General features: G+C 44.8%; 1 protein-coding gene across 2 annotated transcripts; it reads left to right on the top strand.

Moving 5' to 3' along the window:
- Positions 1-6,470: 6,470 nt before the first annotated feature.
- LOC121586859 (CYFIP-related Rac1 interactor A-like) lies at positions 6,471-103,141 on the top strand. 2 transcript variants are annotated; one of them, XM_041903866.2, is made up of 12 exons: positions 6,471-6,833; positions 62,452-62,543; positions 73,010-73,089; positions 77,091-77,212; positions 78,411-78,516; positions 82,712-82,848; positions 85,080-85,157; positions 86,526-86,642; positions 87,861-87,940; positions 94,126-94,252; positions 94,489-94,559; positions 101,909-103,141. In XM_041903866.2, exons 3-12 carry the CDS (start codon positions 73,017-73,019, stop codon positions 101,970-101,972), a joined length of 975 nt encoding a protein of 324 aa, XP_041759800.1. In that variant the 5' UTR covers positions 6,471-6,833; positions 62,452-62,543; positions 73,010-73,016; the 3' UTR covers positions 101,973-103,141. The 2 variants fall into 2 exon arrangements, with proteins under 2 accessions (XP_041759800.1, XP_041759801.1); XM_041903867.2 differs by lacking the exon at positions 73,010-73,089 and adding an exon at positions 72,026-72,104 and having other exon boundaries at positions 6,472-6,833.
- Positions 103,142-126,086: the final 22,945 nt, after the last annotated feature.

Genomic DNA, 126,086 nt, shown 5'->3' with positions numbered 1-126,086 from the left:
TCTCTCCATTCAACAAAATCCTCTGTTCTCTGACATATTTGGGTAATTTGGTAAAACTATCTAGAATCTAGAATACTTTTAATTATATTTTTACTGTTTCAAAGGCCAGGAACAGGATCTAAAGGCCAGGAACAGGATCTAAAGGCCAGGAACAGGATCTAAAGTCCAGGAACAGGATCTACAGGCCAGGAACAGGATCTAAAGTCCAGGAACAGGATCTAAAGGCCAGGAACAGGATCTAAAGTCCAGGAACAGGATCTAAAGGCCAGGAACAGGATCTAATGCCCAGGAACAGGATCTAAAGGCTAAAATGAGATATTGTAAAATTATGCAAGAGTCAGTAGTAATGCTGTAACATAATGTATTGATTGGATGATGTAATTATCTTACTCAGGGTAGTAAGTGTCACGATCGTCATAAACAGTGGACCAAGGCGCAGCGTGATAGGCGTACATCTTTTAATTGAGTACTTTATACACTACAACAAAACGATACGTGAAGTCTAAGGTTCACCAACACAAACCTACACAGAACAAGATCCCACAAATAGCTATGCCAAACAGGCTGCCTAAGTATGGTTCCCAATCAGAGACAACGAGAATCAGCTGCCTCTGATTGGGAACCACCCTGGCCAACATAGATCTACATGATCTAGAACATAACATAGAAAATACAACATAGATAATCCACACCCTGGCTCAACATATAAGAGTCCCCAGAGCCAGGGCGTGACAGTAAGGAGTCATCTAATTGGTCTAGAGAGCTGGGTGGCGATTGGATGATCGGATGGCTGATGTTTTCATGTTTTCATCATTCATAAAATCACATTGTTTTCACAGAAACCCTCATCTCAGTGAAAATGATCGATGAAATGTTGTATGAGCACATCAGTGGTTCATTGAAAGTGATGATTAGCTATTACTGAAACTGTCAGTCTTTGGATTTCAACATGTCACTACACAAACAGAATCCACCATGTTGGTTGGATGGATAAGAGGAAGGAGGGTGGGAGAGAGGGAGGAGGGTGGGAGAGAGGGAGGAGGGTGAGAGAGAGGGAGGGAGGGAGGGAGGGAGGGAGGGAGGGAGGGAGGGAGGGAGGGAGGGAGGGAGGGAGGGAGGGAGGGAGGAGGGAGGGAGGGAGGATGGAGGGAGAGAGGGAGGATGGTGGGAGAGAGGGAGGATGGTGGGAGGAGGGTGGGAGAGAGGGAGGAGGGTGAGAGAGAGGGAGGGAGAGAGGGAGGAGGGTGGGAGAGAGGGAGGGAGAGAGGGAGGAGGGTGGGAGAGAGGGAGGAGGGTGAGAGAGAGACAGGGAGAGAGGGAGGAGGGTGGGAGAGAGGGAGGAGGGTGAGAGAGAGGGAGGGAGAGAGGGAGGGAGAGAGGGAGGAGGGTGGGAGAGAGGGAGGGAGAGAGGGAGGAGGGTGGGAGAGAGGGGAGGGAGGGAGAGAGGAGGGAGGGAGAGAGGGAGGAGGGTGAGAGAGAGGGGGAGGGGGAGAGAGGAGGGTGAGAGAGAGGGAGGGAGAGAGGGAGGAGGGTGGGAGAGAGGGAGGGAGGGAGGGAGGAGGGTGGGAGAGAGGGAGGAGGGTGAGAGAGAGAGCAGGGAGAGAGGGAGGAGGGTGGGAGAGAGGGAGGAGGGTGAGAGAGAGAGAGGGAGGGAGAGAGGGAGGGAGAGAGGGAGGAGGGTGGGAGAGAGGGAGGGAGAGAGGGAGGAGGGTGGGAGAGAGGGAGGATGGTGGGAGAGAGGGAGGGAGAGAGGGAGGAGGGTGGGAGAGAGGGAGGAGGGTGGGAGAGAGGGAGGAGGGTGAGAGAGAGGCAGGGAGAGAGGGAGGAGGGTGAGAGAGAGGCAGGGAGAGAGGGAGGAGGGTGAGAGAGAGGCAGGGAGAGAGGGAGAAGGGTGAGAGAGAGGGAGGGAGAGAGGGAGGAGGGTGAGATGTTCAGGGATCACCTTTCCTCCTCCCTCCCACCCTCCTTCCCTAGCTCCTCTGCCATGAAAAAAAGATACCATAAAATGGAATGTTCTGGGAATGTGGTGGAGTTCTCCCTTCCCCCCTTCTCATCACCCCCTCATCACATGATCTCTGTCACAAGGTAATCTAGTTGTGACATCACTGCATCATCATTTCCTGTGGCACATGTGACTTATGCATGCTGGTTAACGTAGTTTATTCTCATGTATTATTTTCCAATTAATATGATAATGATAATGATTGTTACTCAAATGCATGTGAATTGATTGTGGTTATAAAAATCAGGATAATCTCTAAGGGCCGTTTTTCCGGACACAGATTAATTCTAGTCCTGGACTAAAAAACACAAATGGAGATTCTCCTATAAATGTGTTTAAATATTAAATCATACAGTCTAATCTCAGTGGTTGGACTATAGCTTAACTATCAGAACACACTGGGTCATGATAAGGGTTAGCTGATCTATCAGAACACACTGGGTCATGATCAGGGTTAGCTGATCTATCAGAACACACTGGGTCATGATCAGGATTAGTTGATCTATCAGAACACACTGGGTCATGATCAGGGTTAGCTGATATCTTAAGAGTTTAGTTTAACCTCTCATAACAGAGGTGGTTAGATTTTTTAACACAGTGCAACAGAGACATCTTCTCCCCCAAGTCTACAGTCACTGCTGTCTAATGCCAAATCAACCCATAGCTTACAAATCCCATAGCTTTGGCCCCTTTTCACTGTCTCTCAGTATCAGTCTCCTCTCTACTTTCTGACTGTCACTGTCCATAAAACAATACACTGTCACTGTCCATAAAACAATAAATAAAAACTCCTATTAGAGGGCATAATTGTCTCATCTAGGGTTGATGTAGCCCTTTGCCAAAACATACAGTATGTTCCTGCTAGCAGGTCCTCCCCTCACCAGACCAATGAGCACTGCCGAGGGATGAGTCTCTTACCCGCTGTCCCCCTCTTCATCTCCTTCCCTCTCCTTCCCCTCCACTCTCCCCTCCTCCCCCTCATCTCCTCCTCCTCTCCTCCCACTCTCCTCCCCTCTCGTCCCCTTCTCTCTCCTCTCCCCCCTCTCCTCTCCCTCCTCCCCCTCTCCCGCTCTCCCCCCCCCCCTCTCCACTCCCTCTTCCCCTCTCCTCCCCCTCTCCCCCTGTCCTTCCCTGTCCTCCCCCTCCTCTCCTCCCACTCTCCTCCCCTCTCGTCCCCTTCACTCTCCTCTCCCCCTCCCCCCTCCTACTCCGTTGCGGGGGGACCTCGTGAAACTGCGGTACACCGCTGCTCTCCCCCCTCCTCTCCCTCCCCCCTGGGTTGGCTGGTTGGGCGGCAGGGCACTATAGTGACAGACAATGGTCATTCTGTTCCCAACCCCCCCCACACACACACACACACACGCAGGCCAGGCATGCACACACACACTGGGCAGTTAGACACGCCTCATTTACCCTGCCCCATCGTCATGACTGCGACATGGGGTCGAGGGCCCCTACAGAAAGCTCCCTTTGAGCCGCAGACACACAGACACATGCGAAGGGACAGAGTGAGAAGAGTTAAACGTTTACTCTCGATGACCCCACTCTAACACACACCATAAACAAACTCTCTTCTACAGACTGTGGTCATATACACAAACACTCAGTAACTGATTAATCAACCTCTCCTGACGTACTAACACATAAATAGACATCAAACTCATACACCTACAAAACTTTCCTTCACACCAGTAGCAGTGCGTGGGTAAAATCACTGAGGAAGCCAAGCCAGTAAAAAAGCCATATTACAACCAAAACAAACAGTTGCATCACCTGCAGCATGGTCAAGCACATTAACGTTTTCTACAGTTTACTAAAACAACTACTGATTTAGACCCACAGAGTTATCGCAAGTCGGCGCTAAGACAACAGGAGAACCGCCTCCACAGTTCCAGCACCATTTCAACTTAAACATTTAAACATCATCAAATCAACAAGGCTATATATATGCTTAGTTTAATACACTGAAAACAAACTTAAAGATACCAAAAACTATTTAGTCCAATAAATGTTGTTAAATATCATGTGGCTGTCCATGGTACTGATTTCTGTGTGTGTGTGTGTGTGTGTGTGTGTGTGTGTGTGTGTGTGTGTGTGTCGTAAAAGTCCAAGTCCATATTATGGCAAGAACAGCTCAAATAATCAAAGAGAAACGACAGTCCATCATTACTATAAGACATGAAGGTCAGTCAATACGGAACATTTCGAGAACTCTGAACGTTTTTTCAAGTGCAGTCGCAAAAACCGTCAAGCGCTATGATGAAACTGGCTCTCATGAGGACTGCCACAGGAATGGAAGAACCAGAGTTACCTCTGCTGCAGAGGATAAGTTCATTAGAGTTACCAGCCTCAGAAATTGCAGCCCAAATAAATGCTTCACAGAGTTCAAGTAACAGACACATTTCAAAATCAACTGTTCAGAGGAGACTGTGGGAATCAGGCCTTCATGGTCGAATTGCTGCAAAGAAACCACTTCTAAAGGACAACATTAAGAAGAAGAGACTTGCTTGGGCCAAGAAACACGAGCAATGGACATTAGACCGGTGGATATTTGTCCTTTGGTCTGGAGTCCAAATTGGAGATTTTTGGTTCCAACCGCTGTGTCTTTGTGTGACGCGGTGTGGGTGAACGGATGATCTCCGCATGTGTAGTTCCCAACGTAAAGCATGGAGGAGGAGGTGTTATGGTGTGGGGGTGCTTTACTGGTGACACTGTCAAGGCACACTTAACCAGCATGGCTACCACAGCATTCTGCTGCGATACGCCATCCCATCTGGTTTGGGCTTAGTGGGACTATCATTTGTTTTCCAACAGGACAATGACCCAACACACCTCCAGGCTGTGTAAGGGCTATTTTACCAAGAAGGAGAGTGATGGAGTGCTGCATCAGATGACCTGGCCTTCACAATCCCCCGACCTCAACCAAATTGTGATGGTTTGGGATGAGTCGGACTGTAGAGTGAAGGAAAAGCAGCCAACAAGTGCTCACAGGGCCACAGTGTCTGAGAAAAATCAGGCCTTAATGGCCATGTACTGTTATAATCTCCATCCGGCACAGGCAGAATGGGACTGGCCACCCCTCAGAGCCTGGTTCCTCTCTAGGTTTCTTCCTAGGTTTCTGCCTTTTCTAGGGAGTTTTTCCTAGCCACCGTGCTTCTACATCTGCATTGCTTGCTGTTTGGGGTTTTAGGCTGGGTTTCTGTATAATCACTTTGTGACATCTGCTCATGTAAAAAGGGCTTTATAAATAAAATGTGATCGATTGATTGATTAGGTGTTCAAAAACTTTTGACCGGTAGTGTACAGTACACTTTTAGTTTTAGTTTTCATAAGCTACCTAGCTAAAATGCTTGCTAGCCTGACTTCCTGGCATGGGCAACAATGAACCAGCTACGTTAGCTAGCTAGTTAACGTGGGCAACAATGAACCAGCTACGTTAGCTAGCTAGTTAACGTGGGCAACAATGAACCAGCTACGTTAGCTAGCTAGTTAACGTGGGCAACAATGAACCAGCTACGTTAGCTAGCTAGTTAACGTGGGCAACAATGAACCAGCTACGTTAGCTAGCTAGTTAACGTGGGCAACAATGAACCAGCTACGTTAGCTAGCTAGTTAACGTGATCCTACTAGGCCACATCTAGGCTACATATTGAACTTCAATGGTCTCAGGCCAGTGGCACAACATGTTAATTTATGGTTACAGCAGAATCGGCATCATAATCATTGGCCTGTACAGAGAATTAAGTCAAAACCACAAGTCCAGGAACAGGTCCACAAGTCTGAATTGACGGAAAATTATTAAAATCAGAGAGAGATGAAACAGAAATTATTTTATAATTGTAATTTATTTATTGGTAAAATATTTAGGGAAGCCTTCCCTTGGCATCCATGAATACACCTCACTGCTTCACACATTTAAAAATATACACTTGAAAATCTCGGACACACAAATAACCACACTCAAACACCTACACAGAATGAATACAACCTCTTACTCACACAGATACACACAGACACACACACACAGACACACACACTATGGCCTCCCCATTGTTGCCAGCAGGCTTGTAGGAAATGTCAGTTGTTCGTCAGAGGGGGGTGGGGGTGAGGGTGAGGAGGGGGGTGGGGGGAGGTGTTATGAGGAGAAACTGAGGGGGGTTTCTTTGTGAGAGAGATAGAAAGCAAAAGAGAGAGAGAGAGAGAGAGAGAGAGAGAGAGAGAGAGAGAGAGAGAGAGAGAGAGAGAGAGAGAGAGAGAGAGAGAGAGAGAGAGAGAGAGAGAGAGAGAGAGCGACAGGAGAGAGAGAGAGAGAGAGAGAGAGAGAGAGAACAGAGAGAGAGAGAACAGAGAGAGAGAGAGAGAGAGAGAGAGAGAGAGAGAGAGAGAGAGAGAGAGAGAGAGAGAGAGAGAGAGAGAGAGAGAGAGAGAGAGAGAGAGAGAGAGAGAGAGAGAGAGAGAGAGAGAGAGAGAGAGAGAGAGAGAGAGAGAGAGAGCGAGAGAGAGTACACAGCGTTCTATTTCTTATAGACTAACAGCTGCTGAGTTAGCGAGCAGAGAGATACTGAGTGAGCGAGCAGAGAGAGATAGAGAAGAGAGAGACAGAGAGACAGAGAGAGAGTGGCTGTGTGGCGTGAGGAGGCTGTGTTTAGGAGAAGCCCACTGGCTCACAAGGATAAAGGAAGAGAGAAAAAAACACAAACGCTTTTATTTTTTCTCTTCTTTACCTAGAAGGTTCTTTGTCCTTCTCTCATTTTGTTTCATCCTCCTTTCACCTCGGTCCGGCGGAAGGGCGAACAGCACAACCGGAGTCGCGCTCCAGCACGTTCAGCCGGTAAGCAGAATCGCCCCTCTCTCTTTCCCTCCGTCTCTTTCGCTCTTTCTCTCTCTCTCTCTGCATTCATGCCTAATGCGTTGAACTGATAGCAAGATGGTGAGAGAGGTTGGAAAATCTTAACCTAGCCACGGCTCCATCACTACACCACACCACTCTGGATGCGAGCCAGGCACGAGAGGACTTAGCTGGGGAGAGAGACTGGAGAGAGAGGCTGAGGAGAGAGAAGGGAGAGAGACTGAGGAGAGAGGCTGGGGAGAGAGGATGGAGAGAGAGGCTGGAGAGAGAGACTGGAGAGAGAGGCTGGAGAGAGGGGCTGGAGAGAGAGAATGGAGAGAGGTTGGGGAGAGAGGCTGGGGAGAGAGAGACTGGAGAGAGAGGCTGGGGAGAGAGGCTGGGGAGAGAGGCTGGGGAGAGAGGCTGGGGAGAGGGGCTGGGGAGAGGGGCTGGGGAGGACAGGCTGGGGAGCACAGGCTGGGGAGGAGAGGCTGGGGAGGAAAGGGTATACTGTAGGGCTAGAGGTGTATGCTATGAGAAAGAGAATAAAGGAGAAAGAGCTAATGCAGGAGAGGATGCTGCAGGAAGAGAGGGCTTGGCTGGGGGAGAAGAGAGGAGAGAGGAGAGGACTAGAAGTGGACGTTACACAGGAGAGAGAGAATGAGGGTAAGGCTGGAGAGCAGGAGGAGAGGAGAGGAGAGGAGAGGAGAGGGAGAATGAGAGTAAGGCTGGAAAGATTCTATAGCCTAGAGAGGAGGTTCAACTCTGGCTGCATGTGGCAGCGAGGGGACAGATTTTCTGGGGAAAGAGGAAGGGAGACAGGGTAGGGATGTGGAGGTATGGAGAATGAGAGGAAGAATTCTGGAGGAAATGGAGGCTAAGCAGGAGGATGAGAATAGAAGAGAGAGAGAGAGAGAGAGAGATAGAGAGAGAGACAGAGAGAGAGAGAGAGAGAGAGAGAGAGAGAGAGAGAGAGAGAGAGAGAGAGAGAGAGAGAGAGAGAGAGAGAGAGAGAGAGAGAGAGAGAGAGAGAGAGAGAGAGAGAGAGAGAGAGAGAGAGAGAGAGAGAGAGAGAGAGAGAGAGAGAGAGAGAGAGAGAGAGAGAGAGAGAGAGAGATAGAGAGAGAGAGGAGAGAGAGAGAGAGAGAGAGAGAGAGAGAGAGAGAGAGAGAGAGATAACAGGGTTGGATAGAGAGAGAGAGAGAGAGAGAGAGAGAGAGAGAGAGAGAGAGAGAGAGAGAGAGAGAGAGAGAGAGAGAGAGAGAGATAACAGGGTTGGATAGAGAGAGAGAGAGAGAGAGAGAGAGGTTACTGGTACCCTAGTCAGTTGTACAACTGAATGCATTCAACTGAAATATGTCTTCTGCATTTAATCCAACCTCTCTGAATGAAAGAAGTACAGGGCTGCCTTAATCCATGTCCACGGGGCAGTTGTTGTTGGGGGTTAACTGCCTTGCTCAAGGGCAAAACGGCAGATTTATTTCCACCTTGCCGGCTCAGGGATTCAAACCAGAGACCTTTCGGTTACTGGCCCAACGCTCTTAACCGCTAGTGTGTGTGTGTGCACTGCTGTCTTATCGACGTGATAGTGTAGTCCTAGCATCTCTTAAGTCAGTCAACCAGGGCTTGTCCCCTTTCACTGCAGTACATTTCAGATACACACACCTCAGCATGGCCGGTCTGCAGTACCAGCTGACTCTCTCTGCACGTCTCCCGTCTCCTTTTCCCCCCCTCTAGTGTGGATAACACTGTCTGTCCTGCTGCTATCCAACACACACACACACACACACACACACACACACGTTTGCTTGAAATGCAAACACACTGCCAAAAACAATAGCCCTAGATCACAGTGCAGAAAGGGTGGGTGCATCGTGGGTAGTGTAGGGAGAAGAGACAGAATGAAAGGATGAATGGAGAGAATAACCCTTTGGAAGGATAGATGGAGAGATAGATGTTGACATGTCTAATCGCTTTGTGTTAGTATGTAAACCACTGTACTGGAGTGTCAAATACGATTAAATTACATTTTACATTTTAGTCATTTAGCAGACGCTCTTATCCAGAGCGACTTACAGTTAGTGAATATATATATATTAATATTTTTATATACTGGCCCCCCGTGGGAATCAAACCCACAACCCTGGCGTTGCAAACGCCATGCTCTATCAACTGAGCTACATCCCTGTCGGCCATTCCCTCCCCTACCCTGGACGACGCTGGGCCAATTGTGCGCCGCCCATGAGTCTCCCGGTCGCGGCCGGCTGCGACAGAGCCTGGATTCGAACCAGGATCTCTAGTGGCACAGTTAGCACTGCAAAGCAGTGCCTTAGACCACTGCGCCACTCAGGAGAATCAGAATCAGGAGAAATACAATCTATGTTCCTCTCTATAAGCTCCTTCTATATCTGTAATTATCTCTGTAATCCCGTGTAGCTCAGTTGGTAGAGCATGGCGCTTGCAACGCCAGGGTTGTGGGTTCGTTTCCCACGGGGGGGGGGCAGTATGAAAATGTATGCACTCACTAACTGTAAGTCGCTCTGGATAAGAGTGTCTGCTAAATGACTAAAATGTAATCAACCACGTAGCTCAGTTGGTAGAGCATAGTGCTTGCAACGCCAGGTTAGTTTGATTCCTGGGACCATCCATATGTAAAATTTATGCACACATGACTAAGTCACTTTGGATAAAAGCATCTGCTAAATGGTATTATCAAAAAAAAATGTTTTAAGTGAGACTAGGCTTTGGTCTGAAGCTGAAATTCACATGAGCGCCACAACGCCTATTCCACCCATGCTCTACCAAGGTTTTCCAGCACACAGCTTTGACCTACTACAGTAGCCATGTTGATATTGTACTTCAAACTATGTTTAGGCAGGTTGCTTAGGATTCAAACCTTCTCAAAAAGCCTAATTCATACTCAAGGTGCCTTATTGCTATCATAAACTGGTTACCGACGTAATTAGAACCGTAAAATATATATATATATACACTGCTCAAAAAAATTAAGGGAACACTTAAACAACACAATGTAACTCCAAGTCAATCACACTTCTGTGAAATCAAACTGTCCACTTAGGAAGCAACACTGATTGACAATAAATTTCACATGCTGTTGTGCAAATGGAATAGACAACAGGTGGAAAGTATAGGCAATTAGCAAGACACCCCCAATAAAGGACTGGTTTTGCAGGTGGTGACCACAGACCACTTCTCAGTTCCTATGCTTCCTGGCTGATGTTTTGGTCACTTTTGAATGCTGGCGGTGCTTTCACTCTAGTGGTAGCATGAGACGGAGTCTACAACCCACACAAGTGGCTCAGGTAGTGCAGCTCATCCAGGATGGCACATCAATGCGAGCTGTGGCAAGAAGGTTTGCTGTGTCTGTCAGCGTAGTGTCCTGAGCATGGAGGCGCTACCAGGAGACAGGCCAGTACATCAGGAGACGTGGAGGAGGCCGTAGGAGGGCAACAACCCAGCAGCAGGACTGCTACCTCCGCCTTTGTGCAAGGAGGAGCAGGAGGAGCACTGCCAGAGCCCTGCAAAATGACCTCCAGCAGGCCACAAATGTGCATGTGTCTGCTCAAACGGTCAGAAACAGACTCCATGAGGGTGGTATGAGGGCCCGACATCCACAGGTGGGGGTTGTGCTTACAGCCCAACACCGTGCAGGACGTTTGGCATTTGCCAGAGAACACCAAGATTGGCAAATTCGCCACTGGCACAATTCACACTGAGCACATGTGACAGACGTGACAGAGTCTGGAGTGTCACGCCCTGGCTCTGGGGACTCTTTAATGTTGAGCCAGGGTGTGTAGGTTTCATTGTTTAGTTTTCTATGTTTTTTTCTAGATTGTTTAGATCTATGTTGGCCAGGATGGTTCCCAATCAGAGGCAGCTGTAGCTCGTTGTCTCTGATTGGGGACCATACTTAGGCAGCCTGTTGGCACCAGTTAGATGTGGGATCTTGTTCCGTAAAGGTTTGTTGTGTATAACCTCAGGACTTCACGTATCGTTGGTTTGTTGTTTTGTTGTTGTTAAGTACACATTAAAGATGTACGCTTATCACGCTGTGCCTTGGTCCGTGTCTTCCAGTAACGATCGTGACATGGAGACACCGTGGAGAACGTTCTCCTGCCTACAACATCCTCCAGCATGACCGGTTTGGCGGTGGGTCAGTCATGGTGTGGGGTGGCATTTCTTTGGGGGGCCGCAGAGCCCTCCATGTGCTCGCCAGAGGTAGCCTGACTGCCATTAGGTACCAAGATGAGATCCTCAGACCCCTTGTGAGACCATATGCTGGTGCGGTTGGCTCTGGGTTCCTCCTAATGCAAGACAATGCTAGACCTCATGTGGCTGGAGTGTGTCAGCAGTACCTGCAAGAGGAAGGCATTGATGCTATGGACTGGCCCACCCGTTCCCCAGACCTGAATCCAATTGAGCACATCTGGGATATCATGTCTTGCTCCATCCACCAACGCCAAGTTGCACCACAGACTGTCCAGGAGTTGGCGGATGCTTTATTCCAGGTCTGGGAGGAGATCCCTCAGGAGACCATCCGCCACCTCACCAGGAGCATGCCCAGGCGTTGTAGGGAGGTCATACAGGCACGTGGAGGCCACACACACTACTGAGCCTCATTTTGACTTGTTTTAAGGACATTACATCACAGTTGGATCAGCCTGTAGTGTGGTTTTCCACTTTAATTTTGAGGGTGACTCCAAATCCAGACCTCCATGGGTTGATAAATTTGATTTCCATTGATCATTTTTGTGTGATTTTGTTGTCAGCACATTCAACTACAGTGGGGAGAACAAGTATTTGACACACTGCCGATTTTGCAGGTTTTCCTACTTACAAAGCATGTAGAGGTCTGTAATTTTTATCATAGGTACACTTCAACTGCGGGAGACGGAATCTAAAACAAAATCCAGAAAATCACATTGTATGATTTTTAAGTAATTCATTTGCATTTTATTGCATGACATAAGTATTTGATACATCAGAAAAGCAGAACTTAATATTTGGTACAGAAACCTTTGTTTGCAATTACAGAGATAATACGTTTCCTGTAGGTCTTGACCAGGTTTGCACACACTGCAGCAGGGATTTTGGCCCACTCCTCCATACAGACCTTCTCCAGATCCTTCAGGTTTCGGGGCTGTTGCTGGGCAATACGGACTTTCAGCTCCCTCCAAAGATTTTCTATTGGGTTCAGGTCTGGAGACTGGCTAGGCCACTCCAGGACCTTGAGATGCTTCTTACAGAGCCACTCCTTAGTTGCCCTGGCTGTGTGTTTCAGGTCGTTGTCATGCTGGAAGACCCAGCCACGACCCATCTTCAATGCTCTTACTGAGGGAAGGAGGTTGTTGGCCAAGATCTCGCGATACATGGCCCCATCCATCCTCCCCCTCAATACGGTGCAGTCGTCCTGTCCCCCCTTTGCAGAAAAGCATCCCCAAATAATGATGTTTCCCACCTCCATGCTTCACGGTTGGGATGGTGTTCTTGGGGTTGTACTCATCCTTCTTCTTCCTCCAAACACGGCGAGTGGAGTTTAGACCAAAAAGCTCTATTTTTGTCTCATCAGACCACATGACCTTCTCCCATTCCTCCTCTGGATCATCCAGATGGTCATTGGTAAACTTCAGACGGGCCTGGACATGCGCTGGCTTGAGCAGGGGGACCTTGCGTGCGCTGCAGGATTTTAATCCATGACGGCGTAGTGTGTTACTAATGGTTTTCTTTGAGACTGTGGTCCCAGCTCTCTTCAGGTCATTGACCAGGTCCTGCCGTGTAGTTCTGGGCTGATCCCTCACCTTCCTCATGATCATTGATGCCCCACGAGGTGAGATCTTGCATGGCGCCCCAGACCGAGGGTGATTGACCGTCATCTTGAACTTCTTCCATTTTCTAATAATTGCGCCAACAGTTGTTGCCTTCTCACCAAGCTGCTTGCCTATTGTCCTGTAGCCCATCCCAGCCTTGTGCAGGTCTACAATTTTATCCCTGATGTCCTTACACAGCTCTCTGGTCTTGGCCATTGTGGAGAAGTTGGAGTCTGTTTGATTGAGTGTGTGGACAGGTGTCTTTTACACAGGTAACGAGTTCAAACAGGTGCAGTTAATACAGGTAATGAGTGGAGAACAGGAGGGCTTCTTAAAGAAAAACTAACAGGTCTGTGAGAGCCGGAATTCTTACTGGTTGGTTCTTACTAGTTATGGTCTTGTTGAACAGCTCAGGTCTTGTTGAACAGCTCAGGTCTTGATGAACAGCTCAGGTCTTGTTGAACAGCTCAGGTCTTGATGAACAGCTCAGGTCTTGATGAACAGCTCAGGTCTTGTTTAACAGCTCAGGTCTTGTTTAACAGCTCAGGTCTTGATGAACAGCTCAGGTCTTGTTGAACAGCTCAGGTCTTGATGAACAGCTCAGGTCTTGTTGAACAGCTCAGGTCTTGATGAACAGCTCAGGTCTTGTTGAACAGCTCAGGTCTTGATGAACAGCTCAGGTCTTGATGAACAGCTCAGGTCTTGATGAACAGCTCAGGTCTTGTTGAACAGCTCAGGTCTTGATGAACAGCTCAGGTCTTGTTGAACAGCTCAGGTCTTGATGAACAGCTCAGGTCTTGATGAACAGCTCAGGTCTTGTTGAACAGCTCAGGTCTTGATGAACAGCTCAGGTCTTGTTGAACAGCGGAGTAGTAGAATCAGGTGTTTTAGCACTGGGCTTGAACAGAAAAGCCTGCATAGCGCTGGGGATCGTCAAGAGCAATTTTTATAACTCCTGATACAAAACACTGTAACAAATGACAAACTGAAACACCTGCAAAATACAAAGTCATTAGACAAGTACAAAATTCTTAAGAGAAATAATAGACATATTTACACATCTGAAATTGGATAGGTGCTCTGAAACCTTGAATACAACACTTCCGCTACGAATGTCCTAAGTAATGCTGAATACAGCTGGTCCAACTGCAGTAAAACAGCACACGTGTCCTCGTTTATAAATATGAAGACAGGTGGGAGAACTAGGGCTGCGGCGGTCATTCACTTTTGTCGGACAGTTATTGTCATTCAAAAAGACTGCCGGTCTCACGGTGATTGACCTGTAATTAACGTAAACACGTTTAGCCTCTCCAGGCCTCCAAGCAAACAAGCGACATACAAGCCGCTGATGCGTAGCTTTTGGAACATGTACATTTAAAAAGTCTAATAAACCAATTTAATATAAACCATCACAATAAATCCATTATTTATTGTTGTCAGATCTGAAGAAACATTATGATATGAAGAAAATGTATTTCAGAAGAACAGAATATGAGTTGGCCTACTGTATGTTATCTGGCTATGCTCCATGCCATAGGCTGTAGGCTTGTTCATTTAGTTGACAAGATATGCGTATAAGTCCCGTGCTAGTATTTTATATTATATGATTTTATAGTAAGAAGAGTATAATTGAACTTAGCTGAATAAAATATAAATTATTTTTTTCCCATTCTGGAGCGAGTGTGCGTATGAAGTGGCTATGTTGACCGTAAAAGGGATCATTTGAAACAGTTCCTATACACTAGATTTAGAGTTATTTGGTAACTGCAGTTCTGAATGATGCAAACCATAGAATGACTCAGAAATCAAGACATATATGGGCTGCATGATGCGACTATAAGCTGTAATCTAAAGATATATGGGCTGCATGATGCGGCTATAAGATGTAATCTAAAGATATATGGGCTGCATGATGCGGCTATAAGCTGTAATCTAAAGATATATGGGCAGCATGATGCGGCTATAAGCTGTAATCTAAAGATATATGGGCTGCATGATGCGGCTATAAGCTGTAATCTAAAGATATATGGGCTGCATGATGCGGCTATAAGCTGTAATCTAAAGATATATGGGCTGCATGATGCGGCTATAAGGTGTAATCTAAAGATATATGGGCTGCATGATGCGGCTATAAACTGTAATCTAAAGATATATGGGCTGCATGATGCGGCTATAAGCTGTAATCTAAAGATATATGGGCTGCATGATGCGGCTATAAACTGTAATCTAAAGATATATGGGCTGCATGATGCGGCTATAAGCTGTAATCTAAAGATATATGGGCTGCATGATGCGGCTATAAGCTGTAATCTAAAGATATATGGGCTGCATGATGTGGCTATAAACTGTAATCTAAAGATATATGGGCTGCATGATGCGGCTATAAGCTGTAATCTAAAGATATATGGGCTGCATGATGCGGCTATAAGCTGTAATCTAAAGATATATGGGCTGCATGATGCGGCTATAAACTGTAATCTAAAGATATATGGGCTGCATGATGCGGCTATAAACTGTAATCTAAAGATATATGGGCTGCATGATGCGGCTATAAACTGTAATCTATAGATATATGGGCTGCATGATGCGGCTATAAGCTGTAATCTAAAGATATATGGGCTGCATGATGCGGCTATAAGCTGTAATCTAAAGATATATGGGCTGCATGATGCGGCTATAAACTGTAATCTAAAGATATATGGGCTGCATGATGCGGCTATAAGCTGTAATCTAAAGATATATGGGCTGCATGATGCGGCTATAAGCTGTAATCTAAGATATATGGGCTGCATGATGCGGCTATAAACTGTAATCTAAAGATATATGGGCTGCATGATGCGGCTATAAGCTGTAATCTAAAGATATATGGGCTGCATGATGCGGCTATAAACTGTAATATAAAGATATATGGGCTGCATGATGCGGCTATAAACTGTAATCTAAAGATATATGGGCTGCATGATGCGGCTATAAGCTGTAATCTAAAGATATATGGGCTGCATGATGCGGCTATAAACTGTAATCTAAAGATATATGGGCTGCATGATGCGTCTATAAGCTGTAATATAAAGATATATGGGCTGCATGATGCGGCTATAAGTTGTAATCTAAAGATATATGGGCTGCATGATGCGGCTATAAGCTGTAATCTAAAGATATATGGGCTGCATGATGCGGCTATAAGCTGTAATCTAAAGATATATGGGCTGCATGATGCGGCTATAAGCTGTAATATAAAGATATATGGGCTGCATGATGCGGCTATAAGCTGTAATCTAAAGATATATGGGCTGCATGATGCGGCTATAAACTGTAATCTAAAGATATATGGGCTGCATGATGCGGCTATAAGCTGTAATCTAAAGATATATGGGCTGCATGATGCGGCTATAAGCTGTAATATAAAGATATATGGGCTGCATGATGCGGCTATAAGATGTAATCTAAAGATATATGGGCTGCATGATGCGGCTATAAGGTGTAATCTAAAGATATATGGGCTGCATGATGCGGCTATAAACTGTAATCTAAAGATATATGGGCTGCATGATGCGGCTATAAGCTGTAATCTAAAGATATATGGGCTGCATGATGCGGCTATAAACTGTAATCTAAAGATATATGGGCTGCATGATGCGGCTATAAGCTGTAATCTAAAGATATATGGGCTGCATGATGCGGCTATAAACTGTAATCTAAAGATATATGGGCTGCATGATGTGGCTATAAGCTGTAATCTAAAGATATATGGGCTGCATGATGCGGCTATAAGCTGTAATCTAAAGATATATGGGCTGCATGATGCGGCTATAAGCTGTAATCTAAAGATATATGGGCTGCATGATGCGGCTATAAGCTGTAATCTAAAGATATATGGGCTGCATGATGCGGCTATAAACTGTAATCTAAAGATATATGGGCTGCATGATGCGGCTATAAGCTGTAATCTAAAGATATATGGGCTGCATGATGCGGCTATAAGCTGTAATCTAAAGATATATGGGCTGCATGATGCGGCTATAAACTGTAATCTAAAGATATATGGGCTGCATGATGCGGCTATAAACTGTAATCTAAAGATATATGGGCTGCATGATGCGGCTATAAGCTGTAATCTAAAGATAATTGGGCTGCATGATGCGGCTATAAGCTGTAATCTAAAGATATATGGGCTGCATGATGCGGCTATAAACTGTAATCTAAAGATATATGGGCTGCATGATGCGGCTATAAGCTGTAATCTAAAGATATATGGGCTGCATGATGCGGCTATAAACTGTAATATAAAGATATATGGGCTGCATGATGCGGCTATAAACTGTAATCTAAAGATATATGGGCTGCATGATGCGGCTATAAGCTGTAATCTAAAGATATATGGGCTACATGATGCGGCTATAAACTGTAATCTAAAGATATATGGGCTGCATGATGCGTCTATAAGCTGTAATATAAAGATATATGGGCTGCATGATGCGGCTATAAGCTGTAATCTAAAGATATATGGGCTGCATGATGCGGCTATAAGCTGTAATCTAAAGATATATGGGCTGCATGATGCGGCTATAAACTGTAATCTAAAGATATATGGGCTGCATGATGCGGCTATAAGCTGTAATATAAAGATATATGGGCTGCATGATGCGGCTATAAGCTGTAATCTAAAGATATATGGGCTGCATGATGCGGCTATAAACTGTAATCTAAAGATATATGGGCTGCATGATGCGGCTATAAGCTGTAATCTAAAGATATATGGGCTGCATGATGCGGCTATAAACTGTAATCTAAAGATATATGGGCTGCATGATGCGGCTATAAGCTGTAATCTAAAGATATATGGGCTGCATGATGCGGCTATAAAATGTAATCTAAAGATATATGGGCTGCATGATGCAGCTATAAACTGTAATCTAAAGATATATGGGCTGCATGATGCGGCTATAAACTGTAATCTAAAGATATATGGGCTGCATGATGCGGCTATAAACTGTAATCTAAAGATATATGGGCTGCATGATGCGGCTATAAACTGTAATCTAAAGATATATGGGCTGCATGATGCGGCTATAAACTGTAATCTAAAGATATATGGGCTGCATGATGCGGCTATAAACTGTAATCTAAAGATATATGGGCTGCATGATGCGGCTATAAGCTGTAATCTAAAGATATCTGGGCTGCATGATGCGGCTATAAACTGTAATCTAAAGATATATGGGCTGCATGATGCGGCTATAAGCTGTAATCTAAAGATATATGGGCTGCATGATGCGGCTATAAACTGTAATCTAAAGATATATGGGCTGCATGATGCGGCTATAAACTGTAATCTAAAGATATATGGGCTGCATGATGCGGCTATAAACTGTAATCTAAAGATATATGGGCTGCATGATGCGGCTATAAACTGTAATCTAAAGATATATGGGCTGCATGATGCGGCTATAAACTGTAATCTAAAGATATATGGGCTGCATGATGCGGCTATAAACTGTAATCTAAAGATATATGGGCTGCATGATGCGGCTATAAACTGTAATCTAAAGATATATGGGCTGCTTGATGCGGCTATAAACTGTAATCTAAAGATATATGGGCTGCATGATGCGGCTATAAACTGTAATCTAAAGATATATGGGCTGCATGATGCGGCTATAAGCTGTAATCTAAAGATATATGGGCTGCATGATGCGGCTATAAGCTGTAATCTAAAGATATATGGGCTGCATGATGCGGCTATAAACTGTAATCTAAAGATATATGGGCTGCATGATGCGGCTATAAACTGTAATCTAAAGATATATGGGCTGCATGATGCGGCTATAAGCTGTAATCTAAAGATATATGGGCTGCATGATGCGGCTATAAGCTGTAATCTAAAGATATATGGGCTGCATGATGCGGCTATAAGCTGTAATCTAAAGATATATGGGCTGCATGATGCGGCTATAAAATGTAATCTAAAGATATATGGGCTGCATGATGCGGCTATAAGCTGTAATCTAAAGATATATGGGCTGCATGATGCGGCTATAAGATGTAATCTAAAGATATATGGGCTGCATGATGCGGCTATAAACTGTAATCTAAAGATATTTGGGCTGCATGATGCGGCTATAAACTGTAATATAAAGATATATGGGCTGCATGATGCGGCTATAAGCTGTAATCTAAAGATATATGGGCTGCATGATGCGGCTATAAGCTGTAATCTAAAGATATATGGGCTGCATGATGCGGCTATAAACTGTAATCTAAAGATATATGGGCTGCATGATGCGGCTATAAGCTGTAATCTAAAGATATATGGGCTGCATGATGCGGCTATAAGCTGTAATCTAAAGATATATGGGCTGCATGATGCGGCTATAAGCTGTTGATGATTTGAGAAAGTTGCAAATAAAGCTTGTTCTCTGTTCCTCGCCTCCGGCTGCACAGCTGTTCTCTCATCAAGTGATCATATTTTCACCCATCAGACTATTCTCAATTTAATCTTGCCTTTACTAATATGTAACATTAGTTTAGCTTTAGGATGGCCCGTTATCAAATGGGCAGGAAGAGGGGCAGGGGAGAAAATACATGTCATCTGAATGCACTCGAATAGTGAATGGAGGCCGAGCGCTTTTCCAGCCGGTCCGTTTTTTCAATGATGCCTGGTAGGCTACTTGGGTTTTGTAGCAGAGCTGTGCTTAATATGAGCAGCTGAGAAATAAATATAAGATCACTTATTTCACTCCACGCATTAACCACTGTTTGAGGGCTCCCGAGTGGCACAACGGTCTAAGGCACTGCATCTCAGTGCTTGAGGCGTCACTACAGACCCCCTGGTTCGATTCCAGGCTGTATCACAACCGGCCGTGACAGCTACCCAGTACTCTGTATGCCATGGGCTTTCCAACCCTGTTCCTGCAGCTACCCAGTACTATGTATGCCATGGGCTTTCCAACCCTGTTCCTGCAGCTACCCAGTACTCTGTATGCCATGGGCTCTCCAACCCTGTTCCTCCAGATACCCAGTACTCTGTATGCCATGGGCTCTCCAACCCTGTCCCTCCAGCTACCCAGTACTCTGTATGCCATGGGCTCTCCAACCCTGTTACTGTAGCTACCCAGTACTCTGTATGCCATGGGCTCTCCAACCCTGTTACTGTAGCTACCCAGTACTCTGTATGCCATGGGCTCTCCAACCCTGTTCCTCCAGCTACCCAGTACTCTGTATGCCATGGGCTCTCCAACCCTGTTCCTCCAGCTACCCAGTACTCTGTATGCCATGGGCTCTCCAACCCTGTCCCTCCAGCTACCCAGTACTCTGTATGCCATGGGCTCTCCAACCCTGTTACTGTAGCTACCCAGTACTCTGTATGCCATGGGCTCTCCAACCCTGTTACTGTAGCTACCCAGTACTCTGTATGCCATGGGCTCTCCAACCCTGTCCCTCCAGCTACCCAGTACTCTGTATGCCATGGGCTCTCCAACCCTGTTACTGTAGCTACCCAGTACTCTGTATGCCATGGGCTCTCCAACCCTGTTCCTCCAGCTACCCAGTACTCTGTATGCCATGGGCTCTCCAACCCTGTTCCTCCAGCTACCCAGTACTCTGTATGCCATGGGCTCTCCAACCCTGTTCCTCCAGCTACCCAGTACTCTGTATGCCATGGGCTCTCCAACCCTGTTCCTCCAGCTACCCAGTACTCTGTATGCCATGGGCTCTCCAACCCTGTTCCTCCAGCTACCCAGTGCTTCATTTGGGAAATCGATAGTAACATGTTTTCGCAACTAAACATATTTCACTAAACTGTTGACAGCCCCTCTCTCTGCACGCTAGAGAAAGGAATAAAGGAGAGAGAGGAGGAGATGGAAACGCACGGTGGTGAGATTATTCTGTATAGTTGAAGGTAATGTACCAGCCAATTAATTATGAAAATATAAAACAATCGCTATTAGTAGGCTATTCAAAATCAAATACAAATTCACTGTAATTGTAGGCTACCTGTAAACTGCCCTGCACAATCAATGAAACAAACAGCATTGCCTAGGGCTATATGTTCTCTCCCAGACTCATGGATAGACATTTTGAAGAGGAGCATGAGGTATCCAGTCCATCCAATATGCATAATAATACAGTCCACACTCAAAGGCGATTACTTTAATTTATGAATTTACCAACTAAGTACCAAAGACCTCTTAAATCAGTTTTATTTTATGTTTTTCTGCCCTGTGTAGTATGCAGTTGGCTATGTATTGTATGAGGCAAAATCATAATTTTTATTCAGGTTTTTTCTGACTTGGGCTCATAAGCCTATGCGTATGCATAAACTCTAATAGGCTTATGGGTATTTTGAATTAATCATCACCTTAGAAAGCGCTGTCCGTTTTGTTGTGTTAGGCTTTGAAACAAAAACATCCACAAAGACCATGTTTTACACTCCGTTTCAACCCGCTTCAAATTGATCATCACAGTGAGGTGAGTTTTAAAAGCAGGATACTGTTTTGATGATAAGTGTTTGATGTGATTTTCGATTGCATTTGCATTGGTGTCAGAGTGGTTAGAGGCACAATAGAGCGCTGAGTACCAGGCCATTAGGACCTGATGGTAGCTAGCATGTTGGCTAGTACCAAAGCATGTCCAGAGTGCATAACAGGAGATTACCGTGACTCAACGGTCACGTGGAATTTTACCGCAGTCATGACTCATGACTGTCGGTGTGGCGGTAATATGGCATAAATCGTTTGTCTGTTCAACGTGGGCCAGCTTGCATTTCTCCGTGACAGGCGCATTACCACAATCTGCCACTCTGCCATAAAGCACTGTGTCCTTGGGCAGAACTTTAGGGGATGGCGTGCATCTCACCGATGAGGGCAACAACCTCTTTCTTCCTTGAGAGTCTGAGAGCTGGTCTCTCCTCCGTTCTAGCAAGACGCTCGCAGTAGTACCCACCACCACACTTACTGCCACTCCACGAACCCAAAGGCTCTTTTAAAGAGCCACCTTTGTTTGTGTGTCGGTAGGGGGCTGTCAAAACTATGAACTAAATAATTGTCAAAATGAACCCTCTGGGAGGCAAACCCGCAATCTTCAGATACACAGGCGGTACCTAGCCATTACATTACGAACCCTGTTCTTAAAACACTGATTTCGAGAGACCATTTAAATGACAGTCTTGAAGCATTCATTGAAAAACTATTTTGTTCGTTTATTTATCTTGCTTGGTTAAAATACAATAGTCTAAAACAGTTGATTTGTTGAAAACGTCACGTCATCGGGCGAAAGCGTGGAGGGAAGGCAGATTAAGCGTTTTTATCAAAAGCAATCACTTTTGCATGTGAAAACACAGAATCCCACTCATTACTACACGTGCTTAATTATGTCACTTTTGTTTTGAGCTGACTTCACGGTCGGACAGAGCCGGGCACCTGGCTCACTTCAGGGAGGCAGCCCGGTTCCAAATAGAATGCAATCAACTTTCAGAAAGTGCAAAAGACGACTACACGGGCGCCCGGGTGAGATTAATCGAACCCCCTCAATGATTCTGATGTTGTTTTACCCGAAATGTGGTTTTAATAATGACAAGGTAGATCATTGGTTCTTAATGGACAAAAATTACCACGTGAGAGTGATAAATGTAATCACAACTTTTCATGTTTGTTTCTATATACAGTTGAAGTCGGGAAGTTTTCATACACTTAAGTTGGAGTCATTAAAACTCGTTTTTCAACCACTCCACAAAATTATTGTTAACAAACTATAGTTTTGGCAAGTCGGTTAGGACATCTACTTTGTGCATGACACAAGTAATTTTTCCAACAATTGTTTACAGACAGATTATTTCACTTATAATTCACTGTATCACAATTCCAGTGGGTCAGAAGTTTACATACACTAAGTTGACTGGGCCTTTAAACAGCTTGGAAAATTCCAGAAAATTATGTAATTGCTTTAGAAGCTTCTGAGAGTTTAATTGATATCATTTGAGTCAATTGGAGGTGTACCTGTGGATGTATTTCAAGGCCTACCTTCAAACTCAGTGCATCTTTGCTTGACATCATGGGAAAATCAAAAGAAATCAGCCAAGACCTCAGAAAAGAAATTGTAGACCTCCACAAGTCTGGTTCATCCTTGGGAGCAATTTCCAAATGCCTGAAGGTACCACGTTTATCTGTACAAACAATAGTACGCAAGTATAAACACCATGGGACCACGCAGCCGTCATACCACTCAGGAAGGAGATGTGTTCTGTCTCCTAGAGATTAATGTACTTTGGTGCGAAAAGAGCAAATCAATCCCAGAACAACAGCAAAGGACCTTGTGAAGATGCTGGAGGAAACAGGTACAAAAGTATCTATATCCACAGTAAAATTAGTCCTATATCGACATAACCTGAAAGGCCGCTCAGCAAGGAAGAAGCCACTGCTCCAAAACCGCCATAAAAAAAGCCAGACTACGGTTTGCAACTGCACATGGGGACAAAGATCGTACCTTTTGGAGAAATGTCCTCTGGTCTGATGAAACAAAAATATAACTGTTTGGCCATAATGACCATCATTATGTTTGGAGGAAAAAGGGGAAGGCTTGCAAGCCGAAGAACACCATCCCAACCGTGAAGCACGGAGGTGGCAGCATCATGCTGTGGGGGTGCTTTGCTGCAGGAGGGACTGGTGCACTTCACAAAATAGATGGCATCATGAGGAAGGAAAATGATGTGGATATATTGAAGCAACATCTCAAGACATCAGTCAGGAAGTTAAAGCTTGGTCGCAAATGGGTCTTCCAAATGGACAATGACCCCAAGCATACTTCCAAAGTTGTGGCAAAATGGCTTAAGGACAACAAAGTCAAGATATTGGAGTGGCCATCACAAAGCCCTGACCTCAATCCTATAGAAAATGTGTTGGCAGAACTGAAAAATTGTGTGCGAGAAAGGAGGCCTACAAACCTGACTCAGTTACACCAGCTCTGTCAGGAGGAATGGGCCAAAATTCACCCAACTTGTGGAAGGCTACCCAAAACGTTTGACCCAAGTTAAACAATTTAAAACCAATGCTGTCAAATACTAATTGAGTGTATGTAAACTTCTGACCCACTGGGAATGTGATGAAAGAAATAAAAAGCTGAAATGAATCATTCTCTCCACTATTATTCTGACATTTCACATTTTAAAAAATAAAGTGGTGATCCTAACTGACCTAAGACAGGGAATTTTTTACTAGGATTAAATGTCAGGAATTGTGAAAACTGAGTTTAAATGTATTTGGCTAAGGTGTATGTAAACTTCCGACTTCAACTGTAATAAGGTTAGAGATGCCATGCTCCTATCATATATTAATTTGCTGGCAACAAGTATAGTCTGTTATACAGTTAATATAGCTTTATAATGTCTAGAAGGTACAGCATGCGCTTTCTGTAGATATGTCTTTCAATACAGGAAGCTCTATCCATTTGTGTCATGCAGCTATGCCCACAATTATGTTTATAATAACCCTCTCTCCCTTTTTAAATGGAAGATATTTGCACAGCACACAGAAAGGACGGAGTATTGTGTGTGTGTGTTAATATGTTAATGAGATGCGTGTTCTTTCCGACTAAGATTGAATGATGGCTGCTCTGGTATTTACACCGCTGTTGCTAGGACACTCCCTTTGAACATTTTAACCGAGCCCACTGATTGGCTGCTGGCGATGATGCAAGATTCTCTCCTGTTTCCCCCATAGAAACATTCCCGTCTACATCTCTCCCTCTCTCTTTCTCTTCTCAGTCAGTCAGTCAGTCTGTTTGTCTGTCTCTGTCTGTCTGCCCCCCATGTAGCTCAGTTGGTAGAGCATGGCGTTTGCAACGCCAGGGTTGTGGGTTCGATTCCCACGGGGGTACCAGTATGACAATGTATGCACTCACTAACTGTAAGTCGCTCTGGATAAGAGCGTCTGCTAAATGACTAAAATGTAAATGTCTGTCTACAGTATCTCCTAAGCCATTTATTTGACAGTTTTACATCTCTACTACCACACATATCATCAAATCCTTTTCCCCCATCCAGTCAAATTCATGTTACAAAATGGTGACGGACAGATTATATTAGGCTCGCAAGAACCATCCTGATCTCGCAAGCTTAAATTCCGTTTCGCTACACGTGAAGGAGGGTTCGCACGAGGCTAAGATTATGTAGCAGCACCTTGTAATATGAAATTGTAATCCTCTGCAGATATAAACTTACAGTAGTACAATACACTGTATCATTATAGATATGAGTCTGTCTGTTTAAGATACAGTACCTCCATTATGTTTGCTTAGCTATGTGTCATAACTGTTATGTTTGATGAGGCAGAAGGAAGGCAGGGAGGGAGGGAGGGACATAAATGGTTGATATAGTATTACTAGCCTCTGGACCCCCCCTTCTGTATTTGTCTCTCTCGGTCTCTCTCTCTCCTCTCTCTCTCTCTCTGTCTCTCTGTCTCTCTCTCTCTCTCTCTCTCTCTCTCTCTCTCTCTCTCTCTCTCTCTCTCTCTCTCTGTCTCTCTATCTATCTCTCTCTCTCTCTCTCTGTGTCTCTCTGTCTCTCTCTCTCTCTCTCTCTCTCTCTCTCTCTCTCTCTCTCTCTCTCTCTCTCTCTCTCTCTCTCTCTCTCTGAACTGATTTGAATTCAATTGAAAGGGCTTTATTGGCATGGGAAACATATGTTAACGTTGCCAAAGCAAGTCAAATAGATAATAAAATAAACAATATAAATATTAACAGTAAACATTACACTCACAAAAGTTTCAAAAGAATAAAGACATTTCAAATGTCATATTATGTCTATATACAGTGTTGTAACAATGTGCAAATAGTTAAAGTACAAATGGGAAAATTAATAAACATAAATATGGATTGTATTTACAATGGTGTTTGTTCTTCACTGGTTGCCCTTTTCTTGTGGCAACAGGTCACAAATCTTGCAGCTGTGATGGCACACTGTGGTTTTTCACCCAGTAGATATGGGAGTTGATCAAAATTGGATTTGTTTTCGAATTCTTTGTGGTTCTGTGTAATCTGAGGAAATATGTGTCTCTAATATGGTCATACATTTGGCAGGAGGTTAGGAAGTGCAGCTCAGTTTCCACCTCATTTTGTGGGCAGTGTGCACATAGCCTGTCTTCTCTTGAGAGCCAGGTCTGCCCATGGCATCCTCTCTCAATAGCAAGGCTATGCTCACTGAGTCTGCACATAGTCAAAGCTTTCCTTCATTTTGGGTCAGTCACAGTGGTCAGGTATTCTGCCACTCTCTGTTCAGGGCCAAATGGCATTCCAGTTTGCTCTGTTTTTTGGTAGATTCTTTCCAATGTGTCAAGTAATTATCTTTTTGTTTTCTCATGATTTGGTTGGGTCTAATTGTGTTGCTGTGTTGGGGCTCTGTGGGGTCTGTTTGTGTTTGTGAACAGAGCCCCTAGGACCAGCTTACTTAGGGGACTCTTCTCCAGTTTAATCTCTCTGTATGTGATGTCTCTCTCTCTCTCTCTCTCTCTCTCTCTCTCTCTCTCTCTCTCTCTCTCTCTCTCTCTCTCTCTCTCTCTCTCTCTCTCTCTCTCTCTCTCTCTCTCTCTCTCTCTCTCTCTCTCTCTCTCTCTCTCTCTCTCTCTCTCTCTCTCCCCTCTCCATCCCTCGCTCTCTTTCTCTGTCCATATTGTACTGTACCTCTCTCTTCCATTATTGTACAGACAGACCCTTTTGTCCCCTAATGCACTGGTTACGTGTAATATGGGTCAGGGTGTGTGATTGTCATGGTTGGGGTTAGGGAGGATTGAGGGGGGTGATGGGGGAGGGGGTGATGAGAGGAAGGAGGAAGGGGACTAGTGCTGTAGTGTCATTGGTAACCATGCGGCTAGTGTTCTTGCAGCACGGCATTCCGTATGTGTGTGTGTGTGTGTGTGTGTGTGTGTATGTGTGTTTGTGGACGTGTTTAACAAGAAGTCCCCACAAGAATAGCAAACGAACAAAAATGTGACCAACTTGGGACATTTTGTTGGTCTCCACAAGGTCAAATGCTATTTCTAGTGGGGTTAAGGTTAGAATTAGTGTTAGGGTTAGGAGCTAGGGTTAGTTTTAGGGTTAGGAGCTAGGGTTAGGTTTAGGGTTAAGGTTAGGGCTAGGGAAAATAGGATTTTGAATGGGACTGAATTGTGTGTCCCCACAAGGTAAGTTGTACAAGACTGTGTGTGTGAATGTGTGTGTGATCCTTGAGATGTTTCTACAACTTGATTGGAGTCCACCTGTGGTAAATTCAATTGAATGGACATGATTTGGAAAGGCACACACCTGTCTATATAAGGTCCCACAGTTGACAGTGCATGTCAGAGCAAAAACGAAGCCATGAGGTCGAAGGAATTGTCTATAGAGCTCCGAGACAAGATTGTGTCGAGGCACAGATCTGGGGAAGGGTACCAAAACATTTCTGCAGCATTGAAGGTCCCCAAGAACACAGTGGACTCCATCATTCTTAAATGGAAGAAGTTTGGAACCACCAAGACTCGTCCTAGAGCTGGCTGCCCGGCCAAACTGAGCAATCGGGGGAGAAGGGCCTTGGTCAGGAAGGTGACCAAGAACCGGATGTTCACTTTGACAGAGCTCCAGAGTTCCTCTGTGGAGATGGGAGAACCTTCCAGAAGGACAACCATCTCTGCAACACTCCACCAATCAGGCCTTTATGGTAGAGTTTCCAGACGGAAGCCACTCCTCAGTAAAAGGCACATGACAGCCCACTTGGAGTTTGCCAAAAGGCACCTAAAGGACACTCAGACCATGAGAAACGAGATTCTCTGGTCTGATGAAACCAAGACTGAACTCTTTGGCCTGAATGCCAAGCGTCACGTCTGGAGGAAACCAGGCACCGCTCATCACCTGGCCAATACCATCCCTACGGTGAAGCATGGTGGTAGCAGCATCATGCTGTGGGGATGTTTTCAGTGGCAGGGACTGGAAGACTAGACAGAATCAAGAGAAAGATGAACAGAGCAAAGTACAGAGAGATCCTTCATGAAAACCTGCTCCAGAGCACTCAGGACCTCAGACTGGGTCGAAGGTTCACCTTCCAACAGGACAACGACCCTAAGCACACAGGACAAGTCTCTGAATGTCCTTGAGTGGCCCAGCGAGAGCCCGGACTTGAACCCAATCTAACATCTCTGGAGAGACCTGAAAATAGCTGTGCAGCGATGCTCCCTAACCAACCTGACAGAGCTTGAGAGGATCTGCAGAGAAGAATGGGAGAAACTCCCCAAATGCAGGTGTGCCAAGCTTGTAGCTTCATACCCAAGAAGACTCTAGGCTGTAATCGTTGCCAAAAGATGCTTCAACAAAGTACTGAGTAAAGGGTCTGAATACTTATGTAAATGTGATATTTCTGTTTTTTAATTGAGTCTGTCACCATACTAATACATACAGTTGTTGTTGTTTATGTTTGTTGTTGTTTTAGAACGTCAAAGTTCACAGATTAGAACGCAAAACGTCTGGACTGGAATAAAAAACGTTTAAAAAAAAAGATTAATCCTTTAATAGAATCTGTGACTCAGAATTATCTACTATTCTTAAGTATAATCTGTGTAGTCACATTGAGATTGACAAGTGAACCCTGGGAATGAGTGTGTACATTTGAGTGTGTATTAGCTTGTGTGTGTGCGTACGAGTGTGCGTGCATGCTCTCCGTAGCCGCTCTCCGTAGCCGATGTGAGTAAGACTTTTAAGCAGGTCAACATTCACAAGGCCGCAGGGCCAGACGGATTACCAGGACGTGTACTCCGAGCATGTGCTGACCAACTGGCAAGTGTCTTCACTGACATTTTCAACATGTCCCTGACTGAGTCTGTAATACCAACATGTTTCAAGCAGACCACCATAGTCCCCGTGCCCAAGAACTCTAAGATAACCTGCCTAAATGACTACCGACCCGTAGCACTGACGTCTGTAGCCATGAAGTGCTTTGAAAGACTGGTCATGGCTCACATCAACAGCATAATCCCAGAAACCCTAGACCCACTCCAATTTGCATACCGCCCCAACAGATCCACAGATGATGCAATCTCTATCGCACTCCACACTGCCCTTTCCCACCTGGACAAGAGGAACACCTATGTGAGAATGCTATTCATTGACTACAGCTCAGCATTCAACACCATAGTGCCCTCTAAGCTCATCACTAAGCTAAGGATCCTGGGACTAAACACCTCCCTCTGCAACTGGATCCTGGACTTCCTGACGGGCCGCCCCCAGGTGGTAAGGGTAGGTAACAACACATCTGCCACACTGATCCTCAACACGGGGGCCCCTCAGGGGTGCGTGCTCAGTCCCCTCCTGTACTCTCTGTTCACCCATGACTGCATGGCCAGGCACGACTCCAACACCATCATTAAGTTTGCCGACGACACAACAGTGGTAGGCCTGATCACCGACAACGATGAGACAGCCTATAGGGAGGAGGTCAGAGATCTGGCCGTGTGGTGCTAGGACAACAACCTCTCCCTCAACGTGACCAAGACAAAGGAGATGATTGTGGACTACAGGAAAAAAAAGAGGACTGAGCACGCCCCCATTCTCATCGACGGGGCTGTAGTGGGGGGACAGGTTGAGAGCTTCAAGTTCCTTGGTGTCCACATCACCAACGAACTATCATGGTCCAAACACACCAAGACAGTCGTGAAGAGGGCACGACAAAGCCTATTCCCCCTCAGGAGACTAAAAATATTTGGCATGGGTCCTCAGATCCTCAAAAAATTCTACAGCTGCACCATCGAGAGCATCCTGACTGGTTGCATCACCACCTGGTATGGCAACTGCTTGGCCTCTGACCGCAAGGCACTACAGAGGGTAGTGCGTACGGCCCAGTACATCACTGGGGCAAAGCTCCCTGCCATCCAGGACCTCTATACCAGGCGGTGTCAGAGGAAGGCCCTCAAAATTGTCAAAGACTCCAGCCACCCTAGTCATAGACTGTTCTCTCTGCTACCGCACGGCAAGCGGTACCGGAGTGCCAAGTCTAGGTCCAAAAGACTTCTCAACAGCTTCTACCCCCAAGCCATAAGACTCCTGAACAGCTAATCATGGCTACCCGGACTATTTGCACTGCCCCCCTACCCCATCCTTTTTACGCTGCTGCTACTCTGTTAAGTATTTATGCATAGTCACTTTAACTCTACCCACATGTACATATTACCTCAACTACCTCAACTAGCCGGTGCCCCCGCACATTGACTCTGCAACGGTACCCCCTGTATATATAGCCTCCCTACTGTCACTTTATTTTCCTGTATATATAGCCTCCCTACTGTCACTTTATTTTACTTCTGCTCTTTTTTTCTCAACACTTTTTTTGTTGTTGTTTTATTCTTACTTTTTTTGTTTAAAATAAATGCACTGTTGGTTAAGGGCTGTAAGTAAGCATTTCACTGTAATGTCTGCACCTGTTGTATTCGGCGCATGTGACCAATAAAATTTGATTTGATTTGATTTGATTTGATGCATGTGTGTGTGCGAGCGTGCGTGTGTGGACGTGTGTAGGGGAGCTGGTGGTTCAAATCTGACCCTACACCGGTTCATTTTATTCCTTATAGTCTGTGAGTGTTGGGAATCTAGGATTACTCCCTCAGATCCCATCTGATCCCATTATAGGGACATGGGGTGGGGTAATTGGGGTGAGGGGGCTTAGAGGGGTCAGTATTGGGGAGACACAGAGAGAGAGAGACACACAGACGGATGTGAAGTTATATCAGACGTAACCAATTAGGTAAGATAGTAAGACTGGCTGGAATTAACGGAGTTACTTACCCCAAGACCCTTCTCACAAGTCATCGCCACAGATAGATTACGTCAGCAATCATGCTCTTTAATATATAATACTCTTCCATAACTCAATAGCGATCCATCTAAAGAACTTTGAGTTGGTTAACTTTGTCCTCTATGGCAGAGGTTCAGATAGCCACTCTGTCATGTTACCTCACAGTCAATGTTTGGGTCTCAACCACTAGACTCCAATTAGCCATAGTTAGTGTCTTCATTAGAACAGTCGAAGTGAAACTCTGTCCATCGGAGGATACAGAGAGTTATGACCAACAGTTGCCTCTCTCTCTCTCTCTCTGTCTCCAAATCCTGTCAAGGCAAGACACTGACTAGAGAGCTCACACACACACACACACTTCTGCAGAACGCGCATGAGAAACACACAGAGGCCTACACACACACACACACACACACACACACACACACACACTCTCCCGGAGAGCACACAAACATGAATGCACACACAGTTGAGAGAGCGGTTGATTGGAGTCTAAAAACGGAGACGTACAGTGCTGTTTTTGAGAATCTGATGTTACGGATCAACTTCCTGATTCTACAGGAAACAGCTCAGACCCTAAATAACTACAGGCCCAAATACAGTATGTCTTCATTTGAAGAAGTCAAATGCATCTAACCTTCCTCCCTTGAAGCCGAGTAGAATAACACCTCCCCTAAATATAACACCTCCCCTAGAGGCACTGATCTAAGGTCTGTTTTACAACAACATCTTGTAACCAGTGTAGTTATATTGATCTGACATGGTCAGTTTTAAACAACCCACCACCACCTTTACCTAACAGCAACTTCAAAGCAGAATAGCCCTAGAAGTACTGATAGGGGATAAAACTGATATGTCATGACGGGTTAGGAGAAAGAGCGGAGAGCTGGGAAACCAAACAGAGAGTGGAAGTGGGGTCGAGAGAGGGGAGAGCTGGGAAACCAAACAGAGAGTGGAAGTGGGGTGGAGCGGTCGAGAGAGGGGAGAGCTGGGAAACCAAACAGAGAGTGGAAGTGGGGTAGAGAGAGCGGAGAGCTGGGAAACCAAACAGAGAGTGGAAGTGGGGTAGAGAGAGCGGAGAGCTGGGTAACCAAACAGAGAGTGGAAGTGGGGTAGAGAGAGCGGAGAGCTGGGAAACCAAACAGAGAGTGGAAGTGGGGTAGAGAGGTCGAGAGAGCGGAGAGCTGGGAAACCAAACAGAGAGTGGAAGTGGGGTAGAGAGGTCGAGAGAGGGGAGAGCTGGGTAACCAAACAGAGAGTGGAAGTGGGGTAGAGAGGAGGGGAGAGCTGGGTAACCAAACAGAGAGTGGAAGTGGGGTAGAGCGGTCGAGAGAGGGGAGAGCTGGGAAACCAAACAGAGAGTGGAAGTGGGGTCGAGAGGTCGAGAGAGGGGAGAGCTGGGAAACCAAACAGAGAGTGGAAGTGGGGTCGAGCGGTCGAGAGAGGGGAGAGCTGGGAAACCAAACAGAGAGTGGAAGTGGGGTAGAGAGGTCGAGAGAGGGGAGAGCTGGGAAACCAAACAGAGAGTGGAAGTGGGGTAGAGCGGTCGAGAGAGGGGAGAGTGGGAAACCAAACAGAGAGTGGAAGTGGGGTAGAGAGGTCGAGAGAGGGGGAGAGCTGGGAAACCAAACAGAGAGAGTGGAAGTGGGGTAGAGAGGTCGAGAGAGGGGAGAGCTGGGTAACCAAACAGAGAGTGGAAGTGGGGGTCGAGAGAGGGGAGAGCTGGGTAACCAAACAGAGAGTGGAAGTGGGGTAGAGAGGTCGAGAGAGGGGAGAGCTGGGTAACCAAACAGAGAGTGGAAGTGGGGTAGAGAGGTCGAGAGAGGGGAGAGCTGGGTAACCAAACAGAGAGTGGAAGTGGGGTCGAGAGAGGGGAGAGCTGGGAAACCAAACAGAGAGTGGAAGTGGGGTAGAGAGGTCGAGAGAGGGGAGAGCTGGGTAAACCAAACAGAGAGTGGAAGTGGGGTAGAGAGGTCGAGAGAGGGGAGAGAATGAGAGACAGAGTGTGCATCCCAAATGGTACCATATTCCCTCTATAGTGCACTACTTTTGACCTGGGTTTATAGGACTCTGGTCAAAAGTTGTGCACTATTAGGAGAATCGTGGGCAATTTGGGACACAGACACAGATATGAGGCTGACCTATTTTCATTATTATCTGATAATATCTGAAGCTTGGCAATGAAGACAGAAAATAGATTCTGTCTCGATAACAACCTAATCACTGCACTAGATTGGCCTACAAAGTTGTGTTTAAACCCAAATGCTGTTTTACAAATCCGACCTAGACAAAATTAGAACCCTTCATATCAGATTATCAGTCAACATTTTTCAGTTCAACTCCATCCAGAAGAGTCAATACAAAGATGGCTTCCTCAAAAAAACGTTATGACCAACGTCTCGTTTCAAATACACGTTTTCATATTTTCATCTGGTTGGGGTGACAGTGGGAGTGTAAACATCACTTGATTGACACGTGCTCGATGACAGGTTTCACCCGACTAGCCTATGAGACTATTCGTCGTGACGCGGCCGAGGGGACTGTATTTGCCACGAAACCACTAGTTGTGTAGCTCCTCTCATCTCTCCTTTTCTCCAATCTCTCTATCGCAGAGCCTCTCTGCTATACCAGGGGAACACATGGAGACTGGCAGCCATATACCCTCTCTTTCAGTGTTTTATCAGTCAAATTGGTACACACACACACACACACACACAGATAGCACTATAAAGGGGAATAATGTATCATTTGAGATGTAGCACATATAGTGCCATATAAGTCAAGGACATGGATCCTTGGTCTATGGAGAATGGGGTTATACAGTATCAGGCCTCTAAATAACAAAACAAAAAAATTATATGCACTGGTGCTCCCAAATTTAAGAAAGTTAGGAGCACCAGATGAAATTTAGTTGATTGAGATTCAGCCTTTTTATATGCACTGGTGCTGCCAAATTAAAAAGGTTAGGAGCACCACATGACATTTAGTTGATTGAGATTCAGCCTTTTTATATGCACTGGTGCTGCCAAATTAAAAAGGTTAGGAGCACCACATGACATTTAGTTGATTGAGATTCAGCCTTTTTATATGCACTGGTGCTCCCAAATTTAAGAAAGTTAGGAGCACCACATGAAATTTAGTTGATTGAGATTCAGCCTATATTGGACCTATATGAATGGCAGGCAGGAATTGGGCTTCAAGTACTAGTGCAGATATTCAACAATTTAAATAATTCAACGATTTAAAAATAATGAAACATGAAGTAGCAAGTGAAGCGACGTTGCCATAGACCTGATATGTTGACCTTTAGGTTATTGGTTTAGGATACAGTGAAGTGTGTGAGCTTTTAATTAACAATAGCCTATACACTAGTAGGTCTAATAGATACGAATATTGAAGTAGCCTAATGTCTTAATGCTAGGTAGGTCTATCGATTGCACATACATGAAAAGGGATTGTGGGTTCGATTCCCACAAGGGGGGATCCCTCGCTCTCTCTCACTCAGCCAGTATGAAAAATAAAATAAAAAATAATGTATGCACTCGCTCTGGATAAGAGTGTCTGCTAAATTACTAAAATGTAAAAAAAAAAAAAAATGAAAGTGTAATATTTAGCCTAATAAACGATCTATTATATAATTCGGTTATCTCGGTTTTCATTAAAAATATATGCATCCCTTTGCTTGTTTGTAGCATTGCAAACTTTCTAGCGTATTCATATTAAACTATGACGTTGTTGGAGAGACAGATCTACATCTTCATTCTATGTTTAGCTGAGATTTGCTGTGTGTAATGTGACGCGGGAGGGCAAACGGTGATCTAACGTCACACTTAGCTGTTCTACGAGTGGTCTGAGGCAGGCGTTAGATTACAAGCAACGTTAATAAAGACACTTTTGGGAAACGGCTCGGAAATTTGAAGACGCTCTTACGAAGGTTCTAACGATGAACTTAGCCTGAAGACGCTTCTGGGAAACTAGGTCCAGAATGTTAGCTAGCTAGCCAATGATGTAACATGACTGAACAGAGTGTAAACAAATGGTTAACGTCGACGCACGAGTAGTTTTAGAATGGCCCACGACATGGTTTATGAATGTAAAATCGTCCTAGGGATCCGCAGGATCATAAAAATGTTGCGCCGGTAATATGGGTAAGATCTTTTGACCTGGTTGAGCTAGAAGCAAGACGTTTTTGCTGTAGTAATGGTGCAACCATGACGCTAAACAATCTGCAACCGCTTGTTTCTCTAGGGCACCAGGGATCAACTCGCTTGTTTCTCTAGGGCACCAGGGATCAACTCGCTTGTTTCTCTAGGGCACCAGGGAACAACTCGCTTGTTTCTCTAGGGCACCAGGGAACAACTCGCTTGTTTCGCTAGGGCACCAGGGATCAACTCGCTTGTTTCTCTAGGGCACCAGGGAACAACTCGCTTGTTTCTCTAGGGCACCAGGGAACAACTCGCTTGTTTCTCTAGGGCACCAGGGAACAACTCGCTTGTTTCTCTAGGGCACCAGGGAACAACTCGCTTGTTTCTCTAGGGCACCAGGGATCAACTCGCTTGTTTCTCTAGGGCACCCAGGGATCAACTCGCTTGTTTCTCTAGGGCACCAGGGATCAACTCGCTTGTTTCTCTAGGGCACCAGGGATCAACTCGCTTGTTTCTCTAGGGCACCAGGGAACAACTCGCTTGTTTCTCTAGGGCACCAGGGATCAACTCGCTTGTTTCTCTAGGGCACCAGGGATCAACTCGCTTGTTTCTCTAGGGCACCAGGGATCAACTCGCTTGTTTCTCTAGGGCACCAGGGATCAACTCGCTTGTTTCTCTAGGGCACCAGGGAACAACTCGCTTGTTTCTCTAGGGCACCAGGGAACAACTCGCTTGTTTCTCTAGGGCACCAGGGAACAACTCGCTTGTTTCTCTAGGGCACCAGGGAACAACTCGCTTGTTTCTCTAGGGCACCAGGGAACAACTCGCTTGTTTCTCTAGGGCACCAGGGATCAACTCGCTTGTTTCTCTAGGGCACCAGGGATCAACTCGCTTGTTTCTCTAGGGCACCAGGGAACAACTCGCTTGTTTCTCTAGGGCACCAGGGAACAACTCGCTTGTTTCGCTAGGGCACCAGGGATCAACTCGCTTGTTTCTCTAGGGCACCAGGGAACAACTCGCTTGTTTCTCTAGGGCACCAGGGAACAACTCGCTTGTTTCTCTAGGGCACCAGGGAACAACTCGCTTGTTTCTCTAGGGCACCAGGGAACAACTCGCTTGTTTCTCTAGGGCACCAGGGATCAACTCGCTTGTTTCTCTAGGGCACCAGGGATCAACTCGCTTGTTTCTCTAGGGCACCAGGGATCAACTCACTTGTTTCTCTAGGGCACCAGGGAACAACTCGCTTGTTTCTCTAGGGCACCAGGGATCAACTCGCTTGTTTCTCTAGGGCACCAGGGATCAACTCGCTTGTTTCTCTAGGGCACCAGGGATCAACTCGCTTGTTTCTCTAGGGCACCAGGGATCAACTCGCTTGTTTCTCTAGGGCACCAGGGAACAACTCGCTTGTTTCTCTAGGGCACCAGGGAACAACTCGCTTGTTTCTCTAGGGCACCAGGGAACAACTCGCTTGTTTCTCTAGGGCACCAGGGAACAACTCGCTTGTTTCTCTAGGGCACCAGGGAACAACTCGCTTGTTTCTCTAGGGCACCAGGGATCAACTCGCTTGTTTCTCTAGGGGCACCAGGGATCAACTCGCTTATTTCTCTAGGGCACCAGGGAACAACTCGCTTGTTTCTCTAGGGCACCAGGGAACAACTCGCTTGTTTCTCTAGGGCACCAGGGATCAACTCGCTTGTTTCTCTAGGGCACCAGGGATCAACTCGCTTGTTTCTCTAGGGCACCAGGGATCAACTCGCTTGTTTCTCTAGGGCACCAGGGAACAACTCGCTTGTTTCTCTAGGGCACCAGGGAACAACTCGCTTGTTTCTCTAGGGCACCAGGGATCAACTTCGCTTGTTTCTCTAGGGCACCAGGGAACAACTCGCTTGTTTCTCTAGGGCACCAGGGAACAACTCGCTTGTTTCTCTAGGGCACCAGGGATCAACTCGCTTGTTTCTCTAGGGCACCAGGGAACAACTCGCTTGTTTCTCTAGGGCACCAGGGAACAACTCGCTTGTTTCTCTAGGGCACCAGGGATCAACTCGCTTGTTTCTCTAGGGCACCAGGGATCAACTCGCTTGTTTCTCTAGGGCACCAGGGATCAACTCGCTTGTTTCTCTAGGGCACCAGGGATCAACTCGCTTGTTTCTCTAGGGCACCAGGGATCAACTCGCTTGTTTCTCTAGGGCACCAGGGAACAACTCGCTTGTTTCTCTAGGGCACCAGGGAACAACTCGCTTGTTTCTCTAGGGCACCAGGGATCAACTCGCTTGTTTCTCTAGGGCACCAGGGAACAACTCGCTTGTTTCTCTAGGGCACCAGGGAACAACTCGCTTGTTTCTCTAGGGCACCAGGGATCAACTCGCTTGTTTCTCTAGGGCACCAGGGAACAACGGTACAGCGAAGCCTTATCATTACAACAATTACCTTTCTAATGACTCTCCATCTCAAGATGTTGTGATATTGTTTTTCTAAATTAGTAGTTTTTTTTTTTGTGCTTTGAAGCGCTTTGATATTTTGAAAAGCACTATATAAATTGAATTAATTCTTATTATTACGATTCTTATTGTTATTATTATTATTATTACAACAATAATTATCTGGGAGATTTTTTTCATAGTTGCACAGTGCTCCCAAAATAAAACTCCTGGTTGCACAGCAAAACGTGTATGAGACAAATAAAATCTGATTTGATTTGATTTGATGGAGGGAGAGTGTGAGAGAGAAAGAAAGTGTCTTTATGAGAGAAATGTAAATATTATAAAGACAACATTTGCCTGTGTGAGAAACATCAACACTGTCGACAGACAGAGAGTAGGGATGGGTAGACAGACTGACAGACAGACAGGCAGACAGACAGACAGACAGGCGGGTAGACAGACTGACAGACAGACAGGCGGGCAGGCAGACAGGCGGACAGACAGACAGACAGACAGACAGACAGGTGGACAGACAGACAGACAGGCAGACAGGTGGACAGACAGACAGGTGGACAGACAGACAGACAGGCGGACAGGCAGACAGGTGGACAGACAGACAGACAGGCAGACAGGTGGACAGACAGACAGACAGGCGGGCAGGCAGGCAGGCAGACAGACAGACAGACAGGTGGACAGACAGGCAGACAGACAGACAGGTGGACAGACAGACAGGTGGACAGACAGACAGACAGGCAGACAGGTGGACAGACAGACAGACAGACAGACACACACAAAGACCCATACGTCTTTGTGTGTTTCTGTCTGTCTGTCTGTCTGTCCACCTGTCTGTCTGTCTGCCTGCCTGCCCGTCTGTCTGTCTGTCAGTCTGTCTACCCATCCCTACTCTACACAGAGTGAAAGGGAGTTGAATTAAGGCTCACAGTGGACAGAGGGACGCTTGGGGGAGAGCTGCCTCTGCCTCCATTGAGTGAAGTTGTCACACACACATACATACAGTATACATGCATGCACACGCACACACACACACACACACACACACGTACGCACGCATGGACACACACATTCTGGCTCTGCCTCCAGTGAGCGTTGCTGTCAGTTCTGCTCAGACTGAACACTAAGACATGTACACACACACACACACACACACACACGCTTACATACCCGCCTCTCACACACACACACGCACACACAACCCATCCTCACACATACACACACACACTCTGACCCATATGAACTAGTGTTGTAAGCCATAAGGACAAAGGGTCTGTAGAGTAATGTGAATCTGTTCTCTTCGTGTTGCTGAGGAGGGGGTCTGTAGGGGAGTGGGAACAGAGATACCCACAACAGGAAATGCATGGAAACACACACACACACACACACACACACACACACGATTGGAAAGCTTGTACAAAGAGGGTAAGCATGCACTTCTGATCGTGGGCATGCTGTCTAACTCTCCATACCTCATAACATGAAATAAAATAGATTTGATTATTACCAGAGCCATTATTATTTTTTCTTCATTATATGTATCAACTGTTATTCTAAAGAGAGAATAATTCAACAGAGAAATGCGGCCCCCAAGCTTCACCGTGGAACTCAAATATTTAATGTATAGCTACAACAAGGATTCATGTTTGGTACAAGAGAGACGGAATGATGATACTCAAATATCCTTACATACATATTATTTACAAAGCATTTTAGCATATTCCTCAACAAGCATGTTAGCATATTCCTCAACAAAGCATGTTAGCATATTCCTCAACAAGCATGTTAGCATATTCCTCAACAAAGCATGTTAGCATATTCCTCAACAAAGCATGCATTTGCCATTACATACAAAAATCTGTCAGCTCTACAAAAACACCAGAATTCAGTTATAAAAACACTCTTTCTGCCTTAATTCAGCTTTAAAAGCACTATTTCAGCCTTAATTCAGCTAAAAAAGCACTCTCTGCCTTAATTCAGCTAAAAAAGCACTCTTTCTGGCCTTAATTCAGCTACAAAAGCACTCTTTCTGCCTTAATTAAGCTATAAAAGCATTCTCTTTCTGCCTCAATTCCTTATTTTCTAAGAAAACAGACATGCAGACAAGCAGCATTCACTCAATTCCTTTTTTTTCTGAAAATACATGGTCAGTAAGAAATCGAATTTAGGATTTTACACGTTAGGGTTCAAGTGTAGTTCAAATATCCAAGACCTTAGAACCTGCTCTCTTTCTCCTTCCTTCCCTCGCTCTCTCTCACTCTCTTTTTCTTTGTCAGCCCTGCAGGGGCGAAACACAATGAATCACAATGCTAATTTGCAATTGTCCTTTCATGAGCCTATTCTCTGTGTGTGTGTGTGTGTGTGTGTGTGTGTGTGTGTGTGTGTGTGTGTGTGTGTGTGTGTGTGTGTGTGTGTGTGTGTGTGTGTGTGTGTGTGTGTGTGTGTGTGTCAAATCAAATTGTATTCGTCACATGCGCTGAGTACAACGGCTGTAGACTTTCCCGTGAAATGCTTCGCTTATGAGCCCCTCGCAACGATGCGGAGTTAAAAATACATTTACAAATAAAATACAAATAGTAACACAAGAGGAATAAAATTCACAAGAATGGAGTTACAGTGGGGAAAAAAATTATTTAGTCAGCCACCAATTGTGCAAGTTCTCCCACTTAAAAAGATGAGAGAGGCCTGTAATTTTCATCATAGGTACACGTCAACTATGACAGACAAATTGAGAATTTTTTTTCCAGAAAATCACATTGTAGGATTTTTAATGAATTTATTTGCAAATTATGGATGAAAATAAGTATTTGGTCACCTACAAACAAGCAAGATTTCTGGCTCTCACAGACCTGTAACTTCTTCTTTAAGAGGCTCCTCTGTCCTCCACTCGTTACCTGTATTAATGGCACCTGTTTGAACTTGTTATCAGTATAAAAGACACCTGTCCACAACCTCAAACAGTCACACTCCACCTCCACTATGGCCAAGACCAAAGAGCTGTCAAAGGACACCAGAAACAAAATTGTAGACCTGCACCAGGCTGGGAAGACTGAATCTGCAATAGGTAAGCAGCTTGGTTTGAAGAAATCAACGGTGGGAGCAATTATTAGGAAATGGAAGACATACAAGACCACTGATAATCTCCCTCGATCTGGGGCTCCACGCAAGATCTCACCCCGTGGGGTCAAAACGATCACAAGAACGGTGAGCAAAAATCCCAGAACCACACGTGAGGACCTAGTGAATGACCTGCAGAGAGTTGGGACCAAAGTAACAAAGCCTACCATCAGTAACACACTACGCCGCCAGGGACTCAAATCCTGCAGTGCCAGACGTGTCCCCCTGCTTAAGCCAGTACATGTCCAGGCCCATCTGAAGTTTGCTAGAGTGCATTTGGATGATCCAGAAGAGGATTGGGAGAATGTCATATGGTCAGATGAAACCAAAATAGAACTTTTTGGTAAAAACTCAACTTGTCGTGTTTGGAGGACAAAGAATGCTGAGTTGCATCCAAAGAACACCATACCTACTGTGAAGCATGGGGGTGGAAACATCATGCTTTGGGGCTGTTTTTCTGCAAAGGGACCAGGACGACTGATCCGTGTAAAGGAAAGAATTAATGGGGCCATGTATCGTGAGATTTTGAGTGAAAACCTCCTTCCATCAGCAAGGGCAGTGAAGATGAAACGTGGCTGGGTCTTTCAGCATGACAATGATCCCAAACACACCGCCCGGGCAACGAAGGAGTGGCTTCGTAAGAAGCATTTCAAGGTCCTGGAGTGGCCTAGCCAGTCTCCAGATCTCAACCCCATAGAAAATCTTTGGAGGGAGTTGAAAGTCCGTGTTGCCCAGCGACAGCCCCAAAACATCACTGCTCTAGAGGAGATCTGCATGGAGGAATGGGCCAAAATACCAGCAACAGTGTGTGAAAACCTTGTGAAGACTTACAGAAAACATTTGACCTGTGTCATTGCCAACAAAGGGTATATAACAAAGTATTGAGAAACTTTTGTTATTGACCAATTACTTATTTTCCACCATAATATGCAAATAAATTCATTAAAAATCCTACAATGTGATTTTCTGGATTTTTTTCTTCTCAATTTGTCTGTCATAGTTGACGTGTACCTATGATGAAAATTACAGGCCTCTCTCATCTTTTTAAGTGGGAGAACTTGCACAATTGGTGGCTGACTAAATACTTTTTTTCCCCACTGTATATACAGGGAGTACCAGTACCAGATCGATGTGCGAGGTATTTGAGGTAGATATGTATATAAAGGTAAAGTGACTAGGCATCAGGATAGATAATAATAAGGTATTTGAGGTAGATATGTACATGAAGGCAGGGTAAAGTGACTAGGCATCAGGATAGATAATAATAAGGTATTTGAGGTAGATATGTACATGAAGGCAGGGTAAAGTGACTAGGCATCAGGATAGATAATAATAAGGTATTTGAGGTAGATATGTACATGAAGGCAGGGTAAAGTGACCAGGCATCAGGATAGATAATAATAAGGTATTTGAGGTAGATATGTACATGAAGGCAGGGTAAAGTGACTAGGCATCAGGATAGATAATAATAAGGTATTTGAGGTAGATATGTACATGAAGGCAGGGTAAAGTGACCAGGCATCAGGATAGATAATAATAAGGTATTTGAGGTAGATATGTACATGAAGGCAGGGTAAAGTGACCAGGCATCAGGATAGATAATAATAAGGTATTTGAGGTAGATATGTACATGAAGGCAGGGTAAAGTGACCAGGCATCAGGATAGATAATAATAAGGTATTTGAGGTAGATATGTACATGAAGGCAGGGTAAAGTGACTAGGCATCAGGATAGATAATAATAAGGTATTTGAGGTAGATATGTACATGAAGGCAGGGTAAAGTGACTAGGCATCAGGATAGATACTAATAAGACTAAAATAAAGAACAGAGTGGCAGCAGCAAATGATGAGTGTAAAAGTGTGTGTATCTGTGTGTGTATCTGTGTGTATGTGTGTGCATGTAGTGTATGTGAATGTGTGGGGGTTTTGTGTGAGTGTGTATATACAGATGTCGGATCTTAACTTGATCACTCTTTTGTCGGGGATAATTTTCCTGATGCATCAGGAATTTCAAACGAGCCTCGTGAATCCCTGAAAATGCAGTTCTCTTCATGAGCAAGGCAGTCGAGTCACTGGGATCAGGGCTTGCTATCTAAAATAATGTTCTCTCTCGCTCGCTCAAACGCTAGGCCTATGTCCAATTACTGCAACATTCAAATGTACGTAAATGTATCTGAACCGTTTTATATAGCTTAAGAACAAGATAGATATTGTCTAGTGTATCCTAAGGTTACGAATGTCAAAATGTAGTTCAATCTAGCGGTTAGGGCCACTGCCCTCAGCGTCCACATATAGGCCTTCCGTGTCAGCGTAGGTTTGATCCCTTCTGACACAAAATAACTAAATCCCTCGATTGACTTGACGCGCTGTAGTTACATATTTCAAATATGGACGGTCCAGGGTCATTTTACCCCCGATCTTGATAAGAAATGACCGTACCAGACACTGTTGGAAAACATAAATAGTAGCTCAATTGGTAGAGCGTGGCGCTTGTAACGCCAGGGTAGTGGGTTCGATCCCCAGGACCACACATACGTAAAAATGAATGCGCACATGACTGTAAGTCGTTTTGGATAAAAGCGTCTGCTAAATGGCATAATAATAATAATAATATAAATAGGACGCTAATAAAATTATAACAGTCAGTAGGCTACACCAACATTAGTTTCCGTTCATACAAAGTGTCGGGTAAATTGCCACAGTAGATTTGCGATTGTAAACGAGGGAAAAAACGTTACTTCTATTGTATGGAATGCTTGTCAAATAGATCAATCAGCCTTAGTCTGTTCAAAAAAGAACTAAGTTGTTCCGATAACAGTATCAACCAGAGGGCAAACATATCTTGAGAGACTTTGGTGCATGCATCTTTTAGGGAGGGGTAATGAGGTGAACAATAACGGTTGCAATTGATATCAGCTATGCGGGTGAATTTAGCCCATATTGATGGTTTAACGAGACATCAGCTGGTGATTAATAAGGATGCTGCCTTTTGAGGCAGAATGTCTAGGCCAGGATGTAAAAATTGGGCATGTCCCAATCCAATGTATCCTGCTACTGGGAGACTGTCCCGTAACACCTTTTCGGCGCAGCAAAAATGTAAAAGAAAAAATCTAAATTAATGGTGGACAGAAGTCCCCACATGGGATAACATTTTCCAGAAGAATAAGGAATAATTTCGAAATGTAAGTATAACGTTTATTTATTCATCAAAATGAATTACTTTCTTAGGAATTATGAATTAAAATGTTGAGTAACTGGTGTTTATCAGCCCGTTGCCAAGCTAGCTAACTAACCCTTTGGATGCGATAGCTAGCTAGCTAGCGATCTCATCCTGTTTATCGGCCGTTTAGAGATGAACAACTAAAGTAACTAATCTTAGATTCAGCCATGTGTCAATTGTGAAGACAGTTTTTTAAATCATGAATTGGTGAACTTGCTAGACAGCTGAAGACACGTAGCAAATCATTTTCCCCATTTTTTGTTTTTGCATTTCAGTCCATTGCATTGGCTTGGCAGGAGAAAACAGTCCTGCCCGACTCGTTTGGAACTAAGGCATTTTAACAACATCTGATGAAAAACGTAGGAAATGCAGCCAGCTGTGTTCTGTTCAGTCTAGGCTTGCTAGCCAGCCAAGTTTATTTGTGCGTTCTGTTGATGAGTCTGTTTCGCTAGCTAGCTGAATGCAGTGTCTGTTTTACCATGCTAACGTTAGCTAACTTTCTCTTGACACTTTCCCTTCCCCTATTGTGTTGGGGTTGGTGTTACTAGTTGGTGTTACTAGTTAGAGGCTAAGTTATTCAACTCATACTGTAAACAACTTGACCAAGCCTAAACATGTGCGAAACTGTTAACAAAACGATTGCACATGAATAAACGTAGTTGTGGCTTCAGCAACTTGAAGCAGCACTGACATTTGAGCAGTGAGTTTAATTTCTCTCCCCTTGTCACTGCTTGTTCTGGGTTGAAGGACATCTCAACCTGACACCCTGCAGATGTAAATAACTTGTTGTGAACCTCCCAGCCACCATCACCATATCCCAGGATATGATTCAGCAGTGTGCAACATCACAATGTTAGATAGAAATAGATGCGCCCATGTTATTGTTTACCGTGCAGATGTGTCAGGACATTTTTAACTTATGAAGCTCATTCTAAAATACAGATGTGATTTCTGTCCCAGAAAGAGATTGCACTTTTTGGCTGTCATGACTAAATTTGTCCTCATGTACTGAACAAGCTTATGAATGTTGAAGGTTAATCTCCTTGATGTCCCTCACTTGGGAATTATGTATTTTGTACAATGGACTGTGTTTTAAGGACTCGTGCACAGATACAGGAAAACCAATACAAATGTTAACATTTATTCAAAATGACAAGTGTGGATGTCTCCACATTACTGGTGCCTGAAATTCATCTAATCCCCGGCGAGGAGAGAGAAAGGCATCAATAATATTACAATGCTGGTTTCATTTCATTTAATATATATTCCTGTTTTGATATGCATTTATATAATTTATATTGGACATGTTATCCTTTTATTATGCCAGTAGGCTATTTGTTTTGTATCCAATGCATTTAGCTTGCATTAGGATGAAGTATCCTAGGCCTTCTAATCTAGTTAGATTGCATCATATCACCTTTTCATTATTAGTTATCAACAAATATTCACAGCTTCACAGTGAAACACCACTATTCTGGCTCTTAATTATTCTTAAACAGTCAGTAAAAATAGCTAATTTAGCCATCTCAACAAATCGTAGCCTGTATGACATCATGCATGCAAGCTTACACGTCCACAACGATGGAGCAGCAGACCAGCAATGCGTGAGAGGAGGACCCTATACCGTAGGATCATTATTCTGGTCGGTGTCAACTTAATTCATTTTACAGGTACCGAGGAGATCCATTCTGTTACTTGTTTACTTGTGATTCCTGTCGGATATTTTCCATTCTGGGATAGTTGTTTACTGAATTGCTGGGACTAGTTGCTCACGCTGCTACAGTGGCTAGAATGTGGCTACAAAACGTCTTGCGCTCGGTGGAATGTGAATGCGTTGTCACGTGATGCTGCCTTCGAATTCCGTCCCAAATAGCAGTAACCTACCTGAAAAGCGCTACCTACTAAGGTAGGTGCCTTTTGGAGGCAGGTAGGCCGCAGCCTTTGGATTGGTTAAATAATAACAGTATGATACACCAACATTAGCTTCCATTTATACTAAGCATTAAAACGTTTGCCCTGCACCGGGCGCGAACTCGTGATGCTCGGAGCCGAAGCGTGCTGCTCAGAGTACTGCGCTACGGCAGTTCACAACGCTCTAGCAAGCCGTGAGAATACTTGATGATACTTGAAGGTATGAGGTCGGTTGGTTTGCAGTGGATTCCCCATAGCCCCCTAGGTACGGTACTGCATTGTATAGCCTACAAAACACAGCTTCCAGCTGCCCCCTGGCGGTGATTATACATTTAAAATGTTCATTCAAATCCTCTTGCTGCAGGATTATTTTCCTCCTGCGATGAAATGGGTCATATTAAGATCCGACATCTGTAGTGTATGTGTATATATAGTCTTGTGTGTGTGTGTGTGGGTGTGTGTGTGTATTACAGTAATCTGAAACTAAAACTAATTTAGTAAACTGAAATAAAATACTTAACAACCCCGTTTTGAAAAACTAAACTGAAACTATTATTTCTGACTCCAAAACGAAATAAAATAAAAACCATTATGAATTCTTGTTCCATTTTAGTTTTTTTTTCTCATCTTTGGGCAAAAATCTAATGGGGTTTCCAAGTTTTTGGGGGCGGGTCCAGTAGATGGCAATGTTTCGAATAGGCCTAGCGACACTATCAGCTATCACTATCTAACAGGGGAAAATACTGTCTAGGTTGTTTCTTCTTGCATGTACTACTAAAGTTAAAAAGCATTGGATTGGTGTAAACATTGAGGTTGACTTCATCATTTAAACCTGACCTATGACCTGTCTAGGGTTTAATAGCAGAACCGGGTTATCGAGATTTTACAGAGATTTCCCACGCAAACCCACTCCCATTTCCCGGAATAAATAACTGCGAGAAACCGGTTAAAATATAATACATTATTTATATGAACAGCATGACATTTTAACTATATGTGATGTCTAAATCTGGCTTCTCTACGGCCTCTGCATGATGAATCATCAACGCTCAGGGTGGGGACAGACAGCCCATCCCAGTATGGAGCAAGTTCACAATACATGTAGACTCATCTGGTAACTTTTTCTTTTTATTGTGACAGGTAGGCCTGCATTTGCTGCAGCATAGCCTATGCTATAGTAATATAAGGACTGAATTCACGCCTTATTTACATAAGGCCACCTTATTTTTTACTTGTAAAGATCATTTTTTTAAATCGCAGCTGCAGAAACATTATTACTCGAATATCGTTGCTTTAAATCACTCTCTGTCTTTTTCTCTTCATCAATTCCATTCAAATAGATACATAATCCTGCTCAAGATTGAAGGCACTGTATGTGCCTTTATATATCAACAATTTGTTCTGTTACAGCCTGAATTTAAAATGGATTGAATTTAGATTGTTTGTCACTGGCACCTACACACAATACCTCAATGTCGAAGTGGAAATATGTTTATTTTTTTGCAAATTAATTAATAATTAAAAACTGAAATGTCTTGAGTCAAAAAGTATTCAACCCCTTTGTTATGGCAAGCCTAAATAAGTTCAGGAGTAGAAATGTGCTTAACAAGTCACATAATAAGTTGCATGGACTCACTCTGTGTGCAATAATAGTGTTTAACATGATTTTTGAATGACGACCTCATCTCTGTACCCCACACATACAATTATCTGTAAGGTCCCTCAATCAAGCAGTGAATTCCAAACACAAATTCAACCAGAAAGGCCAGGGAGGTTTTCTAATACTTCGCAAAGAAGGGCACCTATTGGTAGATTGGTAACAATAAAAAAAAAGCAGATATTGAATATCCCTTTGAGCATGGAGAAGTTATTAATTACACTATGGATGGTGTATCAATACATCCAGTCACTACAAAGATACAGGCGTCCTTCCTAACTCAGTTGCCGGAGAGGAAGGAAACCACTCAGGGATTTCACCATGAAGCCAAAGGTGACTTTAAAACAGTTACAGAGTTTAATAGCTGTGATAGGAGAAAACTGAGGATGGATCAACAACATTGTAGTTACTCCACAATACTAACCTAATTGACAGAGTGAAAAGAAGGAAGCCTGTAGAGAATACACATATTCCAAAACATACATCCTGTTTGCAATTAGGCACTGAAGTAAAACTGCAAGAAATTGGCAAAGCAATTCACTTTTTGTCCTGAATACAAAGTGTTATGTTTGGGGCAAAATCCAATACAACACACTCCATATTTTCAAGCATAGTGGTGGCTGCATCATGTTATGGGTATACTGGTAATCGTTAAGGACTGGGGAGTTTTTCTGGGGAAAAAAAGCAACAGAATGGAGCTAAGCACAGGCAAAATCCTAGAGGAAAACCTGGTTCAGTCTGCTTTCCACCAGACACTGGGAGATACATAACTTTTCAGCAGGACAATAACCTAAAACACAAGGCCAAATCTACACTGGAGTTGCTTACCAAGAAGACGGTGAATTTTCCTGAGGGACGAGTTACAGTTTTGACCGAAATCTACTTGGAAAATCTATGGCAAGACCTGAAAATGGTTGTCTAGCAATGATCAACAACCAATTTGACAGAGCATGAAGAATTTTGAAAATAATAATGGGCAAATGTTACACAATCCAGGTGTGGAAAGTTCTTAGAAACTTAGTGACCAGAAAGACCAGAAAGACTCATAGCTGTAATTCCAGCCAAAGGTGATTCTACAAACTATTGACTCATGAATATAAAAAATTGTGAAGGAATTCTTTCTTACAGCGCTTCAAATTCCACTCGAGGCTGTCGACAAAATCCAACTCGAACATGTACACCGTTTTGAACAAAGAGGACAGAGATATGAGCGTCCAATCGTTGCCAAATCTGCTTTTTTTTAAGGATAAAATAATGGTTAAAAGACTTGCTGCCACGAAAATAGGCATGAATGATCAGTTCCCGAGGGAGATTGCAGAACGGCGCAAAGTTCTGTACCCAATCTTCAAGGAAAATAGATTAAAAGGGAAGCGTGTTGCTCTTGTTGTCGATAAACTGTATATTGACAAACAAATGTTCCGCGACACAAAGACTACTCCATGGCTATTCTGAAAGTTCTAATAGAGGAGTCGAATAATGGAACACCCAATACTAGCCATGGTAGGGATTGGAATAATAAAGCACATTTATAGTAGGTATAGTATTTTATAAAGGGATAAGACGGCGTTACAAGAAAAGATAACAAGTGAAATAATACATCTTCAAATATAACTAATTAGGACACAAGTACTCATTCAACATAGTGGAGATAAAAACACAGCGAACAGAAGACATAGAAGGCACAGTATGTGTGGATGTATTGTGATGGAAGTTGTGGTGTGTGTTTTTGTGTTTGAATAAGTGTGGCTTTAAGTGATTGAGAAAGGAAATGGTTGCATATCCCAGAACCAACGTGTGTCTGTGAGCAAGGGTAGTGAGAGAGAGCTTTCAATTTTGTGTAGATGAGGGATATATATTTTAAAATATAGTATACATCTAATATATATTTTTTTATTGTCCTATCATGATGGAACGATCCCCAACCCTATATCCTAGACACCCACCTGAGTGACCCATATACCAAAGAGAAGTCCCCATCTGTTTTATGGACCTGCTGTGAGTTGCCTATATGCAGTCAAAACAGAAAGATAAATGCGGTCAGAGACCTACTAGAGCAGCACCGCCCCGTCAAGATTCTGAGCCTGCCTGGCAGGGTTGGTCCTACAAAGCCAGAGCCCCCGGGTGGGAGAGCATAATATACAAGGAAATTCTCAAAGCTGCTAATGAGAACCTTGACGACCTTGTACCCCCACCCAGGTAGTGGCAGTGCTGGCAACACTGGCTGCAGTAACCCGTGGGGAGGGGGTCACACAATCAGAGAGGGGGCTTATCATTGTGGCCCAGGTGACACAAAATAATCAAAGGTCTGACTGCATGGAGATGCTTGGGAAAAATGGTTACAACGGGGGACCAGAGTGTTTGTGTCTCAGGTGAAGACGGTGGATCTGATCTCCATCACCTAGGACTTGACATAGATTAAATAGATTAATCAAATCTCACATTGTTGTCAATTTTTTCTCAATCTTGCATGCTTTCTCAAACAGCTGTAACTGTATATGCATTCGTATATGCATTCGTAAATCAGATCCTTTCTTGATTTGAGCTCTGGGATGTAACAACCGTTGAGCATCTGATTTTATGGTTGATTGTGGAGGAAAGGGGTTGAGTGTGTTAGAGTATGTGCGTGTGTGTTTATCCCACATCTGTTGCAAGGGGGTAAGGATGTTAGGGAGAATATAGGATGAACCACAATAATTGTTTCCTAAAATAATAATTGCTTGTCAAAAATGTAATGTAATACAATGGCAATCCGGGTTATAGGTTAAAATCCTACGCATGAACTGCCAACATTATTACACATATTAATTGATAATGCTGGAAAATAAGATATATGTAAGATATTTGATTAGATATATATTTTAAACAGCTATATATATACATACAGTGGGGAGAACAAGTATTTGATACACTGTCGATTTTGCAGGTTTTCCTACTTACAAAGCATGTAGAGGTCTGTAATTTTTATCATAGGTACACTTCAACTGTGAGAGACGGAATCTAAAACAAATATCCAGAAAATCACATTGTATGATTTTTAAGTAATTAATTTGCATTTTATTGCATGACATAAGTATTTGATACATCAGAAGAGCAGAACTTAATATTTGGTACAGGAACCTTTGTTTGCAATTACAGAGATCATACGTTTCCTGTAGGTCTTGACCAGGTTTGCATACACTGCAGCAGGGATTTTGGCCCACTCCTCCATACAGACCTTCTCCAGATCCTTCAGGTTTCGGGGCTGTCGCTGGGCAATACGGACTTTCAGCTCCCTCCAAAGATTTTCTATTGGGTTCAGGTCTGGAGACTGGCTAGGTCACTCCAGGACCTTGAGATGCTTCTTACGGAGCCACTCCTTAGTTGCCCTGGCTGTGTGTTTCGGGTCGTTGTCATGCTGGAAGACCCAGCCACGACCCATCTTCAATGCTCTTACTGAGGGAAGGAGGTTGTTGGCCAAGATCTCGCAATACATGGCCCCATCCATCCTCCCCTCAATACGGTGCAGTCGTCCTGTCCCCTTTGCAGAAAAGCATCCCCAAAGAATGATGTTTCCACCTCCATGCTTCACGGTTGGGATGGTGTTCTTGGGGTTGTACTCATCCTTCTTCTTCCTCCAAACACGGCGAGTGGAGTTTATACCAAAAAGCTCTATTTTTGTCTCATCAGACCACATGACCTTCTCCCATTCCTCCTCTGGATCATCCAGATGGTCATTGGCAAACTTCAGACGGGCCTGGACATGCACTGGCTTGAGCAGGGGGACCTTGCGTGCGCTGCAGGATTTTAATCCATGACGGCGTAGTGTGTTACTAATGGTTTTCTTTGAGACTGTGGTCCCAGCTCTCTTCAGGTCATTGACCAGGTCCTGCCGTGTAGTTCTGGGCTGATCCCTCACCTTCCTCATGATCATTGATGCCCCACGAGGTAAGATCTTGCATGGAGCCCCAGACCGAGAGTGATTGACCGTCATCTTGAACTTCTTCCATTTTCTAATAATTGCGCCAACAGTTGTTGCCTTCTCACCAAGCTGCTTGCCTATTGTCCTGTAGCCCATCCCAGCCTTGTGCAGGTCTACAATTTTATACCCTTACACAGCTCTCTGGTCTTGGCCATTGTGGAGAGGTTGGAGTCTGTTTGAGTGTGTGGACAGGTGTCTTTTATACAGGTAACGAGTTCAAACAGGTGCAGTCAATACAGGTAATGAGTGGAGAACAGGAGGGCTTCTTAAAGAAAAACTAACAGGTCTATGAGAGCCGGAATTCTTACTGGTTGGTAGGTGATCAAATACTTATGTCATGCAATAAAATGCAAATTAATTACTAAAAAATCATACAATGTGATTTTCTGGATTTTTGTTTTAGATTCCGTCTCTCACAGTTGAAGTGTACCTATGATAAAAAATTACAGATCTCTACATGCTTTGTAAGTAGGAAAACCTGCAATATCGGCAGTGTATCAAATACTTGTTCTCCCCACTGTGTATATATATTGAGGTGAGACCATTGGAAATGCTTTTGGCGGTTGACCTGCTTCTGTTTTGTGGGTGGCACTGTGTGCTGTTTTCGATGGATGGGTCCTGGCCTCTCGGGCCCTAGGGATCCGGAGGGATGGGGGTGGGATGCCGATCACTGGGATGACGGCCCAACATGGGACGGGGAGGGGCTATAGCAGGGGAATTAGTGGAGAACAATTGGAGGGTTACTTAGTAGCAATGCAAATGTCATGGTACAGCTATATGGACACTCAATTTACCAATAAAAAATACCATAGTGATTAACAAACATATATAATGATAAATAGACTTGAAACGTGTATCTCATTATGGTGTATGGTGAAATAAGTATAGCCAGTTATAATTGTAATGGCTTAGCAGATAATAACAAAAGAAGAACAATATTTACATGGCTCCAAGAGAAGGAATATAATATCTATTGTTTACAGGAAACTCATTCAACAGTTCTAGATGAAGTTGCGTGGAAAAAGGAACGAAATATACTTCTCCCATGGGTAAAGAAACTCAAAAGGGGTGAATATATTAATGAACAGTAATTTCGATCCGAATGTGCAAATTGTCCAAACAGACACACAAGGTAGATGGATTATTTTAAATATGTTATTGGACCATAAACAGATATGGCTCATTAACCTTTACGGACCAAATAATGATGATCCACACTACTTTGACAATATATATAATACATTATCAACCCTGCAAGCAATTCAAGACTCTATTATTATGGTGGGAGATTATAATACCATTTTAAATAGCTCAATGGACCGTAAAGGAAATCACACTACAAACAATCACCCTCATGCTCTTAAGGAAATCTTGAATGTCATGGATACATTAGAACTTAAATATCCTGATCTAGTGAGATATACATGGCGGAGACTTAATCAAGCTAGTCGTCTTGACTTCTTTCTTATGTCATTCTCGTTGGCACCAAAAGTTTAAAAAGTGTTGATAGGGGACAGAATGCGGTCGGACCATCATATAATAGGCATGTACATTTCTCTTACTGAATTTCCACGTGGGCGAGGATATTGGAAATTTAATCAAAGCCTATTGGATGATAACTTGTTTTTAACAGGACAGAGGAATTCATGACAGATTTTTTCCAACATAACATAGGTACAGCAAATCCCCTTATTGTATTGTACACCTTTTAAATGTGCCTTTAGAGGCCATGCAATTCAGTACTCATCTCGAAAACAAAAGCAATTTAGGTCAAAAGAGTCCACACTAACAAAGGAAATGGAAGGTCTAACAGAACAGATAGATAGCAATAAAAACTGTAACATAGAGGCTCAGAATAAATTAGAGGATAAACAAAAAGAAATGGAGAAACTTATTCAAGAAAGATCAAGTGTAATATATTATAAAAAATAAAGCAAACTGGATGGAATATGGGGAAAAATGCACCAATGTCACACCCTGGCTCTGGGACTCATTATGTTGAGCCAGGGTGTGTTCATTCTATGTGTTCTGTTGCTATGTTGGGTGTTCTAGGTTGGTTATTTCTATGTTTGACTGAGTGACTCCCAATCAGAGGCAACGAGTGTCAGCTGTGTGCTGGTTGTCTCTGATTGGGAGCCATATTTAAATGTCTGTGTTTCACTTTGTGTTTGTGGGTTTTTGTTCCGTGTTCGGTCATTGTCACTGAGGACTTCACGAGTCGTTTATTGTTTTGTTATTTCGTGTGTATGCTTTAATTAAATAAAGCAAGTATGTTCGCTACTAACGCTGCGCTTTGGTCCACTCCTTCATACGACGGTCGTGACAACCAAATTATTTTTTAATCTTCAGCATAAGAATGCTACCAAAAATAATTTACTGAAACTGGTTACAAATGACGGAGTCACCCATGATTCACCAAATTATATTTTGAAGGAGGAAACAAAGTACTTTAAGCATATGTTTTTGTTTCAGTCGCCTCCATCTCCTCTAACTGTAGCTAATTGTAGAGATTTTTTTTCTATTGATAATGTAAAATTAACAGCCATACAGAAAGACTCATGTGAAGGTGAAATTACAGAGGAGGAACTTCTGGATGCAATTAAAGACTTTAAGTCCGGGAAAACTCCAGGGTTGGATGACATACCAGATGAGGTATACCAAACCTTTTTTGATATACACAGAGGACCGTTATTAGCATGTTTTAACCACTCCTATGTAAATGGTAGATTATCTGACACTCAAGAAGAAGGTCTGATCTCATTATTACTGAAACAGGATTCAAGTGGAAAATACCCCTTACACGTCAGTGTTGTGATTCAAAAAATTCTAGCAAAATGTATAGCTCATAGAATTAAAAAGGTATAGTCGGACATTATTCATTCTAGTCAGACGGGTTTTTTACATGGAAGATACATTGGAGATAATATAAGGCAAGTACTGGAAACAATAGAACACTATGAAAAATCTGGGAAACCAGGCCTGGTATTCAAAGCAGACTTCGAAAAGGCATTCGATAAAGTTCGACTGGGGTTTATATATAAATGCCTGGAGCATTTCAATTTTGGAGAATCTCTTATAAAATGGGTCAAAATCATGTATAGTAACCCTAGGTGTAAAATAGTAAATAATGGCTATTTCTCAGAAAGTTTTAAACTTTCAAGAGGAGTGACTTTTAGCAAAAATGTTTATTTTCAATTTACAATCTGTAGAAACAATGAGAATAGAAAGGTTCAGAACTTTTGTAAGACATCACAGTACAGTTGAAAAATATATTGCAAATAGAAATCTAATATGGACGGTGTTAAGAGATAGCTGGGTGGTGTTGAATGGAGTTGAAGGATGGGACTAATAACAACTAACAACAACTAATAACAACAAGATAACTAATAATGTAAGCACACTGTGTCCATATTAAGTATATAGGTTATAGGTTGAGAGCTTTTGTGAAAGAGCACAGTTAGAAAGATATGGCATATAGAAGCAAACCGGAAGGACATAATGAAAATGATCGGAGGAAGTTCAGGAGTAAAAACAAACAAAATAGAATTATTGTAAAATTGACTGTGTCCATATAATGTATATAGTATGTATAAGCTGGAAGTAGAGGCCTAAGCGTTGTTGTTCCCTAGTTTACTCCAATTAGGGAAGGGGTTGGAAAGTAATAAAGGGAAATATATTTAAAAAAAGGAAATGTGTATCTATGTATGTGTGTGTGTGTGTATATATATATATATATATATATATATATATATATATATATTTGCGAGAAGAAGAAAAACATATCCCCATAATGGAAGTGATGCAGACAAATACATTGATGGAAGTTACAATCTATCTGCAATATTAAAGCTGATCTACCCCCTAACAAAAAAAACTAAAAAAACGATTGATGGTTGTGAATACTTATGTAAATGAGAGATTTCTGTATGCAAACATTTCTAAAAACATGTTTTCATTTTGAATTCAGGCTGTAACACAACAAGATGTGGAATACGTCAAGGGGTATGAATACTTTCTGAAGACAACGTACGTACGGTTTCCCTCTACCATGACCACAAAACCATTAGAATGGAATGGACAAGACAAGGACTTTTTACAGGGTGGGGTCGCACATTTATTTATTTTTATATAAAAATGGGGTCGCGGGCCAAAAAAAGTTTAGGAACCCCTGCTTGAACTGCTTTAACTCCCATTTATTCTACAGTGATGCTTTAACTCACCGTGACTGATACCACTTCCCATCTACTCCACTAGACTAGCCCTCTGTCAATCCACATCTCTTCTCCTCTCCTTAGTTCTATCCTCTCTCTCTCTATTTTGAGAGAGAGAGAGACCCAACCTTAGTAACATGGCATGTGCACTACATCAAATCATTTTTTTATTGGCCACATGCGCCGAATACAACAGGTGCAGACATTACAGTGAAATGCTTACTTACAGCCCTTAACCAACAATAATCACACACTGATTATTATTAGCATCACTTTCACTCTCTCTCTCTCTCTCTCTCTCTTTATCTCTCTCTGTCTCCTCTCTTCTCTTTCATCTCTTTATTAAAGGACAGTGAGGGGTCTCGAGATGTGATGCCGGCATCCCTGTGCTATCGTCATTCAAATCCTGTTCATGAACTTCTAATGGTGTAGAGCAGAATGATTGAAGGCAAGCCAGCTCTGACAGCACTGAGACACAGCATCAACAATCACTACCAATCAACAATCACTACCAGCACATCTCAGCATTCACAGTTGTGAAAGACTGTGTGTGTGTGTGTGTGGTTAAGACTATGTGGCCATGGGTTGATTGATTGCTTCTGTGGACAGGTGCCTTTTATACAGGTAACAAGGTGAGATTAGGAGCACTCCCTTTAAGAGTGTGCTCCTAATCTCAGCTCGTTACCTGTATAAAAGACACCTGGCAGCCAGAAATCTTTCTGATTGAGAGGGGGTCAAATACTTATTTCCCTCATTAAATTGCAAATCAATTTATAACATTTTTGACATGCGTTTTTCTGGATTTTTTTGTTGTTATTCTGTCTCTCACTGTTCAAATACCTACCATTAAAATTATAGACTGATCATTTCTTTGTCAGTGGGCAAACGTACAAAATCAGCAGGGATTCAAATACTTTTTTCCCTCACTGTATCACCCTTATCATGGCAATAAAACCAGAGCTGAAACCAAACGCCTCAAAAGTGTGCCATAAGTATTGACGTTCAACTCGGTCAAATGCCTCTTCCTGATCAATTGAAATTAGACCAGCATCCAACCCAATAGCCCTAGAGATGTCCAAAAAATCCCAAATCAGAGAAATATTATCCCCTATCTGCCTGCCGGGAACACAGTAGGACTGGTCCGTATGTATGATTTGCCCCATCACCTCCCTCAGCCTGTTGGACAAAGCCTTGAACAGGATCTTATAATCAGTGCACAATAAAGCCACCGGCCTCCAGTTCTTCACCTCCCTAGGGTCACCCTTTTTGGCCAGTAGGGTGAGGACAACCCTTCTGCAGCTTATCGGTAGTAATCCTCCGGTCAAACTATCATTAACTACTGCTAGCCAAGCCTCTCCCAACATAGCCCAAAAATACTTAAAAAAGTCAACGGGAAGCCCATCAATGCCTGGTGCCCTTCCATTTTCCATGCCTTTTAATGCAGTGTATAGCTCCTGCAAAGACAATGGTTGCTCTAGCTCAACCTGAGCTTCTGCAGCCACCTGTGGGAGCCCATCAAGGAACTGCTGTGTCACTGTTTTATCCTCTTTGTTCTCACACTTGTAGAGCTCAGCATAGAACTCTACTGCCCTCTTTCTAATTTCACTAGGGCTAGTGAGCTCCTGTCCAACAGCTGATTTGAGGCAATTAAGAATTATTCTTTGTCCATTCTTTTTCTCTAAACCAAAGAAAGATTTGGATGAGGCCTCCATTTCAGAGATTCCCTGAAACGTACTTCTCACCAATGCCCCCTGTGCTCTGATACCCAGCAGGTCTGCCAATGCAGCTCTTGTCCTCTTGAGGGCCTGAGGATGGCCTCGATCTCCTGTGGTCACAACCAACGTCAGGAGTTCCACTATTTCAGTCTCTAGGGCTTTCATTGATCTGGTGATATCCCTGGTGACATTCCTCGTGTATTGATTACAGAATTGTTGAATCTGGGTTTTCCCTATATCCCGCCACTGTTGAAGGGATACAAAACTGGCCGTTTGAGACCTCCACCTCTCCTATAAAAAAACTACAACATTTCCTGAAGTGAGCATCACTCAATAAAGTTATAGTAAAATGCCATAATGCGCTTTTGGGTTTTACAGCGTTAATGAACACCACCTCTGTTATTAAACAATGATCAGAATATCCCACTGGGGTTATCACATATGGGTGGTCCTCTGTAGCTCAATTGGTAGAGCGTGGCGCTTGTAACGCCAGGGTAGTGGGTTCGATCCCCGGGACCACCCATACGTAAAAATGTATGCACACATGACTTGTCGCTTTGGATAAAAGTGTCTGCTAAATGGCATATATAAAAAAAAAAAAAATTTTTTTGTCATTTAGCAGACGCTCTTATCCAGAGCGACTTACAGTTAGTGAGTGCATACATTATTTAATTTTTCATACTGGCCCCCCGTGGGAAGGAACCCACAACCCTGGCGTTGCAAACTCTATTATGCTCTATTATGCTCTATTAATTATTATTATCACACTTGATTTACAGACCTGAGATTGATGCTCAAAACAATCCAACCTATCTAACCTGGCCATAGAGATGGTGTTCTCTCTCACATGGGTCCAGGTGTACTGTCTCGTGCCTCCATGTTGACTACGCCAAATATCACACAGTTCATGTGTTACAATGAGGCGTTTTAAAAAAGTCCTTGAGGCTATATGAGGTTCTTTGCGATTTCTATCTAAATCACTGACTGTGCAGTTAAAATCCCCAGCAATAAATAAATAATCTTCAGTATTACATTTCTCAATGGTATTTGATAATGTCTCTAAAAAACATACCCTCTCAACTGCCACCACAACTGAACTCTTTCATTTCCTTTAGAATTTACATCACTTGTCACTATTGTGACCACTTTCTTGAGTCTAGCAATTTCAGGGCTTGTCAAACCTCCATCCGGTAATTCTTTACATCAGAAACTTTGCTGATTCAATAAACAACAACAATAAACAATTCCCTTTCAGGAAAAAATATGTTACTTTATAATCCTGCATATATTTCTTCCCTTTTGTCAACTTCAGAAACTGACGTACCTTCTCAATCCCATACCTCCCTTCCACCCCATTTATCTCACTATTTTGTTGTGACGCGTCAGATGACTCACTCTCGCTATACTCCCCAGAAGAAAACTCCACCATCTCCACCATCTCTACAACCTGTTTATCTTCAACTGATTTATCAATCTCTACCTTCCTCTTGGAATTAGACCCTTCATCACCCCTTAAATTCTTCCTCTTACTCCTCGGTACTTTGAAAACAGCTGCTTCCTTTTCCATTATTTCAATCTCCTCTTGACCTCCAATTTCATTTTCCAGCACCACCTCAGCGACCGCAGTCACAATCACACCGGCTGTTTCCCCTCCGTCTTTGTTCTGATCTACCACAATTGCCCCCGTAGCCTCACTGCTTTCCTTTCCTACTTTTCCAACCACATCTGCCCACCTTCTCCCTTCCCCTGAACTCTTAGCATGTTCATCCCTTCGCGGTGGTGCATTAGCTGCACCAGCACTAGAGCTGCTATCGGGCTCTGGGCGCTCGTTCTCGGGACAATAACGTACCAAATGCCCCTCTCTTCCACAGCCAAAGCATTTCATTGATTCAGTAGAGGCATAGAAGACATAATAAAATCCATCAATCTTAAAACTGAATGCTAAATTCAGTTCGTGAGTGTCCTTCTTTAAAATCATATGCACTTGTCTCCTATGAGACACGACATGTTTCAGCAAAGGAGATTTGCATCCAAAAAAGAACCTTCTTTATTGTAGATACAAGTTGACCATGACGAGATAACTCTCGCTCCAACACTTCATCTCTAACAAATGGTGGCACGTTAGAAAGTATAACTTTCTTCGCCGGATTCATAAGCGGGTAGGTTTGCCCACTGACAAAGAAATGATCAGTCTATAATTTGAATGGTAGGTTTATTTGAACAGTTAGAGACAGAATAACAACAAAAAAATCCAGAAAAACGCATGTCAAAAATTGTATAAATTGATTTGCATTTTAATGAGGGAAATAAGTATTTGACCCTCTCTCAATCAGAAAGATTTCTGTCTCCCAGGTGTCTTTTATACAGGTAATGAGCTGGGATTAGGCGCACACTCTTAAAGGGAGGGCTCCTAATCTCAGCTTGTTACCTGTATAAAAGACACCTGTCGACAGAAGCAATCAATCAATCAGATTCCAAACTCTCCACCATGGCCAAGACCAAAGAGCTCTCCAAGGATATCAGGGACAAGATTGTAGCCCATCTCCAAGCAGCTTGGTGAGAAGGTGACAACAGTTGGTGCGATTATTCGCAAATGGAAGAAACACAAAATAACTGTAAATCTCCCTCGGCCTGGGGCTCCATGCAAGATCTCACCTCGTGGAGTTGCAATGATCATGAGAACGTTGAGGAATCAGCCCAGAACTACACGGGAGGATCTTGTCAATGATCTCAAGTCAGCTGGGACCATAGTCACCAAGAAAACAATTGGTAACACACTACGCCGTGAAGGACTGAAATCCTGCAGCACCCGCAAGGTCCCCCTGCTCAAGAAAGCACATATACAGGGCCGTCTGAAGTTTGCCAATGAAGATCTGAATGATTCAGAGGAGAACTGGGTCAAAGTGTTGTGGTCAGATGAGACCAAAATGGAGCTCTTTGGCATCAACTCAACTCGCCGTGTTTGGAGGAGGAGGAATGCTGCCTATGACCCCAAGGACAACAACCCCACCGTCAAACATGGAGGTGGAAACATTATGCTTTGGGGGTGTTTTTCTGCTAAGGGGACAGGACAACTTCACCGCATCAAAGGGACGATGGACGGGGCCATGTACCGTCAAATCTTGGGTGAGAACCTCCTTCCCTCAGCCAGGGCATTGAAAATGGGTCGTGGATGGGTATTCCAGCATGACAATGACCCAAAACACATGGCCAGGGCAACAAAGGAGTGGCTCAAGAAGAAGCACATTAAGGTCCTGGAGTGGCCTAGCCAGTCTCCAGACCTTAATCCCATAGAAAATCTGTGGAGGGAGCTGAAGGTTCGAGTTGCCAAATGTCAGCCTCGAAACCTTAATGACTTGGAGAAGATATGCAAAGAGGAGTGGGACAAAATCCCTCCTGAGATGTGTGCAAACCTGGTGGCCAACTACAAGAAACATCTGACCTCTGTGATTGCCAACAAGGGTTTTGCCACCAAGTACTAAGTCATGTTTTGCAGAGGGGTCAATTACTTATTTCCCTCATTAAAATGCAAATCAATTTATAACATTTTTGACATGCGTTTTTCTGGATTTTTTTTGTTGTTATTCTGTCTCTCACTGTTCAAATAAACCTACCATTAAAATTATCGACTGATCATGTCTTTGTCAGTGGGCAAACTTACAAAATCAGCAGGGGATCAAATACTTATTTCCCTCACTGTATATATATATACACACACCGAAACCCAATAGATTGAAAAAAAATCCATTCGCTCTCACAATCACTCCTGCTTCACGACTCACTCCTAGCATGCACTCCGACGAGAGAGAGAGAGAGAGATTAATAGAGAGTGGGAGGGAGAGAAAGAGATACTGAGAGAGACAGAAAGAGACAGAGAGAGAGACAGAGAGAGGAAGAGAGTAATAGAGAGTGGGAGAGACGGAGAGAGACAGAGAGAGAGACCGAGAGAGGTACAAACAGATATGCACTTTCTCCATTACTGTGATAAATATTCCTCACCAAGAGATTCATTATTCACAGATATTACTACATTCATTCCAAATTTTAATTTATTAAACCCAGGGGAAAAACAAAAAATAGTCATGGGCTAAGGAGCAACGTGTTCCAAAAGAGGTTCCAAAAGAATAAAAACATTTATTCACTCTCTCTTCCTCTCTCTCTCTTCCTCTCTCTCTCTCTCTCTCTCTCTCTCTCTCTCTCTCTCTCTCTCTCTCTCTCTCTCTCTCTCTCTCTTCCTCTCTATATCTTCCTTTCTCTTTAGGTCTCTCTCTCGCTCCTTCTCCACTTTGTTCCTCTTTTTCAATCTCTTTGCTCTCTGTCTGTCCATCTGGGAGAGAGTGAGGGAAAGGAGGTTAGCGTTGTGTTGTCGCTAGGCTAATCGATAGCGCAGAACGTTCTCTGCCTCGCCGTTGCCATGCTTGTTTCCTTGGCAACAGTTTTTCAAATCCATTCTCTGTCTCGGTCTCTCTCCATTTTTCTTTCTTTCTTTCTTTCTTTCTTTCTCTTTTCTCTCGCTCTCTTCCTTGCGGTCTCTTTCTCCATATATCTCCATCTCTCTCTTCGGTATGATGCAACGCCACCACGTGTAGTGTCAGAAGTTACAGTAGACACTAGGTTAGAGGGTTTAGTGTGTAGTGTGAGGATGTGAGACAGATATGAACAGGCTCCTGTTAATGTAGTGTGAAAATAAAGGATCGCTGGCTTCCAGACTGAGAAGATGTGTCCTTGCCTCTGTCCTTGTTCACTCCTTCCCCTTGAAAGGGATCATCCCTGTAATGTAACCTAAGGGGAAGTGAGGAGTGTGAAATGGATGTAGTTGAAGGTTGAATGTCTCATGGATTTGAGTGGAGCTGCATGCAGCTGCATGCATTTATATAAACAATGGTGTACAATTCTATCCATCACTGCAGCTAGCAATAAATGCTATGCTTCTACTTTCCTATCAATGTATTCACAGACATGTTCAACCTTCTATAGTTTCTTTTTCACACTTTCCAGCTTAACCTGCATAATAATAATAATAATAATAATAATAATAATAATAATAATAATCTCACGTTATGCAGACAAAAACTACTGTACTTTATGCTAACCTCTCTCTCTCTCTCTCTCCGCCCCTCTCTCTCCCTCTCTCTCTATCTCTCGCTCTCTCTCTCCCTCTCCCCCTCTCTCTCTCCCTCACTCTCTCTCTCCCCCCCTCTCTCTCTCCCCCCTCTCTCCCCCTCTCTCTCCCCTCTCTCTCTCTCCCCCTCACCCTCCCTCTCTCTCCCCCTCACCTCCCTCTCTCCCCCTCTCTCTCTCTCCCCCTCCCTCTCTCTCTCCCCCTCTCTCTCCTCTCCCCCCCTCCCTCTCCCTCTCTCTCTCTCTCCCCCTCCCCCTCTCTCTCCCCTCCCCCTCTCTCTCTCCCCCCCCCTCCTCTCTCCTCCCCTCCCTCTCTCTCTCCCCCTCCCTCTCTCTCTCCCTCTCTCCCTCTCTCTCTCTCTGTCTCTCTCTCTCTCCCTCTCTCTCTCTCTCTCTCCTCTCCTCTCTCTCTCTCCCTCTCTCTCCCTCTCTCTCTCTCTCCCTCTCTCTCTCTCGCTCTCTCTCTCTCTCTCTCTCTCTCTCGCTCTCTCTCTGCTCTCTCTAGGTGGTGGAAGCTGATGCTGTAGTGTGGGTGTTGAGCTGAGAGGCCCTGGTTGATGCAGTGAAGAGCTCTATCAGGACAAACGAGAAGCGAAGGTAAGAACGAGAGAGGAAAGGAAGGAGGGGGAATGAAAGGGACTACCACAGCTGAGAACAAGATACCATGTAGACCTAGCATATGGGCAGAAAGAGGGAGGGAGGGAGAGAGTGCGAGCAGTGGCAGCTTCCTGTACTGTACAGTAACTACTGAATGGTTAAATTCACAGACCAATGCTTCCCACACTATGCTTAGATACAGAGACGGAACACAGACCAATGCTTCCCACACTATGCTTAGATACAGAGACGGAACACAGACCAATGCTTCCCACACTATGCTTAGATACAGAGACGGAACACAGACCAATGCTTCCCACACTATGCTTAGATACAGAGACGGAACACAGACCAATGCTTCCCACACTATGCTTAGATACAGAGACGGAACACAGACCAATGCTTCCCACACTATGCTTAGATACAGAGACGGAACACAGACCAATGCTTCCCACACTATGCTTAGATACAGAGACGGAACACAGACCAATGCTTCCCACACTATGCTTAGATACAGAGACGGAACACAGACCAATGCTTCCCACACTATGCTTAGATACAGAGACGGAACACAGACCAATGCTTCCCACACTATGCTTAGATACAGAGACGGAACACAGACCAATGCTTCCCACACTATGCTTAGATACAGAGACGGAACACAGACCAATGCCTTCCCACACTATGCTTAGATACAGAGACGGAACACAGACCAATGCTTCCCACACTATGCTTAGATACAGAGACGGAACACAGACCAATGCTTCCCACACTATGCTTAGATACAGAGACGGAACACAGACCAATGCTTCCCACACTATGCTTAGATACAGAGACGGAACACAGACCAATGCTTCCCACACTATGCTTAGATACAGAGACGGAACACAGACCAGTGCTTCCCACACTATGCTTAGATACAGAGACGGAACACAGACCAATGCTTCCCACACTATGCTTAGATACAGAGACGGAACACAGACCAATGCTTCCCACACTATGCTTAGATACAGAGACGGAACACAGACCAATGCTTCCCACACTATGCTTAGATACAGAGACGGAACACAGACCAGTGCTTCCCACACTATGCTTAGATACAGAGACGGAACACAGACCAATGCTTCCCACACTATGCTTAGATACAGAGACGGAACACAGACCAATGTTTCCCACACTATGCTTAGATACAGAGACGGAACACAGACCAATGCTTCCCACACTATGCTTAGATACAGAGACGGAACACAGACCAATGCTTCCCACACTATGCTTAGATACAGAGACGGAACACAGACCAATGCTTCCCACACTATGCTTAGATACAGAGACGGAACACAGACCAATGCTTCCCACACTATGCTTAGATACAGAGACGGAACACAGACCAATGCTTCCCACACTATGCTTAGATACAGAGACGGAACACAGACCAATGCTTCCCACACTATGCTTAGATACAGAGACGGAACACAGACCAATGCTTCCCACACTATGCTTAGATACAGAGACGGAACACAGACCAATGCTTCCCACACTATGCTTAGATACAGAGACGGAACACAGACCAATGCTTCCCACACTATGCTTAGATACAGAGACGGAACACAGACCAATGCTTCCCACACTATGCTTAGATACAGAGACGGAACACAGACCAATGCTTCCCACACTATGCTTAGATACAGAGACGGAACACAGACCAGTGCTTCCCACACTATGCTTAGATACAGAGACGGAACACAGACCAGTGCTTCCCACACTATGCTTAGATACAGAGACGGAACACAGACCAGTGCTTCCCACACTATGCTTAGATACAGAGACGGAACACAGACCAATGCTTCCCACACTATGCTTAGATACAGAGACGGAACACAGACCAGTGCTTCCCACACTATGCTTAGATACAGAGACGGAACACAGACCAGTGCTTCCCACACTATGCTTAGATACAGAGACGGAACACAGACCAGTGCTTCCCACACTATGCTTAGATACAGAGACGGAACACAGACCAATGCTTCCCACACTATGCTTAGATACAGAGACGGAACACAGACCAATGCTTCCCACACTATGCTTAGATACAGAGACGGAACACAGACCAATGCTTCCCACACTATGCTTAGATACAGAGACGGAACACAGACCAATGCTTCCCACACTATGCTTAGATACAGAGACGGAACACAGACCAATGCTTCCCACACTATGCTTAGATACAGAGACGGAACACAGACCAATGCTTCCCACACTATGCTTAGATACAGAGACGGAACACAGACCAATGCTTCCCACACTATGCTTAGATACAGAGACGGAACACAGACCAATGCTTCCCACACTATGCTTAGATACAGAGACGGAACACAGACCAGTGCAGAAGACCACACTACCTGCAAAACAGCAGCCAATATTTATACTCTCTAAAAACAAGCAGTTGTATCATCACAGTCATTTTAGCTGCTCAAATGCAGGAGTTAAGACTTGAGAGAGGCGTGCAGGGCGTGCGTAGAAGAGAAGCACTTTGCTCTAGTTTTACGCTGGCCGACTGACTCTCAGAGGGGGGGGGGGGGTGTGTGTTCTAGACTTAATACATGTGTGCATAATTGAGTGAGTGCATATATATGCAAGAAGAGTGTTACATGTGTACTACACCATCGAGATGAATGGTATGTCTCCATGGCACCCTGAAGAGGATAAATACAACAATTCAACAATACCACCTGCCCCCTGCATAGCACAGAACAGCAGCCAACATAGGGGGGGGGGGGTGTCCCAAATAGCACACTATTCCCTTTATAGTGCACTACTTTTGAACATAGCTCTATGGGACACCCTATGGGCCCTTGGTATAAAGTAGTGCACTATAAAGGGAATAGGGTGCTATTTGGGATGCACACAGAGAGACAGTTCTGTTTATAGTGGAAAAGAGAAGTGAGGAGAATGTTAGAGGAACCCACTGTAACATCATCTGACTGACTTAGAGAGGCACTGTACACAGCTGATAAGGTGTAAGGTGTAGAGCTTAGCTAGGAGCTACAGAAGGGTTCTCAGCAGCAGAGTCTCTAAGCGAGAGACGGCCACTGGGACAGACTGACTGGGATTAACCAATTTACTAGGATATGGAATAACAGATCACGGAAGAGAAGAGGAAGGAAGGAAGAGAGGAGAGGAAAGACGGAGGTGAAGATAGCAACATTTGACTGGTGTGGAAGGAAGAGGAAAGGGAACGTAGTGAGGTAGCATGTCCCCCTACATGCTGATAGTGAGTTTGCCTTGGTCAAAAGTACTGCACTATATAGGGAATGAGGTGCCATTTGGGATGCAAGCATTGTCTTTGGGATCACCTTGGCAACACAGGAATTATGAATTCATACACAGCATATTTTATTGATAAGGAGCAGCAAGAGGGAGAAAGAGAGAAAGAAAGGGAGTGAGAGAGAGAGAGAGGCCATCACTACATAGAGAGAGAGGCCATCACTACATAGAGAGAGAGAGAGAGAGAGAGAGAGAGAGAGAGGGAGGGAGAGAATGAGAGAGAGAGGCCATCACTACATAGAGAGAGAGAGAGAGAGAGAGAGAAGCCATCACTACATAGAGAGAGAGAGAGAGAGAGAGAGAGAGAGAGGACTAGAGAGAGAGAGAGAGAGAGCCACACATAGAGAGAGAGAAATAGAGGCCATCACTACATAGAGAGAGAGAGAGAGAGAGAGGCCATCACTACATAGAGAGAGAGAGGCCATCACTACATAGAGAGAGAGAGAGAGAGAGAGGCCATCACTACATAGAGAGAGAGAGAGCCATCACTACATAGAGAGAGAGAGAGAGAGAGGCCATCACTACATAGAGAGAGAGAGAGAGAGAGAGAGAGAGAGAGGCCATCACTACATAGAGAGAGAGAGGCCATCACTATATAGAAAGAGAAATAGAGAGAGAGAGAGAGAGAGAGAGAGAGAGAGAGAGAGCGAGAGAGAGAGACACCATCACTACATATATATATATATAGAAAGAGTGAGAGAGAGGCCATCACTACATAGAGAGACAGAGAAATAGAGTGAGATAGAGGCCATCACTACATAGAGAGAGAGACCATCACTACATATATATATATATATATATATAGAAAGAGTGATATATAGAGGCCATCACTACATAGAGAGAGAGAGAGAGAGAGGCCATCACTATATAGAGAGACAAAGAGAGAGAGAGAAATAGAGTGAGAGAGAGAGAGGCCATCACTACATAGAGAGAGAGAGGCCATCACTATATAGAGAGAGATAGAGAGAAAGAGAGAGAGAGTAGAGGGAGAGTAAGAGAGAGAGAGAGAGACAGAGAGAGAGAGAGAGAGGCCATCACTACATAGAGAGAGAGAGAGAGCGAGAAAGAGAGAGAGAGTAGAGGGAGAGTAGAGAGAGAGAGAAAGAGAGAGAGAACGAGTGAGAGAGGCAATCACTACATAGAGAGAGAGAGAGAGAGAGAGAGAGAGAGAGAGAGAGAGAGAGAGAGAGAGAGAGAGAGAGAGAGAGAGACACATAGAGAGAGAGAGAGAGAGAGAGAGAGAGGAGAGAGCCATCACTACATAGAGAGAGAGAGGCCATCACTACATAGAGAGAGAGAGAGAGAGAGGCCATCACTACATAGAGAGAGAGAGAAATCGAGGCCATCACTACATAGAGAGAGAGAGAGAGAGAGGCCATCACTACATAGAGAGAGAGAGAGGCCATCACTACATAGAGAGAGAGTGAGAGAGAGGCCATCACTACATAGAGAGACAGAGAGAGAGAGGCCATCACTACATAGAGAGAGAGAGAGAGACAGATAAATAGAGTGAGATAGAGGCCATAGAGAGAGAGAGAGGCCATCACTACATAGAGAGAGAGAGAGAGGCCATCACTACATAGAGAGAGAGTGAGAGAGAGGCCATCACTACATAGAGAGAGAGAGAGAGGCCATCACTATATAGAAAGAGAAATAAGAGAGAGAGAGAGAGAGAGAGAGAGAGAGCGAGAGAGAGAGACACCATCACTACATATATATATATATAGAAAGAGTGAGAGAGAGGCCATCACTACATAGAGAGACAGAGAAATAGAGTGAGATAGAGGCCATCACTACATAGAGAGAGAGACCATCACTACATATATATATATATATATATATATATAGAAAGAGTGATATATAGAGGCCATCACTACATAGAGAGAGAGAGAGAGAGAGGCCATCACTATATAGAGAGACAAAGAGAGAGAGAGAAATAGAGTGAGAGAGAGAGGCCATCACTACATAGAGAGAGAGAGGCCATCACTATATAGAGAGATAGAGAGAGAGAGAGAGAGAGTAGAGGGAGAGTAAGAGAGAGAGAGAGAGAGAGAGAGAGAGAGAGAGGCCATCACTACATAGAGAGAGAGAGAGAGCGAGAAAGAGAGAGAGAGTAGAGGGAGAGTAGAGAGAGAGAGAAAGAGAGAGAGAACGAGTGAGAGAGGCAATCACTACATAGAGAGAGAGAGAGAGAGAGAGAGAGAGAGGGCATCGCAACATAGAGAGAGAGAGAGGCCATCACTACATAGAGAGAGAGAGAGATAAATAGAGTGAGAGAGAGGCCATCACTACATAGAGAGAGAGAGAGAGAGCGAGAGACAGAGAGAGTCTGGTGTTCATTATTGTAATGATTTGATGACTCAGCATTCTCTATCTCTCTCTCAAGTCCTGTTTTTTTCAACACTCATCTGTAGAACATTTACACCAGTGTAACGCTGTCCTTTCTCACTCCACCCCACCCACATCTGTCTCTCTCTCTCTCTCGTTCACCCTCTCTCTCTGTGCTGCATTGCAACACCCATTCTGCAGTGTAGCAGCTAAAAAGAGGAGGCCTCTGCAGGACGGTGCCATCTCATAAACTAATATAAATGTCTCTCCCAGAGAAATGGAAGTCGAAGTCGGAAGTTTACATACTTAGGTTGGAGTCATTAAAATTCGTTTTTCAACCACTCCACAAATGTCTTGTTAACAAACTATAGTTTTGGCAAGTCGGTTAGGACATCTACTTTGTGCATGACACAAGTAATTTTTCTAACAATTGTTTACAGACAGATTATTTCACAATTCCAGTGGGTCAGAAAGTTTACATACACTAAGTTGACTGTGCCTTTAAACAGCTTGGAAAATTTCAGAAAATGATGTCATGGCTTTAGAAGCTTCTGATAGGCTAATTGACAACATTTGAGTCAATTGGAGGTGTAAATGTAGATGTATTTCAAGGCCTACCTTCAAACTCAGTGCCTCTTTGCTTGACATCATGGGAAAATCCAAAGAAATCAGCCAAGACCTCAGATAACAAATTGTAGACCTCCACAAGTCTGGTTCATCCTTGGGAGCAATTTCCAAATGCCTGAAGGTACCACGTTCATCTGTACAAACAATAGTACGCAAGTATAAACACCATGGGACCACGCAGCCGTCATACCTCTCAGGAAGGAGACGCGTTCTGTCTCCTAGAGATGAACGTACTTTGGTGCGAAAAGTGCAAATCAATCCCAGAACAACAGCAAAGGACCTTGTGAAGGTGCTGGAGGAAACAGGTACAAAAGTATCTATATCCACAGTAAAACGAGTCCTATATCGACATAACCTGAAAGTCCTCTCAGCAAGGAAGAAGCCACTTCTCCAAAACCACCATAAAAAAGCCAGACTACGGTTTGCAACTGCACATGGGGACAAAGATCGTACTTTTTGGAGAAATGTCCTCTGGTCTGATGAAACAAAAATAGAACTGTTTGGCCATAATGACCATTGTTATGTTTGGAGGAAAAAGGGGATGGCTTGCAAGCCGAAGAACACCATCCCAACCGTGAAGCACGGGGGTGGCAGCATCATGCTGTGGGGGTGCTTTGCTGCAGGAGGGTCTGATGCACTTCACAAAATAGATGGCATCATGAGGAAGGAAAATTACATGGATATATTGAAGCAACATCTCAAGACATCAGTCAGGAAGTTAAAGCTTGGTCGCAAATGGGTCTTCCAAAATGGACAATTAATTTGATATTTTACCTTTATTTAACTAGGCAAGTTAGTTAAGAACAAATTCTTATTTACAATGACGGCCTACACCGGCCAAACCCGGACGACGCTGGGCCAATAGTGCACCGCCCTATGGGACTCCCAATCACGGCCGGTTGTGATACAGCCTGGAATCGAACCGGGGTCTGTAGTGACGCCTCAAGCACTGAGATGCAGTGCCTTAGACCGCGGCGCCACTCGGGAGCCCAAGCATACTTCTAAAGTTGTGGCAAAATGGCTTAAGGACAACAAAGTCAAGGTATTGGAGTGGCCTAAGGTGTATGTAGACTTCTGACCGTATATCTTAAGTTCCAAATTGCTCTTAGATCTAGAATCAGATTACCCTAGCTCCAATCCGTTGGTAGGATGAACGCATATGAGCCTGTATCAGTGATTATGGGGCAACTTTATGCTAATGTTCTATACTACTTAGTGTCCCTTTAAAATCGACTTAATATTATACTAAACTGAAAGCTGTCTGTACTGATGATGATGCTATAGTCCACATCTGCCTTCCCTCCCATGTCACCCCGCTCTTCTCTGGTCTCTTGGCCCTCCCGCCCCTATGGGAGGTCAGCTCCCGCTCAGCCCAGTCCAAGCTCTTCTCTGGTCTCTTGGCCCTCCCGCCCCTATGGGAGGTCAGCTCCCGCTCAGCCCAGTCCAAGCTCTTCTCTGGTCTCTTGGCCCTCCCGCCCCTATGGGAGGTCAGCTCCCGCTCAGCCCAGTCCAAGCTCTTCTCTGGTCTCTGGCCCTCCCGCCCCTATGGGAGTCAGCTCCCGCTCAGCCCAGTCCAAGCTCTTCTCTGGTCTCTTGGCCCTCCCGCCCCTATGGGAGGTCAGCTCCCGCTCAGCCCAGTCCAAGCTCTTCTCTGGTCTCTTGGCCCTCCCGCCCCTATGGGAGGGCAGCTCCCGCTCAGCCCAGTCCCAGCTCTTCTCTGTTCTGCCACTTCAATAGTGTAACCAGCTTCCACCTAAAGCTAGGACAGAAGAGTCCCTGCCCATCTTCCCAAAACATCTGAAACCCTACCTCTTCAAAGAGTATCTTAAATAATCCCACAGCACCCCCTCGCCACCTGCCTGATAGCTACTTTACTGAGGAAAATTGTACTTACTATGAATATGATATGTGGTTGTCCCACCTAGCTTTCTTAAGATGAATGCACTAACTGTAAGTCGCTCTGGATAAGAGCGTCCACCAAATTACTAAAATGTCAGATGTAAATGTAATTCATCCCCTCCCACCCTCTTCGTATCCCCTATTTGAAACTGAATAGCTCTTTGAAACTAAAGATCACTGTCACGGTCTGGCTTAAAATTGTGGCACTGACTGCAACAAGAGATCGCTTGCTCGCTTGATTCCATGTAATGTTTTGAAAAGAGACCGTTTGGCTGGTTGTGAAATGTACCACCTGTGTCTCACAGTCGACCTCTGTTGTTTTCAGGCGGCTTGTTGAATACACACAACACATCCTTTTAGAGCAGAGAGCAGGAGACGCAAGAAGCTCTCCGAAAGTCTTGTACATGGACAGAATAAAGAGAGGGTCTCTATAAGACGAGAACTGACAAGCTGTCAACACACAGTAGATATACTGTTAGACCTACTCTCAACACACAGTGATCTGAGAGCGGTTAGCTATATTTCGTGGGTGCCTTTTGAAAACTGTCCCAACACATGCACGTACTGTAGCATTTATATAAACAATGCACTGATTGATTGATTGATTGATTAATAGAGTTTCATTTTAACAGGGGATAAAGACAGTGGAACAACTAGTGGGGATGATGGGTCAGGAAAGGTGATTGGATTAGAGGAAGGTTAGCTTAGAATAATAAGGTCGCTACAACAATATAACATAGAAAAGTATTTCTCTGTACTGCGTGTGTCTGTACCTCTCTCCAGTCCAGGTTGGGGTTAGTTCTACTGTTTGTATATCTCTGTCCAGTCCAGGTTAGGGTTAGTTCTACTGTGTGTCTACCTCTGTCCAGTCCAGGTTAGGGTTAGTTCTACTGTTTGTCTACCTCTGTCCAGTCCAGGTTAGGGTTAGTTCTACTGTGTGTCTACCTCTGTCCAGTCCAGGTTAGGGTTAGTTCTACTGTGTGTCTACCTCTCTCCAGTCCAGGTTAGGGTTAGTTCTACTGTTTGTCTACCTCTGTCCAGTCCAGGTTAGGGTTAGTTCTACTGTTAGTCTACCTCTGTCCAGTCCAGGTTAGGGTTAGTTCTACTGTTTGTCTACCTCTGTCCAGTCCAGGTTAGGGTTAGTTCTACTGTGTGTCTACCTCTGTCCAGTCCAGGTTAGGGTTAGTTCTACTGTGTGTCTACCTCTGTCCAGTCCAGGTTAGGGTTAGTTCTACTGTTTGTCTACCTCTGTCCAGTCCAGGTTGGGGTTAGTTCTACTGTTTGTCTATCTCTGTCCCGTCTAGGTTGCAGCCATGGGGAACCTCATTAAGGTCCTTGGCAAGGATTTAGAAAACTGTCCACATTTTTTCCTGGACTTCGAAAGTAAGTGAGCGCTGGTAATGTGTATGTGTGTGTGTTTTGACGTGTGTATCAGTGTGTGATGCAGGGTGGAGGTCAGAGGTGGAGGATGGGGTTAGGGTGGAGAGGGATGTGGGTTGATGTGCTCATGGTGTTTTTGGGAGTGTCGTTGTGTTTTGTGTGGTGTGTGTCATGTTCAGAAACTCTCCCCTCACTCATTCTAGGAGCTCCTGAACTGAACCAATTAGTCCTCATAAGCCCCATGACTATGATCCCTGGAAATATTTACATATTTAACCAGCTGAAGCACTTTTTTTTTTTGTTGCTAATCTTTAATTTAAATTGACATCACAATAAACAGAGGATAGTGATGATAGTTCAGACGTACCCAGCAGTCCTCCAGTACTGGGAAGCTGGACAGACGTACCCAGCAGTCCTCCAGTACTGGGAAGCTGGACAGACGTACCCAGCAGTCCTCCAGTACTGGGAAGCTGGACAGACGTACCCAGCAGTCCTCCAGTACTGGGAAGCTGGACAGACGTACCCAGCAGTCCTCCAGTACTGGGAAGCTGGACAGACGTACCCAGCAGTCCTCCAGTACTGGGAAGCTGGACAGACGTACCCAGCAGTCCTCCAGTACTGGGAAGCTGGACAGACGTACCCAGCAGTCCTCCAGTACTGGGAAGCTGGACAACAGAGAGCTAGAAGAAAACAAAAAAAAGAGAGTGAGACAGGAGAGAGGGATCTGTCTGTCCTTGTTGCCATGCCAACGCCACCCACAACCACAACATACCTGGACGGACTATGCCACCATCACACCCGACCAACCCACCCACTCCTACCCCACACAACACACACAACACACACACGTCCCTCACACCTCCCCCTCATCACCCACACACTCCTCTTCTTCCCTCTCTCTGTTCCAGGAGATTCATGGGTAACCTCCTGAAAGTGCTGGCTTGCTCCGAACTTGAGCATGGCCCAATAGTTTTCCTTGACTTTGAACGTGAGACCATCCGCTTGTTTTCTTTTTTTTGACTTCTTCTCTCTGTCTTTCTTTTTTCTGTTGTCTTACGTTTGGTTCTTCCTTTTCATTCTGTCCATGTGTTGTTTGTCATATAACTGAAGCCTCCCTCCTCCTGTCCTCCTCCATGTGTCTCTCCTCACCTCTCACCTTTCCCTCCATGTGTCTCTCCTCACCTCTCACCTTTTCCTCCATGTTTCTCCTCACCTCTCACCTTTTCCTCCATGTCTCTCCACACCTCTCACCTTTTCCTCCATGTGTCTCTCCTCACCTCTCACCTTTTCCTCCATGTTTCTCTCCTCACCTCTCACCTTTCCCTCCATGTGTCTCTCCTCACCTCTCACCTTTTCCTCCATGTGTCTCTCCTCACCTCTCACCTTTTCCTCCATGTGTCTCCTCACCTCTCACCTTTTTCTCCATGTGTCTCTCCTCACCTCTCACCTTTTCCTCCATGTGTCTCTCCTCACCTCTCACCTTTTCCTCCATGTTTCTCCTCACCTCTCACCTTTTCCTCCATGTTTCTCTCCTCACCTCTCACCTTTTCCTCCATGTGTCTCTCCTCACCTCTCACCTTTTCCTCCATGTGTCTCTCCTCACCTCTCACCTTTTCCTCCATGTGTCTCTCCTCACCTCTCACCTTTTCCTCCATGTGTCTCTCCTCACCTCTCACCTTTTCCTCCATGTGTCTCTCCTCACCTCTCACCTTTCCCTCCATGTCTCTCCTCACCTCTCACCTTTCCCTCCATGTCTCTCCTCACCTCTCACCTTTCCCTCCATGTCTCTCCTCACCTCTCACCTTTTCCTCCATGTCTCTCCTGACCTCTCACCTTTCCCTCCATGTTCCTTTTTTTCAGCTCATCAGGCTGGTCTTCATATGTAATAACTCATCTGGAGTTATGTTTGAAGATTAATATAAGCAATAAGCCAGAATATGGCCATTATTATTTGGATTATTAAAATTGTATTTTCAGATTGGAATCAGGCCCTATTTAGTAAGCAATTTGGCAAGAGTCTTCAGAATGCCATACCTCTTGCTTTTCTCTTGTTGCTTTGAGATGAAGATGTCTTACAGCCAAAGACCATCTATATCTAGCCACCGCTCTCTTCTTACCTCTATGCAATACTGTCGGATGAGTGTGTGAGAGTGTGTGCATGTGTTTATGTTTACAATCTGGTGGGTGTGTGTGCCAGAGGAGGCTGGTGGGAGGAGCAATAGGAGGAAGGTCTCATTGTAATGGCTGGAATGGAATCAATGGAATGGAGTCAAACATGTGGTTTCCATGTGTTTGACTCCGTTCCATGAATTCCATTCCAGCCATCACAATGAGCCTGTCCTACTATGACTCCTCCCAGCAGCCTCCTCTGGCGTGTGTGTGCGTGTTTGTGTGTGAATGGGGGCACCAAGGGTCGTTTACAAGATGGCCACCTCGATCCTCGCCTTCCCTCTTTCCACTCTGACCTTGACCTCTAACCTTTAACTTATCTTTGCCTTTTTTCCTCCTGCCTTCTCCAAAGTTCCCCCTATTTAACAGAATGGTTCCTTCCGCTGGAAGATTCTGTTATAGATCCTATGGAAGAGGGAGAGCCCACTGCTAGGGAGAAAGGGGTGTTTGTACTAAAGCAGAGTAAACCCCCTCTCTACATCAGCACTATGCTCTCCTGCTCCAGTGAGAGGCAGAAGTCACCTCTGTCACACAGATGAAAGCTTGAGTTAACAATAATCCAGACCAAAACAAAGACCAAACCTGAATATCTACTCCATAACCTAAAACTGCAATAATTTAGAACCAAACAAAGCATAACTAATCTAAACAGACATTCAATTCCATTATTAACTAAGCAACAAATATGAAGGTTATGGGTTTTTTCCTCATCAATTATCAAACTCCACAACCTAAACCATTCAACTCCTAGACAACATAATAATAATATAATATGCCATTTAGCAGACGCTTTTATCCAAAGCGACTTACAGTCATGCGTGCATACATTTTTGTGGGTGTCCGGTCGAACCCACTCCTTGGCGGCCGTGCCATGACCAGGGATATGAGTCAACTCCATTACAAACCAAACATAGACCAGGGATATGAGTCAACTCCATTATAAACCAAACATAGACCAGGGATATGGGTCAACTCCATTACAAACCAAACATAGACCAGGGATATGGGTCAACTCCATTACAAACCAAACATAGACCAGGGATATGGGTCAACTCCATTATAAACCAAACATAGACCAGGGATATGAGTCAACTCCATTACAAACCAAACATAGACCAGGGATATGAGTCAACTCCATTACAAACCAAACATAGACCAGGGATATGGGTCAACTCCATTACAAACCAAACATAGACCAGGGATATGAGTCAACTCCATTACAAACCAAACATAGACCAGGGATATGAGTCAACTCCATTACAAACCAAACATAGACCAGGGATATGAGTCAACTCCATTACAAACCAAACATAGACCAGGGATATGGGTCAACTCCATTACAAACCAAACATAGACCAGGGATATGAGTCAACTCCATTACAAACCAAACATAGACCAGGGATATGAGTCAACTCCATTACAAACCAAACATAGACCAGGGATATGGGTCAACTCCATTACAAACCAAACATAGACCAGGGATATGGGTCAACTCCATTATAAACCAAACATAGACCAGGGATATGAGTCAACTCCATTACAAACCAAACATAGACCAGGGATATGGGTCAACTCCATTACAAACCAAACATAGACCAGGGATATGGGTCAACTCCATTACAAACCAAACATAGACCAGGGATATGGGTCAACTCCATTACAAACCAAACATAGACCAGGGATATGGGTCAACTCCTAAAGATAGGGCTGACACTCCTAAAGATGGGGCTGACACTCCTAAAGATGGGGCTGACACTCCTAAAGATAGGGCTGACACTCCTAAAGATAGGGCTGACACTCCTAACGATGGGGCTGACACTCCTAAAGATAAGGCTGACACTCCTAAAGATAGGGCTGACACTCCTAAAGATAAGGCTGACACTCCTAAAGATAGGGCTGACACTCCTAAAGATAGGGCTGACAATCCTAAAGATAGGGCTGACACTCCTAAAGATAGGGCTGACACTCCTAAAGATAGGGCTGACACTCCTAAAGATAAGGCTGACACTCCTAAAGATAGGGCTGACACTCCTAAAGATAGGGCTGACACTCCTAAAGATAGGGCTGACACTCCTAAAGATAGGGCTGACACTCCTAAAGATAGGGCTGACACTCCTAAAGATAAGGCTGACACTCCTAAAACCCACTGGCAAAAACAATGATGTATGTTTATTCATTGACATCATATCACAACAACCAAAGCTTTAGGTCCTGCTTCCATAACTACATTATGTGACAGAGCTGATTATCTAGCCTTTCTGATTGTACTGTGACCAACTAGTTAATTAAACTCGAAGGGCCAGATCCTTGACCTGAGATGTCTACATGTAACTTAAACGTCTGCTGACATCCATGCAGAATTCAATGACAATCCATGTTTTACACTTTTACACAAAGTCTTTACAGTAAATCCATACATAGAAGGAGAAGTGACACAAAAGCACGAACCAATGTGGAACAGGACTGACTATTCAACTGTAATAGTAGAGTTGGAGTTACTGTACAGACACATATCTCATGTCAGGACCTGGCCCCCTGCAGTGTATAATGACTGTACAGATGTATATTTATTTTGTAAAGATCTTGTCCTAATTCTCTTTTAATCCTCATCCTCCCTCGGTCACTAAACACCCTTCCCTTTACTCCCCCCCCAACCCCCCACCCTATAACCCAAACCCTAATTCACCCCCACCCCCCACCCAACCCTATCCCTACTCTCCTTTCCAAAACTCAACTTCCCATAATGCTCTGCTCTACTCTCAACCCCAACCCCACCCTCTAAAAACTCCATGTCCCATCATGCACCTCTCCCTCCTCCAGATGCCCAGCCTACAGAGGCAGAGACGGCGGTGTGGAACCAGGTCAGTGCTGTGCTGGAGGAGGCCCACTGCATCCTGGCCGAACTACAGTCTTACAACGGGGCGGGACAGGAGATACGAGAGGTGAGGGGAGGGTGTGTGTGTGTGGAGGGGGGAGGAGACATAAATGGAATATGAATACATTAATATGTTAATGACATTAAGTGCTGTAACAAATAAGCCAATCGGTAGCCTGCTATTCTGCTACACACAAAGGATCATTTATCGCCAAAATACAAATATTTTAGTTCGTCCAGTATTAGTGTTATTCTTGTCTTGTTCACCAGCTGTGTGCATCTCTCAAGTAGGAGAGAACCTACAAGCCACACGGGTATTGCCACAAACGTTATACCAACGGTTCATCAAACAAGTTCTACTGTTCAAACGTTGGTCTTAGTGTGTGGTGGTGGTGGTGGCTGGTGGTGTCGAGTCAAGTTAAAAGGTTTGCTCAGCTGTGTCACACACAAACACAAAGCTGTGATCTCTCTCTCTCTCGCTCACATCACAGACGTCAAAGCAGCCGGGCAGTCAGCCAGTGGCCAGGCATCAAACGCAGAACGCACAACAGTCATTACAACGCTATTATCAACACTAGACTGGGAACCAGTGGCTTTAATTCCCACTCCTGTATCAACGATCACTGGGAAGAGAATAGCATGGCTGTTGGGCTTTGATCACTCTGTAGTGCAATAGTATTGAGTATAGTATAGTATAGTACAGTGTGGTATAGTTATAGTGTAGTGAGGTATAGTGTAGTATAGTTATAGTATAGTGTAGTGTAGTGTATATAGGATAATGGACTGTAGTATAGTATAGTAATATTATAATAATAGTATAATAATAGTATAGTATAGTATGGTAGTAGCTTCCTGCTGCCGTTTACTTTCCATCCAAAGACAGACAGCGTATATCTTGAAGTAATCACTAATCTATCACGATTCCATGACACAGATAGCTCTCACTAATCCAGTACTGTCAGATCAGTGATTACTTGAGGAAGGAAGGAAGGAATGTTAGTTACCAATACTCTCTTTTCCAGATGAACATTCTATACTTCCCTAAGTTGTGGATTGTGTTTGCTAAGTATCCAGAGTCCCAACAACTATTCTATACTTCTGCTCTTTCTCTCTCTTCCCCCATCTTCCTCTCCTCCTCCTCCTTCTCCACCCCTTCCTCTTCTCCTCCTCCTCCTCTTCCTCTTCTCCTCCTCCTCCTCCTCTTCTCCTCCTCCCTCTCTTCCTCTTCTACTCTTTTTCCTTCTCCACCTCGCCCTCTCATCCAGGCCATCCAGAACCCAGGTGATCTGCAGCTACAGGAGAAGGCCTGGAATGCAGTTTGCCCCCTGGTAGCCAAGCTCAAACGCTTCTACGAGTTCTCCCTCCGACTGGGTGGGTGACACACACGCAGACCACACACTGCCACGCTTCTGCATCAACACGCCCTGCAGGCAGCGACAAGAGAGGAGAGAGAGATCAGGGGATAGTCACAAAATGAAAACACAGAGTTATCTCAGACTATTTATAACACAAGGAGAGAGTTATCTCAGACTATTTATAACACAAGGAGAGAGTTATCTCAGACTATTTATAACACAAGGAGAGAGTTATCTCAGACTATTTATAACACAAGGAGAGAGTTATCTCAGACTATTTATAACATAATAATAATAATAATAATAATAATAATAATAATAATAATAATGTGGTCCTCTGTAGCTCAGCTGGTAGAGCACGGCGCTTGTAACGCCAAGGTAGTGGGTTCGATCCCCGGGACCACCCATACACAAAAATGTATGCACGCACGACTGTAAGTCGCTTTGGATAAAAACGCGTCTGCTAAATGCCATATTATTTATTATTATAACAGAAGGAGAGTTATCTCAGACTATTTATAACACAAGGAGAGAGTTATCTCAGACTATTTATAACACAAGGAGATAGTTATCTCAGACTATTTATAACACAAGGAGAGAGTTATCTCAGACTATTTATAACACAAGGAGAGAGTTATCTCAGACTATTTATAACACAAGGAGAGAGTTATCTCAGACTATTTATAACACAAGGAGAGAGTTATCTCAGACTATTTATAACACAAGGAGAGAGTTATCTCAGACTATTTATAACACAAGGAGAGAGTTATCTCAGACTATTTATAACACAAGGAGAGCGTTATCTCAGACTATTTATAACACAAGGAGAGAGTTATCTCAGACTATTTATAACACAAGGAGAGAGTTATCTCAGACTATTTATAACACAAGGAGAGAGTTATCTCAGACTATTTATAACACAAGGAGAGAGTTATCGCAGACTATTTATAACACAAGGAGATAGTTATCTCAGACTATTTATAACAGAAGGAGAGAGTTATCTCAGACTATTTATAACACAAGGAGAGAGTTATCTCAGACTATTTATAACACAAGGAGAGAGTTATCTCAGACTATTTATAACACAAGGAGAGAGTTATCTCAGACTATTTATAACACAAGGAGATAGTTATCTCAGACTATTTATAACAGAAGGAGAGAGTCATCGCAGACTATTTATAACACAAGGAGAGAGTTATCTCAGACTATTTATAACAGAAGGAGAGAGTCATCGCAGACTATAACACAAGAATGAAGAGTCATGATGATGTTAGATATAGAGGCTTCAACGGCTTCCCTTGCAGACTTTATTTCACACACACATACAGCTCTCCCCTCCTCTCCTCTCCCCTCCTCTCCTCTCCCCTCCTCTCCTCTCCTCTCCTCTCCTCTCCCCTCCTCTCCTCTCCTCTCCTCTCCTCTCCCCTCCTCTCCTCTCCTCTCCTCTCCCCTCCTCTCCTCTCAGCCCCCTCTGACCTAGCAGGCAGGCAGCAGTTGCTACGGCAACAACGGAACGCGGTCATCGTGCCGAGAGAGAGAGAGAGAGAGAGAGAGAGAGAGAGAGAGAGAGAGAGAGAGAGAGAGAGAGAGAGAGAGAGAGACAAAGAATCAGTGCTGTAGTCAACGCCTATAGGCAGAGCTCAAATGACACCCTATTCCACATAGCAGAAAGGGCTCTGGTCAATAGAAGTGCACTACATGGGGCATAGGGTGTCATTTGAGATCCAGGAAGAATGTGCCATTGCTACCTATTTAGACCACTGAGAAAAGTCACCACAATCTGAGAGGTGACGCAATGACCGTCAATCAATTGATGATTCTGAAAAGTACACCCCCTAACCCACAGGACATTACCTTGAACATTCTCTCTACTCACTCTATATCTGTGCTACAGCAGAGCCATATAATGTATATACATGGCAATGCGCTTAGTGGTTCTGGGCTCGCGGCAGCCGGAGGAGGGACAGTGGAGAGTAGAGTTTCTATCTGTTATATATCTATGCTACAGTAGCTATTGGCTAGCAGCAGGAGGAGAGTGGAGATTCTATCTGTTATATATCTATGATTCAGTAGCTCTGGGCTAGCAGCAGGAGGAGAGTAGAGATTATATCTGTTATATATCTATGATTCAGTAGCTCTGGGCTAGCAGCAGGAGGAGAGTAGAGTTTCTATCTGTTATATATCTATGCTACAGTAGCTCTGGGCTAGCAGCAGGAGGAGAGTGGAGTTTCTACCTGTTATATATCTATGCTACAGTAGCTCTGGGCTAGCTGCAGGAGGAGAGTAGAGTTTCTATCTGTTATATATCTATGCTACAGTAGCTCTGGGCTAGCAGCAGCAGGACGGAGAGTAGAGTTTCTATCTGTTATATATCTATGATTCAGTAGCTCTGGGCTAGCAGCAGCAGGACGGAGAGTAGAGTTTCTATCTGTTATATATCTATGATTCAGTAGCTCTGGGCTAGCAGCAGCAGGACGGAGAGTAGAGTTTCTATCTGTTATATATCTATGCTACAGTAGCTCTGGGCTAGCTGCAGGAGGAGAGTGGAGTTTCTATCTGTTATATATCTATGCTACAGTAGCTCTGGGCTAGCTGCAGGAGGAGAGTGGAGTTTCTATCTGTTATATATCTATGCTACAGTAGCTCTGGGCTAGCTGCAGGAGGAGAGTAGAGTTTCTATCTGTTATATATCTATGCTACAGTAGCTCTGGGCTAGCTGCAGGAGGAGAGTGGAGTTTCTATCTGTTATATATCTATGCTACAGTAGCTCTGGGCTAGCAGCAGGAGGAGAGTGGAGTTTCTATCTGTTATATATCTATGCTACAGTAGCTCTGGGCTAGCTGCAGGAGGAGAGTGGAGTTTCTATCTGTTATATATCTATGCTACAGTAGCTCTGGGCTAGCTGCAGCAGGAGGAGAGTGGAGTTTCTATCTGTTATATATCTATGCTACAGTAGCTCTGGGCTAGCAGCAGGAGGAGAGTGGCGTTTCTATCTGTTATATATCTATGCTACAGTAGCTCTGGGCTAGCAGCAGGAGGAGAGTGGAGTTTCTATCTGTTATATATCTATGCTACAGTAGCTCTGGGCTAGCAGCAGGAGGAGAGTGGCGTTTCTATCTGTTATATATCTATGCTACAGTAGCTCTGGGCTAGCAGCAGGAGGAGAGTGGAGTTTCTATCTGTTATATATCTATGCTACAGTAGCTCTGGGCTAGCAGCAGGAGGAGAGTAGAGTTTCTATCTGTTATATATCTATGCTACAGTAGCTCTGGGCTAGCTGCAGGAGGAGAGTGGAGTTTCTATCTGTTATATATCTATGCTACAGTAGCTCTGGGCTAGCAGCAGGAGGAGAGTGGAGTTTCTATCTGTTATATATCTATGCTACAGTAGCTCTGGGCTAGCAGCAGGAGGAGGGTGGCGTTTCTATCTGTTATATATCTATGCTACAGTAGCTCTGGGCTAGCAGCAGGAGGAGAGTGGCGTTTCTATCTGTTATATATCTATGCTACAGTAGCTCTGGGCTAGCAGCAGCAGGAGGAGAGTGGAGTTTCTATCTGTTATATATCTATGCTACAGTAGCTCTGGGCTAGCAGCAGGAGGAGAGTAGAGTTTCTATCTGTTATATATCTATGCTACAGTAGCTCTGGGCTAGCTGCAGGAGGAGAGTAGAGTTTCTATCTGTTATATATCTATGCTACAGTAGCTCTGGGCTAGCAGCAGGAGGAGAGTGGCGTTTCTATCTGTTATATATCTATGCTACAGTAGCTCTGGGCTAGCTGCAGGAGGAGAGTGGCGTTTCTACCAAGGCCATCTCAGTTAAAACACATCAGTACTGTATTTATAGAAGAGCTGTTGAATAGTTAATGATTCAGAGGGAAGGGATGGGGCCCCCACGGGGACAAACTGAGCCATTACTTTGACGGCGCTACGTACAGCTATACTGTGGTCTGGGTTCAATAGCATGTGTAGGGACACCGTAGAAAGGGATATGATTAGGACAGGGACACAGGAATGCAGACTATACGATTTATATTAATGAGGTTACAAGGCAGTTCTAAGGTGCCACAAGCTTTATGAAAACGTCTAGGATGAAGCATTAAAACCCCAGATTTTATGCCAATTGGTAACATTGTAAATGCATCATGCATGAACAGCTGACTGAATACTAATGGTAATCAAACTAATGTTGTTATGCACATGTGTCTTTGTAGAAAATGCCCTGCGTAGCCTGTTGGAGGCGCTGACGAGTCCTCCCTACGCTCCCATGCAGCACCTGGAGAGAGAGCAGGCCCTGGCCAAACAGTTCGCTGAGATACTCCACTTTACCCTCAGCTTCGACGAACTAAAAGTGAGGAGGAGAGGAGGGAGGGTGGGAAGGAGGGAGGGAGGGTGGGAGTAATCTCGGTTAACCCACAACTAAAATCTTGCGTAATTTGGTCAGATACCATTTATGTTTCCATAATATTATGGATTATTTTACATTTACATTATTTAGCAGACGCTCTTATCCAGAGCGACTTACAGGAGCAATTAGGGTTAAGTGCCTTGCTCAAGGGCACATCGACAGATTTTTCACCTAGTTGGCTCGGGGATTAGAACCAGCGACCTTTCGGTTGCTGGCACAACGCTCTTAACCACTAAGCTACCGATTATCCCTTACCTATACCCTCGTTTTACCTACAGTGCCTTGCAAAAGTATTCATCCCCCTTGGCGTTTTTCCTATTTTGTTGCATTACAACCTGTAATTTAAATGGATTTTTATTTGGATTTCATGTAATGGACATACACAAAATAGTCCAAATTGGTGAAGTGAAATGAAAAAAATAACTTGTTTCAAAAAATTCTAAAAAATAAATAACGGAAAAGTGGTGCGTGCATATGTATTCACCCCCTTTGCTATGAAGCCCCTAAATAAGATCTGGTGCAACCAATTACCTTCAGGAGTCACATAATTAGTTAAATAAAGTCCACCTGTTTGCAATCTAAGTGTCACATGATCTGTCACATGATCTCAGTATATATACACCTGTTCTGAAAGGCCCCAGAGTCTGCAACACCACTAAGCAAGGGGCACCACCAAGCAAGCGGCACCATGAAGACCAAGGAGCTCTCCAAACAGGTCAGGGACAAAGTTGTGGAGAAGTACAGATCAGGGTTGGGTTATAAAAAAATATCCGAAACTTTGAACATCCCACGGAGCATCATTAAATTCATTATTTAAAAAAATGGAAAGAATATGGCACCACAACAAACCTGCCAAGAGAGGGCCGCCCACCAAAACCCACGGACCAGGCAAGGAGGGCATTAATCAGAGAGGCAACAAAGAGACCAACGATAACCCATAGGACCACTTTAAGCCGTACACTCCACAGAGCTGGGCTTTACGGAAGAGTGGCCAGAAAAAAGCCATTGCTTAAAGAAAAAATAAGCAAACACGTTTGGTGTTCGCCAAAAGCCATGCGGGAGACTCCCCAAACATATGGAAGAAGGTACTGTGGTCAGATGAGACTAAAATTTAGCTTTTTTGCCATCAAGGAAAACGCTATATCTGGCGCAAACCCAACACCTCTCATCACCCCAAGAACACCATCCCCACAGTGAAGCTTGGTGGTGGCAGCATCATGCTGTGGGGATGGGACTGGGAAACTGGTCAGAATTGAAGGAATGATGTATAGCGCTAAATACAGGGAAATTCTTGAGGGAAACCTGTTTCAGTCTTCCAGAGATTTGAGACTGGGACGGAGGTTCATAGTTATGCACGCTCAAGTTCAGTTTTTTTGTCTTATTTCTTGTTTGTTTCACAATAAAAATATGTTGCTTCTTCAAAGTGGTTGGCATGTTGAGTAAATTAATACAAACCCCCCCAAAAAATCCATTTTAATTCCAGGTTGTAAGGCAACAAAATAGGACAAATGCCAAGGGGGGTGAATACTTTCGCAATACTTCTATACCCTCGTCTTACCTAGACCCTCTTCTATACCCTATTCTATACCCTCTTCTATAGCCTATTCTATACCCTATTCTATGTCCTGTTGTGTTGTGAATGACCAGACAGACCTGAATATTGTGATTCGTACCTTCAGTGGGACACTAGGTCATCTTTGGAGTCTAAAGTACTGTGTTTTCACTGCACTGATTCTAGCCACTGTCTCTCTCTCTCTTTCTCCCTCTCCCATCCCTCCCTCTCTCACTCGTCCTTCCCTCTCCCTCCTCCCCTCCCCTCTCTCTCCCCCATCATTCGCTCCCTCTCCCATCCCTCCCTCTCTCCTTCCCCTCTCCCTCTCCCTCTTTTCCCCCTCTCTCCCCATTCCTCCCTTTCTCCCTCCCCTCCCCCTCTCTCCCTCCCCTCCCCTTCTCTCCCTCCCCTCCTCTCCCTCCCCCTCCCGCTCTCCCTCCCCTCCTCTCCCTCCCTCCCGCTCTCCCTCCCCTCCATCTCTCTCTCCCTCCCCTCCCTCCTCTCCCTCCCTCCCCTCCTCTCCCTCCCCCTCCCCTTCTCTCCCTCCCCTCCCCTTCTCTCCCTCCCTCCCCTTCTCTCCCTCCCCTCCCCTTCTCTCCCTCCCCTCCATCTCTCTCTCCAGATGACAAACCCAGCCATTCAGAATGACTTCAGCTACTACAGGAGGACCATCAGTAGGAACAGGCTGAACAACCAGCAGGTAAGACCATCAGTAGGAACAGGCTGAACAACCAGCAGGTAAGACCATCAGTAGGAACAGGCTGAACAACCAGCAGGTAAGACCATCAGTAGGAACAGGCTGAACAACCAGCAGGTGAGACCATCAGTAGGAACAGGCTGAACAACCAGCAGGTAAGACCATTAGTAGGAACAGGCTGAACAACCAGCAGGTAAGACCATCAGTAGGAACAGGCTGAACAACCAGCAGGTAAGACCATCAGTAGGAACAGGCTGAACAACCAGCAGGTGAGAACAGGCTGAACAACCAGCAGGTAAGACCATTAGTAGGAACAGGCTGAACAACCAGCAGGTGAGACCATCAGTAGGAACAGGCTGAACAACCAGCAGGTGAGACCATCAGTAGGAACAGGCTGAACAACCAGCAGGTAAGACCATCAGTAGGAACAGGCTGAACAACCAGCAGGTGGGAACAGGCTGAACAACCAGCAGGTGAGAACAGGCTGAACAACCAGCAGGTAAGACCATTAGTAGGAACAGGCTGAACAACCAGCAGGTGAGACCATCAGTAGGAACAGGCTGAACAACCAGCAGGTAAGGCCATCAGTAGGAACAGGCTGAACAACCAGCAGGTGAGACCATCAGTAGGAACAGGCTGAACAACCAGCAGGTAAGGCCATCAGTAGGAACAGGCTGAACAACCAGCAGGTGGGAACAGGCTGAACAACCAGCAGGTAAGACCATGTTGGCCTGTGCTAAATTGGTGCCGTAACCTAGATCACTTGGCTAATCTGTCAGATGTAGTGTATTAAAGATTATGACTTTCTTAATGGAACCAGAGGATGTTTATCTTAGTTCAAAAGTAGCCGTTTGTAGGGTGACGCCCCAGGGGAGACCGGTGATTGGACCGCAGAGGGAGAAACCCATATTTTCACATTGTTTATAAGTATATGCTGGGGGCACAGGAAAGCAGAGCAGCCATCACAATTCGAGGACACTGCTCTCCGGGGGATCTTGACTCCTGTAACTTATGCTGAAGCTTGTGATATGAATAAACCTTATGATCCAAGTTCAGTATGAGCAGACTCCTTTGTTTATCAGCAATAATTGCCAGCATTCACCCGATACGACACAGACAGTTGCTAGGGTAACAGTGTTCATTGCCAACTGTTACCATAGTCACCTGTGAAAAAGCTAAAGGCTCAAAAAATCTACTAATCAACACATAGTCCAGTGTTTACTCTCTGTGTAGATGTTGAATGAATTGCAGACAGGAAAAGCATCCAATGAAGTCACATTCGATGACTTGAAGATACACAACAAGCCAAGTGGAATCCTGAGCCAAGCATGCAAATGTTGCCTTGCTCTAACCAATCTCTCTCTGCTGCAGTTGGAGGCGGAGAACGAGGTGAACAATGAGATGGCCAATCGGATGTCTTTGTTCTACGCCGAGGCCACACCCATGCTGAAGACCCTGAGTAACGCCACCACCAAGTTTGTGTCAGAGGTCAGTCAGAAGTCATGACCCCTGACCCCTTGTTCTACTTCCTCCCTCTAGCTCTTACCTAGCGCCAGCTCCTGCCCCTTAAAAACAGGAGCCTACCACAAGCCTCTACTCAAATCTACCAGCCCAAGTCACCCTATACCAACCCTCTACTAATAGATACCACCCCAAGTCACCCTATACTAGTCTCTACTAATAGATACCACCCCAAGTCACCCTTTACTAGTCTCTACTAATAGATACCAGCCCAAGTCACCCTTTACTAGTCTCTACTAATAGATACCACGCCAAGTCACCCTATACTAGTCTCTACTAATAGATACCACCCCAAGTCACCCTTTACTAGTCTCTACTAATAGCTACCACCCCAAGTCACCCTATACTAGTCTCTACTAATAGCTACCACCCCAAGTCACCCTATACTAGTCTCTACTAATAGATACCACCCCAAGTCACCCTTTACTAGTCTCTACTAATAGATACCAGCCCAAGTCACCCTTTACTAGTCTCTACTAATAGATACCACGCCAAGTCACCCTATACTAGCCTCTACTAATAGCTACCACCCCAAGCCACCCTATACTAGCCTCACCACACCCCAAGCCACCCTATACTAGCCTCACCACACCCCAAGCCACCCTATACTAGCCTCACCACACCCCAAGCCACCCTATACTAGCCTCACCACACCCCAAGCCACCACCAGTTTGAATGAGATGAGGCTCGAAGACCTGCGCCACGTTCAGTAGCCAAACGTTGTTGAGCGCTGCAGATAGAAATGCCATGAATAGAGCAGACATGTCAGAGAAGCATGTTTGTTCTACAGTACATAGCATATTTCTATATGAATGTTGGCCAACGTTGTCTCTTGCTAAATCAGCGCCTGGTTCCATTTCAGTCCGTGGGCACTTGCATTAGCCCATATCTGGCTTTCAGTTTCTGACAATACTGACACTTTTGTCTAGTGACATTCTAGTGACTACACCATTACCACAGCCTGTAAATGGGTTTCGTCTCCCCCCAGGGGCCAGTACTGGTATTTACTCTCTGTCTCCCCCCAGGGGCCAGTACTGGTATTTACTCTCTGTCTCCCCCCAGGGGCCAGTACTGGTATTTACTCTCTGTCTCCCCCCAGGGGCCAGTACTGGTATTTACTCTGTCTCCCCCCAGGGGCCAGTACTGGTATTTACTCTCTGTCTCCCCCTGCTGTCCGTGTTGCAGAATAAGACCTTACCCATTGAAGACACCACAGACTGCCTGAGCACCATGGCCTGTGTGTGTCGCGTCATGCTGGAGACCCCGTGAGTAGACCTCTGCTCTCTTTCTCTTTTTCAATCCCTCTCTCTACATTCTTACATTTTAGTCATTTAGCAGATGCTCTTATCCAGAGCGACTTACAGTTAGTGAGTGCATACATTATTTTAATACATTCTCTCCATCTTTTACTCCACCTCTTTCCTACTGTCTCTCTGTGCTGTGTGAGTACCTCTTATCTTTATCTTATTTGTTTTGTTAAAAAAAAAAAAAAAATCCCACAATGACTCTCCCCATGTCAAGTCCATTTAACTCCTGAGAATCAACTTCTTGCTCAAAGCCATGAGCGGACCTGTTGCTGTGACGTCTCCAAGCCATGAGCGGACCTGTGGCTGTGACGTCTCCAAGCCATGAGCGGACCTGTGGCTGTGACGTCTCCAAGCCATGAGCGGGCCTGTGGCTGTGACGCTCTCAAGCCATGAGCGGGCCTGTGGCTGTGACGTCTCCAAGCCATGAGCGGACCTGTGGCTGTGACGTCTCCAAGCCATGAGCGGGCCTGTGGCTGTGACGTCTCCAAGCCATGAGCGGGCCTGTGGCTGTGACGTCTCCAAGCCATGAGCGGGCCTGTGGCTGTGACGTCTCCAAGCCATGAGCGGACCTGTGGCTGTGACGTCTCCAAGCCATGAGCGGGCCTGTGGCTGTGACGCTCTCCAAGCCATGAGCGGGCCTGTGGCTGTGACGTCTCAAGCCATGAGCGGGCCTGTGGCTGTGACGTCTCAGCCATGAAGCGGGCCTGTGGCTGTGACGTCTCCAAGCCATGAGCGGGCCTGTGGCTGTGACGTCTCCAAGCCATGAGCGGGCCTGTGGCTGTGACGTCTCCAAGCCATGAGCGGGCCTGTGGCTGTGACGTCTCCAAGCCATGAGCGGGCCTGTGGCTGTGACGTCTCCAAGCCATGAGCGGGCCTGTGGCTGTGACGTCTCCAAGCCATGAGCGGGCCTGTGGCTGTGACGTCTCGAAGCCATGAGCGGACCTGTGGCTGTGACGTCTCCAAGCCATGAGCGGCCTGTTGCTGTGACGTCTCAGCCATGAGCGGGCCTGTGGCTGTGACGTCTCAAGCCATGAGCGGGCCTGTGGCTGTGACGTCTCCAAGCCATGAGCGGGCCTGTGGCTGTGACGTCTCCAAGCCATGAGCGGGCCTGTGGCTGTGACGTCTCCAAGCCATGAGCGGGCCTGTGGCTGTGACGTCTCCAAGCCATGGCGGGCCTGTTGCTGTGACGTCTCCAAGCCATGAGCGGGACCTGTGGCTGTGACGTCTCCAAGCCATGAGCGGGCCTGTGGCTGTGACGTCTCCAAGCCATGAGCGGACCTGTGGCTGTGACGTCTCCAAGCCATGAGCGGGCCTGTGGCTGTGACGTCTCCAAGCCATGAGCGGGCCTGTGGCTGTGACGTCTCCAAGCCATGAGCGGGCCTGTGGCTGTGACGTCTAGCCTTCTGCTAAGGCTCTTCTGAAGACTCTGGCTGTAGCGTCTCGTTTTATTCTTCATCTTGGGTGTCCTCTTTAGCCTTGTCTACAAGGCTTGCTGCCACCAAATGCGCCTTGGTTCAGGCATGTCCAAAAACCTTTTTTTTTCCTGAAGGCTCTTTGCTGTTGTTGTTTTTTTTTACGTCTGATGCATAGGATGTTAATTTACTGTCCATTCCACCCACTCTCTAGCTAGTTTAATCCCGTTTCTAGACTGAAGCTCCCTATCTTTTTGCATGTTGCATGGGGCGGCAGGTAGCTTAGTGGGTAAGAGCGTTGTGCCAGTAACCAAAAGGTCGTTGGTTCTAATCCCCGAGCCGACTAGGTGAAAAATCTGTCGATGTGCCCTTAAGCAAGGCACTTAACCCTAATTGCTCCTGTAAGTCGCTCTGGATAAGAGCGTCTGCTAAATGACTAACATGTAATGTAAATGTACTGACCAACTTTGAATTTTGCATGACAAGCCAGGGGTTATACGTTTGCTTGTTCTTGAACTGCAAATTGCACCAGCTCCGAGCACTTCGTCGGTGGAGGCAGTGCCCCCCCCATCCCCCGGCTCCCCGTCTCCCTCTCCCGTTGAGTCTGACTCGCTAGTAGGCCTACTAGCTAGTGAAGGTACCGGTGGTGGTGCTCAACTGGCGGGATTAGTATCACCATCCGTTTGCCCCTGACGACTCTCTTCCGGCACTGACAGTTTTCTGGCTCGTTCTGGGTTCGATTCACCATCTTTCTCTGGATTTTTGGACTTGAAAAATGTCAAACTCGATTGCCTTTTCTTATCAATTTTCTATTTTGTCTTTCCCACGATTCAAATTCAGTAGGGAGACAACTACACTAGGCTACGTGACGTGATTACGTAGGGACCTCTTCACTACCTGACCACCACTACCAAGACCTGTGTCAAGATCAGTTACTTACCCCACTGGCCCGCCCCATAACCTCTATGTACAAATAAGAGAGCAGGTCTGGAATCAGTGTGGCAGGATAGGATGACTACAGAGAAGGATCACCGTGCTTTTACATGATGGTCTTTCTGGGGGGGGCGGGAGAAATAACCAGGAGGCAACTTGATTTAACGCTGATCCCTTTTATTAGAATGTCTATAGTGAGAACAGTGAAATAATTAATAAATCATGCAGTGAGAGGTACCAGATCTGGGCAAATAGGTGCCTGATCTGTACTTCTCCAAGTCAAATCTGAGAGGTGCCGGATCCTTTTCCGGCAGGATCCACCTCAAATTAAGCACTGGCTTATGTCACGTTAAGTCATGTTAAGTTATGTTATGTCATGATATGACCTTCAGGCCAAGTGCTGATTCGTTTTATTCTTTCTTTTAGCCCCTCTCTTTATCTATCCATATCCCCTGTCTCGCGCTCTGTCTCTCTCTCCATATCCTCTGTCTCGCTCTCTGTCTCTCTCTCCATATCCCCTGTCTCGCTCTCTGTCTCTCTCTCCATATCCCCTGTCTCGCGCCCTGTCTCTCTCTCCATATCCCCTGTCTCTCTCTCCATATCCCCTGTCTCGCGCTCTGTCTCTCCATATCCCCTGTCTCGCTCTCTGTCTCTCTCTCCATATCCCCCGTCTCGCTCTCTGTCTCTCTCTCCATATCCCCCGTCTCGCTCTCTATATCCCCCGTCTCGCTCTCTGTCTCGCTCTCCATATCCCCCGTCTCGCTCTCTCTCTCAATTCAATTCAAAGGGCTTTATTGGCATGGGAATCATATGTTAAAATTGCCAAATCCAGTGAAATAGATAATAAACAAAAGTGAAATAAACAAAAAATGTAACAGTAAACATTACACTCACAAAAGTGCAAATAGTTAAAGTACAAATGGGAAAATTAATAAACATAAATATGGGTTGTATTTACAATGGTGTTTGTTCTTCACTGGTTGCCCTTTTCTTGTGGCAACAGGTCACAAATCTTGCTGCTGTGATGGCACACTGTGGTATTTCACCCAATAGATATGGGAGTTTATCAAAATTGGGTTTGTTTTCAAATTTGTGGGTCTGTGTAATCTGAGGAAATATGTGTCTCTAATATGGCCATACATTTGGCAGGAGGTTAGGAAGTGCAGCTCAGTTTCCACCTCATTTTGTGGGCAGTGTGCACATAACCTGTCTTCTCTTGAGAGCCAGCTCTCTCGCTCTCTGTCTCTCTCTCGCTCGCTCATCAATTTAATTAGCATTATTTGCATGATAACTCATTATAAAAGTAATTATCCAAAAGAACATAGCATCTTTAAGCTGATTAACAATCACTCTCTCTCTCCTCCCCCTCCTCTCCCCCCTCTCTTTCTCTCCCCCACTCCCGTTCTCCTCCCTCTCTCTCCCCACCTCCCTCTCTCTCCTCTCCCCCCTCCTCTCCCCTCTCTTTCTCTCCCCCACTCCCCGTTCTCCTCTCTCTCTCTCCCCCACCTCCCTCTCTCTCCCCCACCTCTCTCTCCCCACCTCTCTCTCCCCCCCTCTCTCTCCCCACCTCTCTCTCTCCCCACCTCTCTCCACTCTCTCCCCACCTCTCTCTCTCCCCCACCTCTCTCTCTCTCCCCACCTCTCTCTCTCTCCCCCACCTCTCTCTCTCCCCACCTCTCTCTCCCCACCTCTCTCTCTCTCTCCCCACCTCCCTCTCCCCCACCTCTCTCTCCCCCACCTCTCTCTCCCCACCTCTCTCTCTCTCCCCACCTCTCTCTCCCCCACCTCTCTCTCCCCCACCTCTCTCTCTCCCCACCTCTCTCTCTCTCCCCCACCTCCCTCTCCCCACCTCTCTCTCTCCCCACCTCTCTCTCCCCACCTCCCTCTCTCCCCCACCTCTCTCTCCCCCACCTCTCTCTCCCCCACCTCTCTCTCTCCCCACCTCTCTCTCTCCCCCACCTCTCTCTCCCCCCCTCTCTCTCTCTCCCCACCTCTCTCTCCCCACCTCTCTCTCCCCACCTCTCTCTCCCCACCTCTCTCTCTCTCCCCACCTCTCTCTCCCCACCTCTCTCTCCCCCACCTCTCTCTCCCCCACCTCTCTCTCTCCCCCACCTCCCTCTCCCCACCTCTCTCTCCCCCACCTCTCTCTCCCCCACCTCTCTCTCTCTCCCCACCTCTCTCTCCCCCACCTCTCTCTCCCCACCTCTCTCTCTCTCCCCACCTCTCTCTCTCTCCCCCACCTCTCTCTCTCCCCCACCTCTCTCTCTCTCCCCACCTCTCTCTCCCCCACCTCTCTCTCTCTCCCCACCTCTCTCTCTCCCCCACCTCTCTCTCCCCCACCTCCCTCTCCCCACCTCCCTCTCCCCCACCTCTCTCTCCCCACCTCTCTCTCCCCACCTCTCTCTCCCCACCTCTCTCTCCCCCACCTCTCTCTCCCCCACCTCTCTCTCCCCACCTCCCTCTCCCCACCTCTCTCTCCCCACCTCTCTCTCCCCCACCTCTCTCTCCCCACCTCTCTCTCTCCCACCTCTCTCTCTCTCCCCCACCTCCCTCTCCCCACCTCTCTCTCTCTCTCCCCACCTCTCTCTCTCTCCCCCACCTCTCTCTCTCTCCCCCACCTCTCTCTCTCTCCCCACCTCTCTCTCTCTCCCCACCTCTCTCTCTCTCCCCACCTCTCTCTCCCCACCTCTCTCTCCCCACCTCTCTCTCTCCCCCACCTCTCTCTCTCTCCCCCACCTCTCTCTCTCTCCCCACCTCTCTCTCCCCACCTCTCTCTCCCCCACCTCTCTCTCTCCCCACCTCTCTCTCTCTCCCCACCTCTCTCTCTCCCCCCACCTCTCTCTCCCCACCTCTCTCTCCCCACCTCTCTCTCTCTCCCCACCTCTCTCTCCCCCACCTCTCTCTCCCCACCTCTCTCTCTCCCCACCTCTCTCTCTCTCCCCACCTCCCTCTCTCCCCCACCTCCCTCTCCCCACCTCTCTCTCCCCACCTCTCTCTCCCCCACCTCTCTCTCTCTTCCCACCTCTCTCTCCCCCACCTCTCTCTCCCCACCTCTCTCTCTCTCCCCCACCTCTCTCTCTCTCCCCCCACCTCTCTCTCTCTCCCCACCTCTCTCTCCCCCACCTCTCTCTCTCTCCCCACCTCTCTCTCTCTCCCCACCTCTCTCTCTCTCCCCCACCTCTCTCTCTCCCCCACCTCTCTCTCTCTCCCCACCTCCCTCTCCCCACCTCCCTCTCCCCACCTCTCTCTCCCCACCTCTCTCTCCCCACCACTCTCTCCCCCACCTCTCTCTCCCCCACCTCTCTCTCCCCACCTCTCTCTCTCTCCCCACCTCTCTCTCCCCACCTCTCTCTCCCCACCTCTCTCTCCCCACCTCTCTCTCCCCCCCTCTCTCTCCCCACCTCTCTCTCTCTCCCCCCACCTCTCTCTCTCTCCCCACCTCTCTCTCTCTCCCCCACCTCCCTCTCCCCACCTCCCTCTCCCCACCTCTCTCTCCCCACCTCTCTCTCCCCACCTCTCTCTCCCCACCTCTCTCTCTCTCCCCACCTCCCTCTCCCCACCTCTCTCTCCCCACCTCTCTCTCCCCCACCTCTCTCTCCCCACCTCTCTCTCTCTCCCCCACCTCTCTCTCTCTCCCCACCTCTCTCTCTCTCCCCCACCTCTCTCTCTCTCCCCACCTCTCTCTCCCCCACCTCTCTCTCCCCCACCTCTCTCTCCCCACCTCTCTCTCCCCACCTCCCTCTCCCCCACCTCCCTCTCTCTCCCCACCTCTCTCTCCCCACCTCCCTCTCTCCATAGTGAGTACCGTTGTAGGTTCACCAACACAGACACCATGTTGTTCTGTATGCGGGTGATGGTGGGAGTAATCATCCTGTATGACCACGTCCACCCTGTAGGAGCCTTCGCCAAGACCTCCAAAATAGATGTAAGACACACACACAAATATCCAGGTTTTTACTTTTATACTGCTTAAAATGCTGATTCTATCTGACCACACATGACCTTATGTCCTCCTGTAGGGGGGTTGAGGATCAGAGGGTAATGACCTTTCTCTAAAGATGTGTGTCTCTTTGGTGTGTCTGTATCTATCTGTGTGTGTGTGTGTGTGTGTGTGTGTGTGTGTGTGTGTGTGTGTGTGTGTGTATGTGTATGTGAGTACAGATGAAGGGCTGCATCAAGGTGCTGAAAGAGCAGCCGTCCAACAGCGTGGAGGGACTACTGAACGCACTGAGGTGAGGAGGCATCAAGGGAGAGAAAGGGAGACAGAGAGACAGACAGACAGAGAGAGAGAGAGAGCGAGAGACACAGAGAGAGCGAGAGAGAGAGAGAGCGAGAGAGCGAGAGAAAACGGGTGGGTATGTACATAGTCAATGGTAGGCTTCGATGGGACTCCTACGGTAGGTACACATATAGCTCATCTCTTGGCAGTAGTACTGCAGAGTACTTTATCACTGACCTCAACCCAGAGTCTCTCAGAGCGTTCACGGTCAGCCCACTGACACTCCTATCAGATCACAGAAAAATCACAGTCTACTTGAACATAACAATACCCAATCATGAGGCATCAAAGCCAAAGGAACTGAATAATATTAAGAAATGCTACAGATGGAAGGAAAGTAGTGTGGAAACCTACCAAAAAACAATTAGGCAACAACAAATTAAATCCCTTTTAGACAACTTCCTGGACAAAACGTTTTACTGTAATAGTGAAGGTGTAAACTTGGCAGTAGAAAACCTAAACAGTATATTTGACCTCTCAGCTTCCCTATCAAATCTAAAAATGTCATACAGAAAATTAACAACAGTGACAAATGGTTTGATGAAGAATGCAAAAACCTAAGAAAGAAACTGAGAAACCTATCCAACCAAAAACATAAAGACCCAGAAAACCTGAGCCTACGCCTTCACTATGGTGAATCACTAAAACAATACAGAAATACACTACGGAAAAAGAAGGAACAGCACGTCAGAAATCAGCTCAATGTAATTGAAGAATCCATAGAATCTAACCACTTCTGGGAAAATTGGAAAACACTAAACAAACAACAACACGAAGAGCTATCTATCCAAATCGGAGATGTATGGGTACACCACTTCTCCAATCTTTTTGGCCCTATAACAGAGAACAAACAGCAAAAACATATACATGATCAAATACAAATCTTAGAATCAACTATTAAAGACTACCAGAACCCACTAGATTCTCCAATTACATGTCGGCTCGGGGATTAGAACCAGCGACCTTTCGGTTCCTGGCACAACGCTCTTAACCACTAAGCTACCTGCCGCCCCAAAACCAAAACAAAGGCAAAGTCTTCTCATGCTTTGTTGATTAAAAAAAAAGCTTTTGACTCAATTTGGCATGAGGGTCTGCTATATAAATTGATGGAAAGCGGTGTTGGGGGAAAAACATATGACATTATAAAATCCATGTACACAAACAACAAGTGTGCGGTAAAATTAGGTGAAAAACACACACATTTCTTTCCACAGGTTCGTGGGGTGAGACAGGGATGCAGTTTAAGCCCCACCCTCTTCAACATATATATCAACGAATTGGCGAGGGCACTAGAACAGTCTGCAGCACCCGGCCTCACCCTACTAGATACTGAAGTCAAATGTCTACTGTTTGCTGATGATCTGGTGCTTCTGTCACCAACCAAGGAGGGCCTACAGCAGCACCTAGATCTTCTGCATAAATTCTGTCAGACCTGGGCCCTGACAGTAAATCTCAGTAAGACAGAAATAATGGTGTTCCAAAAAAGGTCCAGTTGCCAGAACCACAAATACAAACTCCATCTAGACACCGTTGCCCTAGAGCACACAAAAAACGATACATACCTCGGCCTAAACATCAGCGCCACAGGTAACTTCCACAAAGCTGTATGGACACTCAATCATTACGCTATTTTTTATTGGTAAATTTACAAACATATATAATGATAAATAGACTTGAAACTTGTATCTCATTATGGTGTATGGTGAAATAAGTATAGCCAGTTATAATTGTAATGGCTTAGCTGATAATAACAAAAGAAGAACAATATTTACATGGCTCAAAGAGAAGGAATATAATATCTATTGTATACAGGAAACTCATTCAACAATTCGAGATGAAGTAGCGTGGAAAAAGAATGGGGGAAATATACTTCTCCCATGGGCAAAGAAATTCAAAAGGGGTGATGATATTAATTAATAGTAATTTCGATCCAAATGTGCAAATTGTACAAATAGATACACAAGGTAGATGGATTATTTTAAATATGTTATTGGACCATAAACAGATATGGCTCATTAACCTTTATGGACCAAATAATGATGATCCACAATTCTTTGACAATATATATAATAAATTATCAAGCCTGCAAGCAACTCAAGACAATATTATTATGGTGGGGGATTATAATACTGTTTTAAATAGCTCAATGGACCGTAAAGGAAATCACACCACAAACAATCACCCACATGCTCTTAAGGAAATTGTGAATGTCATGGATACATTAGAACTAGTAGATATATGGAGGCTTAAATATACTGATCTAGTGAGATATACATGGCGGAGACTGAATCAAGCTAGTCGTCTTGACTTCTTTCTTATCTCATTCTCGTTGGCACCAAAAGTAAAAAAAGTGTTGATAGGGGACAGAATGCGGTCAGACCATCATGTAATAGGCATATATATTACTCTTACTGAATTTCCACGTGGGCGAGGATATTGGAAATTTAATCAAAGCCTATTGGATGATAATTTATTTATAATTAGAACAAAGGAATTTATAACTGATTTTTTCCAACATAACAGAGGTACAGCGAATCCCCTTATTGTATGGGACACCTTTAAATGTGCCTTTAGAGGCCATGCAATTCAGTACTCATCTCGAAAACAAAAGCAATTTAGGTCAAAAGAGTTTATACTAAGAAAGGAAATAGAAAGTCTAACAGAACAGATAGATGGCAATAAAAACTGTAACATAGAGGCTCAGAATAAATTAGAGGAAAAACAAAAAGAAATGGAGAAACTTATTCAAGAAAGATCAAGTGTAACATATTATAAAAATAAAGCAAACTGGATGGAATATGGGGAAAAATGCACAAAATTCTTTTTTTAATCTTCAACATAGGAATGCTACCAAAAAGAACTTAATGAAACTGGTTACAATTGACGGAGTCACCCATGATTCACCAAATGACATTTTGAAGGAAGAAACAAAGTACTTTAAGCATATGTTTTCTTTTCAGTCACCTCCATCTCCTCTAACTGAAGCTAATTGTAGAGATTTTTTTTCTATTGATAATGTCAAATTAACAGCCACACAGAAAGACTCATGTGAAGGTGAAATTACAGAGGAGGAACTTCTGGATGCAATTAAAGACTTTAAGTCTGGGAAAACTCCAGGGTTGGATGGCATACCAGTCGAGGTATACCAAACCTTTTTTGATATACTAAGAGGACCGTTATTAGCATGTTTTAACCACTCCTATGTAAATGGTAGATTATCTGACACTCAAGAAGAAGGACTGATCTCATTATTACTGAAACAGGATACAAGTGGAAAATATAAAGATCCAGTCCATTTACAAAATTGGAGGCCCCTTACACTTCAGTGTTGTGATGCAAAAATCCTAGCAAAATGTATAGCGCATAGAATTAAAAAGGTATTGCCGGATATTATTCATTCTAATCAGACAGGTTTTTTACATGGAAGATACATTGGAGATAATATAAGGCAAGTATTGGAAACATTAGAACACTATGGAAAATATGGGAAACCAGGCCTGCTATTCATAGCAGACTTCGAAAAAGGCATTTGATAAAGTTCGACTGGGGTTTATATATAAATGCCTGGAGCATTTCAATTTTGGAGAATCTCTTATAAAATGGGTCAAAATCATGTATAGTAACCCTAGGTGTAAAATAGTAAATAATGGCTATTTCTCAGAAAGTTTTAAACTGTCAAGAGGAGTGAAACAAGGTTGTCCACTATCGGCATATCTATTTATTGTGGCCATCGAGATGTTAGCGATTAAAATCAGATCTAATAATAATATCAGAGGATTAGAAATAAAGACCTTAAAAACAAAGGTGGCATTGTACGCTGATGATTCATGTTTTTTTTTAAATCCACAACTAGAATCCCTCCACAGCCTCATAGAGGATCTAGATACATTTTCTAACCTCTCTGGATTACAACCAAATTATGACAAATGTACTATATTACTTATTGGATCACTAAAAATACAATTTTTACATTACCATGTAGTTTACCAATAAAATGGTCTGATGGTGATGTGGATATACTCGGAATACATATCCCAAAGGAAATAAATGATCTCACTTCAATAAATTTTAATAGAAAATTAGCAAAAATAGATAAGATCTTACTACCATGGAAAGGAAAATACCTGTCAATTTGTGGAAAAATCACCCTGATTAACTCATTAGTATTATCACAGTTTACCTATTTGCTTATGGTCTTGCCTACGCCTAGCGAACAGTTTTTTAAATTATATGAGAAAAAAATATTCAATTTTATTTGGAACGGCAAGCCAGACAAAATTAAAAGAGCATATTTATATAATGAATATGAATTCGGAGGACAGAAATTATTAAATATTAAAGCATTAGACCTATCACTAAAAGCTTCAGTCTTACAAAAGTTATACTTAAATCCGAACTGGTTCTCAAGCAAATTAGTAAGATTGTCTCACCCAATGTTCAAGAAAGGCCTTTTTCCCTTTATTCAGATTACAACCTCACACTTTCAGTTATTTGAAAAGGAAATAATCTCCCAAATGTCACTATTTCTAAAACAAGCCATAGAAAGTTGGTTGCAATTTCAATTTAATCCTCCAGAAACGACAGAACAAATAATGCAACAAATATTGTGGTTAAATTCAAATATACTAATTGACAAAAAACCTTTATTTTTTGACAGAATGTTTAAAAAAGGTATAATCTTTGTAAATGATATCATCGGTAGGACTGGTGGAGTTATGACGCACATGCAGCTAACAAAAACATATGGAAATGTCTGCTCTACCCAAAATTACAACCAAATAATGGCAGCATTACCGCAAAAATGGAAGAGGAAAGTGGAAGGGGGGAGAAAGTAAGGAACTTGTCTGTCGGCCTTGCATTAAAGAACATAATTGGTTAAGGAAAACTGTGATAAATAAAAAAATATATCAGTTTCACTTAAGGACCAAAGGATTGACAGCCGTCCCATATAGATTGCAAAATAGTTGGGAAGAGATCTTTGATGTACCGATCCCATGGCATAGTGTTTATGAACTGACACGCAAAACGACACCGGATTCAAAAATTAGAATCTTTCAATTTAAATTACTATATAAAATCCTTGCTACCAATAGAATGTTATTTATATGGGGGATACAATCTTCCCAGCTCTGCAGATTTTGCTGTGAAGAGACGGAATCATTGGACCATTTGTTTTGGTTCTGTCCATTTGTAGCTTGTTTTTGGACACTGGTCCAGGAATGGCTAAAGGATTGCAATATTTACCTGGAACTAACCTTGCAGATAGCATTACTGGGTGATCTGAAAAGTCATAGTCAATCAATCAATAATATAATAATACTTTTAGCAAAGCTGTTTATTTTTAACTCTCAATCTGTAGAAGCAATGAGAATAGAAAGGTTCAGAATTATTGTAAAACATCACAGCACGGTTGAAATATATATGGCAAATAGAAATCCGATATGGATGGTGTTAAGAGATAGATGGGAGGTATTGAATAGAGTTGAAGGATGGGACTAATAACAAATAACAACAAATAATAACAAAGATAGCTAATAATGTAAAGCATACTGTGTCCATAATAAGTATATAGGCTGTATGTTGGGAGCTTTTGGGAAAGAGCACAGTTAGAAAGATATGGCATATAGAAGCAAACCGGATGGACATCATGAAAACGATCGGAGAGGTTGAGAGTAGAAGTAGTTCAGGAGCAAAAAATTAATAAATAATAATAATAATAATAATGATATATATGTATGTATGTATATGTATATATATATGTATATATATAATAGAATTATTGTAAAATTAACTGTGTCCATAAGGTGTAGATAGTAAGTATAGACCGGAAGTAGAGACCTGGGCATTGTTGTTCACTAATTTACTCCAAGTAGGGAAAGGATGGTGGGGTTGAAAAGTAATAAAGGGGAGTATATATATAAAAAATAAAAAAAATAAAAAAAATAAAAAATGGGGGATTGGAAGTGATGCAGACAATTACATTGATAGAAGATACAATCTATCTGCAATATTAAGCTGATCCATTTCCCCAAAAAAAATAAAATAAAATAAATAAATAAAAAAAAAAAAAAACTTCCACAAAGCTGTGAACGATCAAAGAGAAAAGGCAAGAAGGGCCTTCTACGCTATCAAAAGGAACATAACATTTACTTGAAAATCAGTTATAGAACAAATACTTGAATCAGTTATAGAACCCCTTGCCCTTCATGGTTGTGAGGTCTGGGGTCCGCTCACCAACCAAGAATTCACAAAATGGGACAAACACTCTGTATGCAGAATTCTGCAAAAATATCCTCCGTGTACAACGTAAAACACTAAATAATGCATGCAGAGCAGAATTAGGCCGACACCCGCTAATTATCAAAATCCAGAAAAGAGCCGTTCAATTCTATAACCACTTAAAAGGAAGCGATTCCCAAACCTTCTATAATGAAGCCATCACCTACAGAGAGATGAACTTGGAGAAGAGTCCCCTAAGTAAGCTGGTCCTGGGGCTCTGTTCACAAACACAAACAGACCTCACAGAGCCCCAGAACAACAACACAATTAGACCCAACCAAATCATGAGAAAACAAAAAGATAATTACTTGACACATTGGGAAGAATTAACAAAAAAACAGAGCAAACTAGAATGCTATTTGGCCCTAAACAGAGAGTACACAGTTGCAGAATACCTGACCACTGTGACTGACCTAAACTTAAGGAAAGCTTTGACTATGTACAGACTCAGTGAGCATAGCCTTGCTATTGAGAAAGCGTTGACTATGTAAAGGCGCAGTGAGCATAGCCTTGCTATTGAGAAAGGCTGCCATAGGCAGACCTGGCTCGCAAGAGAAGACAGGCTATGTGCACACTGCCCACAAAGTGAGATGGAAACTGAGCTGCACTTCCTGCCAAATGTATGACCATATTAAAGACACATATTTCCCTCAGATTACACAGATCCACAAAGAATTCGAAAACAAACCCCATTTTGATAAATTCCCTTATCTTATGGGTGAAATACCACAGTGTGCAATCACAGCAGCAAGATTTGTGACCTGTTGCCACAAGAAAAGGGCAGCCAGTGAAGAACAAACACCATTGTAAATACAACCCATATTTATGTTTATTTATTTTCCCTTTTGTACTTTAACTATTTTGGATCTTTTGTGAGTGTAATGTTTACTGTTAATATTTATTTCACTTTGGTTTATTATCTACTTCACTTGCTTTGGCAATGTTAACATATGATTCCCATGGAGAGCGAGAGAGTGAGATCTCATATGTATCTTTCTCCTCCCATCCTTTCCTCCTCTCCAGGTATACGACCCGACATCTAAACGACGACAGCACCTCTAAACAAATCAGGGCTCTTCTCCAATGAGAGTGGGAGGAGCAGAGAGAGAGAGAGAGAGGGAAGGAAGGAGAGAGAGCGCACATGGAGGGAGATGAAGAAGAACAAGTGACTGTGGTGGCTGAATCCCGTTTGTTTACAAGAATGCAAAGCAAAATGATCAGGTCTGATGATGTGAGGAAAATAACAAGTCTGTCTCATTTTGTAAAAAATAAAAATGAAGGAAGAGAATCTATAGAGATATATATGAAAGAGAAAACTAGCGGAAACACAATAAAACGAAACAAGTGCTACCAGATGGAAATATGACTAAAGAAGAAGATCAAGGAGGAAAAAGCTAAATTAGAAAAAATCTACGGTCAGGAAACAAAACTGGAACAAAAACTGAAAAATAAACACAAAAAGTTCTGTGCAACAACGTTAGTCTGAAAAATATTTTTTGCACTTGCGTAGAATATAAACGGCGCTATCTGTCAGTCTCCAAGTACTTCAGCGCTTTCACATCAATGCAGATTAAGGAAAAGGGGATAAAGGAGACATGGAGGGGAACATATTTTAGTGTATTGACATGCGCCCAGACACTCCATTTAGATTCTAACGCTGTTTCCTCATCATACACCCCCCACCCCACCCACTTGCATCGTAACCATGGGAACTGTGGGTGTTCTTGGCACTAGTATGCAATGCTATGCCGTAAATGGAGTTTTTGAAGAATTATGGTGATTCAGACCTCTTTATGGTGCTAAAATATTTAAATTATCCACGTAAAAGCGTACACAACGTTTCATACACCTAGTGCCAAAGCTATTGAATCATCAGCAGGTGAGGATTGGGTTAAGGAGATACTGACTGCTAGCCTTGTAACACCACTTGATATCTATCTTTAGGGGTTTAAGGAGACACTGACTGCTAGCCTCGTTACACCACTTGACATCTATCTTTAGGGGGTCCGAAAGGATCCAGGACATCAAAGTCTATTGCTCCAATCCCAACACAGCCAACCAGCCATCAGTAAGACATTCTGTACATTGTGAAAGAAAAGACTATCATCTTCAGTGTGCCATCTTGGATGTTTTGGGCAGGGGCGCAACTTTCACAGGGCACATTCTAAAATGTCATTTTTGTTCCCCCCAGTTTTATCATTGGAATGTGATACAAAACAAGGCTACGTGTGCTTTAGGACCATGCGGACGCCTCCAAGCGGCCGGGTAGGCTGTTTGGAGTGTTTATCCTACTGGATAAAAAAAATATATATATATATTATAATTATGTCCCCCCCCTTCTAAAACGAAAGTTGCGCCCCTGGTTTTGGGGAATATTCTATTGAAACATAAAGAGAAGGGCAGAGACAAGCCTATCAGGGAGGGACTAAGACAGCTTCATAATAAGAAGATATATAAATAAATGCACACAGACACACACAGGCAGAGTCATTAGATCACTCAGAGAATCGCAGTGTAAATAAGTGAGCGAGCAGAGTCTTTTCTCATCAGGCATCAATAAGGCCAGCTCAGGTCCTCCCAGGATAAAATACAACAACAACAATAACCCACGTGCTTATGATCCACTAGAGAGTTCTTCTTTTAGTATGAGGCAAATAAACAATTAAAGTCATTGAATAAGTGGGTATTGAAAATAAATAAGTTAAAAAGGAGATTTTTAAAAGGCAGTGCTGTACTTTCCATGTCTATAGACCTTAGTCTAACGTCATTTGATCTTTTGAATATATTTTCTATACAGGGGTATGTGGCACAAGCATATTCTGTATAAATATATAGATGGCATGTTGTAAAAGTTCTGACTAAAATGTGTACATAAAGGTGTTTTTATTCATTTTTAATTGTTCAGTGAAGCTGAAATTGGGTTTGTGTTGTCTCTCTCAGAAATCCCATGGCTTGGCTTGGACTATTGGACTTGCCGTAGTGAGTCATAGGTTTCAAAAAAATTCCAACTTCATCTTCGCGAATGAAACGGCGGGAGGGGCGGGACTAGAGGGGAGCTGTCCATTTGCTTGTTATTTTGTACATTTTGTGCAACAATAAAACTGTGTCATTTATTACATTCAACCAATGAGGTGTCGTGTCTTTGTCTGACTCATTATTAGTAGGATGACCTTCATTTGACCTTTGAAAATTCAAATTAAGGACAACAGAGTTCCATATGTGATATTGGATATTTTGTGATATTTTTCACTCCAATGAACACATAAGGGGATGCGTCCCAAAATGGCACCCTATTTCCTACATAGTGCACTACTTTTGACCGGAGCCCCTATCAGCCCTGGTCAAAAGTAGTGCACTATATAGGAAATAGGGTGCCATTTGGGACACATAGAGGTGTGTCTGATCAGTGATCACTCTACTACCTCTCAGTAACTAAATAAACTCCCACAGAAAAAATGTAACTCAAGCAAAACAGCCTCCACTGATATTTTACATTTACATTTACGTCATTTAGCAGATGCTCTTATCCAGAGCGACTTACAAATTGGTGCATTCACCTTATAGCCAGTGGGATAACCACTTTACAATGTTTTTTTTTTTTAAATGTTTTTTTTTTTGGGGGGTAGAAGGATTACTTTATCCTATCCCAGGTATTCCTTAAAGAGGTGGGGTTTCAAATGTCTCCGGAAGGTGGTGAGTGACTCCGCTGTCCTGGCGTCGTGAGGGAGCTTGTTCCACCATTGGGGTGCCAGAGCAGCGAACAGTTTTGACTGATATCTGGTAGTGATCTATAACAGTCCAATGTTTGTAGTTTAAATAAACAAACGATCCCCTTTAGGGAAGCTGCAACAGTGGCTGCTTTCCAAATGGAACCCTGTTCCATATCTAGTGCTCTACTTTCGAACAGGGCTCATAGGTCAAAAGGTAGGAGACAGTGAGAGTTACAGTGGGCAGACCCTCTTTGCATTCTATTGCAACACCGTTACCCAATACTGTAGCGCTGCTAGTGCTGTCCATGATGACTGGGAGGCACTGCTGCTGGCTGGGATTAGGACTGGGGATCTTAGAGTCAATCAGCTTCAGTTCTAGCTAACGTGTTGCTGTCTTGTCGGGCAATGATGAAGCGCTATTGAATGGTGAAACAGTGAGTCAGGCAGTCTGCAGGCCTCACTACGTAGTGACAGGGAAAGATTGGCACTATGCAATTAGACGGAAATGTGTCAGCTTGTTGCCTCCTAGATCAATTTCCTCCCTTGCAGTTCCCGATCAATGCCTCTGCAGTCACACTTCCCCATCTCACCAGAAGGGGGCTGCAGAGGACAAGAAACATGATCGTCCTATTTCACTACACAGCACAGTAGGTCACTACCTGTTGTATTGGAGGTGGTACCCAACTGTCATAAAAAGTACCCAACTGTCATACTTTAGTAAAAGTAAAGATACCTTAATAGAAAAGGACTCAGGTCAAATTTAAAGTCACCCAGTAAAATACTACTTGAGTAAAAGTCTAAAAGTATTTGGTTTTAAATATACTTAAGTATCAAAAGTAAAAGTATAAATCATTTCAAATTCCTTCTATTAAGCAAACCAGACGGCACCATTTTCTTGTTTTTAAAAAATGTACGGATAGCCAGGGGCACACTCCAACATTCAGTCATCATTTACAAACTAAACATGTGTTTAGTGAGTCCGCCAGATCAGAGGCAGTAGGGATGACCAGGGATGTTCTCTTGATAAGTACCTGAATTTGACAATTTTTTAGTCCTGCTAAGCATTCAAAATATAACAAGTACTTTTGGGTGTCAGGGAAAATGTATGGAGAGTAAGAATGTAGTGAAGTAAAACTAAAAATATAAATAGTAAAGTACAGATACAGTACCTCAAAAAAATACTTAAGTAGTACTTTAAAGTATTTCTACTTAAGTACTTTACACCACTGTGTATTGGTAGCTGACTACAAGCTTCAGGTTCAATTGAGATTAACTACACTGAACAAAAATATACCAGAGACTAACTTTACTGAACAAAAATATACCAGAGATGAACAGGATCAGACCAGAGATGAACTATAAAGAACAAAAATATAAACTCAACATGTAAAGTGTAAAGTGCTGATCTCAGAAAATGTCCATATGCACAAAAAGCTTATTTCTCACAAATGTTGAGCAGAAATGTGTTTACATCCCTGTTAGTGAGCATTTCTTTGCCAAGATAATCCATCCACCTGACAGGTGTGGCATATCAAGAAGCTGATTAAACAGCATGATCATTACACAGATGCACCTTGTGCTGGGGACAATAAAAGAACACTCTAAAATGTGCAGTTTTGTCACACAACACAATGCCACAGATGTCTCAAGTTTTTAGGGCGCGTGCAATTGGCATGCTGACTGCAGGAATGTCCACCAGAGCTGTTTCCAGAGAATGGAATGTTAATTTCTCTACCATAAGCCGCCTGCAACATCGTTTTAGAGAATTTGATACCATTCCACTCATTTCGCTCCAGCTATTACCACGAGCACGTCCTCCCCAATTAAGGTGCCACCAACCTCCTGTGGTCCAACCGGCCTCAAAACTGCAGACCACGTGTAGCCACGTCAGCCCAGGACCTCCACATCCGGCTTCTTCACCTGCGGGATCGTCTTAGTCGAGCCACCCGGACAGCTGATGAAACTGTGGGTTTGGAATGTCTGCACAAACGGTCAGAAACCGTCTCAGGGAAGCTCATCTGCGTGCTGGTCATCCTCTCCACGCTCTTGAGCTGACTGCAGGTTTGGCGTCATAAATGTGCTCTTCATGGATGAATTCCAGTTTCAACTGTACCGGGGAGATGGCAGACAGTGTGTATGGCGTTGTGTGGGCGAGCGTTTTGCTGATGTCAACGTTGTGAACAGAGTGCCCCATGGTGGCGGTGGGGTTATGGTATGGGCAGGCATAAACTACGGACACACAATTGCATTTTATAGATGGTAATTTGAATGCACAGAGATAACGTGATGAGATCCTGAAGCCTATTCCGGTGCCTTTCATCCGCCGCCACCACCTCATGTTTCAGCATTATAATGCACGGCCCCATGTTGCAAGGATCTGTACACAATTCCTGGAAGCTGAAAATGTCCCAGTTCTTCCATGGCCTGTATACTCACCAGACATGTTACCCATTGAGCATGTTTGGGATGCTCTGGATCAATGTCTACAACAGTGTGTTCCAGTTCCTGCCAATATCCAGCAACTTCGCACGGCCATTGAAGCGGAGTGGGAAAACATTTCACAGGCCACAACAGCCTGATCAACTGTATGCAAAGGAGATGTCGCACTGCATGAGGTAAAGGTGGTCACACCAGATACTAACTGGTTTTCTGATCCACGCCCCTACCTTTTTTAAAAGGTATCTGTGACCAACAGATGCATATCTGTATTCCCAGTCATGTGAAATCTATAGATTAGGGCCTAATTTATTCATTTCAATTGACTGGTTTCCTTATATGAACTATAACTCAGTCAAATCGTAGAAATTGTTGCATGTTGCGTTTATGTTTTATGAAGGCAAATTCTACGTGTCTGTATTGTTTGTGCACATTTCATCTAATATCAACAAAATGCAATATACAAGAACTGTGAGCAATAGCAAAGAGGTCAAAATCATAATTCTCAATTCATGAGGTAAAAATGTAGACATCTACTTCCAAAGCTTATTTGAGTTCCCATCTTAGGAGGCATGTACGTGAGAGAGGTAGAGATGAGGCTGGGAAATAACTGGCAGTTTAAACTAGGACAAGGGGACAAAGGAGATGCTGTGGGAAGTTATATATGGAATAGCAAGCAGGCCAACATTTATCATTCCATAACACACACACATACATACATGACACAAAAAAAGGTCCCTTTGTGACAAAGTGAAGATTCAAAAGGAGAGAATACAGGATGTGAAGAGTTAACAGTTCCGCAGAGAGGAAACTGATAACATCCTCCTCCTATAACCGTTAACGGTGATATCCCCCAGGCCAGACCCCATGACTCAGCCCACAGTAAATATTCCCCCAGGCCAGACCCTATGACAGCCTACAGTAAATATTCCCCCAGGCCAGACCCTATGACAGCCTACAGTAAATATTCCCCCAGGCCAGACCCTATGACAGCCTACAGTAAATATTCCCCCAGGCCAGACCCTATGACAGCCTACAGTAAATATTCCCCCAGGCCAGACCCTATGACAGCCTACAGTAAATATTCCCCCAGGCCAGACCCTATGACAGCCTACAGTAAATATTCCCCCAGGCCAGACCCCATGACTCAGCCCACAGTAAATATTCCCCCAGGCCAGACCCTATGACAGCCTACAGTAAATATTCCCCAGGCCAGACCCCATGACTCAGCCTACAGTAAATATTCCCCCAGGCCAGACCCTATGACAGCCTACAGTAAATATTCCCCCAGGCCAGACCCCATGACTCAGCCTACAGTAAATATTCCCCCAGGCCAGACCCTATGACAGCCTACAGTAAATATTCCCCCAGGCCAGACCCCATGACTCAGCCCACAGTAAATATTCCCCAGGCCAGACCCTATGACAGCCTACAGTAAATATTCCCCCAGGCCAGACCCCATGACTCAGCCCACAGTAAATATTCCCCCAGGCCAGACCCTATGACAGCCTACAGTAAATATTCCCCCAGGCCAGACCCTATGACAGCCTACAGTAAATATTCCCCCAGGCCAGACCCTATGACAGCCTACAGTAAATATTCCCCCAGGCCAGACCCTATGACTCAGCCTACAGTAAATATTCCCCCAGGCCAGACCCTATGACAGCCTACAGTAAATATTCCCCCAGGCCAGACCCTATGACAGCCTACAGTAAATATTCCCCCAGGCCAGACCCTATGACAGCCTACAGTAAATATTCCCCCAGGCCAGACCCTATGACAGCCTACAGTAAATATTCCCCAGGCCAGACCCTATGACAGCCTACAGTAAATATTCCCCCAGGCCAGACCCTATGACAGCCTACAGTAAATATTCCCCCAGGCCAGACCCTATGACAGCCTACAGTAAATATTCCCCCAGGCCAGACCCTATGACAGCCTACAGTAAATATTCCCCCAGGCCAGACCCTATGACAGCCCACAGTAAATATTCCCCCAGGCCAGACCCTATGACAGCCTACAGTAAATATTCCCCCAGGCCAGACCCTATGACAGCCTACAGTAAATATTCCCCCAGGCCAGACCCTATGACAGCCTACAGTAAATATTCCCCCAGGCCAGACCCTATGACAGCCTACAGTAAATATTCCCCCAGGCCAGACCCTATGACAGCCTACAGTAAATATTCCCCCAGGCCAGACCCTATGACAGCCTACAGTAAATATTCCCCCAGGCCAGACCCTATGACAGCCTACAGTAAATATTCCCCCAGGCCAGACCCTATGACAGCCTACAGTAAATATTCCCCCAGGCCAGACCCTATGACAGCCTACAGTAAATATTCCCCCAGGCCAGACCCTATGACAGCCTACAGTAAATATTCCCCAGGCCAGACCCTATGACAGCCTACAGTAAATATTCCCGCAGGCCAGACCCTATGACAGCCTACAGTAAATATTCCCCCAGGCCAGACCCTATGACAGCCCACAGTAAATATTCCCCCAGGCCAGACCCTATGACAGCCTACAGTAAATATTCCCCCAGGCCAGACCCTATGACAGCCTACAGTAAATATTCCCCCAGGCCAGACCCTATGACAGCCTACAGTAAATATTCCCCCAGGCCAGACCCTATGACAGCCTACAGTAAATATTCCCCCAGGCCAGACCCTATGACAGCCCACAGTAAATATTCCCCCAGGCCAGACCCTATGACAGCCTACAGTAAATATTCCCCCAGGCCAGACCCCATGACAGCCTACAGTAAATATTCCCCCAGGCCAGACCCTATGACAGCCCACAGTAAATATTCCCCCAGGCCAGACCCTATGACAGCCTACAGTAAATATTCCCCCAGGCCAGACCCTATGACTCAGCCCACAGTAAATATTCCCCCAGGCCAGACCCTATGACAGCCTACAGTAAATATTCCCCCAGGCCAGACCCTATGACCAGCCTACAGTAAATATTCCCCCAGGCCAGACCCCATGACTCAGCCCACAGTAAATATTCCCCCAGGCCAGACCCTATGACAGCCTACAGTAAATATTCCCCCAGGCCAGACCCTATGACAGCCTACAGTAAATATTCCCCCAGGCCAGACCCTATGACAGCCTACAGTAAATATTCCCCCAGGCCAGACCCTATGACTCAGCCTACAGTAAATATTCCCCCAGGCCAGACCCTATGACAGCCTACAGTAAATATTCCCCCAGGCCAGACCCTATGACAGCCTACAGTAAATATTCCCCCAGGCCAGACCCTATGACAGCCTACAGTAAATATTCCCCCAGGCCAGACCCTATGACAGCCTACAGTAAATAATAGAGTTGAACAAAGACAGGTGGAATTCTGGGACAGTTCCAGGAAAAAACAGGGAGTTCGGAGTTCCGTCAACAGCTGGAGTAATCAAACGGAACAGTGTCTCTGTTAAAACAAGGTGAAATACCTAAAGGACTAAGTGAACGGTTGTGTACATGGAATAAGGATATGTTTCTTTGATAATCTCAATAGAGTGTAGAACTATGCGTTCCATCTCATGTTTAAATGAGACCTCAATACCGAGCTATAATGTAGACACCTGCAATGAATTATACAGAGTGAAGCATTTACAGTTAACGTACTGTAAGCACACACACAAGCGCGCACACACCCACACACTTCAGGCTCACCTCACCCTTAACTGCCAGACGAAGTAACCACTAACATGATAATATTTTCATAGAACACACAGACTAGCAGGCTAATCTCCCTAGCAGTAATGCTCCTTTAGAGGGGAAATCAGCTGCTGAAACAATAACAAAGAGTTTCACGCCCCTGTTTTGGTATAAAGCTGACGGACGGGGCTGGAGAAATGTAACCACTCTCAAATTCATAGACGGAGCTATGGATGCAAGGACTGACCATCCATAAGTTATATTCTTAGAGAATCAATGGGTACATATCATTACTTTATAGGTACAAAAATGGATGTAGCAACTACAGATTGGCCCTTTAAGGCTTTGTTTGGCTCAAGTCTGGGCTGGGCTGGGCTCTGGGCTGGGCTCTAGGCTGGGCTCTGGGCTGGGCTCTGGGCTGGGCTCTGGGCTCTGGGCTGAGCTCTGGGCTGGGCTGGGCTCTGGGCTTGGCTCTGGGCTGGGCTCTAGGCTTGGCTCTGGCCTGGGATCTGGGCTCTAGGCTGAGCTCTGGGCTGGGCTGGGCTCTGGGCTGGGCTCTGGGCTGGGCTTGGCTCTGGGCTTGGCTCTGGGCTTGGCTCTGGGCTGGGATCTGGGCTCTAGGCTGGGCTCTGGGCTGGGCTCTGGGCTTGGCTCTGGGCTGGGCTCTGGGCTGGGCTCTGGGCTGGGCTCTGGGCTGGGCTCTGGGCTGGGCTCTGGGCTGGGCTCTGGGCTGGGCTGGGCTGGGCTCTGGGCTTGCCTCTGGGCTGGGCTGGGCTCTGTGCCGTTTACTTACTGTAATTTCCCCACCACACAAATAACACCAGCTCACTTCCCTCCCTCTGAGCATACTTCTCTAACAGTTAAGAGTTCAACTGAGAACGTTGATATTTGAGTTGGTTTGTTTGCTTTGGCTTAGCTTACAGAAACAAAGTCAAGTGCCAAAAGTTAGACTACTGCTCGATTTCCTTGTTTCCTCTCCTTCATGATCACTGATCTATCTGAAAGGTATTCAAAGGCAAAAGCAAGCAAAACATAGTGTAGTCTAAATCTATCCATCTGGGGGGAAACTAAAGGTAGCAAGGACATGAGTAGGAAATGGAGTAGTTAATCTCTTTAGGGAAAACCCATTGTGGACACATTCTCCACTATAACAATAACCTAGTCAATGATTATTAGTAAAGAACATCTCCTGGAGACTCCTTAGGCTGCGTTTACACAGGCAGGCAATTCTGATATTTTGCCCAATTATTGGCAAAAAAAACTGATCTGATTGGTCAAAATAATAATTATTAGTGGATAAATATCAGAATTGGTCTGCCTGTGTAAACACAGCCTTAGCTACCAACACCACAACTAAGTTTCAACTGACGTTAGCAACCTACAACAACAGTACACCTCAAACGTTAGTTTCAACTGACGTTAGCAACCTACAACAACAGTACACCTCAAACATTAGTTTCAACTGACGTTAGCAACCTACAACAACAGTACACCTCAAACGTTAGTTTCAACTGATGTTAGCAACCTACAACAACAGTACACCTCAAACGTTAGTTTCAACTGACGTTAGCAACCTACAACAACAGTACACCTCAAACGTTAGTTTCAACTGACGTTAGCAACCTACAACAACAGTACACCTCAAACGTTAGTTTCAACTGACGTTAGCAACCTACAACAACAGTACACCTCAAACGTTAGTTTCAACTGACGTTAGCAACCTACAACAACAGTACACCTCAAACGTTAGTTTCAACTGACGTTAGCAACCTACAACAACAGTACACCTCAAACGTTAGTTTCAACTGACGTTAGCAACCTACAACAACAGTACACCTCAAACGTTAGTTTCAACTGACGTTAGCAACCTACAACAACAGTACACCTCAAACGTTAGTTTCAACTGACGTTAGCAACCTACAACAACAGTACACCTCAAACGTTAGTTTCAACTGACGTTAGCAACCTACAACAACAGTACACCTCAAACGTTAGTTTCAACTGATGTTAGCAACCTACAACAACAGTACACCTCAAACGTTAGTTTCAACTGACGTTAGCAACCTACAACAACAGTACACCTCAAACGTTAGTTTCAACTGACGTTAGCAACCTACAACAACAGTACACCTCAAACGTTAGTTTCAACTGACGTTAGCAACCTACAACAACAGTACACCTCAAACATTAGTTTCAACTGACGTTAGCAACCTACAACAACAGTACACCTCAAACGTTAGTTTCAACTGACGTTAGCAACCTACAACAACAGTACACCTCAAACGTTAGTTTCAACTGACGTTAGCAACCTACAACAACAGTACACCTCAAACATTAGTTTCAACTGACGTTAGCAACCTACAACAACAGTACACCTCAAACATTAGTTTCAACTGACGTTAGCAACCTACAACAACAGTACACCTCAAACATTAGTTTCAACTGACGTTAGCAACCTACAACAACAGTACACCTCAAACGTTAGTTTCAACTGACGTTAGCAACCTACAACAACAGTACACCTCAAACGTTAGTTTCAACTGACGTTAGCAACCTACAACAACAGTACACCTCAAACGTTAGTTTCAACTGACGTTAGCAACCTACAACAACAGTACACCTCAAACATTAGTTTCAACTGACGTTAGCAACCTACAACAACAGTACACCTCAAACGTTAGTTTCAACTGACGTTAGCAACCTACAACAACAGTACACCTCAAACATTAGTTTCAACTGACGTTAGCAACCTACAACAACAGTACACCTCAAACGTTAGTTTCAACTGACGTTAGCAACCTACAACAACAGTACACCTCAAACGTTAGTTTCAACTGACTTTAGCAACCTACAACAACAGTACACCTCAAACGTTAGTTTCAACTGACGTTAGCAACCTACAACAACAGTACACCTCAAACGTTAGTTTCAACTGACGTTAGCAACCTACAACAACAGTACACCTCAAACATTAGTTTCAACTGACGTTAGCAACCTACAACAACAGTACACCTCAAACGTTAGTTTCAACTGACGTTAGCAACCTACAACAACAGTACACCTCAAACGTTAGTTTCAACTGACGTTAGCAACCTACAACAACAGTACACCTCAAACATTAGTTTCAACTGACGTTAGCAACCTACAACAACAGTACACCTCAAACATTAGTTTCAACTGACGTTAGCAACTTACAACAACAGTACACCTCAAACGTTAGTTTCAACTGACGTTAGCAACCTACAACAACAGTACACCTCAAACGTTAGTTTCAACTGACGTTAGCAACCTACAACAACAGTACACCTCAAACGTTAGTTTCAACTGACGTTAGCAACCTACAACAACAGTACACCTCAAACGTTAGTTTCAACTGACGTTAGCAACCTACAACAACAGTACACCTCAAATGTTAGTTTCAACTGACGTTAGCAACCTACAACAACAGTACACCTCAAACATTAGTTTCAACTGACGTTAGCAACCTACAACAACAGTACACCTCAAACGTTAGTTTCAACTGACGTTAGCAACCTACAACAACAGTACACCTCAAACGTTAGTTTCAACTGACGTTAGCAACCTACAACAACAGTACACCTCAAACATTAGTTTCAACTGACGTTAGCAACCTACAACAACAGTACACCTCAAACATTAGTTTCAACTGACGTTAGCAACTGTGATGTCACGAGAGGCTGTGTCCTGGAGGGACGTTACATCCCCCTGAGGTGGCTGCAAACCCAGACAGCTATGGCTCCATCTGCTGGTAGGGTCGGGAACTCCACCCCTCTATGGCCAATCTTCCCACGCAGCTGAAACAAATGAGGAGCTGATGAGTTGAAGGTTTGGGAAGGGAAGAGACACAGTCTCCAACCTGGGCTCTCTGGAGGACAAGAGTGCTGCACGTCCACTTCCATGAGGAATATAAGGATTTGGAGATACTTACCTTTGGGAAATACTCACCTTTGGATATATGCACCTGTGGAAATACGTGAGAGACATTTGGAAGGACTTTTTGCTGGGTTGGCCACTAGCTGCAACGTGGACTACAGTAAGGCTGGGGAAAAGTTATCTGAGCGAGTGAGAATTATGATTTTGGATGTGGAAGAGACATCCCTGAACTGTTAACCCTTAAAGAGCCACAAGAGAACAGAATTTTGTTATATTTTCGTTAATTTCCCAAGACCTATAATAAAATCCTTGTTTTGTTTGAACCTTGTCTCCTTGCACTACTTGAGCAATCCCGCTGAAAGCTGTGTAGCCTCTCGTGACGTCACAGATGGTGGAGAATACGGGCACGCTCAAGCGTTAATAGTGCATGTCAGAGGAGGATACCGAAGGTTTGATCACCCAGTTTTCCAAGTTGGCCGTAGGCTCCCCGCCGACTGAAATGGAGGACATATTGAAAGCCCTTGTTGCTGGCCAGCAAGCCCAGATGCAAGCAAACGTGGCTCTCTTGGAGGAGCAAAAGAAAGCCAACCTTCTGAAGGCAGAGGAATTGCAGTTGCAGAGACAGAGGGTGGTCCAAAATACCCGCCCAATAAAGGCAAGTGACTTTATATCTAAGATGGGAGCTACCGATGACATTGAGGCATACCTGCATGCATTTGAGGCCACGGCCACTAGGGAAGCCTGGCCCAAGCAACAGTGGGTTGGGCTGTTAGCCCCCCTTTCTAACCGGGGAATCGCTGAATGCTGTCCGGGACCTGGGCCCTGACCAGGTTACTGACTATGATGCCCTGAAGTCTGAGATCCTCAGCAGATATGGACTCACAAAGTTTGGTATGGCCCAGCGCTTTCACAGCTGGACCTTCCAACCAGACCAACCTCCTCGGGCGCAGATGCATGAACTTGTCCGAATCGCAAGGAAATGGCTGGATCCGCAGAGGAATACAGCAGCGGCGGTGGTGGAGGCCGTTGTGGTGGATCGTTACCTACGCGCCCTGCCTTATGAGGCAAAACGGTTCATCAGTCAACAGGCCTTGACCACGGCTGATCTGACCGTGGAAGCTGTGGAAAAGTACCAGGCCACAGCGGAGATGCTGAATGCTTCCCGAAAAGACCCCAGGAGTGCGGCCCCACCACAAATGGGAAGAACCCGTCCAAAGGACCCCAAGGTCTCGAACCCAGCCACGTCAGGACTTATCCCGGCTCCAGGGGGAGCCAGAAACCAGGCGGGTCCAAGAAGAGTACACCAGGAGGGGGAAACTCGACAGTGTTACCGGTGTGGGGAGATGGGACATATCTCCTGGCAGTGTGGGAAACCAGCCGATGAACCTATGCCCACTGCGGAGTCCTCCAGCTCAGCACCCACACACCGTGTTGCCTCGCTCTTGGGAGTCGTAGATGGCGGCCCAGATCGACCCCCCCACCTGCCCGGTAACTGTGAATCACCATGATGTGGAGGCCTTACTGGATTCTGGTAGCCGGGCCACCCTGGTGCGTAAGGATTTGGTGGGCCCAACGTGTCTGACCCCGGGGAAAGTCCTCCCAGTTTCCTGTGTCCATGGGGACACCAGAGAATACCCCATTACTGAACTTACAATGACCAGCACACGGGGAACCATACACACGACGGCGGGGGTGGTTGATTCCCTCCCCGTCCCTGTCCTAATTGGACGAGACTGCCCAGCCTTTTACCCACTCTGGAGAGAGTCTCAGGAGAGGATAACCCGAGTACCTCGGAAACGGAGAGGCAAGACTCATCCTGGGAAGGCTCCGGTGCAATCCTCCGAGTTACTCACTCCCACCCGGGCGCTGATAGGGATGGCAGGTGCCCAGACCGACACCGAGACTGGTCCGGATACGGGAGAAGAGAACGCAGCCCAGGAAAGTGCTCCGTTCTCCAGTGAAGAAGACGTCCCAGGCACCCAAGAGCTTCCCCCTCTCACAGGCCAGTATGGTACGGCTCAATTACAAGATCCTACTCTTGCAAATGCCTTAAGAAATGTGCAGGTATTAGAAGGTGTAGTGTTAGGTGATAAGACAAACCCTACTTACCCCCATTTCGCAGTAAACCGGGGGTTAGTATATCAGATAGTCAAGAAAAATGATGAAGTGCATGAACAGCTCCTCGTGCCACAGCCCTATCGGGCCACAGTACTCAACCTAGCACACACACACCCGCTAGGGGCCCACTTGGGGGTAGAGAAGACTAAGGAAAGAATCATGCAACGTTTCTTTTGGCCAGGAGTACACAAAGAGATAGAGAACTACTGCCGTAGTTGCCCTGAGTGTCAGCAGGTTGCGCCAAAGCCCACATATAGAAACCCGCTCATTCCCTTGCCCATTATCGAAACTCCTTTTGAGAGGATTGGATTAGACATAGTCGGGCCCTTACCGAAAAGTTCCAGGGGACATCAATACATTCTGGTCATTCTGGACTATGCATCCCGGTACCCGGAGGCCATTCCGCTGAGGAAGGCTACATCCAGACAAATCGCCAAGGAGCTGTTCCGTCTCTCAACTAGTCTGGGAATCCCAAAAGAGATATTGACGGACCAAGGGACTCCATTCATGTCCAGGGTGATGAAAGAACTCTGTGCTTTACTGAAAATCAAACAGCTGAGAACCTCGGTCTACCACCCCCAAACAGATGGCCTAGTCGAACGTTTTAACAAAACACTAAAATCCATGCTGCGGAAAGCGGTAGGGGAAGATGGGCGCAACTGGGATCAGCTGTTACCCTACATATTATTTGCGGTGAGAGAGGTACCTCAGTCTTCTACTGGTTTTTCACCCTTTGAGCTCTTGCTTTCCTACAGACCCAGAGGACTGCTCGACATCGCCAAGGAGGCCTGGGAGGAGCAGCCATGCCAACAGCGGACACTGATCGACCATGTCGGGGCTATGAGGGAGAGAATGAAGGCCATCTATCCCATGATGCGGGAACACCTGGAGGCCAGTCAGCGGCAACAGCAAGCCTCCTACAACAGATCTGCTCAACCCAGGGAGTTTAAGCCGGGGGACAGAGTGCTGGTCCTGGTGCCAACCGTTGAGTGTAAATTCCTGGCAACCTGGCAAGGACCATATGAGGTCATTGAACGCATGGGAGAAGTAAACTACAAGGTGAGGCAACCAGATAAAAGAAAAACTGAGCAGATTTATCATGTTAACCTTTTAAAGAAGTGGCACGCCAGAGAGGCGCTGTTCAGCTGTCTACCCCCCACAGAGACCAAGGAACCGGCGCGAGAAGAGGTTCAGCTGGGTCCAAATCTGTCCCCACATCAACGACAGATGGCCCTGGAACTCGTGGAGCAGAACCAGGATGTCTTCTCCTCCCTTCCCGGTCACACAGAGGTGGTCCAACATGAGATCCGCACCATGCCTGGCCGAACGGTAAACCAGCGCCCGTACCGCGTGCCAGAGGCTCGTAAAGTGGTTATACAGAAGGAGGTAAGGAAGATGCGGGAGTTGGGAGTAATCGAAGAGTCCCACAGTGCCTGGGCAAGTCCCATCGTACTAGTTCCCAAGCCAGACGGTTCAGTACGATTTTGTAATGACTATCGAAAGTTGAATGAAGTGTCTGAATTTGATGCATACCCAATGCCTCGTGTCGATGATTTAATAGACTCCTTGGGGGCATGCTCGTTTCCTAACCACTCTTGATCTCACAAAAGGCTACTGGCAGGTGCCCCTGACCCCGGCGTCTAAGGAGAAGACAGCCTTTGCCACCCCGGAGGGGCTCTACCAGTATACCCGACTTCCGTTTGGTCTCCACGGGGCACCTGCCACGTTCCAACGCCTGATGGATCGAGTCCTTGCGCCCCACAAGAGGTACGCAGCGGCTTATTTGGATGATGTTGTTATACAAAGTCCGGATTGGGCCAGCCACATACCCCGGGTACAAGCGGTGCTGGATTCGCTCAGGGAAGCAGGGCTCACGGCAAACCCGAAGAAGTGCAAGCTGGCCTTCAGTGAGACAAACTACCTGGGGTACACCATTGGGCGGGGGTTGGTCAAACCACAGGAAGCCAAACTGCGGGCCATACAGGACTGGCCGCAGCCCATCACCAAGAAGCAAGTAAGGTCATTTTTGGGCCTCGCTGGCTACTATAGACGCTTTATTGCAGATTTTGCTACCATAGCTGCACCGTTGACGGAGCTGACGACCAAACGCCACTCACGAATGGTGAAGTGGAACCCTGCGGCGGAGGCGACTTTCCTCAACCTGAAGCGAGCACTCTGCTCCAGTCCGATCCTGGTGGCACCAGACTTCAAGAAGGAATTCATTGTCCAAGCGGATGCTTCGGAGGTGGGTCTGGGTGCTGTCCTCACCCAGGCACATGACGGTGAAGAACATCCCATTCTCTACCTAAGCAGAAAGTTACTTCCAAGAGAGAAGAACTATTCAACGGTGGAGAAAGAATGTCTGGCTGTAGTCTGGGCCCTGGAGTCCCTCTCGGTTCTATCTCCTGGGCCGACGTTTCATGGTGGTATCTGATCATGCCCCTCTGCAGTGGATGGCCAAGAACAAGGAATCAAACAGTAGAGTAACCAGATGGTTTTGAGCTTGCAACCGTTTAACTTTTCTGTTGTCAACAGGGCTGGCAAGCACCACGGCAATGCGGACGCCCTCTCCCGGCGTGATGCCTTCTTCGCTGCCTTTACCCCGACGAGGACGTCGGTCCCGAGGAGGGGGATGTGTGATGTCACGAGAGGCTGTGTCCTGGAGGGACGTTACATCCCCCTGAGGTGGCTGCAAACCCAGACAGCTATGGCTCCATCTGCTGGTAGGGTCGGGAACTCCACCCCTCTATGGCCAATCTTCCCACGCAGCTGAAACAAATGAGGAGCTGATGAGCTGAAGGTTTGGGAAGGGAAGAGACACAGTCTCCAACCTGGGCTCTCTGGAGGACAAGAGTGCTGCACGTCCACTTCCATGAGGAATATAAGGATTTGGAGATACTTACCTTTGGGAAATACTCACCTTTGGATATATGCACCTGTGGAAATACGTGAGAGACATTTGGAAGGACTTTTTGCTGGGTTGGCCACTAGCTGCAACGTGGACTACAGTAAGGCTGGGGAAAAGTTATCTGAGCGAGTGAGAATTATGATTTTGGATGTGGAAGAGACATCCCTGAACTGTTAACCCTTAAAGAGCCACAAGAGAACAGAATTTTGTTATATTTTCGTTAATTTCCCAAGACCTATAATAAAATCCTTGTTTTGTTTGAACCTTGTCTCCTTGCACTACTTGAGCAATCCCGCTGAAAGCTGTGTAGCCTCTCGTGACGTCACACAACCTACAACAACAGTACACCTCAAACGTTAGTTTCAACTGACGTTAGCAACCTACAACAACAGTACACCTCAAACGTTAGTTTCAACTGACGTTAGCAACCTACAACAACAGTACACCTCAAAGCGTTAGTTTCAACTGACGTTAGCAACCTACAACAACAGTACACCTCAAACGTTAGTTTCAACTGACGTTAGCAACCTACAACAACAGTACACCTCAAACGTTAGTTTCAACTGACGTTAGCAACCTACAACAACAGTACACCTCAAACGTTAGTTTCAACTGACGTTAGCAACCTACAACAACAGTACACCTCAAACGTTAGTTTCAACTGACGTTAGCAACCTACAACAACAGTACACCTCAAACGTTAGTTTCAACTGACGTTAGCAACCTACAACAACAGTACACCTCAAACGTTAGTTTCAACTGACGTTAGCAACCTACAACAACAGTACACCTCAAACATTAGTTTCAACTGACGTTAGCAACTTACAACAACAGTACACCTCAAACGTTAGTTTCAACTGACGTTAGCAACCTACAACAACAGTACACCTCAAACGTTAGTTTCAACTGACGTTAGCAACCTACAACAACAGTACACCTCAAACGTTAGTTTCAACTGACGTTAGCAACCTACAACAACAGTACACCTCAAACGTTAGTTTCAACTGACGTTAGCAACCTACAACAACAGTACACCTCAAACGTTAGTTTCAACTGACGTTAGCAACCTACAACAACAGTACACCTCAAACGTTAGTTTCAACTGACGTTAGCAACCTACAACAACAGTACACCTCAAACGTTAGTTTCAACTGACGTTAGCAACCTACAACAACAGTACACCTCAAACGTTAGTTTCAACTGACGTTAGCAACCTACAACAACAGTACACCTCAAACGTTAGTTTCAACTGACGTTAGCAACCTACAACAACAGTACACCTCAAACGTTAGTTTCAACTGACGTTAGCAACCTACAACAACAGTACACCTCAAACGTTAGTTTCAACTGACGTTAGCAACCTACAACAACAGTACACCTCAAACGTTAGTTTCAACTGACGTTAGCAACCTACAACAACAGTACACCTCAAACGTTAGTTTCAACTGACGTTAGCAACCTACAACAACAGTACACCTCAAACGTTAGTTTCAACTGACGTTAGCAACCTACAACAACAGTACACCTCAAACGTTAGTTTCAACTGACGTTAGCAACCTACAACAACAGTACACCTCAAACGTTAGTTTCAACTGACGTTAGCAACCTACAACAACAGTACACCTCAAACGTTAGTTTCAACTGACGTTAGCAACCTACAACAACAGTACACCTCAAACAAGGTCTGTGTTTCCCGCTGTGACGTTTTCATAACCGTGTAAATCTCTCTCTGACAAGGTGACTTTTATCAATACAATGTATTCAGCTCTATTTCCTCTGATTTGCTTAATTAGCACCGAAGTAGACATCAAGACTACAAATCCCTGCAGGTCATCTCTAGCTGACGCCTCCAAAAACGAAGGATATATTGAACATTTTAATTTACTGTTCCAAGACCAAAACCATAAATAAGACAACGAATATTGCAAAACAAAAATGCTTTTTGGTCTTGTGTCTTGTGTAGAGAATACTATCCTCGTAGCAGTCAGATATTTACTATGTGCCATGGATACTAGGCTAGTTTTTTTCAAAGACGCTACATATAATAAAGTATGTGGACATCCCTTCAAATTAGTGGATTCTATATTTCAGCCACACCTGTTGCGGACAGGGTGTATAAAATCTAGCACACAGCCACGCAATCTCCATAAACAAACATTGGCAGTAGAATGGCCTTACTGAAGAGCTAAGTGACTTTCAACGTGGCACCGTCATAGGATGCCACCTTTCCATTGAAGTCAGTTCGTCAAATGTCCGCCCTGCTAGAGCTGCCCCCGGTCAACTGTAAGTGTTGTTATTGTGAAGTGGAAACGTCTTAGCCGCGAAGTGGTAGGCCACACAAGCTCACAGAATTTTGTAAACTCCAAACTGCCTCTGGAAGCAACTTCAGCACAATAACTCTTCATGAAAGGGGTTTTCATGGCCGAGCAGCTGCACACAATCCTAAGATCACCATGCGCTATGCCAAGCGTCGGCTGGAGTGGTGTAAAGGTCGCCGCCATTGGACTCTGGAGCAGTGGAAACGCGTTCTCTGGAGTGATGAATAACGCTTCACCATCTGGCAGCCCGACGGACAAATCTGGGTTTGGTGGATGCCAGGAGAACGCTACCTGCCCCAATGCATAGTGCCAACTGTAAAGTTTGGTGGAGGAGGAATAATGGTCTGGGGCAGTTTTTTCATGGTTCGGGCTAGGCCCCTTAATGCTTAATGCTACAGCCAACATTCTCCTACACCACTATTCCCAACATCTTATACCCCATAGCTTGTAAATAAACCCTTTTTATAACTTCTATCATTATTATAGTGTAATGAATGGTGTAATGTACACAAAATATTGGAGTCTTGTATTAAATGCATTATGAAGAAAATTGTGTAATGTAGGATGGAATTAAGCCACACAAAAACTCACAAAATCTGCATTTTGTGTGTGAATGATGGAAGGATCTTGCCCCAGCTGTCCATTGGAGTGTGTGTAGTGAACTTGGGCAGTATACGGGGGTATTTGGAAATAGCCGTGGGATGGTTTTTCAATACCATTGAAGCTATTTCTTTGAAGTTTTTCAAACATTTGAATATTTGTAGCTACTTTAAGTAAATACCTGCAGGCAACTTGTGCAATACATTAGGAGATAAAGCTGATCACGTTCTTCATTTCACCGGTCACATTATTTTTACATTATGAAGCTTAGCGTAGTTCCCCAGAACAGCTGAGCCAGTCACGTGTTTGTTTGTAAACAGCACAACGGGAGATAACGGGAGCAGGTCAAATCAAATCAAATGTTATTGGTCGCTTACACACCTTTAGCAGATGTTATTGCGGGTTTTAAGCTAAATGCTTGTGTTCCTAGCTCCAACAGTGCAGGTGAGTCCAGCTGTGTACTGAGAGGGGTTGCGTTTTATATTGAAATATATATATATATTTTTTTCTTCAATAGTGATTAGGGGACGTGCAACTCTAGTTTTTCTTCACAGAAAATACGTGCAACTATAGTTTTCCTTCACAGAAAATACGTGCAACTATAGTTTTCCTTCACAGAAAAATACGTGCAACTATAGTTTCCCTTCACAGAAAAATAAGTGCAACACATTCTTCATATCCAGAGCGACTTACAGTCAGTGCATGGCAGCCACACTAATGTTTATCATACACTGCTCAAAAAAATAAAGGGAACACTTAAACAACACAATGTAACTCCAAGTCAACCACACTTCTGTGAAATCAAACTGTCCACTTAGGAAGCAACACTGATTGAGAATACATGTCACATGCTGTTGTGCAAATGGAATAGACAACAGGTGGAAATTATAGGCAATTAGCAAGACACCCCCAATAAAGGACTGGTTTTGCAGGTGGTGACCACAGACCACTTCTCAGTTCCTATGCTTCCTGGCTGATGTTTTGGTCACTTTTGAATGCTGGCGGTGCTTTCACTCTAGTGGTAGCATGAGACGGAGTCTACAACCCACACAAGTGGCTCAGGTAGTGCAGCTTATCCTGGATGGCACATCAATGCGAGCTGTGGCAAGAAGGTTTGTTGTGTCTGTCAGCGTAGTGTCCAGAGCATGGAGGCGCTACCAGGAGACAGGCCAGTACATCAGGAGACGTGGAGGAGGCCGTAGGAGGGCAACAACCCAGCAGCAGGACTGCTACCTCCACCTTTGTGCAAGGAGGAGCATGAGGAGCACTGCCAGAGCCCTGCAAAATGACCTCCAGCAGGCCACAAATGTGCATGTGTCTGCTCAAACGGTCAGAAACAGACTGCATGAGGGTGGTATGAGGGCCCGACGTCCACAGGTGGGGGTTGTGCTTACAGCCCAACACCGTGCAGGACGTTTGGCATTTGCCAGAAAACACCAAGACTGGCAAATTCGCCACTGGCGCCCTGTGCTCTTCACAGATGAAAGCAGGTTCAGACTGAGCACGTGACAGACGTGACAGAGTCTGGAGACGCCGTGGAGAATGTTCTGCTGCCTGCAACATCCTCCAGCATGACCGGTTTGGCGGTGGGTCAGTCATGGTGTGGGGTGGCATTTCTTTGGGGGCCGCACAGCCCTCCATGTGCTCGGCCAGAGGTAGCCTGACTGCCATTAGGTACCGAGATGAGATCCTCAGACCCCTTGTGAGACCATATGCTGGTGCGGTTGGCCCTGGGTTCCTCCTAATGCAAGACAATGCTAGACCTCATGTGGCTGGAGTGTGTCAGCAGTTCCTGCAAGAGGAAGGCATTGATGCTATGTACTGGCCCGCCCGTTCCCCAGACCTGAATCCAATTGAGCACATCTGGGACATCATGTCTCGCTCCATCCACCAACGCCACGTTGCACCACAGACTGTCCAGGAGTTGGCGGAGATCCCTCAGGAGACCATCCGCCACCTCATCAGGAGCATGCCCAGGCGTTGTAGGGAGGTCATACAGGCACGTGGAGGCCACACACATTACTGAGCCTCATTTTGACTTGTTTTAAGGACATTACATCAAAGTTGGATCTGCCTGTAGTGTGGTTTTCCACTTAAATTTTGAGGGTGACTCCAAATCCAGACCTGCATGAGTTGATACATTTGATTTCCATTGTTAATTTTTGTGTGATTTTGTTGTCAGCCCATTCAACTATGTAAAGAAAAAAGTATTTCATAAGATTATTTCATTCATTCAGATCTAGGATGTGTTATTTTAGTGTTCCCTTTATTTTTTTGAGCAGTGTAGAAAGAACGTAGCCAGCTATATCTCATAAAGTTTCACTTAAAAGTTAATCTTGCAGTTTACTGGAGAAAACTAGGCAGGCGACACCTAGAAAAGTAGCTACACGTCAGAGCGCCGAACGCCTGTTCGTGAATTCCTCATCTGGGTGGAGAAGTGCAACTGAAGCAGGAAGTCAGTACAATGCTGAGCAGAAAATTACAACGTGAAGCATTTTACATCAGAGTTTATAAAACGCAGCAAGATAATTCTTATGCGTTTTATCAGTTTTTTCCTCCATAGGAAACGCAGAATTCTGCATTAAAGCGACCCCTAAATTTTACTTGCTAGTTCATTTAAGTAAGTGGCTGAATTAATAAGGTGCATCATATCGTGTTGGCTTTTTTGCCGTGTTTGAGAAGTCAAAGCCCTTTAGATGAGTTCTCTGTACAGCTGCCTCCATCTTTACATTTAAGTCATTTAGCAGACGCTCTTATCCAGAGCGACTTACAAGAGCAATTAGGGTTAAGTGCCTTGCTCAAGGGCACATCGACAGATTTTTAACCTAGTCGGCTCGGGGATTAGAACCAGCGACCTTTCGGGTTACTGGCACAACGCTCTTAACCACTAAGCCACCTGATTTCCTTCTGTTTTTCTCCTCTCTGTTCTAGGCCTTTCTCCTCTCCCCCTCTTCTCTGAGCAGAGTAGGCAGGCCTGTTGCCCTAGCAACAGCCCTTAAGACAAGCATGCGTCAAAACTCTGTTCATTTACACAATGTTGATCATTCACATCTGTTTGTAAATGTCCAAACTCACCAAAAATGACATTTGGTAGCTCCTATATGTATAACTTTATGAGCTGGATTGCCTGTTTTGTTTATTTTCGTTTGCACTCGTTAGCCTATTTAGCTAGCAGCTTCCATTGAAATATGCCATTACTTGTGCTAATTTTGTTGGCATTCTGGTAATAGACGCCCACCAATGGGCTTTTTTTGTTAGCCCCACCGTAAGGCGCTACAGAGGGTAGTGCGTACGGCCCAGTACATCACTGGGGCCAAGCTTCCTGCCATCCAGGACCTATATACCAGGCGGTGTCAGAGGAAGGCCCGAAAAATGGTCAAAGACTCCAGCCACCCAAGTCATAGACTGTTCTCTCTGCTACCGTATGGCAAGCGGTACCGGAGCACCAAGTCTAGGTCCAAAAGGCTCCTTAACAGCTTCTACCCCAAGCCATAAGACTGCTGAACAATTAATCAAATGGCCACCCGGACTATTTACATTGAGCTGAGCAGAAAATTACAAC

Source organism: Coregonus clupeaformis, chromosome 17 (assembly GCF_020615455.1).
Source record: "Coregonus clupeaformis isolate EN_2021a chromosome 17, ASM2061545v1, whole genome shotgun sequence".
In the NCBI taxonomy this organism is placed as follows: domain Eukaryota; kingdom Metazoa; phylum Chordata; class Actinopteri; order Salmoniformes; family Salmonidae; genus Coregonus; species Coregonus clupeaformis.
The sequence above is the reverse complement of the archived record's forward strand: the minus strand, read 5'-3'. Positions and strand labels throughout refer to the sequence as shown.

What these genes read in the sequence shown, in the direction of transcription:
- LOC121586859 (XM_041903866.2), top strand. Translation starts at nt 73,017, where the DNA reads ATGGGTAACCTCCTGAAAGTGCTGGCTTGCTCCGAACTTGAGCATGGC. An exon ending in CGGGACAGGAGATACGAGAG is followed by an intron (nt 77,213 to 78,410) that starts GTGAGGGGAGGG and finishes CCTCTCATCCAG; the next exon opens with GCCATCCAGAACCCAGGTGA. An exon ending in TCAGCTTCGACGAACTAAAA is followed by an intron (nt 82,849 to 85,079) that starts GTGAGGAGGAGA and finishes CTCTCTCTCCAG; the next exon opens with ATGACAAACCCAGCCATTCA.